The sequence below is a fragment of the Sorghum bicolor genome, chromosome 7 (genome assembly GCF_000003195.3).
Source record: "Sorghum bicolor cultivar BTx623 chromosome 7, Sorghum_bicolor_NCBIv3, whole genome shotgun sequence".
Taxonomy (NCBI): Eukaryota; Viridiplantae; Streptophyta; class Magnoliopsida; order Poales; family Poaceae; genus Sorghum; species Sorghum bicolor.
The window spans coordinates 9055103-9198032 of NC_012876.2; the positions used below are offsets into that span (position 1 = coordinate 9055103).

General features: G+C 42.4%; 8 protein-coding genes and 1 long non-coding RNA gene across 33 annotated transcripts in view; 7 read left to right on the forward strand and 2 right to left on the reverse strand.

Annotated features, from left to right (window-relative positions):
• Positions 31974–37177, reverse strand: LOC8072158 (G-type lectin S-receptor-like serine/threonine-protein kinase SD2-5). The gene is made up of 2 exons (XM_002445181.2): positions 37015–37177; positions 31974–34090 (listed from the first exon to the last, which is right to left on the reverse strand). Exons 1-2 carry the CDS (start codon positions 37175–37177, stop codon positions 31974–31976), a joined length of 2280 nt encoding a protein of 759 aa, XP_002445226.2.
• LOC8072159 (protein FORGETTER 1) lies at positions 50050–67041 on the forward strand. Of its 3 annotated transcripts, none has more exons than XM_021464860.1 (32): positions 50050–50731; positions 51715–51780; positions 51908–52081; positions 52179–52309; positions 52421–52497; positions 53214–53392; positions 53540–53617; positions 54078–54210; positions 54870–54930; positions 55139–55220; positions 55382–55510; positions 55940–56083; positions 56195–56297; positions 57230–57355; positions 58314–58384; positions 58785–58957; positions 59044–59137; positions 59920–60017; positions 60089–60224; positions 60307–60413; positions 60835–60930; positions 61028–61115; positions 61212–61329; positions 62462–62573; positions 62654–62777; positions 62854–62931; positions 63311–63429; positions 64227–64280; positions 64698–64800; positions 65366–65494; positions 65693–65804; positions 66442–67041. In XM_021464860.1, the coding sequence occupies exons 1-32, from the start codon at positions 50105–50107 to the stop codon at positions 66471–66473; spliced, it is 3954 nt and encodes a 1317-aa protein (XP_021320535.1). In that variant the 5' UTR covers positions 50050–50104; the 3' UTR covers positions 66474–67041. The 3 variants fall into 3 exon arrangements, with proteins under 3 accessions (XP_021320535.1, XP_021320536.1, XP_002444040.2); XM_021464861.1 differs by having other exon boundaries at positions 58317–58384; XM_002443995.2 differs by lacking the exons at positions 65366–65494; positions 65693–65804; positions 66442–67041 and having other exon boundaries at positions 64232–64280; positions 64698–64790.
• Positions 71423–75284, forward strand: LOC110437163 (probable protein phosphatase 2C 44). The gene is made up of 6 exons (XM_021465492.1): positions 71423–71713; positions 73607–73858; positions 74003–74285; positions 74373–74527; positions 74673–74824; positions 74922–75284. Exons 1-5 carry the CDS (start codon positions 71567–71569, stop codon positions 74811–74813), a joined length of 978 nt encoding a protein of 325 aa, XP_021321167.1. The 5' UTR covers positions 71423–71566; the 3' UTR covers positions 74814–74824; positions 74922–75284.
• Positions 78888–81931, forward strand: LOC8072160 (mitochondrial pyruvate carrier 4). Its single transcript, XM_002443996.2, has 6 exons — positions 78888–79044; positions 80080–80201; positions 80598–80696; positions 80816–80868; positions 81455–81528; positions 81617–81931. The coding sequence occupies exons 2-6, from the start codon at positions 80147–80149 to the stop codon at positions 81666–81668; spliced, it is 333 nt and encodes a 110-aa protein (XP_002444041.1). The 5' UTR covers positions 78888–79044; positions 80080–80146; the 3' UTR covers positions 81669–81931.
• LOC110437029 lies at positions 94781–105314 on the reverse strand. 8 transcript variants are annotated; one of them, XR_002455076.1, is made up of 6 exons: positions 105151–105314; positions 104955–105044; positions 100682–104835; positions 98404–98475; positions 97254–97367; positions 94781–95301 (listed from the first exon to the last, which is right to left on the reverse strand). XR_002455076.1 is itself a non-coding variant. In XM_021465063.1 (3 exons), exons 1-3 carry the CDS (start codon positions 105151–105153, stop codon positions 95063–95065), a joined length of 582 nt encoding a protein of 193 aa, XP_021320738.1. In that variant the 5' UTR covers positions 105154–105314; the 3' UTR covers positions 94781–95062. The 8 variants fall into 8 exon arrangements, 2 of the variants coding, with proteins under 2 accessions (XP_021320738.1, XP_021320737.1); XR_002455077.1 differs by having other exon boundaries at positions 100682–100785; positions 104692–104835; positions 104955–105314; XR_002455078.1 differs by lacking the exon at positions 98404–98475 and having other exon boundaries at positions 100682–100785; positions 104692–104835; positions 104955–105314.
• LOC8072161 (cycloartenol Synthase) lies at positions 95222–104002 on the forward strand. 4 transcript variants are annotated; one of them, XM_021465060.1, is made up of 19 exons: positions 95222–95329; positions 95715–95975; positions 96236–96421; positions 96561–96650; positions 96748–96945; positions 97266–97350; positions 97903–98069; positions 98381–98569; positions 99542–99655; positions 99753–99872; positions 99954–100076; positions 100175–100273; positions 100698–100754; positions 101433–101479; positions 101551–101694; positions 102148–102403; positions 102851–102931; positions 103084–103167; positions 103630–104002. In XM_021465060.1, the coding sequence occupies exons 2-19, from the start codon at positions 95781–95783 to the stop codon at positions 103759–103761; spliced, it is 2367 nt and encodes a 788-aa protein (XP_021320735.1). In that variant the 5' UTR covers positions 95222–95329; positions 95715–95780; the 3' UTR covers positions 103762–104002. The 4 variants fall into 4 exon arrangements, with proteins under 4 accessions (XP_021320735.1, XP_021320734.1, XP_002444042.1 ...); XM_021465059.1 differs by having other exon boundaries at positions 95224–95329; positions 95730–95975; XM_002443997.2 differs by having other exon boundaries at positions 95224–95329; positions 95730–95975; positions 102148–102325.
• On the forward strand, positions 108634–121452 carry LOC8072162 (serine/threonine-protein kinase HT1). 12 transcript variants are annotated; one of them, XR_002455250.1, is made up of 10 exons: positions 108634–109083; positions 111384–112377; positions 117059–117529; positions 118346–118459; positions 118581–118663; positions 118744–118866; positions 118966–119065; positions 119493–119543; positions 120197–120243; positions 120315–120534. XR_002455250.1 is itself a non-coding variant. In XM_021465418.1 (3 exons), exons 1-3 carry the CDS (start codon positions 108831–108833, stop codon positions 117396–117398), a joined length of 1587 nt encoding a protein of 528 aa, XP_021321093.1. In that variant the 5' UTR covers positions 108634–108830; the 3' UTR covers positions 117399–117659. The 12 variants fall into 12 exon arrangements, 2 of the variants coding, with proteins under 2 accessions (XP_021321093.1, XP_021321094.1); XR_002455257.1 differs by lacking the exon at positions 108634–109083 and adding an exon at positions 110081–110277; XR_002455251.1 differs by lacking the exons at positions 119493–119543; positions 120197–120243; positions 120315–120534 and having other exon boundaries at positions 118545–118663; positions 118966–119062.
• LOC110436746 lies at positions 135567–136854 on the forward strand. Its single transcript, XR_002454570.1, has 3 exons — positions 135567–136341; positions 136539–136637; positions 136715–136854. It is a non-coding gene; the product is annotated as an uncharacterized LOC110436746 (long non-coding RNA).
• The window catches only part of LOC8072164 (serine/threonine-protein kinase HT1), a 7717-nt gene continuing 3405 nt past the window's right edge, over positions 138619–142930 (forward strand). Inside the window, exons 1-3 of one of the 2 annotated variants that reach the window (XM_021465479.1) lie at positions 138619–138959; positions 140037–140972; positions 142143–142930. The exon at positions 142143–142930 is cut by the window's right edge and continues 2364 nt beyond it. In XM_021465479.1, the coding sequence (XP_021321154.1) occupies positions 140059–140972; positions 142143–142242 (1014 nt within the window). In that variant the 5' untranslated portion in view covers positions 138619–138959; positions 140037–140058 and the 3' untranslated portion in view covers positions 142243–142930. The remainder of the gene's footprint in view (positions 138960–140036; positions 140973–142142) is intronic. The other variant, XM_002444000.2, reaches the window with a different exon arrangement.

Genomic DNA, 142930 nt, shown 5'->3' on the forward strand with positions numbered 1-142930 from the left:
TATAGCATTGTGCTCTAGTTTCTAATCTTCTTATACTTCTCTGCAATTGCTAACTCGCTCTCCTCGTTAAAGAACTTTCATCAAACATGCACACTAGCATTAGTGCAGGAGTGAGCATCACAGTCGGTTCGAAAACCCATTCAATTCTAGTTCCCAACCTATACTATGAATATCTACGACTAAAGGCCACCCCTTTAGTCCCGGTCAGGGAATCACGACTAAAAGGGGGCTACCACTAGTTGGTAATGGGCTCCAGACATTGCCTTAGGGCTGGCATGTTTAGTCCTAGTTAGTATTGCCAACTGGTACCAAAGGTACCCTTTTTTATTTTTCTTTTATGGTTTATTTTTAGTTTAATTATTTTTGGTTTCAACTAGCTTTTCGTATACAAATGCTACACTGCTAATATACATCCAGATGTATATGTTTCTGTTCCAACACTATACTAACATACTAAAATGTATGAAACTATACAAATATTTCAAAACCTTGTACATGGAATATGTACATAAGCTAACAAAAGCTTGTACTCATGTCCTCAAGATTACATTCAATTCTAACCTTCATCATGGTGGGAACTATTTTTGTTCCAGCATAGTATGCACCACTGAGATGTAAGACCTGGTCATTAAGAAACCCTACTGATAATTTTTGAATTGCTTTAATCTGATCACTTCGTATGACCTCATGCTTGCTCCATTCATTGAATGAAAGAAAAAGTATAAATATATATGATTAGTGTGTGTATATATCAACATAATGGTAATAAATAAATTGTATATATTGTTTACATACTTTGATGATCTCTTCACCTGTTTCCAACTAGTACTGCATGAACTCATAAAAGTAGTATTCACATAAGTTGTTCCCTGATTCCTATTGTAGACACCACTTTACGAGAAAAAGATTCATTAACCAATCACGCATGATAATAATGAATTGAGCTAAATAAAGATGTGACCTTGCTAGTACTTACTGGGTATTTGACTATATCTAGAGGCACCTTCCAATCACCCTAGTGTTTCTCAGTAAACTTTACCCAGCTGCATGTTTATACATAGGTATACCTCATTAATTACACTCGACAAGATCAATGACCACTTGTAACCAATGAAAGCTGCATGTTTATACATAGGTATACCTCATTAATTACACTCGACATGGAGTATAAAATGTGCACAAGAAATTGGCACTCACTTGAAGTTATAAGGGAAGAGTATTGTTGTCCTATAATGTTGTTCATCTAAGAACCTGAACATATTCCTGTCCACTTGATCTAGCCATTTATTAATATTGTCTTCAAATATGATATATGGATACATGAAACTTACATCAAAGACCCTTTCTTGTGGTTAAACATCTCATGTATGCATACATATAGTACAAAAGAATATAGTGAGGATAATAATATATATAGACAATGAACTAACATACAAGTGACTTCAATAATAGAAAGAATCACATACCGACATCACCAGTAGCTGATGAGAGATTTGTCGAGAGCCTCTTGGTGGAATATTTGGTGTAATTTGATGAACTCGACATGTAGAACATCATTGTTATGCAAGTAATGCTCTTGTTTAACTCTAACAAGAATCCATTGCATGTGCTTCTTACATGCATCTAAGTACCACTTCTTTAACAAGAACATTTGCATTTGTAGCGATGGAAATGAGTCAAGGTTGACATGAATCCTACCATACTTATAGATCTTCCATTAATCAATGCACTAGGTTCTTGGTGGTGATCCTCTACCCATGACTAGGTCTTCCTTTGTGAGACCTATTATTTCCATCAACATGTAAATCGATTTGACCTTGTTGTATGATTGTACCATCAAACAACTAGCAGGTTCATTGATTGCAAAGATTGTTGTCCAAGTTGTGCAACATCTTTCCCTGCTCTCTTCGCTTTCTTCATTGCCTTATATGATTTGTAGAGAGAGCGGTTATAGTCTGATAATGGTGGGGCCTTACAAATTTCACATACTTTTTTATTGTACATTTGACTTTGTCAACAGTTCCTTAGTACATTGTGGGGTATGAATGTCGGCTTCTGTCGCTTCTCTTGACACTTCTTTTTTATGTTCTCAATCAATCATTCACATCTTTTCCTATCGTCGCTATTGATTCCTCTTTAGACTTTTTGTAAGGAAGCTTCTCGGGAGGGGGCTTTGTTCTACGAGTGGCTTTCTTCTTCATCGAGGACTTCCTTAGGGGTAGGTACTCCTCTTATGTTTCATGGGCTTGGGAGGGGGAGGAGGGGGAGACCGCAGCAGTGATGGTGGAGATAGAGATGGAGATGTAGTTGTGCCATGGAATGCATCATCTTTTGGAGCACTCTCATGATCTACAGATCAAACAACTAGACTTAAGTTGGGGGACCTATGAGTACAAAAATAATTGAGAGTAAATAACCATTTACAAGAAGCCAATTGAAAATGTTTGAAAAAATTTTTTATTCACTTTCATTGGCACCTATTATGAGGTGGTTGAGGAGAAGGCGATGGTATCCTAGTGCTTGCACCATAGAATGAATGAATGCTCTACTTGTCCTAGGGTCATCTCCCCATCACCTCTAGGAATGTCAAGACCTAGTTCCCTATAATCTTTGAGAACTCTATCCATCTAGGTGCTAGCATAGCTAGGTGGAATCGGATTCCCATGGATTCTTGTTACCTTGTTAGGACCATAGAAGAAACAATACCGGTAGCCACCAGGACTGTGACATTCTCCGTGGGAGTGTGCAGCTCACAAGGCATCATCTTTTAGTGATGTCATCCACGGAAAAGAACTGTAATAATGCATCATCATCTTGAGTTGGGAGCCCCGTGGAAGCACAACTGCTTCTCAATTCGTGCCTGCTCTAATGTTGGCTGCCTTTGGCTACTCAATGCTAGTTCCACTTGATGTTTAACTTCCTCCTAGATTCTCACGTCTAAGGCTTTTCTCACTCCTACGATCACAAGCACCACCTCCTCTAACTTGTTGAGCCACTCTGCCTCCTCATTCTTCCTTCTCTATAGCTCTCGGTGTCATGAGGAAAGCCATGCTGCCATGAAATCAACCCTTCTCCTCACATTTGCCTAGGGTGTTCAGAATTCTCGAGGGAATATGTCAACTCCTCCTTCTCTCGGTTGGGCTTGAACTCAGCATGGGCATAAGCATCTAGAGCATCAAAAAGTCTTCGTGTTGCTCACGATGTCGGTGGCCCTCCCGGTGGCCCTAGCAGTTGCGCCTATGCCCCGGTGGCTATGCTCATGGGTGGAGCTACGTTGGCACACTTATGGGTGCAGCCGCACCCAGAGCAAAAATAGAAATAAGTTATTAGCACTAATTCTCCACTGTGTTTGCACCACATGCACCCAAAGGTCCAACTGATGACCCACCACACTCCATCTGATGACCCACCACACACTGCAACAGTAGTATCCAAACTGCACCTAGAGGTCCTACGCGCGGTGCTAATCCACTCTCCAACTGCCCATGCACTGATGTCCTTTTCCTATTCTTGTCCTAGCATCCTCCACCTCTTATGATCTTATCTGATCATTTCTTCTCTATCCAACTCCTAATACACCTAGATCCTAGTGCACAACGGATTCAACCCATCACAAAGCACATGTAACCTCAATGAATCTCCCAAGATTTTAATTATGTCATTCTTGATTATATGTTTGGATAACTTTTATAGGATAGGAACCACTAGGATATTAATTTGTTTTTTTGCATTGATGATAGTAAGCAATTAAAATTTGATTCGCTTGCGACAGACAACAAACAACTTGGGATTTAATCTTGTCAAAGTACGATCACTATAGTTAAGAAAAATCTAATGGCTAATATTATGACATGTCTCACATTAGTGTTTGTATGTTCTTTTTATAATTTGTATCCTAATCCTCTTAATGAAATATATGTTGTAAATCATGTTCATGGAAAAAGAAATATATCCACATATTTCATTAGCATGAGGGACTATGCCTCTTAATTTCCATATTTATATAACAAATTATTGTAAAGTTGCGCAGAAGTGACGCACTCCCTCATTTCTGCTCTAGCTCTGCCACTGGCTATGCTTGTGCCCCGGCAACCTGCCCTTCCGGCCATGGCCATGTGCGCCAAATGGTGGCGCCTCCCAGCTGCACACACACGCTAAGGGCATCTCCAATGGTTCCCAAATAGCAAATATAGGAAGAAATTTATTGGCTATTGACGATAATTTGCAAATAGCTAGCTAGCGAGATGGGACATATAAATAAAAAAATAAATACTAGTGGAGAGTTATATGAGAGAGATATTTCTAGGAGATCGTGCTAGATTATCTATTTGGAAGACGCTAGCTATTTGATCTCCCTCCTTGATGGCCAATAGAAGTGTTATTTTTTTATTATTTCTATACCTCATTTAGCTAGCTATTTGCAAATTGTCATTAAAGATGTTCTCATAACCAATAGAATTTCTTCTAGACTAGTTATTTGATTATCATTGGAAACGTTGTAAGGGTCTGGACATAACTGCAGTCTTTTTGGGAAGCAAGGACCCACTTGTGTCAAACAAAGCTAATATAAGCTATTTTTTAGCTTTCTCCCACCCTATATCTCTGTGAGAGGAGATAAAAACAACTTTAGCTATGAAGCTATTTTGAAAATAAGTATTGACAAAAAAAATATCATACAACTGTTGTGAAGCTATGCCAAACAGTTACTAAATCCTCCATAAAAAATATGTCTTCATTAGCTTCCATTATTTATCTAAACTTATAGATATATTGATATATTTATTAAAAAAGTAACTATGGCTTAAATTAAGCGAACTATAATTTAGAACAGATGAAATATGTTTTTGTTAGGTGGTGGTTGGTGGCACTTCCATCGTGCTACGTTTTTGAGCCACGGAGATGAACCTGTTTTACCCCCAAAAAAAACTATACTCCAATTTTTTATGAGACTCGATTACACACGTAGACACACACAAACACATGTGTATACTCATCACTATGAACGTATGCACGCACACCCTACTTCTATGAGCATCTCTGAAGAACCATATTAGATCGGCAAATCTCGAGATTAACGAAGTCAGCACCGACGCTTTGCTGTCGACGGACACGTCGCCTACCACTAAAAGCATAGTGCCGTTAAATCCTAGAATAAATCTAGAAAAATGAAGCAACCGTGTTAAATTGAGGACTTAAATCTAGGTAGTAGGATTTTACCACAACAAACTCAACCAAGTGGTCTACTCCGTATCCATAATATGGTCATCGTCCTAGGTCAATGGTTAAGCCATTTTCACATGGAAAAACTTCTAAGGATGGATTCAGATCACATCCTCATGGAATCGAATATGGATAGCACTATTTACCATATTTTAATTCAAATTCGGACAAAAATGCAAAATGGATGTCTTGAATTCACATATGCATTTGGATATCTATTAGATTTTGACGATAATATATATCTATTTGTCTTTCATCAATACTTTTAGTAGAACAAAATTATTGTTCATGTAGAAAATATAATTATATAACCACCATCGACAACGACAACTCATAAAGTAGCATATATAATAATTATTTTTAATAATTAAATATATATATATATATATATAATATTTATAAATTTCCCCAAATTTTTCAAAAATAATAATATTTATAAATAAATAGTTTAAATATAAAAAATTCATCAATATATGAATAATTATAGTACTTTAAAATGATATGATTAGCTATTTTAAAACTAACCTTTATATATCATTAATGATAGTAAAAATTATATAATGTTATTGGCCACATAATAGATAAGTTTTAAATAGTTTAAATGATGCATATAATTTGTTATATTACTAATTAGTTTACATTTTACATTACTAATTAGTCATAGATATAAGATTTAGATGGTTTTACAGGTATTTGTTTTTTCCGAATACAAATAGTATCGGATGTTTCACACTTTTTGAATACGAATGACGAATTAAATAAATAAAAATGAGTAAGTTCTTCACCGGACCTTAAACTTATTCGAGTGTGTCATTCTGCTCCCTAAACTTGTAAAACGACTATTTCGGTATCTAAACTTATTCGGTTGTGTTATTATGGTCCCTAAACATGAAAATCTCATATATAGATCCTCAAACTCGTTCAGCTATGTCATCCACGTCCCTAAACTTGTTTTTAAGTCTCACTTGGATCAAAATAGGTCGAATCTAAAGACTCTATATCGAAAAATAACTCATAACTTTTTCATATGAACTCAAATGAAGATAAATTTTATATCAAAATTATAACCTGCGATGCTATCAACAACTTTGTAGTTGAAAAGTTTTAAATTAAAATTATTTAGGGTCCCAAAATATTTTTGGTAAATTTATAGATTTTGAAATTTAAAATATAAAATTAAATTTTGTGACACTAAGCGACTTTAAATAGAAAACTTTTCAACTACAATGTTGTAGATCCCGTTGAGGGCTACAATTTTGGTATAAAATTTGTCTCGAGTTCATATGAAAAAAGCTATGAATTATTTTTTGATATATAGTTTTTAGATCGCTTCATTTTGACACAAATGAGACTCAAAATCAAGTTTAGGGACCGGAATAACACAAGTAATCAAATTTAAGGATCTAAACAGGTGATTTTTTAAGTTTAGGGATCGGGTAGTTAAACAAGTTTAGGAACCGAGATGACAAAGCTGAACAAGTTAGATGACCCAAATGGTTAATTTGCGAGTTTAGGGACCGAAATGACACGACAATAGTTTAGGGACCGATGATAGACTTTACTCAATAAAAAATCATAAAAAACAAATGCGGATACATCCACTTAACATCTACTCCCTCTGTCCACGAAAGAATTAATTTCTAGATACACTTTAGATGGATTTGGAAGTCCTACTGTCAGCCCAAGCTTAAAGTGTTCTGTTGGTTGCTAGTTAAGGACAGACTTAGCATAAGAAATATCCTCGGAAGGAAACACATGATTTTAGAGTCTTATAGCTACGAAATTTGCTCTTCAGGAACCGAGGAAACAGTGGAACATTTATTTTGGGGTTGCCCTTTTGCGCAGGAGTGCTGGGCTTGATAAATCTGCATACGGTACAGGATGGTGACTCAGTGGAAAATGTGAAGGCCATCAGAATACAACTTCGCTCTACATTCTTCATGAATGCTATAATTGCCATGCTTTGGACCATTTAGAAAGTTAGAAATGAGCTTATCTTCAACAACTCTTAGATTGGGATTCATGATGCCAAAGCTCTGTTTATTCAAGATGATTTGAGCTCTGTTTTTTCAAGAATTGAGACTGACTACTCTAAGAGTGAAAGAGAGCCTCACTGAACATTTTGAGCAATGGATTCGAAGTTTGCAATAGATTGTTGTCTTAGTTTACTTTTTTTCTTTTTTTTCTTTGTCTCTTCTTAGTTTGTGGTTGATTTTCTGTCACTACTACAGAACAAGCCTTTGGTCACTTGTCCAAAATGAACAATAATCTCGGCTAAAATAGCGTCAGGGACAAAAACATATTTAGTCCCGGTTGTTGAGACCAACCGGGACTAAAAGTCCCCTGCCCAACGGCTATTGTGTCAGACATCGGCAGAGGGGACTTTTAGTCTCGGTTGGTCTCACCAACCGGGACAAAAGCCTAGCCTTTAGTCCCGGTTGGTACCACCAACCGGGATTAAAAGTTGTTGTCCCGGTCCGTCCCACCGGCCGGGACTAGTGTTGGAATTTAGACCCGGTTTTTAAAAGGAACCGGGACTAAATGTCCCTCCCTATATTTGAACTCTTCTTCCCGTGGCGGTACGGGGACGATTCTTTCAATAAAGCACACTACATAGTTCTTAAAAACTCATCCGTGGTGGAGCCGTATGTCACGAAACACAAGGACTTCCTACGATCGTAATTCCCAGAGAAGGATGAAGCTTGGTTTATGCGTCAGCACATAGACACTTTCAGTGATTAGTTACGAAAAGAATGTCAGGTGTAACACCCGATTTTAAGGACAAAATCAGATATGCATCATATGTGAGTTTTAGAAGACAAACCTCACATATAGCTACAAATAAGGGGTAATATCAAAGGACAACGCATAAAATATATAACGTACTTAATAAATCAGAAACAACCTTAGGCAGCATACCACGGAAGAGAACTCCAAACTTCGGGTGTTAACCTCACTCTACAGGATCCAACTGACTGGTTGATCACAAGCCCAAAACTTCACCTGAGGTGTGGGGGAGATAGCAAGAGTGAGTTCAAGACGAACTCCGCAAGTATAACAACTAGATTATATAGATCCCACAATCTCATGATCAATGTGACATAAATAATATAGAGCATTAAACAATAATCAATGAGTTTCTTAACACAAGATTCATCACCCTTAATGTAAGAGTCCCCAAGGCCGCTCGTGACCGTGAGCACGGCTAGTATACCAGTTTTTAACACTCTGCAGAGGTTGTACATCTTTACCCATGAGTCATGATTTACCCTTTCGCCTGAGGTGATCAGCCTCGTAACCCACTACCAAGGTAGGTCGGCAGGGATCACTATGAAGTCTTTCAAAGGTTCGTCTAACAGTTTAGGGCCACTTGGTTTCGGTAGTCAGTCCGTGTGATTCTACCACTCGCAGGGAATCCACGGTCTGCTATCCCCATTTGCGCCACGCGGGTAACCTCTAACAAGCTAGAAAAATTACTCAAACTTGACTAAAGCCAGAGCCATTATAGCCCTCATGGTTGCACTTTCATCCCGGTTATCACTTACGAATAAATCCTCAAGTTGCTAAAAAGTCATTATTATCATTTGTTGCTTTATATTAATCTAGTCACAAGATCATAGTCATAGAATTAAAACCCAAATGCTATACTTGCCTTGATCCAATTGCTCCTGCTGGTCCTGCTGATCTTACTTGCTTCCAAGACTCTGATCTTGATCGCCGAAGTAATGCCCACTATCTAATCTCGATCATCGATCCTCAACACACAAGCATTCAAGAATACACATACACAAAGCAAACAAAGCTAGAATTAGAACATTACATCAGCAGTAAATAAATTTAAATAAAAGTTTTCCAAAATCATCTACACGCTGCTACGATCACGTCAACGCAAAATTCATGCAAAACGGAGTTACGACGCGAAATCTACGCATTAAACGGGACTGCAAAGGCTATCTACGGACTTGTATTTATCTAGGAAACCTAACAGTGGTGAACCTAGACAACAATGGTACCAACGCGAAGCATATGAAATTGCGAAACTAACGCAACTTGAACGGATCGATTCGGAGCTAAAACGGAGAAGATATGAATTTTCTAAGATTTTTCTTTAGAAAAGTAATTAATTAAATAAGGTCACAAAATTAAAAAGTTTCAAATTGTTAAACCAAGTTTACTAACACGTAGATCTCGTGATTACGAATCTAACGCAATTTGAACGGGTCAAATCGGAGTTAAAATAAATATTTTATGAGCTAAACAAACTCAGTGGCAGTTTAGTAATTATCTGAAAACGTATTTTCATATCAAACCGTGTGTTTTACGTTTTCAGAGTGGCAAAGCGTATTTTCGCAAAGGCGCTTCAGGACTGCGGGTTGAATCCCATAAAGCGAAGGACTCTTTAGAAAAATTTACCCCGAAGGGGTATGTTTTATTCGTGGGCGTTGATTTTGAATCTAACGGCGCAGAATCGATCGAGGGAGAGAGAAGACGGGGGTGGCCGGCCGCAATAGGAGTACCGGCGGCGGCGCCATGGCCGGCCCGGCCGAACCTCGTCGGAGTTCATAAATACCGCGACTCCGAGCGTCCTAGGGCAAAATAAAATCACCAGAAGAAAGAGAAGATCAAAACGAACTCACCTAGGGCCTAAACGTGACCGGGGAAAGCTCGGAGTAGGGCGGACCGCACGGGTAGCGGATGAAGAGGTTCCTGCGCAAGCTTGGCACCCACTAGATCAACACAGAGAGGGGAAAACATGGAAAAGTGCTTCGGGGAGGTTCACGACCTTGAAGAGAGGCCCGGCGTCACGGTTCAGGCGGTTTCGCAGCGCCGATGGAGAAAAGCGGCGGCACGGTGGTCTCTGGCGGTGTTCTCTGTGCGCTTAGAGTGAAAGGCAGGGAGAGAGAGAGCAAAATAGGGAGAGGGAGGAGGCTCGGGCTCGAGCGCGCTCAAAAGAGCAAGGCGGGGTCGTGCGTGAAGTGGGGAGCGGGGCGCAGGCGGTTCTGCAGAATCGAGAGAGAGGGAGGACGCGGGGGCGGTTGAAGGGGACGAAGCTGACAGGCGGGCCCGGCCTATCAGCGGGTGAGAGAGGGGAAGAGGGGGAAAACTGGCCGGCTGGGCCGCGGCCCAGGAAGGAGAAAAGAGGTCGCGGGGGAACTGGACCAAAAGGCCGAAAGAAGAAGGGGGGAGGGAGAGATTCCATTTTCTTTCTTTTTGTTGTTTTTTTTTCAAACCAAATTTCCAAATGCATTTTCCAAATGAATTTTTTGAGCAAAAGATATTTTGTTTTCAAAACAATCATCACAATAAAAATGCACCAGCATGTATGCAACAAAAATTTTATTCTAAACTTATATTTAATTTTAATTCCCCAAATTTATTTATTTTTCCTATATTTTCATGTTCACAAAATTGACTTAGTAAATCTAATTCAACTATTTTAAAGAAGGGAATTTTTTAGGGTGTTACAATTCTACCCCCTTAAAATGAATCTCGTCCTCGAGATTCGGAAGAGGCTCCGATCCTCTGAGAGAAACAGGAAAATATCTTGATAATCCTTTCAACTTCACAACTTGCATACCAAACTTAAACACTTGTCTCAAGGTCACACCTCGTGAACAACATTTCCATTGAATAACTATTATTCATAGTTGACCGAAATCCATCTTGACTACTAATCCTCTTAGCTTACAACTCCAAGAGACATAGAAACTTAATATGCATTTGCTTCATCAGGTAGGAGTGGACCACCGTGATACTCAATTCTTTTCCCTGACGGTGCTGTTAAGAGCATTTTGTACTGGGTACCATAGATCACTCCTTTGTGTGCACACAACCATCCATTACCAAGGACTAAGGGAATATCAAGTGACTCTATCACAATGAGGTTTGCAGTGAAGTTTTCCTTGTTTATGACCAGATTGATATTTGAGCACACCTGATTTGCTTGTATTTCTCTCACTGGGGTTTAAACTAGTAAAGGCTTCTTCGTTGGACACTTTACCCTCTCGATTGTCTTTACGAGGTTGGTGGAAATGAAAGAATGTGAAGCACTCGAATCAAAGAGAGCAAAAACTTGCACTGAGTCTACTTGAATATAGCCACCAACCACTTTGGTAGCTCCATGAATGTTATGCCTATCTACGTTGCTCAGTCTTCCATTGATATAGTCTCGTTGCACCCTACTTCCATGAGCAGGCTTCTTACGGCTTTTCCTTTTTCTCTTTCGCCGTTGTGGATTCTGATTTGATTCACTTCCAATTTGCTCTTGAGTATTATTATTTTGATAGCACTCAGTTTCATCATACTCATAACATTCTTCAAAGGCAGGATCATCATTCTCATCCCACGTATCAGTAAGAGGCATCATATAGGACTCCTGATCCATGGGATACTACACTCCCTATCATCAAGTGACCAACGTCAATGACACGAGAAGGAGAGATGATCATATTCATAGAATATCTCACGAGACAACTCCCGCTTCAAGATAAGTTGAAAATGCATCAACCCGTGATATCAAGGTTCTACCCCCCTTAAGAAAGGTCAGCTAGGAGGAACAAGGAAGGTAGCTTGTACTTTTTCTTGACAAGTTATCTTGCATTGAGACCCTTTTGACATCCCAAGGAACTTATGTGCAAGGAAGAATTAAATATCCTGAAATTTCCTCGTGATAAGAAAATCACCAGCGCAGTAAAATGGACATAACTCTTGTTTTGTTAATCCAATAAGGTCATAGCTTATATCGTTAGAAAGCTTAGCAACTTATCTAAAAGTTTTCTATAGAACACTTTTCCAAATTCTATAGTTATATTTGTCCAAAACAGTAGGCAACCAAAACTTATGCATAACTCATGAGCAGTGGGGTTAGCTTGAGAAGTTTCTTCATCTCTAAGGTTTGAATTTTCATGGCCAGAGTTCAAAGCTAAATAGGACAACTTAGGATTTGAATGTTGTTCACTTCCCGATGCTGGCTCTAGTGATTTTTCCTTCCTCTTCTTATCCTCATTAGTCACACAATTTGGTTTTACCTTAACTTCCTTTTTAGATGACCTATTCCGAAGACAAGGAAGACTATAATGCCTACAGCAATGGCATTGATCCTGATATCCCGATGTATTACTACCAACACCTCTATGGGTTCTCATATTTTTCCAAGCTTCTGCTACTTGTCTCTTCACTGGTCCTAAGATGCACTGCTGAGAGTTCCCATTCTGAGTCATTCCATCCACTACTTGCTTTTGCATGGCTAGAAGCTTCTCCTTGTCGAATGCTTTTACGGGTGGCATCTCTAAGTCCTTTTGTTCATTCATGCCAAAGGTCTCCTTGTTATGAGCCATCTAAATATACAAGGAGGTTGGATTTAGAATATAGACAAAGTTTTATAATAGAATAGGGCAGAGGTAAGCATAAATTTTTTGTTAGCAATTAACAAGGTTAAGGTGAAAGCAAGAAGTAAGGAGAGATAGAAGCATTCTAAAACGTATGGTTCTAGCTAGGCTTGCGTCCTACAGTCAGCATTGCTTTGATACCACTTTGTAACACCCGATTTTAAGGATAAAATCAGATATGCACCATATGTGAGTTTTAGAAGACAAACCTCACATATAGCTACAAATAAGGGGTAATATCAAAGGACAACGCATAAAATATATAACGTACTTAATAAATCAGAAACAACCTTAGGCAGCATACCATGGAAGAGAACTCCAAACTTCGTGTGTTAACCTCACTCTACAGGATCCAACTGACTGGTTGATCACAAGCCCAAAACTTCTCCTGAGGTGTGGGGGAGATAGCAAGAGTGAGTTCAAGACGAACTCCGCAAGTATAACAACTAGATTATATAGATCCCACAATCTCATGATCAATGTGACATAAATAATATAGAGCATTAAACAATAATCAATGAGTTTCTTAACACAAGATTCATCACCCTTAATGTAAGAGTCCCCAAGGCCGCTCGTGACCGTAAGCACGGCTAGTATACTAGTTTTTAACACTCTGCAGAGGTTGTACATCTTTACCCATGAGTCACGATTTACCCTTTCGCCTGAGGTGATCAGCCTCGTAACCCACTGCCAAGGTAGGTCGGCAGGGATCACTATGAAGTCTTTCAAAGGTTCGTCTAACAGGTTAGGGCCACTTGGTTTCGGTAGTCAGTCCGTGTGATTCTACCACTCGCAGGGAATCCACGGTCTACTATCCCCCATTTGCGCCACGCGGGTAACCTCTAACAAGCTAGAAAAATTACTCATACTTGACTAAAGCCAGAGCCATTATAGCCCTTATGGTTGCACTTTCATCCCGGTTGTCACTTACGAATAAATCCTCAAGTTGCTAAAAAGTCATTATTATCATTTGTTGCTTTATATTAATCTAGTCACAAGATCATAGTCATAGAATTAAAACCCAAATGCTATACTTGCCTTGATCCAATTGCTCCTGTTGGTCCTGCTGATCTTACTTGCTTCCAAGACTCTGATCTTGATCACTGAAGTAATGCCCACTGTCTAATCTCGATCATCGATCATCAACACACAGGCATTCAAGACCACACATACACAAAGCAAACAAAGCTAGAATTAGAACATTACACCAGCAGTAAATAAATTTAAATAAAAGTTTTCCAAAATCATCTACACACTGCTACGATCACGTCAACGCAAAATTTACGCAAAACGGAGTTACGACGCGAAATCTACGCATTAAACGGGACTGCAAAGGCTATCTACGGACTTATATTTATCTAGAAAACCTAACAGTGGTGAACCTAGACAACAATGGTACCAACGCGAAGCTTATGAAATTGCGAAACTAACACAACTTGAACGGATCGATTCGGAGCTAAAACGGAGAAGATATGAATTTTCTAAGATTTTTCTTTAGAAAAGTAATTAATTAAATAAGGTCACAAAATTAAAAAGTTTCAAATTGTTAAACCAAGTTTACTAACACGTAGATCTCGTGATTACGAATCTAACACAATTTGAACGGGTCAAATCGGAGTTAAAATAAATATTTTATGAGCTAAACAAACTCAGTGGCAGTTTAGTAATTATCTGAAAACGTATTTTCATATCAAACCGTGTGTTTTACGTTTTCAAAGTGGCAAAGCGTATTTTCGCAAAGGCGCTTCAGGACTGCAGGTTGAATCCCATAAAGCCGAAGGACTCTTTGAAAAATTTACCCCGAAGGGGTATGTTCTATTCCCGGGCGTTGATTTTGAATCTGACGGCGCAGAATCGATCAAGGGAGAGAGAAGAGCGAGGGTGGCCGGCCGCAACAGGAGTACCGGCGGCGGCGCCATGGCCGGCCCGGTCGAACCTCGTCGGAGTTCATCAATACCGCGTCTCCGAGCGTCCTAGGGCAAAATAAAATCACCAGAAGAAAGAGAAGATCAAAACGAACTCACCTAGGGCCTAAACGTGACCAGGGAAAGCTCGGAGTAGGGCGGACCGCACGGGTAGCGGAAGAAGAGGTTCCTGCACAAGCTTGGCACCCACTAGATCAACACAGAGAGGGGAAAAACATGGAAAAGTGCTTCGGGGAGGTTCACGACCTTCAAGAGAGGCCCGGCGTCACGGTTCAGGCGGTTTCACAGCGCCGATGGAGAAAAGCGGCGGCACGGTGGTCTCTGGCGGTGTTCTCTGCGCGCTTAGAGTGAAAGGCAGGGAGAGAGAGAGAGCGAAATAGGGAGAGGGAGGAGGCTCGGGCTCGAGCGCGCTCAAAAGAGCAAGGCGGGGTCGTGTGGGAAGTGGGGAGCGGGGCGCAGGCGGTTCTGCAGAATCGGGAGAGAGGGAGGACGCGGGGGCGGTTGAAGGGGACGAAGCTGACAGGCGGGCCCGGCCTGTGAGCGGGTGAGAGAGGGGAAGAGGGGGAAAACTGGCCGGCTGGGCCACTGCCCAGGAAGGAGAAAAGAGGCCGCGGGGGAACTGGGCCAAAAGGCCGAAAGAAGAAGGGGGGAGGGAGAGATTCCATTTTCTTTCTTTTTGTTGTTTTTTTTTCAAACCAAATTTCCAAATGCATTTTCCAAATGAATTTTTTGAGCAAAAGATATTTTGTTTTCAAAACAATCATCACAATAAAAATGCACCAGCATGTATGCAACAAAAAATTTATTCTAAACTTATATTTAATTTTAATTCCCTAAATTTATTTATTTTTCCTATATTTTGATGTTCACAAAATTGACTTAGTAAATCTAATTCAACTATTTTAAAGAAGGGAATTTTTTAGGGTGTTACAATTCTACCCCCTTAAAATGAATCTCGTTCTCGAGATTCGGAAGAGGCTCCGATCCTCTGAGAGAAACAGGAAAATATCTTGATAATCCTTTCAACTTCACAACTTGCATACCAAACTTAAACACTTGTCTCAAGGTCACACCTCATGAACAACATTTCCATTGCATAACTATTATTCATAGTTGACCGAAATCCATCTTGACTACTAATCCTCTTAGCTTACAACTCCAAGAGACATAGAAACTTAATATGCATTTGCTTCATCGGGTAGGAGTGGACCACCGTGATACTCAATTCTTTTCCCTAACGGTGCGGCCTTCGAGCTTCTCCGGCGCCACCTCCTCGCCCTCATCGCCCCCGCGGCCACCTCCTCGCCCTCGTCAGAGCGCCCCCGCGGCCGCCTCCTCGCCCTCATCAGAGTGCACCCGGCCGTCGCTCTCCTCCCCGGCCAGAGAACGCTCGCGCCGCCGTCATCGAGAGAACGCTCGCGCCGCCGTCATCGAGGGTGAGCACGTACACAGAGAAAAAAATGATTATTGATGATGTGTTGTATGAATTGTTGATATGTTGTATGAATGAGATGATATGTTGTATGAATGAGATGATTTTAGTGAATTTTATTTGAATGAAAACTATGAATCTGTTCCCAAACGCATGATAAAAATCATTTTAGTGAATTTTATTTGAATCAAAACTATAATTTAAATTATGAATCTGTTATGGCCCAAATGCATGATAAAAATCATTTTAGTGAATGTTATTTGAATCAAAACTATGAATCGGTTCCCAAATGCATGCCCACGAGAAATACATACCTCTCGCCAAAACGTACTCCTACATCTACACTTGTTGTACTCCGATCGACGAAACACATGCGCTCACGAAACGTACACTTTTTAAAAATCAAACAATTTAAAATTTATGACAGTGTGGCTACTATGTGTGCGAGTTTATGACGGTGTATGCCAAAAGAACTAATCTTGAGCACCTAAAAGTATGTAACATGTATATATAATAAGTTTATTTCATTTATTTGTTGCTATTTAATAAATCCTATTCATACCTCTAACTTTTTTCTTTAATGTCTATTAAAGGAGATGTGGCTGAAGGAGCAGGTGTTGGATGCGGTGCGCCTAAAAGGAATTCAGGAGACAATCGCAGGATTTCTTAACGACCAAGTCCTGGATCCCGGCGGCGAGTGCTACTTCAACCCTCAGGAGCAGATGAAACCAAATAACGATGATCATTTGTACGATGCTTGAGTGACGGAGATAAATTGTGTTGTAAATACTTTGTCCGTGAAGCATATGTGTAAATATTATATTATGGACCTATAGATACATATTATTTATATATATATATATAGTGTTTTATAGTATATTTATATGTAATCCTTTAAATTATATAAATTATAGGTGCGCGTTCCATAAACTACCAGCAAACAATACGCATTCGAAAATAACAATAACATAATTGTAAACCCTAAATGGAAAACCAAATGAAAAGAAAAAAGAAAAAGAAAAAAGAAAAAAGTCTTTAATTCCGGTTGGTAGCAACAACCTGGACTAAAAGTGGAGGCCAGGTGGCACACCCTGGCGCACCTTTTAGTCCCGGTTGTTGTTACCAACCGGGACTAAAGGTGGGACATTTAGTCCCGAAACCTTAGCTCCGGTTCCGTAGCCGGGACTAAAGGCGCTTACGGTCCGGGGCTAAAGCCCTTCCCTGTACTAGTGTGTTTATTCTCATCAATAAAGCCGGTTCCGTAGCCTTTGTTTATTCTGTAGCCTTTGTTTATTCTCATCAATAAGGCCTCCAGTTTCATAAAAAATATAGGATGTTTCGGATATTTTAACAACCACCGTACCCATCGTTAAAGACTCGGATGTCAGCAACCGCTGGTGATGGTATCCGATCGACAAATGCGTACGTCATGTGCTGTTCCACTTTTGTGAAGCAAACAACGGGGTGATCGAGGCATGTCGGTGGTGGGTGTGGTTTAGCTGTGCAACGGACTGGCATGCACTACGCATATACAATGCTGGATGATTTGGGTGTGCATATACTGTATATGCATATTATGGACTATAGTATATATGGGCCACGTACACCTGCACCTGAAAAGAGCACCACGCGACCAGCCAATATAAGTGAGTATCTATATGTATACTGTCACAAAAAAAAGAGTATATGTATATGGGCTAGCTGTTTGGTTCAAGAGATCATAATAAGTATATAGATTCCTATCATTGTTTTAAGTCAAACTTTTAAATTTTAACTAATTTTTTTATAAAAACTCGTTAAATTTTCAAATGAATATTATTAGATATTAGATATAGCATATAATGTACTTTTTCATAAAATACTTATATTATATCAGTTATTCTTTTTATAAAGTTATTATTAGTTAAGACTTGCACGCCCGTGTGGTTCGCTCATGCAATGCAAGTCTCTATACACGCCAAAGCCTCAAATCCAAACACGATCCAGAAGGATCCATGTTACGGGCCGGGTCAAGGGGGTGAACAAAAACCCAAACACGAGGGGATCCATTACGTCATCAGATGTAAACTTTGTGGTACCTAGCTACACTGCATGCCCGCGACGTCCTCGTACGGTGGAAAATCTTTCATTAAGGGCTGTTTTGTTGGAGGTATTAAAATTTAACAGGTATTATAGTATTTTCGTCTTATTTAATAATTAGTGTTTAATTATGGATTAATTAGGTTCAAAAAATTTATCTTCAAAATTACTTTTCATCTGTGTTTTTAGTTTTATAAATAGTCTATATTTAGTATTTTACTCATGTATATATCCAAATATTCAATGTGACGGCCGGTAAACTTTATCGAGAGCAACCAAACGGAGTCTAAGAGTCTATTTGCTTGTCTGAAAAGTTATTACTGAAAATAATATTCACTAATTTATTATGAGAAAAAAAAACATTATTAACTGACAGAAAAAATACAGTGTACTATAAAGATAAGTGAGGGGAGCGGACCCTGCTATATATGCATTGCACATGGGGCTGGAACCGGCAGACCGGACCGCTAGGTCCTCGTCGTCTAATAAGAAAACCAATAAACATTGCACCTACTTAATGGCAAAAAAAAAGACATGTACGTGCATCCTTTTACTTAGAAAAAGAATGGTGTCTTATGGACTGGCAGCACACATGCATATTGCGTGCATGTGTGCCGGGCCAACCGCGACCGGGAGGGTCGATGATCGCGCAGCACAGCGCGGCGATGGCACACGGGGGTTCGTCACTCGATCTCTGTCTGCGTGTCGTGTGGGTTGAATGTTTGACTGACAACGGGCAAGTATCTTATTACCCAGAGATAGATTATATATACTCCTACGTTGCTAATAAAGCGGCCACGGGCCGGGCTACCAAGTAGGAGTAAGAGCATCCGCAGTGGTGAGTCGATTTATTTAGGAGAGAGTATCACGTACACGATGAATTGATACATCCAAAAATCAATTCATTGTCCTGCAGTGGTAAATCGACTTAAGCAGAGAACATGGGGCCCTCTGATGCGACAGTAGCAAGGAGGATACAACCTTCGTGGCCCTCCATCGAAGAGAGAAATCATTTTTTATTGCTAATAATGGCCGTTGATGAACCGATGCAAAAGTTTGCATCGACTCTTATGTTTCTCCTTTATGGGTCAATATACTTCAGTGGATAAGCCGACTCATTCTGGTGACACGTAGGACATTGAGCGATCCCTCCACTTCGAGATGATATAGTAATAAGCTTAATTATTTTGATCAGCAAAAACTTATATAAAATATATTTTGATTATTATTGTTATTTGCTGACATTCGTCGATATCATTTCTGGACAGCAAAGGTCTCTACTGTCATCTCTGGACAGTTGCGCCGAAGGCGGAGATCCACGAAGGTTCGCATCTGATGATGAAGGTGTTGGACAGGGGAATCAACTTTGGTATTCGAAAATTACCAATATCAAAAGATTTTTCCCTCAAAAATATCAAAAGATTTAGTAAAACTACGTTTCTGCGTTTCTACATCATAGCATATCTTTTTGGCCCTCGTGATGAAACATATTGGTATATATTTAACCCGTATTTATCAATAATTTAGCTAGTGCCATGAAAATTCATGAAAATGTTACAAATAACACCGTGTTGCATATATGATATATGGCAAATGTATCTCATAAAATTGCGTGAATGCAATCCTACATCCTCAAAACTTATGTGCGCATCTATGAAAAAAATTTAATGGCAAAGCAAAATCGTGTCACGGAATAGTGCATAACTATGATGAAATTCTATATGTTTCAGCATGGATCATTGGTGATAGGCCTCTGGCGCTGATGACTGTTAATGATGAAGCCTAAATATCATCATTGAACGACACAAGGTATCGTCATAGATCACACGTGGGCACTTTGTTTTAGAACAGTAACGGACATTGTTGGAAATAAAAGTAATTTAGCGATGCATAGATTAATTTCGGCAACAAAAAAAGCTAACAACATATATCACAGATATATGAATCAAGACTAGCACTATGATGAGACAAAGTCATGGTATCTAATGCTAGCAACACAAAGGATACGAGAATGAACAACAAAAAGAAGATAGACATCCTTAAAGTGGGGTTGTCGGCGAGGAGGAAGAAGAAGACCGTCGATGGAGATTGGTGAACACTAGGCGTAGAGGGAAGAAGACGTCCAACGAGTAGTCGTGACAGCGCTTCCCAAAAATCTGATACGCCCCCTACCCCGTGCAAGGACGCGAGGAGACATAGGCTTCGAAGCCTCTTCCGACACAGATGGCACGTCGATGACGGGATGGAGAAGATGACGACATCGCAGTAATGTGGCGAGGAAGAGATGAATCTCCCAGTTCTGAGGAGTAATGTGGCGAGGAAGAGATGAATCTCCCGGTTCTGAGGACGACGTCTCGCCCCATATTTATACACACGTCGCACGCAGTGTGGCGAGAAAGAGATGAATCTTTCGGTTCTGAGGACGACATCTCACCCTATATTTATACACGCATCGCACGCAACTAAGAAAAGCAATTAGCCGCTCAATCACAGTGTTATGATAATTACATGCCGTTTGTGCACTTACCATAATACGAGAATAATTGCTTACCAAATAGGCTGGCGTAATTTTCTCCATGCATCGCAAATCGCCGGACCTTTCACGCGTATGTCGTGCGTGCGCGCCCATTAGCCCGGCCCAGCCCAGCGAGGCGAGCGAGCACGCGTGTGGTTCTTCCTTTTTCTCTCCCTAATAGCTTCAATAAGATGGATATAGCTCAACTATTTGAGTTGGCCTCACTCCTCTTGAAGTAGCAAGGTGGGACTAAAGTCCCCCACCTTTCCATATATGCATGCATGTATGAGTAGGCCTTTGGGATTTATTTGGAATTATTTGGCCCATGGTCCAAAACATCTAACAATCCCCCACCATATTCCAAGGGCACACGAGAGCTATTCAGTGGAGACCGGTTAAGGTTGAACATCCATCTAAAACAACAAGATAGGTCCATCCACAACTGCACAATGGACTAGACCTTGAATTGGTAGTTTGGTATGAATAGGCTTCACTTGAAGTCTTGACTAATACTAGGCTGTTGTAGCCAACCCTGCAAGTGGAGCATATAAGTCATACTCCTAACTTACTTCATCAGCTTATTAAAGAATATCCAATTCTTATAAACTGTGAGTAACAGTTGTGCTCACATAGGTGTGTTCTCATAAGAATACTCTATAGGATAGTATCTTGCTATAAAGCTTCAGAACACATTAAGATAAAGTCAATCTGCCTTACAGAAATGAGAGTACTGCATCTCCAACGGAGTGGATCAAAAGAAAATGGTTGTACTCTCCCATTAACCAATAGTTTGTTCTTCTTAGGTCCTAATTCACAGGATCTCTGATCACATAGGTTGGGTTACTACTAAGGTTAACTCAGATAGGTCTCAATCCCATCTCCTTTGATGCATTGTCAATCATGGTGCGTGATAGTCGCTTTGTAAAGGGATCTGCCAGGTTCTTAGCTGTCTGAATGTAGTCCACAACTATTACTCTGGAGCCTCTTAATTTCCTAACACACTTCAATTTATGATTTATATGTTTGCCTGGACTTTTTCTTATTGTCCTGACTATTTTTCACCTTCGTGATCACTGTTTGATTATCACAGTTTATGAGAATAGCGGGAATTAGTTTCTCAACCAAAGGCAAGTCCATCAACATTTCTCTTAACAACTCAGCCTCAATAGAGGCTGTAAGCTCTGCCTCCAGTGTGGACTTTGTAAGTATTGTCAGCTTACAAGACCTCCAAGAGACAGCACCACCACCCAAAGTGAATATATATCCACTAGTGGGCTTAAGCTCATCAGCTTTTGTAATCCAGTTTGAATCACTATATCCTTCAAGTACCTCTGGGTACCCTAAATAGTGAATTGCATAAGTCATTGTACCTTTTAGATAACGCATTACTCGATCAATACCACACCAATGATCACTTCCTAGATTAGAGGAAAACCTACTGAACTTTCTTACAGCAAATGAGATATCATGGCGGGTTGCGCTAGCTACGTACTGTTAATCCCAAATTTTGGCAAGTGAGGAAACTGTCGGTGGGCCTACTTCGCGGAAGGAGGGGTGGCCGGATGAGTGGATCGACTAAACTAGAGGCGTAACGAAATTAGTCGATCGGAAGGGTGTCGGAACAAGGCAAGACGAAGAAGACGTGTCAGGTTCAATTAGAAAGAGAAAGTTAGAGTCCAGGTTACCTTTTTGAGGAAAGAGTCGTATTAGGACATGAGAATAGGACTCCGGACTATAAATATTAGAAACCCGATCCTTGTAAGAATATACACAATCATAATACAAACCCTTTCGGCTCTGGCCACCAACTTTAGAAGTATGAGTAGAAGTAGATCTCAACGATACCTTCAACAAATCGAGTTGCATTGGTTGATTTCGACCTTCGGTTTGGTTGTAAGTATTGTCATGGTTCATGTTTAGTTTGTCATGGCTGCATCATTCAAACTCATGTCAAGCTTAATTATGAACTAGTTATCGACTTGAATTGTGTTGGTAAGGCTGCATTGTTTCAATATCTTATGAATCTCGGTTCAAGTTAGTTATCGGCTCTATTAAATTGGCAATTTAATAGATTCATCAAGTTATCAATATTGTTCAAAGTTTAATATTTTATTTATTGCAACAATATTCTGCCCAGTCAAGATTCAACGAGTTGGCTTGAGCTTCAAATATAAACGCTTGCTAAAGATCATGAGTAAATAGCAATCATTAAGCGAAAATAAGATAGCTAGGTTGTTGATCTTGATTGTTACATGTTGTGCGTTAGAGATATTTATTTTGTTATGATTAATTTGGTAATAATAACTAAACCCAATTATAGCAAAGTAAAAAGATCTTGTTCATGCCTCATGGATCCTGTATCGGCTAAATAGTCGATCCAGTTAAGCTTAAATGAATAGCGCGCGTGCATGAACCTGTTTGTACATTAAATGAACTAGTAATCTGTGTTGAATTTATTGAAGCCCGCTGGCTGTTAGACCAGGTGAATATAAATTTAATACAAGTTACAAAAGTAATTTACTGAAAGCACAGACCTTTAGACCAGTTTTAATAAGTTATTATTTATTTAATGAATAAAAGGATAATGCACGTAAGCTATCTCACATATATGCGTAGCGTATCGGCTAAAATAGCCGATCCGGTTACTTATACTCGTAAAGTGCAATCGTTTAATATGCTCAATAGTGTTTATCATTTTTACATCATTACAAGGAGTTGACTTTCTAGTTAATTTCCTTTATTTTAATTGCTTTTCAAAGCCACACATCTCGGAACTATTTGGCATTTGACTTTTGTACTTCTACCTTGTCAATTTTAGGTCAAATTAACTTGCATGCCCCGGAATCAATTCACCAAGCTCGTATGTTTGTGGCTCAAGAGGTCTAGAACTTTATCTCCTGCACTCCCTCTGAGAGCCCCCAAGATTGTTGGTGTGAGAAATCAATTTTTGCACCAACACATCTTTTGGCATGTCCGGTGGGACCATCAGTCAACAGCATAGAGAACGAGAACGTGCGCAATGTTACTCTGGATGAACTCCTGGATTCGTTGAAGGAATTGGTTGAAACTGCTGTAAACCAATACTAGGAGAAGTGCTTAGAAGACTCTTTTCCCGAGGGTAATTCTGGAAGGAGAACGTGATCCTACTGTTCACATCTAACATCAAGCTATGAGTGAAACTATCAGCAAAATCATGGTGTCAACCTTGGCTAATCACAATGAAATATTACTGAATGGTATTACTAATGCCATTAAAGAAGTTTTCAATCTGGATATACAGAAAAGAGGGCCAACGTATTCTGTCCCTACTGGAATTAGGCAGACGTTCGTCAGGCAAGAATTTGCAAATATGAATTAGCGCTGCAACATTGTTCAGCAGTCAGTGCAACAGCCGATCTTAGACTATGGTCAATCGGCTACAAAAGTTGCTCTTCAAAGACGGAGGATTGCTAGAGATTTCAATGCTCCACCATATCAAGGAAGATTAGCACCTGGAGAGGTACCTCCTGGCTATCATTATGTTGCTGAGCACTATACTTTAAATGGTTGTGAAAACCCTAGATATCAGCCAAATGCTCAGAGAATGCAGAATCAAAGGTATCCAGAACCGAATGGTCAACATGGGAATGAGTGATGAACCAAGTTACTGATATGGTTCAACGACAGTTTGGTTTAAATCCCAATAATACAATGGTGTCAAACAAAAAGCCATATCCTGAATGGTTCAATTAGATCTTGTTACCTCCAAGATATAGATTGCCAGATTTTGTTAAGTTTACTGGAACAGGTTCGGTATCGACTATGGAGCATATTAGCCAATATTTGGCTCAGGTGGGTGAAGTTGTTGATGAGCCTGCATTCAAAGTAAGGTTCTTTCCTCTTTCCCTGTCTGGTCCAGATTTTCATGGTTTGCATCTTTGCCACATAATTCCATTGAAGGATGAGAAGACCTAGAAACCAAGTTCCATCGTTACTTTGATTCTGGAGTTATGGAGAAGGACATCACAGACTTAGTCGATGTGAGACAGAGGAACAATAAACATGCACTTCATTATTTACAGAGATTTAAAGAAGTCAGGAATCAATGCTATACCTTGACACTTTCAGAGGTTGAATTAGTTAGCATTGCAACTCGAGGGCTAATACCAGCTATCAGAGAGAAGATTGGATTTGATTGTCCTAATTTAGCTGCTTTGGCCAGAAAATTATCTAGCATAGAAACATAGTTCAAGTATGCACGCTTCGACAGGCCTCAAAAGGTGAATAATGTCGGCTATGAGTCTAACCTAGAGTTAGTCGATAGCAGTGATGAAGAAGTTGAAAATGATGAAGTAGCTGTTGTAGATTGGGTGTGGAAATATTCTGAGTATATTCCATGGGCCAAGAACAAATCAACAGAAGAAGAAAAGAAGAAATTCAACTTCAACATTACCAAGACCAACAAAATATTTGATTATTTGTTGGAGAAAGGGCAAATTAAACTGACAGAAAATCATAAAATCCCTTCGGCTGAAGAGCTTAAGAAGAAAAGGTATTGTAAGTACCACAATTCTAATACTCATAACACTAATGATTGCAAAGTTTTTAGAGATATCATCTAGCAAGCTGTTGACCACGCAACGCTCGCTGGGATCGTGCCCTTCCTCGCGCCGCCAATCCGCACCGAAGCCCTATGGCGCCATTGCTCTGCCTCGTCACGTTGACGTTCACACTAGCTCGCATGTGCCGCCGGTAACCCTAACTCTGGCTCTTATACCATGATGCAATTGGATTTAGGAAGCTTCTGGTGAGTATCTAGGACACCAACCCTCACTCTATTCATTTATTTTACTTTTACATAGGAACCCTCTTACAAGTTTCTATTTACACCAACAAAATGTATACCACACGTAGTATATGTGATCCATGTGTTTTAAGTTGTAGGTAAAATAATTTAAATTATTGGTTGTGTATACGCCACATGTAGCATATGTGCACAAAATTATCAACACTAACAATGACTAGAACCTACAACAGACAGAGCTCTAGCAATTTTGTTGGACCATGTCATCAAATATGTTTCTCATAGCCTTAGCATTCGACTTAATTTTGTTCTGAGCTTGCAGTTCTGAAACAAGATTCACGCTTGCAAAGTTTAGAGAATTATCAAGCATCTTTACATCTGACAGAAGAACAAATGTATACCACACGTAGTATATGTGATCCATGTGTTTTAAGTTGTAGGTAAAATAATTTAAATTATTGGTTATGTATACGCCACATGTAGTATATGTGATCCATGTGATTTCAATTGCTGGTGAAATATTTTGCAGGTCTTATTTAGGGGAACGCATTGGTTCCGGTTTTGGGGTCAGTTGCAGGCTTGCAGCTAAGTGAACAAAAGAAAGAATATATTTACAAGGCTTGTTAGATCCTCGAGACAACGGCTTTGATATTTTTTTCCTCTTATGGATGGTCCATTTATGTCTAGGATTGCGAACTATTTTTTTTTTGTCTTTTTTGTGAGCTGCAGTAATATAAGTGTGAGAGATTTTTTGTAATAATATGGTTTGATTCCTCAATTACGAGTGAGGATAAAGACGGATGTTTATTCCATTAGCTAAAAAATTTGCTGGTGAAATAATTTAAATATTGGTTGGTTTGAGAGTTATGCGGTTTTGAATGGTGTTGTTCTTTTCTTGTAGGCTACAATGATTCCATGAGCAATTGAGGTGGTTACCCTAGATATCTAAATCCAGTGCGACAATAGTGTTGTCATTTGAAGTGCATACCAGCAATAATCCTAATCCATACTTCACAGAGGTGATTGAGAAAAATTATACTATCCGTGATCGGCCGACACATAGACAACTCAAGAAGGATCTAGTCGAGCACATAAGGTAGCACTATGACCACAATGGAAATTGAACCAAAATGATGTAATCATATTATATTATATTATATTTGAATTATGAAAAAACTATTATATAATATATCACATGTATTGATGATTCTAAAAAATATTGTAATGTTCATTTTATTTATGCTTGATTTGTTTTGTATCAAGAAGCAACACAATGGTATTACATGAATCCATATTTATGCTTGTTCATAGCAATATGCAAACATCAAACAGTTTACAGAGTTAAATAGACAATTCACTATACAAGTTGTTTGTTTAGTTATCTATGTTTAAAATGGGAAGAACTTTGGGTTGTACATGTGTCATGTGGGGCCTCCCCTACACGCGCCGCAGACGCGCGAGGGATCATAGGCGCGCAGCTGAGCGCGCAGCAGGCAGGGCCACGCCCGATCTTCAGGAGGAAGGAAAGGGAAATAGTGGCTAAGATAGGAAAGAGAATTAGTTGGGATATTAGAGGAGATCCTTAATTATAGAAGATAGTTTCCTTCTGTTTCGCATAACAGGCTATTAAGCCTTGTATCCGGCTGTAGCCGAGGAATCAATCAAGAAATCTACAGTAAACTCTCTTCTCTCCCTACCGTACTCAAGCCTTCGGGAGAGGGGCAAAACCTCACCGGAGAAGACGGACCAAGGCTACGATCTACGTAGCCGAGGGCCTCCTACCCTCGATACTCAGGCCCTTGACAACCTGGTATCACGGTCACGTCGATCCGCCATCTCCAATTCATCGGCCGGTTCATCTGCTGCAGCCGCCGACTCCCCAGCCACCATCGCCTCCACCGCCCAACCACCATCGCCCACCTCCGCTGAATCCCGCGCCACTGCCATGGCTGAGCCGACGATCGCCGACCTCGCCAAGATGCTCAAGGGCCTCACGGGCAAGATCGGCTCCCTCCAGTCCGATATCGACGCGCTGAAGAAGGAGAAGGGGTCATCCTCGGGTGCCTCCGCGCCGGGAACTGGGCACGACGGCCAGCATCACACCGATCGGCCTCCCCGGTTCCAGAAATTGGATTTCCCCCGCTATGATGGCAAGTCTGATCCTCTCGTCTTCATCAATCGATGCGAGTCCTACTTCCACCAACAGCGGATAATGGAGGAGGAGAAGGTGTGGATGGCCTCCTACAATTTGGAGGACAATGCCCAACTTTGGTATATGCAGGTGCAGCAAGATGAAGGGGTGCCGTCGTGGCGCCGTTTTAAAGACCTGATCAACCTCCGCTATGGGCCGCCGTTGCGTTCGGCGCCGCTGTTCGAGCTCTCGCAGTGTCGGCGCACCGGCTCGGTCGAGGAGTACCAGGACCGGTTTCAGGTGCTCCTCCCGCGCGCGGGGCTACTGGAAGAGACGCAGCGGGTTCAGATGTTCACCGGTGGGCTGCTTCCTCCGCTCAGCAACCAAGTCCGCCTCCACAATTCCCAAACGCTCGCGGTCGCCATGAGCTTGGCGCGCGAGGTGGAGGTCATGGAGCAGGAACGGCTGGCGGTTGCCCCAGCAGTTCAGCCGGGCAGGGGAGGCCCACGTGCCCAGCCAGGTCCAGGGTCGCTGCCCCTGGCACTTCCGGCCCCTCCGGTTCGGCCGGCGCTTCCTGCCCCAGCCATCGGCGCAGCGCTTGCTCGTCCAGCCAGCCCACCGATCAAGCGGCTGTCTACAGAAGAACAAGCCGAACGTCGCCGCCTCGGCCTCTGCTACAACTGCGATGAGAAGTACACACGGGGCCATAATAGGGTCTGTCGCCGCATTTTCTTCGTCGACGGCGTTACGATCACTGATGAGGAGGAGGAGGCCGCTGCAGTTGCTAATCAGGATGCCGAGGCTCCTGTCTTTTCATTGCAGGCCGTGGCAGGCGTACCGGTCTGTGACACTATGCAGGTGCCGGTCGAAGTGGGCGCGGTCTCACTGGTGGCTCTTCTGGACATAGGATCCACCCACAATTTCATTGGCGAAGAAGCAGCGCGCCGCACCGGGCTGGCAATGCAGCAACGTCCACGTCTGACGGCAACCGTGGCGAACGGGGAGCGCATCCGCTGTCCCGACGTTATCCGGCAAGCACCGATCTCCGTCGCCGGCGAACGCTTCCTGGTGGACCTCTACGTCATGCCTCTCGCCGGCTATGACTTGGTTCTGGGCACGCAGTGGCTCAGTACCTTGGGGCCGATCGTGTGGGACTTCACCGCCCGGACCATGTCGTTCACTTGGCACGGCCGGGCGATCTGCTGGACAGATGTGGCCAAGGTGCGCGCACCGCGCCTCACGGCGACCGCGGGGGACAGCTCCCTCCTCGACGGCCTCCTCGACGCGTTCAGCGACGTCTTCGCTGCACCAACAGGACTGCCATCGCAGCGCACCCGCGACCACGCCATCACGCTACAGCCAGGCGCCGCGCCGGTTGCAGTGCGCCCGTACCGGTACCCGGTAGCCCACAAGGACGAGCTGGAGTGGCAATGCAGGGAGATGATGGGCCAGGGCATCGTCCGCCGGAGCGACTCGGCGTTCTCGTCGCCGGTCATCCTCATCAAGAAGCCGGACGGCTCCTGGAGGTTCTACGTCGACTACAGGGCGCTGAACGCGCTCATCATCAAGGACGCCTTTCCGATCCCAGTTGTCGACGAGCTTCTGGACGAGCTCAACGGCGCTCGCTTCTTCACCAAGTTGGATCTGCGGTCGGGTTATCATCAGGTGCGCATGAGGCCGGAGGACATCCACAAGACGGCTTTTCGCACACATGATGGCCTCTACGAGTTCCTCGTCATGCCCTTCGGCCTCTGCAACGCGCCGTCCACATTCCAGACACTCATGAACGACGTGTTGCGGTCCTTTCTCCGGCGGTTTGTACTTGTGTTTTTTGACGACATTCTGATCTACAGTTCATCTTGGGCTGACCACCTACGCCATGTATGTGCGGTGCTCTCGGTACTGCAGCAGCACCAACTCTTCGTCAAGCAGTCCAAGTGCGCGTTCGCAGTGGCGTCCGTGGCGTACCTGGGCCATGTGATCTCCGCTGCTGGTGTGGCTATGGACCCAGCCAAGGTGGAGGCGGTCAGGGACTGGCCACAGCCCTGGTCGGTGCGCGCGGTCAAAGGCTTCTTGGGGCTGGCGGGCTACTACCGCAAGTTCGTCCACGACTACGGCGTCATCGCAGCACCTCTAACGGCGCTGCTCAAGAAGGAGGGCTTCTCCTGGACGGACGAGGCCACGGCGGCGTTCCAGGCACTCAAGGCCGCTGTCACATCGGCGCCGGTGCTCGCGCTCCCGGACTTCTCCAAGCCGTTCATCGTGGAGTGCGATGCCTCGACGCACGGATTTGGCGCCGTGCTGCTGCAAGCGAACCACCCCATCGCCTACTTCAGCAGGCCGGTGGCGCCTCGTCATCGCTCCCTCGCTGCCTATGAACGAGAGCTCATCGGCCTGGTCCATGCCGTACGCCACTGGCGGCCGTACCTGTGGGGGCGCCGGTTTACAGTCCGCACGGATCATTACAGTTTGAAGTTCCTCCTCGATCAGCGGCTGGCGACCATCCCCCAACATCACTGGGTGGGCAAGCTGTTGGGCTTTGACTTCGGTGTCGAGTACAAGCCGGGCGCCTAGAACGCGGTGGCGGACGCCCTGTCTCGCCGCGACACGCCGGAGGGCACGGTGCTCGCTATATCAGTGCCTCGCTTCGATTACATCGACCGGCTGCGCCAGGAGGAGCAGGCCACCCACTCGGGGGCTGTGGCCCTGAAGGAGGAGGTCATCGCCGGCTCGCGATCTGCTCCCTGGGCCATCACTGACGGCCTGCTCACTTACGACGGCCGCGTCTATGTTCCGCCGTCGTCGCCGCTGCTTCGGGAGCTGCTGGCCGCGGTCCATGAGGACGGCCACGAAGGGGTACAGCGCACCCTTCATCGCCTTCGCCGGGACGTCCACTTCCCCGATATGCGCCGCGTGGTGCAGGACTTTGTGCGGGCGTGCTCCACTTGCCAGCGCAACAAGTCTGAGCATCTCCTGCCGGCTGGGTTGCTGCTGCCGCTGCCGATCCCGACGGCTGTATGGACGGACATCGGCCTCGACTTCATAGAAGCTCTCCCGAAGGTTCACGGCAAATCGGTCATCTTGACGGTGGTGGACCGTTTCAGCAAGTATGCGCATTTCATACCATTGGCGCACCCATACTCCGCTGAAACTGTGGCACAGGCCTTCTTCTCCGACATTGTGCGTCTTCATGGCATGCCACAGTCCATTGTCTCGGACCGCGATGCTGTGTTCACTTCAACATTTTGGCAAGAACTGATGAGGCTCATGGGCGCCAAGCTTCATATGACATCGGCTTTCCATCCACAGTCGTATGGCCAGGCGGAGGCAGCCAACAAGGTGATCGCCATGTACCTCCGTTGCATCACCGGCGATCGCCCACGGGACTGGCTGCGGTGGCTGCCTTGGGCAGAATACATGTACAACACGGCGTACCAGTCCTCGCTCCGGGACACCCTGTTCAGGGTGGTGTATGGCAAGCACCCTCCGTCCATCCGTTCGTATGAGGAGGGTGACACCCGGGTGGCAGCAGTGGCCAAGACGATGGCTGAGCGCGAGGCCTTCCTGGAAGATGTACGCCATCGCCTGGAGCAAGCTCAGGCCATCCAGAAGCGGTTCTACGACAACAAACACCGCGCCGTGACCTATGACGTCGGGGACTAGGTTCTGCTGCGCCTCCGCAACCGGCCAGTAGCTTCTATGTCCTTGGCGCCGAAGGGGAAGATGCAGCCCAGGTTCTTTGGGCCTTCTCAGGTCACTGAAGTCATCAACGAAGCTGCTATTCGACTGGCCCTCCCACCCCAGGCCAAGATACATGATGTGTTCCATGTGGGGCTCCTGAAGAAATGGGTGGGCACGCCACCAACCTCCACTCCAGCGCTGCCTGAGCTGTTGCACGGTGCAGTGGTACCCGAGCCAGAGCGCGTGGTTCGCTCACGCCTCGCCCGGGGCGTCAAACAGGTGCTGGTGCGCTGGAAGGGACAGCCGGCGTCGGCTGCTACGTGGGAAGATTGGAAGGAGTTCGTCGTCAAGCACCCCTCATTTCAGCTCGAGGACGAGCTGCAGGTCGAGGGGGGGAGAGATGTCATGTGGGGCCTCCCCTACACGCGTCGCAGATGCGCGAGGGATCAGAGGCGCGCAGCTGAGCGCGCAGCAGGCAGGGCCACGCCCGATCTTCAGGAGGAAGGAAAGGGAAATAGTGGCTAAGATAGGAAAGAGAATTAGTTGGGATATTAGAGGAGATCCTTAATTATAGGAGATAGTTTCCTTCTGTTTCGCATAACAGGCTATTAAGCCTTGTATCCGGCTGTAGCCGAGGAATCAATCAAGAAATCTACCGTAAACTCTCTTCTCTCCCTACCGTACTCAAGCCTTCGGGAGAGGGGCAAAACCTCACCGGAGAAGACGGACCAAGGCTACGATCTACGTAGCCGAGGGCCTCCTACCCTCGATACTCAGGCTCTTGACAACATGTCCTAATAGGAACAGACACATTATGATTCACCTAGGCCCTGATAAATGTGATTCAGAGGGCACGTAGGAAGACCTTGATTCTGCTACGCCAATGTTGCTCGATGCAAAATTTGGAACAAAAGTGCAGTCAGGTGTGGCATCTAAGCTCTTCACGCCTTCCAACACCTTGGCGACTGTGGACATCAAGGGCCTTGCACAGCTATCAACCTGCAAGCACCACATTGCAAGCTTCATTGTTTGCATGACCTCCTCCATGTGGGATTTCATATCATTGCTGCTACTGTCCACCAAATCAGACACCTGACCCGACCTAGCCTTCTCTTGAAGCAGGCTTATCAAGTGGACGCTCCCCTCGGGCTGCGATTCATCCAAATTCTCTCGACCACAAATGATTTCGATCATCACAATCCCAAAGCTGTAGATGTCAGCCTTCTCAGTGATTTTTGAGCCCAGCCATTCGGGTGCTAGATAACCACGTGTTCCTCGCATTCGAGTCATCACTTTGCTCTGATCCCTGTTTATCATCTTCGAAAGCCCGAAATCTGAGAGCTTTGCATTGAATTCATCATCCAGGAGAATATTTTGTGGCTTGATGTCTAAATGTGCAATCTTTTCCTTGCATTCTTCATGAAGGAAAGCCAACCCCCTAGCAACAGCAATGATGATGTTACGTCTAGTTCTCCAAGAAAGAGTGAAAACTGGGCTTGTGTGAAAAATCCATTTGTCCAGTGAGCCATTTGACAAGTACCCGTAGACAAGGAGTTTATGTGATTTCTCAGCACAAAAACCTACTAACCTAACAAGGTTACGGTGATGCATTCTACCAATCGTCTTGACCTCTGCCAAGAACTCTTCTGTTCCTTGCTCGACACCCTCCAAGCGCTTGACAGCAATGGTTTCCTTGCCTATCCTGCCTTTGAAGACCGACCCAAAACCGCCATGTCCTAGCTTCATAGAAAAGTTGCTGGTAGCTACCTTCAACTCATCGAAGGAGAAACGCTTTGGTGTCCCAAGTATGACATCAAAGAGAAGTTCCTCATCTTTCTTGCGCCTTTTCCATATGACAGCACAAACAAATATTGTCATTAGAGAAAACCCTGCGGCTGTGCAGCTGGCAACAATAATCACCATCCTTTTCTCTGGGGGGCTATCTTGTATCTTTACAAATGCTGAAAAATGATTTGATGAATCATCTGCAAACAAAATTAGCATCTTCTCTGATAACAACAGGCAGTGACCAACATCTGTACCCGAATCATTCTGAAAAATCACTACCTGGCAAGAGCAGTTCATTAGACAAGATTGCTTGCAATCATATTCTGAATAGCCTGAAGCAGCCAGTTTTGAAAAGGAACTGTTACTGAAGTAAGAAATGTTGTTCAGTGGTATGAGCTTGTGGTCATGAGCATGTTCGCAGGAGATGCCTGATAAGGGTATGCATCCAGAACCTGGAAGCCGTTCATTTTGGAACCTGAAAGTGCTGAAACTAGGACACGAACATTGCCCACTGTTGCAAACGCCATAATCACCACAGGCCAGCGGGTAATCACAGAAGGCAACCACTGTGCTTAATACATCTAACAACATCCGCGGTGAGTTTTGTTCCTGCATCTCATAAAGCCTCAAGTGCCCGTCAGACTCTAACCTCATGAATTGCAAAGAACTTGCTGACGGTAGTGAGAATATCTTATCTGGGAACCCAAGGCTGCCATTGGCAAATGCGTAACAAGCTGATGATGTAGTAGGAGTCGATGTTGCCGTTGGGTGGAACAACTGTGTGTAAGCTGCTGGCTCAAAATAGTGCCGCAGTCCATTCCCCTCTGCCGACAGATAGAACCTGGAAGACAACCATTTTGGGTTTGAGAGCTTGGCACTAAGCTTCGTTCCACTGCAAAGTGACTGCCCCATGACCAAAGTATCCGTTGGATGGTCGAAAGACTGCCAGACTAAGGAACTATTCTGATCAAAAAGCACAAGGTTTCCTGAAAGATCGAGCCTCATTCCTGCAACTGACTTGTTCTTGGTGGCTGTTGACCATATCAATGTGCCACCATCCTGGAGCAGCAAATCCCCTTCCCCGGTGAAGGTCAAGATGGCGTTCTGACTTACAGGATTGTCTGGGTTGGCAGACCACACGATGGGACCTTGAGGCCCCGAGAGCGCTATGACGAGAATGTATGAATGGCTATCCATGCCATAGAAGCCAAAATAATTAAGTTCCATACAAGAACCCACTATTGTGAAGAACGGGAAGAAAAGTAGTGTCCCCTTGACCTATGGATGTGTTACTACTACCTTCAGCTCTTTGCATAGTGGTAATGATCCAAAAGTTTGGGTTAAACTTTGGTTGGGGAACTACAGGTACAGAGGATGGCAGGGCAAGGATGGAGTGGGGAGAACAAAAGCCAAGGAAGAAAAGAAGGGCCATGGACTTGTTGAAACATTGCATGGTCATTGTTTTTGTGCACCTTTGCATGCAGTCAACTCCGCTGAACTGATCCTAGATAGCACATTTGATTTATCTGGAGAGAATCACACTATGTGAAAAAAGCTTAAATTCGCATGTCATGTATAAGAACTATTAAACATGCGTCTGTAATAAGAATTAACACAGACGTCTGTTGAATCACAAGCGTCTGTAATAAGAGTCTCAATAAACACACGTCTCTGATTATCATGAACACAGACGCGCATTGCACAGGCGAAAATTACAGACGTTTGTTTGGTGTACACGTCTGCAATATTCTTATCTCAGACGTGCGTTTAAAGAGGTGTCTGTCCTATTGTTTTGGAGCTGTGGGCCTCTAGCCGAATTGGGCCTGTTTGAGTTGGGCCTAGTGTCCAGTTGATATTCTTTTATACTAGACATTTTGTATCATAATAGGAACAGTCCCAAAACCTTCTTTTAGTCTCTAGTAATTATATAAAGAAAAAGGTCTACATAATCCCCCAAACTATCTAAGGTGGAATACTTCATCCCCCAAAGTATAAAAACGGATATTCTACCCCTGAACTTTCAAAACCGATCAAATAACCCCCTAAAGTGGTTTTAGAGGATGATTTTGTCTTTTTCTTTTTTATTTATTTCCGCTGAATCTTTGAAAAAACATAATAAATCACAGAAAAATCATAAAATGAAAAATTCAATTTTGTTGGACTTATGATGAGTAGATCTACACAATGAATATATAATATGGTATACTTTAGTACAAAGTTTTTGTTGTATATTTAAATCTATATTTTTCTATAATTAAAAAGAATAATTCATATATGTAGTTCCTATGGTTCAATTGTGGTAAATTTTTTATGGTGGGCTCATTATTGTATGCCTGAACTATGGTAAAAGTTTTGTATCCATTGGATCAAGTATAATTTAGTTATAGATTTATTTAACTTTATTCTTGTTAAATCTATGCTTTATCTATAACTATAACTAAGTTATATGTGATCCAATGAGTATAAAATTTTTACCATAGTTCAAGCATACAATAATGAGCCTACCATAAAAATTTTACCACAATTGGTCCATAGGAACTACATATATGAATTATTCTAATTAATTATATACCTACTGCTAATTTCAAATTTGTCGCTTACAATTATTAATAGTATTTAAACTACGTTCTATAAACTTTAAACTATCACATTATAAACTTTGTAGTAATAGAATTGGAACTTTTACACCTAATTTTAAAACCTTTATACGTACTATCTCATTTTAAACTTTTTAGTGACATGCTATGAACTTTATACACTCTTGAACTAAAATATTTTTGTTATATTGCATGCTTTTATTTGTAAGGAAAACCTTATATCTTTTGGCTACTGGTCGTGTTTTGCAGGGCCTTGACTTGAACACAACGGTTATCCGCTTGGGCGAGATTAGAGAGAGGATCTCCAAATTCATTCTGGAGTGGATCATCTACCCAGATGGTCCGTTTCATGACCCTGCTGGTGGCCTCATGAACAATAGTTATATTGATGATCACAACAACAATAGTTATATTGATGATCTGTGATGCTATTGTAAGGGTGCATTTGTCCTAGCTAGCTGCTCCTATGCATATATGCATAATTGTGTACGTACTGTTAATTGTGTAAACAACTGAAAATTTGAACTTTGTGTTGACATATTTGAAAATTTGAACTTAATTTAGTTGATTTGTGTTGTGTTGATGTATTATGGGCGAGTTTGGATTATATGCGAACAGTACTTTTTTTTGGTGATTATCAGCTTGTACAGACGTGTGTTATTAACACGCGTCAGTAATAAAGATTGTACACAGACGAGCGTTATTTTACCACAGACACTTGTAAGTACAGCGTGTCTCTAACAAATTGCAATTACAGACGCTTACATGCACGTCTGTAATAAATCCTTATTACAGACGTAGTATTGCAGACGCTCCTTGGAGCGTCTGTGAAATACCTGAACACACGTCTGTAATAACCTTTTTTCACATAGTGTCACAGCCCACAGAATCCACCTTGCTTGCAAAATCTTCACTATCTATATACAAAGTTGAAGAGACGTCACTTAGTAGGAGCAAAAGCATAGGGGATGCAGAGACAAAAAAAATTGAGAGAAGCAGTTAAACAGCATAAACAGAAGGATAAAGGCTGTACCTTGTCAAAGACTAATACTTAATTTCTCTCCTATTGGAGGTCCTGAAACAAAGATTGACATGAGAATCGATGAGGACAACAATTGTGGAGTGGTTGTCTGGTACTCTGGTGATATGTGAAACCCCATCTGTCTCTCACGTTTTAAAGAGCATCAAACTCAACCAGAAAAATGCAGGCATGAATCTTCTCCACGCGCATGGAAGTCTACATGCAGGACAGGAAAGAAAGGAAAAATAAGCAGAATAAGCCCTTTGATCTACAGTCCAATATGTCGACTCTTCAGAGTCAGACTTGGACGACGACTCTCCAATCTGTGAGCAGGACTAGTTGTTGCTACAACTGTCCTGTCCTGTACCTTTCTAGCATCAATCAAGGGTGAGTAGGTCAAGATGGCGCCCGGGCTTACAGGATTGTCTGGGTTGGCAGACCACACCGATGGGACCTTGAGGCCCCGAGAGCGCTATGACGAGAATGAATGAATGGCTATCCATGGTATAGAAGCCAAAATAAGTTCCATACAAGAACCCACTATTGTGAAGAACGGGAAGAAAAGTAGTGTCCCCTTGACCTATGGATGTGTTACTACTACTTTCAGCTCTTTGCATAGTGGAAATGATCCAAAAGTTTGGGTTAAACTTTGGTTGGGGAACTACAGGTACAGAGGATGGCAGGGCAAGGATGGAGCGGGGAGAACAAAAGCCAAGGAAGAAAAGAAGGGCCATGGACTTGTTGAAACATTGCATGGTCATTGTTTTTGTGCTTAAGATAATCACCGATAACCTTTGCATGCAGTCAACTCTGCTGAACTGATCCTAGATAGCACATCTGATTTATCTGGAGAGAATCACAGCCCACAGAATCCACCTTGCTTGCAAAATCTTCCCTATCTATATACAAAGTTGAACATACGTCACTTAGTAGGAGCAAAAGCATAGGGGATGCACAGCCAAAAGAAAAAAGCCGTTAGACAGCATAAACAGAAGGACAAAGGATGTACTTCGTGAAAGACTAAACTTTATTTCTCTCCTTCGGGAGTCCTGAAAGAAAGATTGACATGAGAATCGATGAGAACAATAATACAGTGGTTGTCTGGTACTCTGGTGATATGTGAAACTGAAACCCCATCTGTCTCTCACGCTTTAAAGAGCATCAAACTCAAACCAGAAAAATGTGTTAGAATAAGTCCATGAGCTGGCTAACTTTAGAAGGTAGACTAATAGATGGATTAGTATCATTCATGGCATGATCCAAGGAGTTGGGATGGCAACTACCGATGACGGACATGCAGTGATTTTCCCTTTCTATTTTTATCCATGTAATCTCTTATGTATAGCAAATAAAGGTCATGAGAAAAGCTGTCGCTTACAGCACCAAATTCATCGTGTCCACTGCGTCTCGTGTCTGTTCACCACCTCGCCGGAATTCTAACAATTGGCATCGGAGCCGGTTCTCCATCGTCGTCCTGGCGTCCACGTCGCCATCGAAAATGAAGTCGACGAACGACGGCGACGATGAGAAGAAGGGCAAGTCCTCGCGATCGCCGCAGCGACACCGTGGCCGCTCCCACAGCCGCCGCCGCTCCGGCTCGCGCGTCGTTGAGCGCGTTATCGAGCGCTCGTCCGCGAACGTCGCCTGGCCGATGCTCACACGGACGAACTACTCGGAGTGGGCGCTTGTGATGCAGGTGAACTTCCAGACTCTTAGGGTCTGGGATGTCGTCGAGGTCGGGATCGACGAAGACGCCGACGAAGATGAGTACCAGCAAGACCGCCAGGCCATGGCGGATCTCCTACGCTCGGTTCCATCCAAGATGTGGGCGACGCTTGCCCGTAAGCAGACCGTCCAGGAGGCGTGGGACGCCGTCAAGGTGCTCCGGATTGGCGACGACCGCGCGCGCGACGCCAGCGCGCAGCAGCTCCGCCGCGAGTTCGGCGCACTCATCTTCAAGGAGGGCGAGACCGTCTCCGAGTTCGGCATCCGCATCTCGACGCTCGCCACCAACCTTCGCACCCTCGGCGACAACATCACGGACGCCGAAGTGGTAAAGAAACTACTGCAGGTTGTCCTTGATCGCCTGTCCCAGGCAGCCGTCTCCCTCGAGATGTTCCTCGATCTGAACAAGGTTTCGATCGAGGAAGTCATCGGGCGCCTGCGTGTCTTCGAGGAACGCGGCAAACCCAAGGAGATCACCGACGCCATGGGACGCCTCATGCTCTGCGAAGAGGATTGGGAGGCGCGTCGCAAAGCCCGACGCGAGCAGGAGAGCTCCGGGGGCAGCTCGTCTTCTGGCAACCGCAGGAAGCGCCGCGGACGCGGACGCGGACGTGGTGGTGAAGGCTCCACACCGTGGGATGGCCGCAACGGTCAGACCACGGGCTTTGGCGGAGGCAGGCCACCACGCGGCACCCGCTGCGACAGTTGCGGCAAGACGGGCCACTGGACCCGAGACTGTCGTGGGAAGAAAAAGGCCGCGGCTCACGTGGCCCAGGCTGAAGAGGAAGAGCGGGCCCTGATGTTCGTCGAGGAGATCTCGTCAGCCGCGTCTTTCCCCCGAACCACAGCGCCGCCGTCCGATGTCGCTCTGCATCAGCACATCCACCTTGTCGAGCCGAAGGCCACCCTCCACCTCAGCGAAGAGGACAAGGGGGCCGTGGGACCGCGCCGCTGGGTGCTCGACACCGGGGCGACGAACCATATGACGGGGACCCGGAGCGTCTTCGCCGAGCTCGACACCGTTGTCACAGGATCCGTCCGATTCGGAGACGGGTCTGTGGTCGCCATCGAAGGCAAAGGCACGGTCCTCTTCGCCTGCAAGACTGGTGAGCACCGCCGGCTGGAGGGGGTCTACTATATCCCGCGGCTCACCACCAACATCGTGAGCCTCGGGCAAATGGACGAGGATGGCTACAAGGTCGACATGGAGGCAGGAGTGTTGCGTCTCTACGACGTGCAGCGCCAACTGCTGGCGAAGGTGAATCGGTCGCCCAGTCGTCTCTACCTCCTCGACATGACCATCGCTGCTCCGGTGTGCCTCTTGGCGAGAGTCAGCGACTTGGCGTGGCGCTGGCATGAGCGCTACGGCCACCTCAACTTCCAGGCGCTGCGGAAGCTGGGGCGTGAGGACATGGTGCGTGGACTGCCTGTCATTGATCATGTCGAGCAGGTATGTGAAGATTGTGCTCTCGCCAAGCAGAAGCGCACGTCGTTCCCCAAGGCGGCCAAGTATCGGGCGCAAGAGCAGCTAGAGCTGGTCCACGGCGACCTCTGCGGCCCGTTCTCGCCACCGACGCCGGCCGGCAACGCCTACTTCCTGCTGCTCGTCGACGACATGAGCCGCTATATGTGGCTCACACTCCTGCGCTCCAAGGCGGACGCGCCGACGGCCATCGTGACATTCCAGGCGCGCGTTGAACGCGAGTCTGGAAGAAAGCTGAAGGTGCTCCGTACTGACAACGGAGGAGAATTTACCTCTGTTACGTTTGGTGAGTATTGTGCAGGAGAAGGCATCCAGCGACACTACTCGGCGCCGTACACGCCACAGCAAAACGGCGTCGTCGAACGGCGCAACCAGATGATCGTGGGGACAGCGCGGAGCATCCTGCGCGCCCGCGGCATGCCAGGCCACTACTGGGGCGAGGCAGTGCACACCACTGTCTTCCTGCTGAACCGGGCGCCCACCAGCGCGCTCGACGGCATGACGCCGTACCAAGCTTGGCATGGAAAGAAGCCGTCTGTGCACTTTCTGAAGGTGTTCGGATGTGTGGCCTACATCAAGAAGACTCGTCCACACCTCGGAAAGCTTGACGACCGTGGTGTCAAGGTCGTGTTCATCGGCTATCAAGACGGCTCCAAGGCGTACCGCTTCTACGACCTCGTCGCCGAGCGAGTACACGTCTCCCGCGACTCCATTTTCGCCGAGAGCGAACGCTGGGACTGGGGAGCCTCTTCGGGCGAGGACAGCAAGGTCCCCTTCACCATCGCAGACCACTATGTACTGGAGCGCCGGGAGCAGCCGACGTCCGAACACCAGGGCTCGCCAGCGCACTCGTCGTGTCCAAGCGCAAGGTGTCCCCAGGGCACGCCACAGCATTCCACGGCGAGGCCAGCGTCTTCAACTGCACCAAGTCCACTGCAGACCGAGCAGATGCCCTCGACACCAGTGCACGCTAGAACGGGCATCGAGTTCGCGACACCGCTCACCACCGATCCAAACCTCGACGCCGACGACGACGAGGGAGAGGTGCACAGGTACCGGACGCTCGACAACATCCTTGGCTCGGATGCAGCGCCCGGGCTAGCGCACCGCGACGACGTGGAGGCCGAACTCCACAACATCAGTCACGCTGTGACTGTGGAGGAGCCTAGATCGGTGAAGGAAGCGGAAGGCGATCCTAGCTGGGTCGTGCGATGGAGGAGGAGATGCAGTCGATCCACGACAACAAGACATGGTCGCTGGTCGAGCTCCCGCGTGGACACCGCGCCATCGGCTTGAAGTGGGTCTACAAGGTGAAGCGCGACGAGAACGGCGGCATCGTCAAGTACAAAGCGCGCCTTGTCGCCAAAGGATATGTGCAGCGCCCCGGCATCGACTTCGAAGAGGTGTACGCTCCTGTTGCATGACTGGAGTCTGTGCGACTGGTGCTCGCCATTGCTGCACACTACGGCTGGGGCGTCCACCACATGGACGTCAAGTCTGCATTCTTGAATGGCGAGCTCCAGGAGGAGGTCTACGTCCAGCAGCCCCCTGGTTTTGTCAACAACAAGCACAAGCACAAGGTGCTGCGCCTTCATAAGGCGCTCTACGGGCTTCGCCAGGCGCCACGAGCTTGGAACCACAAGCTCGACGCCGAGCTGCTCGGCATCGGTTTCACGCGCTGCGTCAACGAACACGGCATATACACCCGCGGGAGCGGGGCACAACGCCTGATCGTGGGCGTCTACGTAGACGACCTCATCATCACCGGAGGAGATGACGACGCCGTGGGAAGTTTCAAGGGACAGATGCTGCGCACGTTCCGTATGAGCGATCTCGGGCTCCTCTCCTACTACTTGGGGCTCGAAGTCACTCAAGGCGCACAAGGCATCACGCTGCGCCAGGGAGCCTACGCCACCAAGATCCTCAAGAAGGCTGGGCTGGCCGGCTGCAATGCAAGCACCACGCCCATGGAGATGAAGCTGAAGCTCGAGAAGGAGGGAATGACGCCAACCGTCGACGCCACGGAGTACCGCAGCCTCATTGGGAGCTTGAGGTATCTGTGCAACTCAAGGCCGGATTTGGCATACTCCGTTGGCTACCTCAGCAGGTTCATGGAAGCACCACGACAAGAACATCTTGCTGCTGTGAAGCGCGTGCTTCGCTATGTGGCCGGCACGGTGCACTGGGGTGTGCACTATCACCCGGCAGGCAGCAAGGGAGCGCAGCCCGTGTTGCTAGGATACTCCGACAGCGACCTTGCGGGCGACATCAACGACCGGAAGAGCACGAGTGGGCTCGTCTTCTTCCTCGCTGGCGGACCGGTTGCCTGGCAATCGGCAAAACAGAAGGTGGTCGCTCTATTGTCTTGCGAGGCCGAATACATCGCGGCTGCAGCTGCTACATGCGAAGCAGTTTGGCTGGCGCGGTTGCTAGCCGAGCTCGTTGGAGGGGCGGTTCATACGCCCAAGCTCAAGGTGGACAACAAGTCCGCCATCGCTTTGATGAAGAACCCTGTGCATCACGACCGGAGCAAACACATCGACGTGAAGTTTCACTTCATCCGGGAGTGCTGCGACAGGAAGTTGATCGACGTCGAGTTCGTGGGCACTGAGCTGCAACTAGGTGACCTGCTCACAAAGGCACTTGGACGCACTCGATTTCATGAGCTTCGTAGTTTGATCGGCATGAAGAAATTAGTCTAGTTGCTCTAGGACTTAGGAGGAGAATGTTATAATAAGTCCATGAGCTGGCTAACTTTAGAAGGTAGACTAATAGATGGATTAGTATCATTCATGGCATGATCCAAGGAGTTGGGATGGCAACTACCGATGACGGACATGCAGTGATTTTCCCTTTCTATTTTTATCCATGTAATCTCTTATATATAGCAAATAAAGGTCATGAGAAAAGCTGTCGCTTACAGCACTAAATTCATCGTGTCCACTGCGTCTCGTGTCTGTTCACCACCTCGCCGGAATTCTAACAAAATGCAGACATGAGTCTTCTCCACGTGCACGGAAGTCTACATGCAAGACATGAGTCCCTTTGATCTGCAGTCCAATATGTCGGCTTTTCAGAGTCAGACTTGGACGACGACTCTCCAATCAGTGAGCAGGACTAGTTGTTGCTACAACTGTCCTGTCCTGTCCTGTACCTTTCTAGCATCAATCAAGGGTGAGTAGGTCACTATGCCAACAGATTTGAGTAGTCACAATCAGAATATCGTAACGCAGCCGGAGTCCGCTGTTTGTTGAAGCAATGCTTCAAACACCCTGACAGTGACAGTATACTCTGCTACTTTGCTCTAATAAATCGCATCTTTCTGGTAAGAATTAAGATAGTAGCAGCAGTAGTATGTGGAATAACACTAGAATTGTAGAAGAAGCAGTCCACGCAAGTATGTAGTAGTACTCACTTTATCTGGTCTGGTTTTCACCGCTTATTAATGGGATCACCGGATCGAAAGGGCCGGCAGCACTCTGCAGCAGGAGGGAAGAAGTAGAGGGGCGAATGGAGCAGCGTCTGTGATTCCAGTCAGATAGACAGACGATGCGAGCAGAGGAAGGGGAAAGTGAACGGCGGTCCAGCACTCCAGCTCCAGCGCACTCCGCCGGCCGTCGAGGTGGTGGACGATTGATTAGGCAAAGGCGGGCCGCGGGCGTCGGCGGCTCGGCGCTACAGAGGTGGCTCCCAACTAAAATGCACGATCCTCTCAATATCATTTTACTCCTTAGGCCTTGGTAAAATTTTTTAGCATTTGGATACTTAGCACTTTCATTTGTATTTGGTAATTATTGTTCAATTATAGACTAAGTAGACTCAAAAAAATTATCCTAAATTACATGTAAAAAGTTGTAATTAATTTTTATTTTTATATATATTTAATACTTCATGCATGCCACGGCACATACATGTAAAAAGTATAATTAATTTTTATTTTCATATATAATTTTTCAAGATTCTTCTTCACATCGAATCTTACGGCACATACATGAAGCACTAAATATAGATGAAAATAAAAACTAACTGCATAGTTTACTTGTAAATCGTGAGATAAATCTTTTAAGTATAGTTAGTCTTTGATTGGACAATAATTGTCAAATAAAAACGAAAGTGCTACGGTACCGAAAACAAGAAAATTCGGAACTAAACAATACCTAAAACAAATTCACGCGCGGTAAAACAAATTCACGCCAAGTCACAAGACTGCCGGCCTCCAATCCCGCGTGGTGGACCAAGCGCGGTGGACACCTTGGCGTGCGCGGTGGGCCGGCGTGGCCGCCGCAGGCTCCGCCGCGGGCGACGCGGAGGTGGGAGCTCGCCCTCCTGGTTTCCAAGGAGTACGCCGGGCTCTGGAAGGCGACCGCGACCGCGAGCGTGCGTCTCGTCGTGGTGGCGCTCCCGCCGGCATCCGTGGCGGCGGCAGCAACGTTGGGGAGCACCGGACCGGACGCGACGGCTGGTCAATGTAGGCAGGCGTCCTCGGTGCCGGCGACTTGGCAGGGTAGGGTAGGAGATGGAGGTGGAGACTGGAGGTGGGTTTGGAAACGGGGGTGAGGTAATGGGAGGCGACGGCCTTGGCCTTGGGCCTGTGCGCCGCGGTGCCGGCGTTGCCATTGGCCTCGGAGAGCGCGGTGGCAACGACGCAGCCGGCGCTGGCGTTGGGGAGCGCCGCGGGGCGGCGGCGGCGGCGGCTGGGCGTGGCCACGGCGGCGTCCACCACTGTGGGTGCCATCCTTGCTACCGGTGGGTCCATGAGCGGCCTGGTGATCGATGGCGAGAGAGCGAGACGGCGAGAGCTGAACGGAAGCAGCTGAAACCAACAGCAGGCGGTGGATGGGTGCGAGTTGCAGATTAGCTTGCTTTGCTTCCTCGTCTGTAGTCTGTAGAAGGAGATGAAACTATTTATGGTCTTTGCACGTATCCATGTACGTGCATTTCGATCTTTCACCATCTCACGGCTTTGTGTATTTTACATGCCTCCGATTCAAGCTGGGTATAAGAGGATCTGTTTTTGCTAACATGGTCTTGTTTAGTTCACCCTGAAAACCAAAAAGTTTTTCAAGATTTTCCGTCGCATCGAATCTTACAGCATATGTATAGAGCATTAAATATAGACGAAAACTAAAACTAATCACACAGTTTACCTGTAAATCGCGAGACGAATCTTTTGATCCTAGTTAGGTCATGTTTGGTTCCACTAATTAAATTTTAGCTAGCTAAACTTTAGTCACTTTTGTAGGTAAAGTTCCAAACACATTGACTAAAAAGGAGCTAAAATAGTTTAGTTCCATTAGTCATCCGAGAGTAGCTAAAATAATTTTAGCTAGCTAAAATTTAGTTGGTGGAACCAAACAGGGCCTTAGTCTATAATTGGATAATATTTACCGCAAACAAACAAAAGTGCTACAATAGCAAAATCCAAAATATTTTCACAGGCCCAATTCTAGGTAAATGTTAGACTTTTTTGTTTTGAATTCAAACTTGGCTCTCACGGCCTAGTATTAAAAGACCTTTGCTCAGTCAAATCATGAGCCAACACACTACTTACAAATTCAGGGAGGGAATCATTCCAAACTGAGGATTGATCTGGATCCCAACTCATAGCAATTCTAGTAATTCCGTGCGCAAACGAGTTACAAGATTCAAAGAGAACTCCTCCAGCTGCTAAGTCTCTGGAGTTTGAAGTGATTGCTTCTCGAAGTCGGCTTGAATCTGTCTCTAGCTCGACTCTTGATATACAGAGCAAACAAGCACGCCATCGTCTCCGTTGCTAAAGCATCCAGGTCTGGGTTAATATTCACTGCACCAGCTAACAACGGCACTCCATTATGGGCCTTGTTTAGTTCACCCTAAAATTCAAAAACTTTCTCAAATTCTTTGACATGGCGAATCTTGCGGCACTATAGGTAAAAAAATAACTAACTATACAGTTTGACTGTAATTTAAAAATGAATCTTTTGAGCCTAGTCAATCCATATTGAATAATCTATACCTATCTATAAAGAGCTAAAATTTCAGTCTGTCCTTTTTTTTCTGCCTGCTGTCACGTCCGGACTCTCCTCCAGCCACGCGCTGACCGTCACGTGATGAGTGGCACAGGGCCCACCTTGGTGCAGCCGTGCCGCGTGGTGGGGACCTTGGCAGGCGCGGGCGGGCGGGTCATCTGTGCCACTCATCACGTGACGGTCAGCGCGTGGCTGGAGGAGAGTCCGGACGCGACAACAGGCAGAAAAAAAAGGCAGACTGAAATTTTAGCTCTTTATAGATAGGTATAGATATTTGGAGCATTAAATTTAAATAAAAATAAAAATTTATTGTATAGTCTATCTGTAATTTACAAGACGAATTTTTTGAGATTATCAAATACAAACGAAAGTGCTACAGTAGCAAAATCAAAAAAATTTGAGAACTAAACAAGTCCGGAGTACAGAATATACCACACAGGCCACTTCGTGGCTGGTCGGCATCATCTCACCTGCATTAACTTTGTTGTGGAACATCCGCCGTTTCCATAATAAAATCACAGTTCGGAGGCATAGATCAGGCCTCCCAAGGATGGTATGAACAAAGCCTTCCGACGTTTGTATTTTCAGAAGCTTTCCCCGTATCTCCTAAAGTTGCAGCTCCTTCCATATATAATATTGCCGAATCAGTTTACATTTCAAAAAACAATGGAATCTTTATCCATTCGCAGACACACTCACCTTGTATCAAGGTCGATGTTACGCCTCTTAATGTTCAGCGACCCGATCATAACGATAGAACTTTCTTTTCTTGTTGCTAGAACCTGCAAATTGGGCAGCTGTCCAATTTACACCACAGATTTTAACTTGATATTTGGATGGTTAAAAATTGACAACTGCACAAGTTTGCAAACTATAGCTTGCTTCTATAATCATGATTGCAGTATCAATACAACACAGGCTCATGCATATGTTAATATGGTATATGTATTCCTGTTGCAACGCACGACATTTATTTAGTCACTACTATAAAGAACAACCAGCCTTCTATTCTGAATTCGAGTCACATTGTGAGTCAAATCACTAGCAACCAGAACTATAGCATTGGCAGTAGGGGACGACTAAGGATGCTCCTTGGGCCAGATTGACCCCCTTGACACAAAAGGCAAAACCTAGTCAATTATTCAAACATGATATTATTTTTTGAACGGTGTAACTTGGATACACGCGTGCGAAAAAATCGAGAAAATAGGTGCGACATCACCATAGGTCCATTCACCTCAAACATGATGTTATAACTATACAATATCAGGCAACCCATAAATCAATCTCCCGAACTTGACTAGTGAGTCTTACCTAAGCCCTTTAACCCATTCCAAAGACCCTTCGCCCTAGTGAAAAGAAAATTTCTCACTCGGTTAGGTTCTTTCCACAAGGGCGCCAAAAACGGTGTGGCTGCTGGTTTCAATACTACTTCGGAATCCGGATTTCAAGCACGAATTGCCATTGTGTATGATAATCATAGGGCGCACACTGGCATAGAGAGAAAAACTCTCTTCTTTTTCACCTATGGTTCCTACATTAAAAACCTAATTGACCTTGTTTTGTCTCAACCGCTTAAGTGAGCTGTGTTCTAAGTTTGAGAGAACTTGTGATAACCCAACGCTTATGTAAGCTTTGTTCTTAAAAAAACTTGGAAGCCCTGATTCCTATCCATCACCTCCCTAAACCTTAACGTGAGCCTTGTCAATTGCCTGCAATTTCTTCATATTGCAACACTCATGTTGATAAACCAGGTAGAAATCTCCCAACCCTAATCTCAATAGTGAAATTACCTGAAAACTAGTCAACAAATCTTACGAAAATCTCTAATCAACTCAAGTCAACTTAATTGACTCATTCGATCAAGATCCAAAACATAATATGGAAGGCACTCTCCAAGCTCAAGTGGTGTTTATCGACATCTATGATTGGTAGTCACTTCCCAATTTGAATTCTTCATCTTAATAAAAAAATTCAGGCTCTTGATGTTCTCTCAAACCATTTTGAAATGACCAGTTAAGATAGGAGAGTTAGCGAGGTTCTATCGGACCATCCATTAAAATACTAAATCAGCCAGAATACAAACTAATGAGCTGTCTCTCCTCCACCTCCTTGGCCCTACATGTCAGCTCCAAATAGACATCTCTAAGACACCGGAACCAACCCCTCTCACCCACCCACTCTCCCACTCTCATCTCTCCCTCTCTTCCTCTCTCTAGAAGGAAGAAACCAAGAACAAGAAAAGAAGAATAAATGGAAGCATGTTGGCAACACATTAGCATTCTTTGGGGTCTTGTTGCAAGTTCCTTCCAAATTATAGTTCAAGCCAAGCAACATTTCTCAAAGTCCCTTCTTTATAGAATTCTTCATCGTTGATGCCTGAAAAGTTCTTTTGATTCATAGAGACACCACTTGGATGAGGAAGCTAGGCTTCACGCTTATAGATTTAGCGACTAAAAAAACCAGGTTTTCTCTCCATGCTAAGTCTCTTTGCTTAAGCTCTTGCTTCGTTGTTGTGCAGTTTTGTTTTTTTCTCCTCCTTCTTCCGTTCGTTGTACAGTTGCTTGTTTAGTGGTTTTACTTAGGCCTTGTTTAGATGTATTTTTTTGGATTTTGACACTGTAGCACTTCCGTTTGTATTTGACAAACATTGTCCAATCATAGACTAACTAGACTTAAAAGATTCGTCTCACGATTTATAGGTAAACAGTGCAATTAGGTTTTTATCTATATTTAACGCTTCATGCATGTGCCGTAAGATTCGATGTGATGGAGAATCTTATAAACTTTTGAGTTTTCAAGTGCATCTAAACAGGCCCTTAATAAAATAGTATATTAGGGGCTTTTCTTGTTGTGTTTATGGTTAAAAATTTCTTCTAAATTATAAGTTATTCTGACTTTTTAAGAGATATACACTATATTTAGATACATAGCTTTTAGTGTAGAAAAACATATAATTTGGAATAAAGGAAGTGCACATTTGAACTCATTTATCAATGATTTAGCTATTACCATGCAAATTCATGAAAAATGTCACAAATAACATTGTGTTGCATATATAGCAAATGTACCTAATAAAATTGCATTAGTGAATCCTACATCCTCAAAATCCTTTTTTGCCTAGTCTAGAATCTGCACAACACTCCGGCCAGAGAAACTCATGCACAAAAATTTGATTAGTTCACTAGTGATTAGTGAAGCTACACATGAAATAAACTCAGAAATAAGATCATCAACAAGAATGCTTAGAAAATATTGGTACTAGGAATGCTCATTAGCAAATAATTGATGGGCCAAGAACTTTCTGTGACAGACTTCGTGGCTATAGAACCCACCTTTTTTTATCGGTGTTAAACTGGTATTGGTATCGTCACTCTCACCTCATCTATGCATGTATAGCCTATCTAGTGTTACAATCCCATAAAACATGGATCCATTGGACGCTGAAGCATATGCACTATTATTGGGAGCTAGGTTAGCTATAGTGCTAGACTTATAAATGATAAACTTCTCACTAACAATGAGGTGGTAGCTACAACGGCTTGATAGAGGTCTCCTGTCATAACCCAAGACAATATTTGCGATTAGCCCTTGCTGAATTTGTAGAAATAACTCAAGAGATGCAACACTCGGTCTCGATCACTAAGATGAAGAGAGAGACAAATAAAGTCGCTGATAGCCACGATAAGCACGCTAGACAAGCAACCATTCTAGTATCTTGTGTTTACTCTTTTTTTGTGAGACCCAATTATAGATGTAGATGCTCATATACACAAAGCACGCTCGTCCTCTATAAACACACATGCATAGCACACCTTTACTCTCGTAAAGGACACTTGAAAAATCAATAGGATGTTGTGCCCCGAAATGAATATTCGTTACTTAGAGGTGTTTAGTTCCTCTTTTATCCAAAAAATTATAGATTTTGATCCATTATTTTGCATAATGGAACTAAATACTATGCAAAAATTTTGGAAAATTAATTGCCATTCTCCATTTTGGATTTTGCTCTCAAGAGGCAAAAAAAAAACAAAAAGAGTCTCCAAGGTTATAATGAGAACAATAAATTATGCATTTTGAATGAAACTAAATATAACTCTAAAAATTTTTATATTTATATTTTATCATTTCAAAATAATTTATAATTTATATTTTGTATTCCACAAGGAACTAAACGTACCCTTATAGAAAAAAAAACCGGCAGAAACTCTCACCCCCTGGTGAAAAGCATGCCAGAACCCCGGTAAAAACCCAAACCCAAGTCCCTTCTCTCCCTCCCTCCCCCAGTCCCCCAGCTGTCCTCACGGCCGAAACCCTCCCCTTCCACGATGGCCGGCCGCGGCGCCTCCCCCGCCGCGTCGGCCCCCGTCCAGGTGCGCTGCGCCGGCTGCCGCGGCGTGCTCGCCGTGGCTCCCGGCATGACCGAGTTCATCTGCCCCAAGTGCCGCATGGCGCAGCGGCTCCCGCCGGAGCTCATGCCGCCCTCCCCGCCCAAGGCCTCCCCGACTCCGCCGCCCTCAGGCCCAACTCCGCCGCCACCACCTCCACCTTTGCTGCCGCCGCAGCCTCCGCCGCCGCCTCAGCCTCAGCCCCAGCCAGTGCCGCACCCTCTGGCCCGCCGCTCTGCTCCTCCGCGGGCGCAGGGCGTGGACCCCACCAAGATCCAGCTCCCCTGCGCGCGCTGCAAGGCCGTCCTCAACGTGCCCCACGGCCTCGAGCGCTTCCGCTGCCCGCAGTGCGGCGTCGACCTAGCTGTCGACTTGTCCAAGCTCCGCCATTTCCTTGCCTCTGCTGGCCCAGGCTTTATCCCGCCCCCGCTCCCGCCGCCACCGCCCTCACTCCCACCACCACCAGTGCCAATGCCTCACCTGCCCTTCCTGCCGATGATGCCACGCCTTCCAGTGCCCATGCTGCCCATGTTCCATCCTCCTGAGCTACCTGAGGAGATCAATGAGGTATGGCTTTGCACAGTTGTGGCAATGACGGACATGAATTAAGGTCAAACTTCAAAATTGTGGTGTCAGTTGATTTGATCATGGGTCAAATAGCTTCTTTTTTAACCGAGCAATGACATATGACTAATTTGAGCGTTCGTCACATACATGTCTGAATGCCATTATTCTAGATATCTGGTAACATTTGGATCTTCAAATCGCCAAAATCCTTGCAAGCCCAATAGATTGTATGCCAGGGGAAAACACCTTAAGCACTTGAGCATTTCAGTTCATCAGAAGCTGAACTTACATGCAAGAAGGCATGTACTCCTTCTGCTTGTCCAATTATCTGTAGACGCAACAATTAGCTAAGCTAACCATTGATTTGGTTTATCATACTTTCATGGTGTTGGATGGGTCCCTTTGTGACCCTGACTTCTCTGTAAGATAAGAACTGAACTTTTTTGGTTGCACAAGAAAGCAGAGCACTGTCTATATTCAGTTCTAAAATATTGCTGTGTGATTTCCCACAGTATCATGTGGAACCCATCCACTAACTTCCTTTAGTCTTCAGAGGGATAACATGCACAAATTAATAGGTTAAGTCTTAATATTTTTTAATTAGCTTATTTGGTGGAAGAACCTAGCCTCAGTGCTAATCAGACAAGCAAAATATACTTGAGCACATTGGCAAACTATTTGAAGTCTTTTTTTCTGTCTGAAGTCATCTGGAACCCTGACTAGCAGTTTGATTGGCTATAGTAGCCATGTGTACAACACATACAGTTTGGCGTAGTAGTTAACTTATGCATGTGTTAAATACTAAATTCACTTTGCATTTTCTTATCTGTATTTAATTAAGTTTGGTTGTTGAATGGTGCATGTAAACACTGAACAGTCAATGGTCCCTATCATTTTTCAATTGTCATTGTCATTTAGAATCTCATGCATCAATGGCTTCTTGATATGCTACTAGCTTTATAACTATAATCGGTTTTAAGCAGGTTGCAGTTGATGTTGAGCGTGATGAAGATGAAAGTGGCACTTTTGGGGAAACTTTCATTGATTATGTAAGGGTTTATGTTTCATTTATTTTCATGAAAAGAAGGGAGAGCAGCTTTGTGCTTCCTAGGTCCCTTCCTGTTTTCACTTCTATTGTTGCTTTGAGAAATTTACATATTCCTATTTTATTCCCAGAGACCTCCCAAGCTATCTCTTGGTCTTCCTCATCCTGACCCTCTGGTAGAAACATCCTCCTTGTCAGCAGTGCAACCTCCTGAACCTACTTACAAGTTGAATATCATGAAAGAATTGGATGAAAGCAATGCATTATCTTCCTTACAGATTGAAACAATAGTGTATGCTTGTCAGGTCAGTTATCTCTTCATTGTTGGTCATCTCCTTTTTCATGAAGTTTTGTATGTACATGCATCTCATTCTCATCTAAGTTTACATTCTTGTATGGCAGAGGCATCTTCATCATCTTCCAACTGGAGCTAGAGCAGGTTTCTTCATCGGAGATGGAGCTGGTGTTGGTAAAGGACGTACCATTGCTGGATTGATCTGGGAAAATTGGCAGCTGGGAAGGCATAAAGCTTTGTAAGAACTTCTGCAAGAAAAGGAATTCTGTAACCACCTATCCATTTTTTTTTTCTGTACTTGCATTATTTATTGCCTGTTTGCATTTTTAATTAGTGATAAATTATTCAGGTGGATATCAATTGGTTCAGACCTGAAATATGATGCTCGCAGAGATCTGGATGATGTTGGTGCAAAATGTGTGGAAGGTGCGAATCTGGAAATGCACCAGTTTTTTTGAGTCATGAGCAAAATGAAATTGCAATTCATTCTAATTGAGGCCATCTCATGCAAAAAACTGGAATTGAGAGATATGATGCGCATTGTCATTGTTGAAAACTTGCATGAAAGCATATAGGCTGACATGTAATGTTACTTGTATCAAACATTATGGGAGTGCATATAAGAGAGAAGTATTATAAATCAAGATAAATATCAATGACACCCAACAGTATGGAAGCATTGTTATTTTCCATGTTTCAGGTGTCTTCTTGATGAGAAACAAGATTAACCATAATCGATAAATATTTCATCCGATCTGAAATATAAGATGATTTGGACCAATATGGTCTTCAATATGACACTTTGACTGGCAATATCTATAAAGTTATATTATCATAAATGGAAAGAGTTATATATTATGAAAGTGTTTTCATAACGAATAGCAATACTAATCTTATTTTGCCAATGTGCATAAAATTAGTCCAAGGTAAAAAGGAAACATTACTTATATTTCCTGTTGGAGGACCAAACCAATGGACTTATATTTCCTAATGGAGGAAGCACTTAATATAATTCATTGATCAAATGACCTGTCTGATGAAATGTAGAACTCAAATTTTAACCTCTATCTGGCAAATACATCAATTTTCCATTTCATGACTGTTGGTGATATTATGACTGACACCGTATGCTTTTTCTGCAGTGCACGCTTTAAATAAGCTTTCATATTCTAAGCTAGACTCTAAAACCATTGGGATCACAGATGGAGTTGTTTTTGTAACTTATAGCAGCTTGATAGCATCCTCTGAGAACCGTTCCCGTTTGCAGCAGTTGGTACAGTGGTGCGGATCTGAGTTCGATGGTCTTCTGGTGTTTGATGAGGTAAACAAGACTCAGGCTTGAATTGCTGAGTCACCTACAAAAGGAATAAGATCCAATTGATTGAATTTGGCATCTCCTAGAAAACATCCATTTATTTATGCAAACATGTTGACATTATTTAATGTACTGAAATGATCTCTCTTGCAGTGTCACAAGGCCAAAAATCTGATTCCTGAGGCAGGGAGCCAGCCCACCCGCACTGGTAAAGCTGTTCTTGAGATTCAGGTGCATGTAGATTCATGCTTGGTGATGTTTCCTTGTTCTGTTCTTGTTATCAACATAGAACATGTTCTGCTGCTATGGCGTTACGTGTCCAATTTCTTGAACACGAGCTGTGTGGCTTTAAAAGCAAACATTTTGTATATAAATTACTGCCTCCTAAAATATATGTTTAAAACTATATGTCCAAATTGTCCTGCCATTGGAGCATAAACCTTGTAAAAATTCATGCAAGGCAGGTTATTTGGATGAAGGATTTTTGCCACCATAGCTTACTATGGTAGTTGCTGTGAATTTTGTAATTTCATTAAACAATATTAATGGTCATGTCATTACACCCCTTTCTTTGGAACAAAGATCCTTTACTTTCTAGGGGTGGTCGTATTAATTCTCAGTTTGACTTTTTTTTGTGACAATTTACTTTTCCGATGAGGTGTTGATACACTAATGGTACAAAACATTACAGGATATGTTACCTCAGGCACGTGTTGTTTATTGTTCAGCGACTGGTGCATCTGAGCCTCGAAATTTAGGTTATATGGTTCGGCTTGGTCTATGGGGAGACGGAACATCGTTTGAGAATTTCCACCAATTTCTAGGTTAACGTTAATTCCTCCTTTTTTCTTTGTGCATATTTCTTTTCCTTTGGCCTTGTCTGAATTCACAAACAAATGATTATTTGATCCATTCATCCTAACAGCAATTACAATACTTGTTCCCATCTCTCAGTGGTGAGGCTTCTACAATAGTTACACGCACCAAGTATATCTAAGGCTGTTGTAGTAGTTTACTTGTAGTTGTCCATACTCCATATGAAAAGGAAGATTTGTAGTTCTTGTACATTTTGTTGTGCAATAGAAGGCTTGGAAGCAATCAGATAGAGAATCTAGTATTATCAGATGTCTTTGGTGTTAATTAGCATTTAAACATGGATTCTTCCCAAAGTAAATGGAAATGAACTGGTGCTTTAACTGCACTTTTCTTTACTTGAATGAATGGACAGCGCTATCTACTTTTGTTGTTCATTAGATTGTTCCACAAAAGCTAGATTATCACGTATTAGTGTAAGGCAAATATCCCTTTGTCTTGGAAATAATGGACCTCTCAGTTTTAAGCGCATATATTCACAAATCACAGTTGTTAGCATTGTATCCTGTACTAGTACTACTATGCTCCATTAGATTTTATCAGAAATTTAACCTGTGAATTTCAAATAAATAATAATGATGTGCTCATGCTTTGTGGGATAAATTTTCAGGTGCTCTTGAGAAAGGAGGTGTGGGTGCTCTTGAACTAGTTGCTATGGACATGAAAGCCAGGTTAGTATTTGTGGAACTGCTGAATTACCAAATTCTGCCCAATATGCGCACAACTGCACACTAATTGATATAGACAGCACATATGCTCTGATGACATATATCTAATGTTCTGTGTATACTGCATACATAGGCCACAGTGTTGCCAAATTCCAAATTAAGTGCTTTTGTGTGTCAATGTTCATAATACTGCTTTGTAAATCTTTCCCAGGGGAATGTATGTTTGCCGTACTCTAAGTTATAAGGGTGCTAACTTTGATGTTCTGGAATCACTTCTGGAGGAAAGAATGATGGTAAATTGATATACTGCCTCTTCCTTTAATTTTGGTGATAAGATTGCTTCTCTTTGAAACATTTTGTTAGTATGATTGCTCATCGATGTAAAGTAGTATTCTTTTAAATTTAACTTTGTCTAGTACTTTTCTTAACCTGTAGTTCCAATCTCATGTTGCAGAATATGTATAGAAAGGCAGCTGCACTTTGGGTTGAACTGCGTGTTGAACTCCTATCAGCCATTGAATATTATGCAGAAGATAAAGTCAATTCAGCTCAAATATGGCGGCTATACTGGGCCAGTCATCAGGTGGTTCCTTTTCATTTTATGCAACTGAAAACATACTGGTCAATAAGGAAGTTCATAGTTTCTCTAAAAGTGTTTTTTCCTCAAACATGTATGAGAACTGCAAGTATTGCATTATGAAGAGGAAATAGTTTGTTACATGGAAGAACACATGTTTTTGGTAGTTACATTCTCGTTCATCTACAAATTGAATAACAACCCGAAAGGTATATAACTCTTTGATGTTCTCAACTCAGATATGGGATCAGAGAGAATTATGATGCATTATTCTTAATATATAATGATACACAGCTCTCCTGCATGTTCAAGAAAAAGAACTCTGATGCATTGGCTGTGAAGTCTGGCAGATCATGTGCTTCATATTCTCTTAACTCTACCATATGTTGTTAACAATTTAATAACAGTACATTATGTTTATTATTTTTTTTGCAGCGTTTCTTTAGGCATATGTGTATGTCTGCAAAGGTACCTGCTGTTGTGAGGTTGGCAAAAGAAGCCTTAGCAGAAGAAAAATGTGTGGTGATTGGTCTCCAGAGCACTGGAGAAGCTCGAACTGAGGAAGCTGTTGCTAAATATGTGCGCTTGTCATCTAAGACTACTAATTATTTTCTTCCCATTTTATGAATTTCTATGGCTAGGCAGGTGATGTTACAAAATTTTGTTTCTTAATTCAAATGTATGTTGCAGGGCATTGAATTGGAAGATTTCGTTTCTGGTCCTAGAGAGCTTCTTCTTAAGCTGGTAGAAGATAATTATCCTTTGCCTCCAAAGCCTGATTGTTTTGAGCAAGGTTTGCATTGGCACAAACTTTAAAGATATAGTCATGTAACATGACACTGATGCTCCAGCTTAAATCTGTAGTTTTTTTTTCTCGAACAACGCAGGGGAGCTGCATGTCATTTCATTAAGAGAATAAAAACAAAGGAGAGGCAGAGCACCACAACAAACACTCTTCAGAAACTTAAATATGTAGTTTTGTGATAAGTTTGCCAAAGTATCTGTAGTTTTACAAAATTTACTCTCCCTTTTTTATTTCTTCCAAAATAAGCTAAATTTATACATAAAAAATGATTGATGTTTTGTTATTAGTAATTACTTAATTGTTTTCTGTGTGTTTACATGTTGGTTTTGTGCTCAAACCATGGTGCGTTTCATGTTTGTTAGTTTGTACCCAGATAATGTATTTTATATTGCACTAGATAAATGACTAATGAACTTTGGCTTTTGGTTGCTGCAGAAGAGGCTGGCTGTTTTTATCTAGTAATTGCCATGCCATCTTCCGTTGTGCTGATATAAGATCACGCACCTTACCTCTACATCACAATTAACTGTTGCAGCACATTATATTTATCATCTCTTAGTCCAGTGCATATTATATACAATAAGTCAATAACCCCACCAATTGTTACATTATGCTTTGTAATCTACTACTTTCCCACTGTTGGATCAGTACTATAGCGTTCCATACATAGCTCTCCCCCACTATCACAGACATTCTTTTTGGAAAAAAAATCAGGACTTGTGGTTTCTAATCTAAACTTCAATGTCTCAGATGTTGTCAACTGCTGTAACTTTCACAAAAAAAAAAAATCCTGTTTGAAAATTAACCATCTGTATTGCAGAAAATAAGTTTTGGCACTCCGTTGACTTGATTTAGAAGAGAAGATTTGTAGTCTATGCAGTCCTGCTTGCTTGCTTCTTTATTTACCTATGCTGTTGCAGGTGAAGAAAAAGTCCAGGAGTTTCAGCACAAGCGGCATGGATCTGATATGTCCTTGAAAGGGCGAGTTAGTAAACTTGGAAAAAAGGAAGATGTGAATGCAGATGGAGGTGATGAGTATCCTGCACGTAAGTTCTCTGACAAAGTTGTTGACAGTGATTGCTAAATATGGTACTGCAATGGCAAAAGTAGTTCTATTTTTTATATAGTTACCACTTGGAAGCATCTTTGTAGGAGAGCAAAGTATTTGTGAAGCTGATAAATATTCCTTTGTCCTCCTATGTTCCATAGAGTAGCACTGTAGCACAACCACAAACCTGCCATTAGTGGGTGTTCTTAATCACTTCAAAAATTTTCATACTATAGTGTAAATTACATAGGACGGGATCCATTGTTCAGTTACCGAGGTAGCTTATTCTCTCATCTCAAGGAGTGGTCATTGGCAAATTCTCTTTCCTCTCCCTGATAATCATATTATTTGTTGCATTGGGATATGCCTGTTGGTAAGAAATTAAAACCAATGGAACCTGGTTAGCTCATTACATATAATTGCATCTATTTACATAGTCTGGACGTGCTTTATTACTTACATTTACTCCATTTATTTTTACATGAACAGAACGTATTAGGATCTGAAAAGCTCAATTTCATAAATGTCGACTAATGGCTAGTCAGATTGTGTGTACGCTTAGTGAATGAAAGTTATATTAATAGATTCAGATCAGAAATCATTTAATACTACATTGATTTGTAGCAATTGCTGATATATTGTAAAAGAAATTGATGGTCAAATTACACAATTTAAAGTCTTGTCCAAATCCTTAGACACGTTATAAAAGGAAAAAAAATATAAATGTGCACATAATTGCGATGAAATGTCATGGAAATAGCAAAGCATCCAAATATTTTCATAGGCCTCTGTACTTCTGTGTTCTGTAGTGTGAAAGTAATATCTTCTGATAATACTGTGCTGTTGGAAAGTTGAAACAGTTGATTGCTGTTGCATGGACAGCTTGAATAATAGTTATGATCTCTTTCTTAATATTTTCTCGATTTACTTATTTATCTATTCTATAAATGTCACAGCAGAGTCAGATCATGAATCAACAGAATCTGATGAGGACTTCTATATGTGTCAGATTTGCAACACTGAGGAGGTGACCTTTTATGTTTCAAAAGGCACTGCAAATTTTAGCCTACTTGTGATGTACCATGGTGATCTTTTTATTATCACACCAGAAATTAAAAACTGTTTTAGGAAAAAAAAAATTATCCCTGCACATGTCAGTATCAGTTTACTGGCAATCTCCAGATCTAACTGAACTTTTAAATGTTAGCCAGACACCAATTGTTCAAATTGGCGCTACCGGACAACTGTTCAATATAGCCCAGAAATTTATTAAATACAAACCACTAACTGCTTCAGGTCTTGGTGCACTGTACAAAAAGGCAGCATTGCTTTGTAATAGCATACAACACTGAGCTCTTGGAATTTGATGACTACATCTGCTTATTTTGTTTAGTTTGTCTAACCCTTTAATTTGCATGTCATTTCAGGACAAAAGCTTGTTGCTTTATTGCTCTATTTGTGCTTCACGGGTTCACCCTGGTTGCCTCACTCCACCTTGGACTGAAATTGTGACTGATGATTGGTCATGTTATGGTTGCAAGGAGAAAGTAGAAAGCTACTTGAAAGAAAGAGATGCTTACTTGACTGAACTCTCAAAGAGGTGTCTGTTATGTGAATCGATAAGCATCCGCTAATTTGACATGCTCATATGACCCATTTCATGAACTTGCTGAAAATTGTTGTCAGGTATGATGCTGCATTGGACAGGAAGTCAAAGATTCTCGACATAATCCGCTCCTTGGATTTACCTAGTAATCCTTTAGATGATATCATCGATCAGGTAATCAAACTTTCAAGTTGAAAATGTTGAACTACCCTCAAGAATTTTGCATTGAATGTTGACCAACAGTTGGTATTCATAACCTCACACTAGAGGATGACGTGAACCCAAATCTCTTAAGACATGGAAAAATAGAATGGGCTATTAATCGCAGAACTCTTATGTAGATTAGACTTTAGAGGAACATATGAGTAAATATAAATATTTTAGGTATTTTGGAGGGATCAGTGACTTCTGATGTGTGATCTAAGATATCCAAATTCGATCCAGCTAATCCTATTTGTGAACTGGAAATATAGAATAAGCTATTAATAGTAGAACTGCATATGTAGCTTAATGGAATATAACTAAACCTTCATGTGCACAGGAATTGCACCCCTCTAACGGCCTCTAGCTACTGTTTAGCACTGTTCGGCTATGTTTAGTAATGGAGTTAAATTGAATTCTTCAATAAGTAATGAAGAGGCTAACGGCGCATTCATGTGGCCTCTCATGCATTCAAAAACGATCATGTCGGTGTGCTTGCCTCGATCTCTCCGTCGCCCCTTGGTCCATGGACCCGTTCCTATGTCACCCTTGTATGGGTAAATGTTTAGGAAGACGCCAATGGCTTTTAATTCATGGATAAGGCATCCAGGGTCGATCCTGCCCTATTTTTTTTACATCATTAGCCCATCATATGCTTTGAATCAGCAGAGTGAAATGTTTGTCTAAAAAATTTAGCTGATTATTTGGTCATCAACAATACCTCCGGACATTTCATTTGTTCTTGTATTTTGTAGCTTGGTGGTCCTGACAATGTTGCAGAAATAACTGGACGACGTGGTATGCTAATAAGAGCATCAGATGGAAAAGGTGTTATTTACCAGGCGCGAAACACGTGAGTGAGCTTTCATGTAATGTTATCTTCTTTGATTCAGTAATTCTAATTCAAATATATGCCCTTTCTAGGAAAGAAGTTGCATTGGACATGATCAATATGCATGAAAAGGAGCAGTTCATGGATGGAGAAAAGAATGTTGCCATAATATCAGAAGCAGGATCAGCTGGTGTTTCTCTACATGCTGATCGAAGGGCAAAAAATCAGGTCTGTTTTCCTCCTCATCCACAGTTTGATGGTTGTCTGTAGGAATGTGCCTTATCCTGCTTAACTGCACTGCACATACCAGAGGAGAAGAGTGCACATAACACTAGAGCTTCCTTGGAGTGCAGACCGTGCAATTCAGCAGTTTGGGAGAACTCATCGTTCTAATCAAACTTCTGCACCTGAATATAGGTATTATGTGAACACAATTTTTTCAATTTGATCATCTATACTATTTGTTATTTTACTTGTAGATATGTGAGTGCGTGAGTTTGTGGTAGTGTGTAGGTTCCCTTGATGGATTATTTTACGCTTTGTCCTTCTTAATATAAAGATACACAACTATCCTGAATATTTGATTAAAAAATGCAGTTTTTGTTTGTTCATGGTGTTGGAATATAAGTGAATTGCCCACCTCTCCCCATCAGCTTAAGCTTTTGGGTTGAACTGGTTGGTGCATGCAACTCAATACATGGAAGTATTCTGATTCTCATATAGCACAAGAACACTTATTATCTTATGCTCAGTGGTAGAAGGGAAATGACCTTCTTTTAAGTTACTTATATCTGAAATTCTGAATCACTAATTTATAATTCTTCAAACACCAATCCAGGCTTCTTTTCACAAACCTTGGTGGTGAAAAGCGATTTGCATCAATTGTGGCAAAGAGGCTGGAGTCTCTTGGAGCCTTAACGCAAGGAGATCGAAGGTTCTTTCTCATGTTTACTGATGTCAGTCAACTCTGTTCTGTGATAAGTGTAACCTTGAACGTCTTTAGTTTACATTGTGTGATCCAACTTTTGTAGAGCTGGACCATCACTTAGCGCCTTTAACTATGACAGTAATTATGGAAAGAAAGCCCTGACAATGATGTACAGAGGAATAATGGAACAGGTTAGTAGTTAATATTTTATTTTCACTTTGGAAGGAAGGCAGGGTCATTTCAAAATATATGCATTGTTCTAAAGCATTTTATTTCAAGGTTACCAGGATGCCTTTCCTGTTGTGCCTTTTGGATGCTCTGAGAATCAAGCTACCCTTGAAGAGTTCATCACTAAAGCAAAAGCTGCTTTAGTGTCGGTTGGAATTATTAGGGATCCTATAATGTGTAAGTTTGTTTCACAAACTTATTTGTATTGTCTCAGAATTAGAAATATGAACTTTAGAAAGTTCTGTTTTGATTGTTTTGCTTCTAAATATCGTGTTTTACCATTCACAAGTTAAAACTAGTGACACATTTTATCATTCTTGTCCAATTTATCATATATGTAAGTGCCACTTTTGAACTTAATATGTTTCAGTTATTCCATTCTTCTGTTTGTAGTAAAACCTGTTCTTATCGTAGACAAACAAAAACATCACATGGGTACAATTCTCGAAGCTATATGCTGCTTAGCCACAAACTTTATGTTTTCGGCCAATTTATCATATAAACTTCACCTCTGAGTTCATAATCATGGGTGCACAAACTTCATGTTTTTGACCAATGTCTCATTTCTAATTGTTTCAAACATTAGTTTGGCTGTAGTCTGAGTTCATAATCATGTGTGCACTTGTTGATTTTTTTGGCTGCTTAAGTGGAGTTTTTATATACTAATGATTCTTGAGTGGCACTACTATTAAAGCCTTTGACCAAGTTTGGGGGTTTTCTTGACCTGTGTGAGAAGGTCTTCTTAATGCAATGCTCGGGAGCTGTCTTACCCCCCTGCAAGTCGATTTTTTTTAACATCTAGAATATGAAATTAGTTTTTGTCAATTTCTCCATGAAATATGTATTGATTGAGCATTTATTTAAACTTGTAAATCTTCGTATATTTTTGTCAGCTTCATCAAAGTTAGAGAAGTTTGACTTAGGCCTTGTTTAGATGTGAAAATTTTTTAGATTTCGCTACTGTAGCACTTTCGTTTGTTTGTGGTAAATATTGTCCAATCATAGACTAACTAGGGTCAAAAGATTCGTCTCGCGATTTACAGTCAAACTGTGTAATTAGTTTTTGTTTTCGTCTATATTTAATGCTTCATGCATGTGCCGCAAGATTTGATGTGACAGGGAATCTTGAAAACTTTTTGGTTTTCGGGGTGAACTAAACAAGGCCTTAGGGCATAAGCCAAAATGAGCTATAATTTGGAATGGAGGGAGTACCATGCAGTACTTGAGAGAAATGTTCTGCCATTTTTGCATCAAATCTATACTATTTAGTTTCAAAGTTGGAGCTTGTGATTGGCAACTGTCGTTGCAGGCAATGGAAAAAATGGTGGAAAGCTTACTGGTAGGATTCTTGATTCTGATATGCATGATGTTGCCCGTTTCCTTAATCGTATTCTGGGATTGTTTCCAGACATCCAGAATAGGCAAGTTTTTTCTGAACACAAGTTTCTTCCATTACATTTGCACCTGGTCAGGCAGCTCACGGACATACTTAATATGACAGATTATTTGATCTTTTCACAAGCATACTTGATATAGTGATTCAGAATGCACGAATTGAAGGGCAACTTGACTCTGGTATTGTTGATATCAAAGCTAAAAGTGTTGAAATGAAAGAATCACCAAAGGTAGTGTTTCTTTCAGACAAAAGTTCGCTGTAGTAGCTCTACTTCTTATAGCTATAACTGAATTTTGTTTGTGCAGACTGTTCATGTTGATACTGTGTCTGGTGCTAGTACAGTATTATATACTTTTACAGTTGACCGTGGAGTTTCTTGGGAGGTAGGTTCCGTATTGAAGCCACTATCTTTTTTTCTGTTTTTCTTAAGAACTTGTGGGACATGAAATGTATCTATACTAGGAGCATACCCGCCCGTTGCTGCAGGAATTGCCAATAAATTTTGGTGGGTACTGGATAGTATTGTATGCTGACATGGACAAATAAATGCATAGGTGACATAATTACATGTGCTAGTGGGCTGCTGATGTAGATGGCTTGCATGTTGAGATAGGATTGTAGTGGGGTTTAGGACTATGAGATATTAGATATAGATATATGTATAGGTATAGATATAGATTTCAGTTTGGTTCTGCATTACTTTTAAGACTGCACCTCTTGACAAGTGCATTGTTTTCTATGTTTTCAATTGCAAATGTTCAGTTAGCAAATACAATACTTGAAGAAAGGTTGAAAGATAAAGCAGGTTCTTCTAGTGATGGATTCTATGAGTCCAGAAAAGAATGGATGGGGAGAAGACACTTTCTGCTAGCTTTTGAAGGGTAAGATGTGATTGATGAGCATGCTTTATTTATATTTTTGTTATTTTGTATAAGATGTCTCAGGATTGTAAATTTCTTTATTAGAACATGGGTAAGAAAGAACCTTGTTGAGAAACTTCCGTAACTAATAGAAGATGGTGCAATTATTGTGGCATCTGATGACAAATGAAACATTTCAGCAAGAGATCCCTACTGTGATGGGAATCCTGACACATGTGATATATTTTTGTATACTATTGGGTAGTTTAGCGCATTGTCAACTTGTAGTATTTAATGAATTCTACAGCGTATTCAAAGAATCTTAAATATATAAGAAAAAGGTCCCTATTACTGTCATGAAATATGGAATAAGGCCCCATTTGGATCCTTGGAATTGAATTCATTGTAATAAATTATAGTTGTGGAAGAAGAAAGAAGAAAAAAGAAAGTCTACAACTTAAGTTGGAGAAGAAAGAAGAAAGAATCCATTTTCCATATCCCACCTTATGAATTTGAGATAGGCTTATATGTGAACTTTGGAAAGTTGTGGAATCTCAAATTCCAAGCCAAATAGCCTAATTTCTTAAGTAGATACCAATTCCTCCAAGATAAAGGGATCCAAACGGGCCCTAACGATGTTTGGAGTCAGATATATGGATATTGAAGTATTTGTTGTAATAAAAGATGCTCTGGTATGCGTCTATCATGACTACAAAGTTTGTTTGGCTGCCAAAAAATATAATGCCACATTGTAATTGCAATTATGCTTTTCTCGACCTGAATCCTTGTTGCATTTGTTCTCACTTTTGCTGTACCAGTTCAGCTGAAGGATTGTACAGAGTAATTCGTCCGGCTGTCGGGGAGGCTTCAAGGTACTTGCTTCATCATTTTCCGAATAATTTTCTTTTGTATTACTGCTTTCAGAATACTTCAAATATTGACAGAGTTGATTTCTTCTATTCATCTTGAGTACTCCAACCGTACATAAATAAATGTATGACAGTTTGGACATCGTCAGTCTTCAGTGTGCAACTTTGACCATAATTTTTTATATGAACATGAGAATAAAAACATGTAAACTACTATATTATGAAAGTATTTTTCATTCTTTTCCCTTATAACCAAACCTAAATTCTAAATTGGTCAAAGTTTGAGTAGTTTGACTGCATGCATTCTGGGGTATGTCACAAATGGAGGCAGTAAAGCATAGGTGTTACTTGTGGGCTCTTATATCATGGTGCTTTGTTTACATTTTCATACATAACATGTTGTCTCTGTCTTATTTTAAGGGAAATGCCTTTGGTTGAGCTTAAAAGCAAGTACAGAAAGGTCTCATCTGTTGACAAAATTAGTAAAGGCTGGCAAGAAGAGTATGACTCTTCATCCAAGCAGGTAGTGCTCTAGTTAGAGAACTTCATCCAACCTTCACTGTGATGTTTGTCAAACTACCTGTAAACTTATGTGAAGCTTGGTCACTTATTTTTTAAGCTTGCAGTGATCTGTTATTGCCAATGAGCGTACAAATTAGAAAAGAAATAAAAGTAGGTTTTTACCATTAGCACAAAGGGATGATAAAATAATGCTTGGCATAATGTCTTTGACTTTAGTTGCTTTTAGCTGTTTCTTTTTTACAAAGTTGCTTTTAGTTATTGTTTTGTCTCTACCCCAACTTGCTTGGGACAATAAGTCATTGTTCCAGTTCAATGTTGTTTACTATCAACCATATAAAGGAGACCATCCAAAGGGTTCTATTATTTTAGCTCTTATTTTGATTCAACAAGTTATAGTTCGAGCATCTGAAAACTAGTGTAGTTCCAGGATTAATCCTCACTTTACATGCTGCTTTTACCTGAATCTAACTGCTCGTTTTTTAGGAAGACTTGATTGGCTATATTGTCTGCACTTTAACCAACTTGGGTTAGTTTCATCCCTTAATCTGATGTCTTTTGACTTACAGTGTATGCATGGGCCAAAATGCAAACTTGGAAGCAATTGCACGGTAGGCAGACGGTTGCAGGAGATTAATGTATTGGGTGGTCTAATACTTCCTGTATGGGGTGCAGTAGCAAAGGCACTAGCTAAGCAGGTTTGTTTTTTCATATAAAAACGATGTTTTCTCTTATTTGAAGCACCTGCCGCAATTTTCAGTACATTACATGAATATTTATTTTAGTTAGCATGGTAAAATTTAATAATAGAATAGGGTTGTACATGTACTAGAGCCATGGAGGGTATTTAATCTATGCTTCTCTAATTGGCAGTTTTTTTTGCTTACATAAATTAGGTGCGACTGATTCACAAGAGAATACGTGTTGTTCGCTTGGAGACGACAACTGACAACAAACGGTTTGTTGGGCTTATTATTCCAAATTCTGCAGTGGAGTCGGTACTCGAAGGTCAGTTGTAGTGTTACACTTTCCAAGAAGAATTCCCATCTGCTAGCACTTTTAATGATCTATATAGTCCAAGAAACCGTTGTTGATTTTGCATGCATGGCTGGAAAAACAATGTCAGCTAACTATAGATGCTATTAGCTGTTGCTCCCTCCAGTCACAAATTAGTGTCATTGGATGAAAAACAGAGTGAATAACCAGTTCTCTTTAGTCTTGAGCCTCCACATCTGGACAGTGACCTAACCCTAGCGCCACGACCCCTCTCATCCCTCCACTCCACCTCACCTCCACTGGAAGCCTGAGTGGGTTCGAGGAAGGTGGCAGTTGGGCCTCATTCACTGGATGGAATGGAGCACAGCAGGCAAGGCCTTTGTGGATGTTGCCTGCACAGGTGACATTGGTGGTCTAACACCGCACCAGGCGTTTGCATGTTTGAAAACACCGAAAGTATATTTACTTTTCATTTTTCTTAAGTTATGATGAAATCCAGCTTCCTTTTTGGGTTGAGCTCTAGTTTCACATGTTTGCAATTTTATACAGCATAATACCTTTTCCTTTTTGACATGTTTGCAGAATTTTATACGGCCCCTCATGTTGCTTACCATGTGTTGTTGCACGCATTTTTGTTGAACCATGGCAGGTCTGCAGTGGGTCCAAGATATTGATGATTGATTTGGCAAGAAGCTGCTGCTGCTACTCTGGCACTCCTTGCGTTGCTGTGGACCAAATCTGTGACGCCGAGGAAAACCTGTGTGTCTGGTGTGATTGTACGCGGTCAGCAGTGATTCAAGAAAAGTATACGGCAGCGCATGGCCATCTTTTTGTGTTATTATATATGTATATGTAGTTAGTTATTAATATAAGTTTATTAGTAGATCTGGGTCCGTTGTAAGTTAGCCTGTTGTTGGGGCCCATGGCCCATTTGTCAGCTAAATCGGAGGGCCAGATGCAAACTGTACTGTAACGTGGTGGACTGGTGGTGGTTGTGGTTCTTGTGTGTAGCTATCATGCTTGACATTCTTGAGGGCCGAGGCTGCCTGTACTGGATTGACCCACACTTTGATGAGCAACAGGAGTTGGAGGCAGATTGCTGCCCAGATACTTGTTGATTCGCAAATGCGGAGTCTTCGACCTAGCAAGCTGTGGGCACAGTCTGACGCCCTTGCAGCCCCCCTTTTTTAATAGTGTGCCGTGTCTTTTTAAGAGCAATCTTTGACTAAGGCCCCGTTTAGTTTCCACCCATAACTTTTGCCCCGGTCACATCAAATAACTATATAGTTTGTATGTATTTTGTGAGATGAATCTTTTAAACTTAATTAGTTTATATAATTGGGCATTAACTGCTATAGTTACAAATGTGCTATAGCACACCATGGTTGCCGTTTTGTCGCCTGGTGCTGCAAGGAACTGCATCAGAGATATATCTTTTTTTCTCGAACACGCAGGAGAGCTGCGTATCAATATATTAAGAAGGAGAAAAAGGGTGGATCATCCAAATACAAAAACAGTTTTTTGGGGGTTGGGCAGGGGGCCTGAACCCACACAACCAACAAGACAAAACCCACTAATATACCTACTGAAAAAATAAACACACGCCTAGACCCGAACTACACAAAGCCATCAACTCGGTTGCAAGGCGAGGAGATGTGAAATCCCTCGAGCCCCAGCATAGCCCCAAGAGTTTAGATCTTCTCTAATGGAGGCGATAAGCCCAATCAAATCTTGTTTGCCTTCCTTCAAACACACAGCGGTTCCTGTGATTCCAAATCGCTCAAGCCACTAAGATGACAAGAGAGTTCAGGCCTTGATTCATATAGTCAGCTGCCCTAGTGGAGGCCACCTCCCACCAATCTTCAAAGGACTGCTCATCAGGTTGCGGAGCCAAATGTTGAAGACCAAAGCGTTGCAGTACAATAAACCAAGCTTGACGTGAGAAGACACAAGAAACAAGCAAATGGTCAATTGTCTCCTCCTCCTGGCTGCATAAGGGACAATGTTCAGGGTGTGGGAGTCCCTTCTTTGCAAGTCTATCCGTTGTCCAACATTTGTTATGCGCGACCAGCCACATGAAAAACGACATTTATTCGGCGCCCAGCTCTTCTATATTCTCTCCCACGACCGAAACTGAATGACCCCAGTGAACATTGCTTCATAAGCTGACTTAGCCGTATATTTCCCGTTAGAAGAAAATATCCAGGTGTGGGAATCCTCTGCCTCAGGCTTCAGCTCCACCTCTATCAACAAATCCCACAGATCAAGATATTCAATTAAAACAACTACTGTAAGTGCAGATCCCCTTATGTCCGCAACCCACCTCCCCTCAGTAAGAGCCTCAAATAATGTTCTTTTTCTTGCTCGATTAGAAATTGAACTAAACAGGTGTGGCACCAACTTATCAAGGCTCTGACTATGGAGCCATCTATCAGTCCAAAACAAAGTAATTTTTCCATTTCCAACTTCAGAAACAATGGCCACAGAGAAGAAGGCTTTCACTGATTGGTGCACTTCAATAGGGAAAAAAAACCCATGGCCTATCCGGCTCGGTTTTCTGCAACCATAGCCACCTCATTCTGAGAGCCCACCCAAGTTGCTGCAGCTGTGAAATACCAAGCACTCCCAACTCCACCGGCCGAGTAACCTTGGGCCATGCGACCAAGCAATGGCCTCCTTTCACATCTCTCCTGCCTTTCCAAAGGAATCCCCTTCTGATCTTGTCAATAGCCTTGAGAGCCCAAGGGGGCAGATCTATGGCCATACAAAGATAAATCAGCATGGAAGTAATCACAAATTGGACCAGAATTCTCCTTCCTGCTCTTGTCAGCAGATCAGCCTTCCAACCTGGCACTTGATCCGAAATTCTATCAATGATTGGTTGGACTTGGGCTTTAGTTAATTTGTGCAAGGATAGAGGCACACCAAGATATTTACAGGGGAATTCAAGTAAGGGAAGGAGAGTGTGTATCAAATGTTTGTCCTCTTCTTGGCACCGGATAGGCAGCACACTACTTTTTTCCATGTTGGTTTTTAGGCCGCTAGCTCTGCCAAATAAGCTTAGGATATCCATTGTAATGTTGATGTCATCGCGGAGGGCCTAAGAAAAATCACCACGTCGTCCGCATAGATGGAGATCCGATGCTGCAAAGCCCTTCTAGCCAGTGGCTGCAACAGACCCTCTTCAGTGGCCTTTCTGAACATAAATCTCAGAACATCCATGACTAGAATAAAAAGCATTGGGGATAGAGAGTCCCCTTGCCTCAGACCTCTTTTGTACTCTATTTTTTTTCTCCTGGATCACCGTTAAGGATCACTTGAGTAGACGAAGAGGATAGGAGGCCGCTAATAATGTCACACCAAATCTGTCCAAAACCCAAGTTTCTCAACACCTCCATCAAGAAAAGCCAAGATACGGAGTCAAAAGCCTTAGTTATATCCAACTTCAATAGCATCCTAGGTTGCCTTTGCTGATGGAGGAAGCGAGCAGTTTGTTGTACTAACACGAAGTTGTCCTGAATGAAACGCCCTTTAATAAAGGCGCTTTGCATTGGGGAAACCATCTCATTGAGTCTTAAAGCCAGGCGATTAGCTAGGATTTTTGTGATGAGCTTGGCAAAGGAGTGCACCAAACTGATAGGCCTGAAATCTCTGATACTCAAAGCATCAGAGATATACCTGGTATACTTGTATATGAAATAAATACCTGAGGCTTGACGATATTTGCTTTATCGAATAGAAACTCCCCCAATTCAAAAGCACAGCACACGTTATTATTCCAAAAGAAGGCGGAACATTATCTGATTGCTTGAGGTTATCTGTCGAATCTGTTAGTTATTCATTAGTGTTTTTTTACAATAAATCATATCAACATATATTGTATGAAAATTATACGACTACACAATAAGTTTACCACCTGAATTTCTAACATCTACAAATCCCAATAATTATCTGTCCCTAAAATTACGTTAAAGACAAAAGTGGATTCTTCCAATCTTCCTATTTCTTTCACTTCTTCATTATGCCCTTGCACCTCTCTGTCTTTGTGAACTGGACTAATGAATTAGGCCTTGTTTAGTTCTATTTTTCTTTTGCAAAATAGACACTGTAGCACTTTCATTTGTATTTGATAAATATTGACCAATCATGGACTAACTAGGCTCAAAATATTCGTCTCGTAAATTATAGATAAACTGTACAATTAATTAATATTTTTATTTATATTTAATGCTCTATGCATACGCTGCAAGATTCAATGTGGATTCGATGTGACGGGATTTTCTGCAAATTTGTTTGCGAACTAAACAAGCCGAATAGCACGCATGGAGTAGATTCTTCCATCTTTCTTTTTTCACTTCCCATGATGCCCTTGCACATCTCTCTATCTAGTTCGTGTCTTATACTCACAATTATACTCATATGAATTAGAAGAATGTGTCTCTATCGATCGTGTGAAGTTTGGTTCTAAAACGTATTCGAACAAACGATGCTGTCATTGAATAAAGCTTCGAGCCACAAAATTATCCAGGTGGTTAGCATTCCTACGCCTCCTTTCATGGCTGACCAGGATTCGTCAACACCATTGAATTTTATGATTATCCAATAATATAGATTAATTTTAAAAAGCTGTAAACAGATATGATGAAACTTTTTTTGTGTCATTCGTGTCCCTTCCACCCAATGACATGTACTTCCTCTATTCCAAATTATAAATCGTTTTGTCTTTTTTCATACATCTATTTTACTGTACATCTAGATATAATAATATATTAAAATATAGCAAAATGAATGAACCAAAAAATCAAATCAATTTATAATTTGGAACATAGAGAGTAGGTTCGAGCCACTCTAGTGTCTCTCCAGAGGGCCAGTCAATATTCTGACAATAATATTGGATGTTCTAATTATCTATATTGGTCGTCTATCATCATGCGTGACTTTTTGTGTCATGAGGATATTTTCTTTCTCTATTGCAACATATATATGGATATACTTCCTTTGTCCCTTTTATCCGCTCTTCTCATTTTCCAAAAAATCAAACATACTTAACTTTAACTAAATATATAAAATAAAATATTAATAATACATAATTAGTATTATTAGATAGATAGTTGAATCTAATTTTATAATAAATTTGGAGATTTATATATTTTCTACAAAGTTGACATGAATTCTGAGGATGACATTTAAATAGGGATGGAGGTAGCATCTTATAGGAGTATATAATATATAAAAAATATGCTGTGTTACCTACACTTATGGATTAAGACACATGGATCATAAAAGATGATATATCTTTGCGAAACTGGCCTTGTTTAGATCCAAAATTTTTTTGGATTTTGACACTGTAGCACTTTTGTTTTTATTTGACAAATATTATCTAATTATAGAGTAATTAGACTTAAAAGATTCGTATCCTAATTTACAAGTAAACTGTGCAATTAGTTATCTTTTTTTATCTATATTTAATGTTTCATGCAAGTGCCGTAAAATTCGATGTGATGTGGAATCTTGTAAAGTTTTGGTTTTTTGGGTGTATAAACAAGGTCTAATTGTTTCGATTTGATGTTGTTCGCGCCGGCCAAGCGTGCCCCACAAGGACTTCCGAAGGTGGGGAAAAAAAGAAATGAGGAAAGAAATTCACGGGAGACGGGAGCAAGGCAACCGAGCACGGACGCGTAAAGCCAACAGTGGGGGGACCGGGGGAGCACGAGGAAACCGAGGCGACTGGACCCAACCCGAGCTTTGCGGCGGCGCTGCGTTCACGGTGCCGGATGATGGGCGGCGGGCGGGCGGCGGACAGCCAGCCGGCGTCCTGCTCGTCCTCGTCCTCGTCTTCGTCCTCGCCGTCAGGCCCCTCGACCGGCGCCCCCCGCGCTCACCGAAGCAAGAGGCGGCCCGACATCCTCAACATGCTCATGGTAACTAGTAATAAGTAATAACGCAAGCTTTGTCTCTGTTATTCCTTTTGCGTCCCCGGCGCCGGCGCCGGCGAGCCCGGCTTGGCGAGGACCTTTGACGGGCCTGCTGGCTGCTGCTACTGTGCGTTCCGATTGCTAATTTAGGAAAGTAGTTTTTTTTTTAAAAAAAAACGATTTAGAATAGTACTACTAGCTTTCAAAATCGTGGTGGGGTAATTCATCAGCGGGCTCGGAGTGAGTCGTGCGTCCAGGAAACGACGCAACTTCGGACTTCGGATTTGATTGCTCCAAGCGTAGCACGGGGATCAATAGTAGCCCGGTGCCTGGCGATTGATGAGGCCCGTGGAAGAGGAAGAGGATGCAAGTTGGATTTTTGCCCAGGTGTGCAAGTAGTACTTAGCATGTCCAGGACTTCCTGCATCTGATGCAGTACTAGCAGCGAACGCTAAGCAGCTACATACAGGCCGTCACACCCCAATAGGGAGAGAGCTTGGTTCGGAAAGCATTTGGTGTGGATTATTCAGTCCCAGGAGCAATAAATTTATGTTTTTTATTAGTTCGAATTCTATACTTTCTGCTACCCACCAGAGGTTCTGAAGTTGAAACTGGAATATAGCCCTTTCGGTGTTATGCATAGATACAGGCATATAGCACCTCACTGAGTATCATATTGGTAAAGGTCTGTGTGGGTTCCATTTATTTATGATAGGACGATTGGATTATGATGAATGCCACGAAATGTTAGTTTGGGTTATGATGAATAACTAAGTATGTAGTGATCTCCTTGTCAAGTGTTGTCTACATATGGAACTAGGGAAATGTCCACATGGCCATCTGGATTTAACCATTTCTCCACTGTCCTTTTTCTTCAGGGTACTGATTATTGAATGAAACTTGTACTCCAGCTGTGTGCTTTCTTTTGGGCATACTCATTTGGTCATATCATGAACCTTTAATAAGGTGGACTGCACTAAAAGTTCTTACTATTCTGAAACTTGCAGCTCCCATTTTCTATTTTGCCCAACTATTACCAGACCTACCTTGGATTATCTTCGATGATTTGCCTTATCTGCCTATTGCATCTAGCTCCTCCAAAACTAGTGGCGCAGCTAGCTAAGGTGACCTTATTAGTGGCTGAACAACTGCTGGGAGGTCGGAGTAGGGGACTGGGTTTGCCACTGGTAGATGGTGATGAGGATATAATGATGAAGATTGTAATTTTGCAGCATGATAGAAGTGATGGCCTGTATTGGTGGTGGGACTGGTGGGGTTATAATGGTGAAAACAGCAACTTTTCACTTAACAGTAATGATGGTAGAGTAGTGACAGAGGGAGCCTGTGGCGGTGATAGGTGATATGTAGTGGCTAGCTAGAGGATAGATAGCAAAGAGGTGAGGTGACTTTGGGATCTGAACTGCCAATTAAGTGGAGTTCAGGGATAATTCTTTGCACACCTTCACTAAACATGCAATGCTCCTTATAATGAGGCAGCCGCCCAACAAATTGTGCTAACAAACTGGTAACAGAAAAATAATCCTCGAACTGAATAGCTAACAAACCAAATGACTAACTGAGGAAGGAAATACATAATCGGCCTGGTTCTGGCCATGCTTTGTGTTTGTTTTCTTGCTTCTTGCTTGCGTAATCCCCACAAAAGTGTCCACAACATAGGTGGTGCAACCATTAGCATTTCGAATATGAATTAGAATAGTCAGTTTCATAAGTCTTTTTTACATTGTAAATTTTCATTGTATCGTAAATAATAACCTTGTGATAATTTTGATTGAATATCCTTTTCTTATTGTTGTTTCAATGCTTTTACAAAGTGCTAGCTTTTTAAATAGATCTCTTGTTGTAACTTCTTTTTCTTCCGTTTCTATATGTACTGTAAAGAGTGCAGCATGTCTCAGTTCATCATCTTCTGATACTGGAAAAGGACAAAGCAAGTTATCAAGCAACAAAGTAACACACGGATTCCACTTAGTGGAAGGAAGATCTGGCCATGATATGGAAGACTACCATGTAGCAGAGTATAGATATGAAAATGATCACGAACTTGGTCTTTTTGCCATTTATGATGGACATTTGGGAGATAGCGTGGCCAGTTATTTGAAAGTTCATCTTTTTGACAACATACTGAAAGAGGTAAGCTTTACACTTGCTCTATACTTTCTGTGTAAACATGACATGTACTCCATCTACAAATGAAGCTTCATTTTAATGGAATCTCAATTTATGTTATTTTCTCCACAAAGATGCTCATCCAGTTCTCTTTTATGGTGTTTGCAGCCTCTCTTTTGGTCAGACCCTCAAGAAGCAATTAAAAATGCATACAGCTCTACAAACAAATATATTCTGGAAAATACTAAGCAACTTGGACCAGGGGGTTCAACAGCAGTCACTGCTATTGTAGTTGATGGTACAGATATGTGGATTGCAAATATAGGTGATTCAAGAGCTGTTGTGTGTGAAAGAGGTACTGCTAGTCAGCTTACTGTTGATCATGAACCCCATACCACTAATGAACGAAAGAGGATCGAAAAACAAGGTGGTTTTGTCTCTACATTCCCCGGTAAGCATCTAGTTGCCTAACTCTCTCGTCATTGTTCTATCCAATTGCCATGTAAATTGTCTCAATACATTTTCTAGTTGCTGATAGGTGATGTTCCTCGTGTAAATGGCCAACTTGCGGTTGCAAGAGCATTTGGTGATCAGAGCCTCAAGGCTCATTTGAGCTCAGAACCTGATGTTAAGCATATAAAGATAAACTCAAGCATAGAATTTGTCATACTTGCCAGTGACGGGTTATGGAAGGTATGCGCTTTCCTTGCGTATTTCACTTAATGTTGTCACCTTCCCTATATAGTCCAAGATTTTGATATCCAGTCAGAATCATCTTCTCCTAATTATTTCTTTTCTCCTTGTTTACATTCACTCTCGTACTGTGTTATCGGTGAAGGTAATGAAAAACCAAGAAGCTGTTGATCTGGTAAAGTCAACCAAGGACCCGCAAACAGCAGCGAAGCGATTGACGTCTGAGGCCCTAGGGAGGATGAGCAAGGACGATATCTCATGCATTGTCATCCGTTTCCGATGCTGACTGACTCCTGCGTAATCCAGCTCATCCATTGAACCTTTTGCCTTAAGCTGCCTCTGTGCATCAGCAGTATTCTCTTTTTTCCCCATACCTGATCTGTGTACATTGCAGTTGGTAGCGTCTGGATCTGTTGCAGCTCAGGATCAGATTGGTGATTGGACTTGGACAGGTTCTTGACCAAAGAAAAGAAGAATACTGGGTGTTCATTTTTTTTTCTGTGCATATATATACAAGTTAGAAGCAAATATATGTACAGTTGGACTGGAGACAAAAAAAAAAAGTACGGCTTACAAGACAAGTGAACGGAGTACAAATTATGTAAAGCTTATAGACATATAGTAGCTGGATTATGGCTTTTAGTGACTCTGTGTGTTTGTGGTGTGGTGTGAATTTTTGTGTGTTTATGTGTATTTATTTAAGATAAAGTTCCGTTGCCATTCAAGCACGGAACCATGCGAGATCAACTTCAAATTACATTTTCCTCTACTTTATTTTTTTATAAAAAAACTTTATCAGAAATAGCATTCTCCCTTCGCGTATCCAGGTGGCAACAGAATGCTGGATAGCAGGATTGAAGGTTTCCTTTTAGGACAAAGTTGAATTGTTTTATACCGTCATCAGCGTCCGATGTCCCATGAAGCTAACGGCAGCTTCAAAATTTAGCCAAGAACATCTCTAACATTCTTTTAAAATTTTACTCTCTAAATCATTATTTAGAGTTCTTTGCATAAAAATTATTTTTTTTATTTTTTTCACTCTAACAATTTTTTTATATCTCGTACACACTATAGGCGATTCGTGTAATTATATATATACTCCATCTCCATGATTTTCTATTGCAAAAACTTACTCCCTCTATTATAAATCAATTCTTAAAGTTGTTAAGTCAAGCTTTTTTAGGTTTAATCAAATTTATAGAAAAACATTAAGATTTATGAGACCAAGTTATTATCATTAGATACATCATAAACTATAATTTCAAAATGTGCATTTTATGTCACAAGAATTTATAATTTTATTCTATAAATTAGGTCAATATAAAGAGTTTGACTTAAGACAGCTCTAGAGATTACTCAATCCACGTCAAATTATAAGACGTTTGACTTTTTTAACACTAAATTTGACTATTCATTTTATTCAAAAATTTGTGCAAAATATCATTTCTTTTGTCATGGCTTGGTTTATTAATAAAAGTTCTTCAAGAATGACTTAAATTTGACTATATTTGTACAAATTTTTTGAATAATACGAGTGGTCAAACTTGAGGTCAAAAAAGTTAATCGTCTTATAATTTAGGATGGAAGGAGTAATTTATTTAGGAATAAAAAGAGTATTGCAGAACATAGATGGGTTTCATGTAAGCAAATCCGCCCTTTTTATGATAGCTTTAAAGATCTCCTTAAAACAATTCTCTAAATTTAATTTTTTTAAGAGAAAAATAGAAAAATAGCGCTTCAATGGCAAACTCTCTAAGGATAAGTACTTGGTAAATCTCTCCCTCAATACATAAATACATGTGTGTGTGTTTTCTGCAATTGCTATCCCTCCGAGCACTCCCTTCACCATGGTCGTCGCTCAATCCCCCTACTGTCTTCCCTCTTACCATCCGGTTATCGAGTTTTATGAAATTATTGAAAAACAGGAGCTCTATATATTTTTATTCATTTAGCATAATTATTGGTTTAGTTACCAAGTAATTCTTAAGGATCTTTTGGAGATGCTCTAACAGTGTTTGTGTCCTTAAAACAACTTCTAATTCGTTTGTTTGGTAAAACAAAAATAATCCTCCAACAACTTTGTATCCAAAATCACTAAAGATAAGACCTTAGAAATCTCTATCTCGAATCATAATAAATACACATGCGCATTTTGTGGTTGCTATCTGTTTGGTCGTCTCCTTCCCTACGGTTTTTTAGTGTAATTTCCCCCCTCCCATCCGGTTTTCAAGTTTTAAGAAGCTACACATTAGAAACTATTGAATACTAGTATAGTGTCTGTGGCACGCCAACGATAATTTTCGATAGTTTAAGGCGTTGTATATATATCTCATTGCAATATGTGTGTATACATGTACTTGGAGTATGTATGTTTGTTACATCGCTGAGCGCAGTGCGTCCCTCTCCTGGCGTCCCCATTTTTCTGTGGAGGGCTGGTAAGTAATAATCTGAAAATTCATATATATGTTACTTGTTTTGATAATAGAGTGAGGAATGGCAACAAAACATCACTAAAAAAAGAAACATGCTCTGAGAGGTAGTATAATGTACATGTGGATTTCTCATTTAGTATGTGAGTCCTTGCAATTGCCAGACCATGAATAGTAGACAGGAGAGAAAACAAAACTGAATTGCCCCTTTTAACATGTATATAAAACTATGCAGCTTGCATTTGTACACCCAATTCAGTCATTCAGTCTATCAGTTTTTTATTCATTCAGTATGTGAGTCCTTGCAATTGCCAAACCATGACGAGAAAACAAAATTGAATCGCCCCTTTTAATATGAATTGACAAGACACGGATCCAACATTTTGGTTTGAACTTTGAAGAATCAAAACACAATGACAGACACCCAAGCATAGACTTCTCTCAAGAAGAGACGCCTAAGCACTGCAATAGATGAACAGGGGGCAGCAAGCAGCACTGGGGATCTGCGACAAAGGTAAAAGTGTGGAGGTCTGCATGCACACAACCCGGAAGTACCTTGACAAGATTCTCATGTTTCACTTTACACGTTATATTTACTTTCTCAAATAAAACAGGTTTCAAGTGTTGCTTTTTCTTCAGGTGTACTTCCATGGTAAAAACCTCTATCTCTACAAATTAATCATCATACTTATTTGGAGATATACAAGAAAAAGAGGACTACTGAGTGACTTATAAACATACTAAAAGGCAAATGAAAATAAACTAACTAAACAACACACTGAAAATGATATCAAGAATTCAATGGCATGAGTCTGCAAAATATTATAACTGATAGAAGTACTTGGAGATACTTTTATTTTATTATTATATCTTTATCCGGTATATGGTCGGCGGGCCGGCGACCAATTCTAATGGGGCGGCTTATCTATGTGCTAAACAAACTTGGATATGCGTAGACAATGGCGCTACTGCCTTAGCCAGAAACCTAGCTCCGCCTTGTCTAAAAAAAAAAAAACTAACTCCTTGTATAATCACCTGCGTTAGCAGCTACTCTTTTTTTCTTTTACAAAATAGACATTGTAACACTTTCGTTTGTATTTGACAAATATTATCTAATCATAAATTAACTAGACTCAAAAGATTCAGCTAGTAAATTACAGGTAAATTATACAATTAGTTATTTTTTATCTATATTTAATGCTCATGTGCCGCAAAATTTGATGTGATGGAGAATATGAAAAAAATTACAAAATTTTTTGGAAACTAAACAAGACCTAATATAAGCAAGTTGCTGTAAATACACACATCTCTTTCCACTGCTCGATATCATCATATTTTTTTGCTGAAAAAATAAATCAAAAAAACACAAAATTAAGCCTACTGGTAGGACAAATTTAAAACAAAAAGCTAATCAAATTGAGCTAAACTTGTACACCTGGTAGGATTAGGATAAGCTAAGGTCTTGTTTAGTTCTAATTTTTTTTTATACAAAATGAACATTATAGTACTTTCGTTTTTATTAGAAAAATATTGTCTAACTATGGATTAACTAGACTCAAAAGATTTGTCTCGCAAATTACAGATAAACTGTACAATTAGTTATTTTTTTTATCTATATTTAATGTTTCATGCATGCGCCATAAGATTCAATGTGACAAGAAATCTAAAAAAAAATTTTACAAAATTTTTTAGAAATAAACAAGGCCTAACACAAATAGAGTGACAGAAATCGACTGCGTGCACCCGTGTCCTGTTGGTCAATTTGTCAAAAGCCAAACAAACTTTTTTCCGTCACTTGCCTGCTGGGATTCATCTCGTCCGTCCTTTAGCCATCCAACGGCTGATGCGTAAGGAGTCACGGCATACTCCTCTATTATAGGAACATATAAAAAAAGGAATTATTATACAGGTGGGCCCCACTGCCTCTCACCCTCACCAACCCCACCCCACGCCCAACCGTCCCCGCCAGCAAAACAGATCGATTCTCGAGGGAGACGAGCGCCGCCGCACCCGACCGAGTCAGAGCCGAGCCAGAGGCCCCCTCCCCGCTGACTCAGCTCCTCCGCCGTCGCCGGACGCGAAGCAAGTGTAAAGCAACGCACCCTCCTCCCCCTATCCTCTCTTTCTCTCTCTCTCTCTCTCTCTCTCTCTCTTCCCCATCCGCTGTTTCGTTCTGTATCGGGTTGGGCGCGGCGGACCGATCGTTCCGGTGTGTTTGTGTTTGTGTCTGTGGGTTCAATTGTTTCTCTGAGCCTGAGCGACGGCGACGGCGACCGAGCCCTGATCTTAGCTCCTTCTGGGCTGGGCGGGCTGAGGTGGCGTTCCGAGCGCCCCTAGCCCGGGGTGGGATTGTGGTCCGGTTGTTGCGGTAGCAGCTTGTTTTGCCCCCAACATTTCAGGGTCGAGTGCTGCAGAGGTAGAGGGTGCCAATCCGAATTGGGGCCTGGCCCGTGGGGAAAGGGAAAGCACTGGACCCGCAGTACCTGCTGCTGCCATTTCTTGCCCGGAGTTGTTGCGCCTTGGCTTTGTCGTGATCGTGAAATTAACATGTTGTTGCCTTACGGTATGGGGAACAGTGCTTTGCAGTTCCTGTTCATGAAACCGCTGTACTTGGATGGTTTGAAGGATGGAATTGAGCTTGGATGTCTATCCGTACTAGATTGATGGAACGATTTCTCTTTTTTCAGTGTGTTACTCTGTGGGCCGTGCTTCTTGGAAACATATTCATCCATCAGTTCCTACTTGCTTCGCTGAAAAAGTAGAGGGTTGAAAAAGTAAAGCAATGCCAAAAGGTGTAAAAACGTGGAAACCTTGTTGGTTCTTGTCGCTGTAGGTGGGAGTCGATAGCGATTGACATAATGGCATTGGGGGCATTGGGATACGTTCTGGGTTCTTGTATCCTGATATTTCGATATTGTAGGGTGCCATTAACATTGATGAATTTGACCTCCCTATACCTATTACCAGTTTGTATGACTGCAAAACCGTTGTACTGTCATGTTCTGGATATGTTTTCTCTATGCCCGTTACTACGATTATTGGTCCCTCTGGTGGCACCTCTACCTTTTTTGTTCAATGATGAATGGATGGCTAACAGACATCATTTGGTTTTCTTGCTTGTAGGAGGACCACGGAAGCATTAGCTGGGTGAACTCACTCAAAAGAGGCAGGGAATAGTGCGCTAGTTTGAATGGCTGCTACAAAGCTGCAGGCACTTTGGAACCACCCTGCTGGTCCCAAAACCAGTTAGTTGCTTTCTGGACTTTAATCTTTTTCTACTTTTCTTTGTTAACAGTGAACAAAAGCATCCCTCATTGCTGGTCATGGCCATCACCATCTTGCACAGTGACAAGCTGTATAAAGACTGGCAATGGCCATCACCATCTTGCACAGTGATCTCTTCATAGCTTGTGCTTACTTCAATATATCAAATTATGCATGATCTGCATTCCTGGTAGTATTTGTTATCACACTGTCCTCTAGATGGGAAATATAATTTTGCTTTGTACTGCAGAAATGCAAAGAATGCTCCAATAAAAATGTCCAAACTTATTTGCATTCATTTGTCAATAATGTGATGCATGGTGTACTTAACAAACTATCCCCACAGCCTCTAACTTCAAAGCTGACCTTCATTGCAGTTCATTTCTGGGCGCCAACATTCAAATGGGGTATTAGCATTGCCAACATAGCCGACTTTGCTAAGCCGCCTGAAAAGATATCTTACCCTCAGCAAGTTGGTATGGCTAAGCTACCCAATCAGATTGAGTTGTCTCCCTGCATTTCAGATAATATGGACATTAGTTAAAGTGCATTATTGTATAATTCTGGTATGTTTACTCTCTTGCATGATGATCAGCTGTTACATGCACTGGACTCATTTGGTCAAGGTACAGCTTGGTTATTACACCGGTAAGCCATCAGTTTGTGGTACTTGTCCATTGGTTCTAGTTGTCCACTGAAATATGCAAGGTGATATGAGCTGTATTTGATCTTAATGTTTCTTGCTGTAAATATATTGGTTCTTCTATTAATCTTCTCATGGTGTATTTCCTAATAAGTGTTGATATTCATTTGCTTGTATAGTTTAGGCTTGATACTTCTGTGATTCTGTCTTCTCCTTCACACATGTTCTACAAGATTTGTCATCTCAGAGAACAACAATTTCTTGTTCTGATGTGTTTCGACTCGACATACAACAAAACATTTTAACCATACTGATTATCTATATGAAATTTCTTGTTCTTAGGAGTTTGGACTCTTCATAGACAATCAAAACATTTTTTTCACTTTGCTGATTGTTTATATGACATTGAAATGAGCTCATAGTTTCACAGTGAAATTATGCATGCGTTGTGTTTTTCATAGCTGAGATAGTATTGATGTCCTTACATCTGGTTTTCCCATTTGATTGCCTGATATGTTAATTGCTGAGATACTAGCCTTGGTATGTTAATCGGTGCTTACCTGATTGCCATGGAATGTTATCTTCTTGCAGAGAAACTTGAACCTTCTCAGTGTTAATGTTGCAATGGCGGGTACAGGCCTGTATCAGCTTTCACGGAAGATAAGGTTTGTCCCAAAGCCAAGCCAGCAAGTGACATGTTGTTGTTGATATGTTGTGTGAAGAACATGATTTACTTAACGATATCCTTTGCAGGCAAGATTACTTCTCTGATGAGAAGGATGCTGCTCCACAACTGGAAGCATAGATGTCAGCAGACAAAGAATAACGGATTGGGAAGTCTGCTGCCTAGGAGTCTACTCTTGATTTTTTTTCTGGGCAGGCAAAGAATAACGGATGGGTCATGTTTGTTTTCCTGTTATTCTGAAATCATGACCAGGTCAATGTGGAAATATTCTGCCAAAAAAGAAAACCCATAAAGTAATCTTTTGTGCACTTTTTGTGGGAACAAGTCATGCAAGTACATGGTTTATCTGTTATCCTTTTGTTCTCTTATTTGGGAGCTCGAAATTGTTTGCCAAACTGATTGATCAGAACCCAATGTTTAGATATGTCAGTGTCCTTCACCGTCTTCATTCATGATCATGATGAAGTTGAGCTGTTGCCCCTGGAGAGCGAGGTCACTCAGGTAGTGGTCTCTCTTCAACAACAACAGATAGGATCATCGCGACTCCGAAAGCTGAGATGGAACCATCCTATCTCAAGGTGTCTCTCAACCAACCACTACCTAAGTGAACAACCGGTTTCTTTTCTATTGCAGGTAGTCTATTTCTAATTAGTTTCGGAAATTTCTTAATTTTAGAATTCCATATAACAAAACCTGCATAAGAGTCATACGGTATGGAGCCAGCGTCACACCTCTCATGCCGTATTTCATTTGGCACAAATGGCGCCATTTGGTATTTATTACCTCTATCCCAAATTATACCTAAGTTTTGTGTAAAAATAGTTAAATTTAAGTTATTTTGAAGAACTGTTATTAATAAACCAAGCCACAGCAAAAAGAAAAACGACATTTTGTACAAATTGTTAAATAAGACGAGTGATTAAACTTGGTGTTAAAAAGTTAAATGTTTTATAATTTGGGATGGACTCCCTTGCTTCTCTTATTCCGTCTTAATAAAAAAACATGGGGTGTTACGTTCTTAAAGAAACTAACTGAACCCTATCCAAGATTCCACATCTAGAATGCTAGGTAGGAAGATGTTCAATTTCAGGCCTTGTTTAGTTCCCATTTACAAACTTTTCACCCCCATCAAATGTTTGGACATATGTATGAAACATTAAATATAGATAAAAAATAACTATAATTATACAGTTTACATATATTTTGTGAAACAATTTTTTTAAATCTAATTAATCTATGATTGAATATTACTATAGTTGCAAATGTGTTACAGTATAAAAAAACTTTTCTTTTCATGAACTTAACAAGGCCTACGTCAACAAGATACTCCGTTCAGTCTAGTTTTTTAGAGGACTCCCAATGCAGAAACCATCATAGTTTTTATAGACATTAATTATGGTGCCACCTAACCATTTTGTTGATGTGACAAGGTAGTTATTGAAGAGAGAGAGCAAAAATTATAGAAAGTGAGTCTAACTTAGAAACCATGTCTACGCGAGATCCAAGACATGAAGTGATATGATTGGTTGAGAATGGAGAGAGAATGAATATGATTGGATAACAAATTATTGTATAGAAACTATCCATTGGGACCATAATTTCTATACATAATATAGGTATAGAAACTATATGTGGTTTCTAGCATTGGGAGTGCCCTTAAGCGTGAGTAGAATTCTAGTAAATACCAAGGTGAACAAATAGAGAGCTAACTCGGCGATGGGATACCCGGCTAGAATGCCAGCGTGGTTGGCTACACCTGAGTCCGTATTTATTTAATGCAACCCTAGCACCTATAAGTATTTATTAGTTGCTCAAAACACATCTGCGCCTAAGGGCACTCCCAATGGAGAATTAATGATGATTTCTATCTTTATTAAATGACTTGCCAGCTAAGCAAAAAACTGATTGGGCAGCCTAATTAATGAGGAAAGAGATGAAAAACTGAGGAAACCGTTTTCTACTGAGGAAACGACGTCGTCCCTAGAACCAAGGCATGTAGAAACCACGATTTTAGCGTTGGGAAGAAACTAGACGTTTCTATCGGCCCGTGACGGCTGGCCAGCTGCCGCTGCATGCTCGCTCGAGCAGGGTGCACTCTGGTTTCGCTGGCCGCGAGTTCGCCGATGGCCATCGGGCGCTGCTGTTGTGCACACTCACAATGGCCACCGCGCTTGCCCGCGCCACTCTTGTGCACGCTCGCCGGCGGCGCCGCTGCCCTCCCGCTCGCCTACGGCCACCGCGCTCGTGTGTCAACCCCTATGCGCGCTCGCTCAAGGTCGCACACTCGCCGGTGTTGGCGCCACCACCATGCTCGCTGACAGCCAACGTGCTCATCCGCGCCACCGCTATGCGTGCTTGCTGCCGCCGTTCTTCGCCGACTTCTACGCGCGACGAACTCGCTCTAGTTCACGTACGATCACCATTCAGGCAGCGGCCCATCCACATCGTCGTCAGACCCTCAGCTGCCTCTATATGGGCTCGGCGCTTGCCCGTGTGCAGCCCTGATGTAGCTTGTGTGTATATATGGCCATCGGGCCGTGCCGGCTCGACATGACACCGGGCCACATCGGGCCACCGTGCCTCACGGGCCGTGCCGCCCGGCGAGCCCGGCAAATTTCACCGGACCGTGTCGGCCCACAGCCCGAAGAACATCCAGTGAGGCAGTGAATCAGTCATCAGTGATTAACTAAGACACACAGAAATACAGGATTTACAGATTCACAGATCATGAGATCAAAGAACAAGACAGATTAAAGAGATAATATAATTAACTTTATTGAGCTGTTTTGTGCAATGCTGCCTCATTAAAAATCTTGCTAGGTAAAACTCACCCTTGTGAGAAACCCTAGCAAGGGAAAAAGAGTGCAGCCAGCTCCAAAATGTGAAGTGTTTAGGACTTTAGGCTATCCTATTACAAAATGCCAACTGCCAACTCAATGTTTCAAAACCGCATGTCTATCACTCTATCCTATTAGGCTATTACAAGGTCAACTCAATGTGACCAACAATCTCAGACTTGAAGTTGCAGTGCAGACACCAGACAGCCAGACTTCAAAAGAGGAGACCAAAAGCTCCTGCTGTCCTGCACAATGTAAACAGGTTCTTGTCAAATTCTTACTCATTGTAATAAGCTAAATAGCTAATTGCATCAATCTAAAGTTCTAAAGTTCTTACTCATATTCATATCAATGTCATCTTCTAAACAAATGTACTCCCGCTGCCGCTGCCGCTTCCTTGAGCTTGACCTCGTTCGTCCAGGTAGATGTTCTTGAATGCATCTACCAGGTCAATGTCCTCAGGTGTGTGCTGCTCCCTTGTTGCTCCTAGCTCCCAGTCCTTGATGCATGTGAGCATCTCCACATGCTCGGCAACAAGCGACGGCGCCGGTCCTCTAGTATCCTGGAGGTACAACTGAAACACGACTCGAAAGAAACAGTAGACATAGGGACAGACACGATATCTCGGGCCATAATAGATAGGATTGGATAGGTAAGCTTGTGATCACGCCACCAAAGGAGTATGTCAAAGGATTCCTCATAGCATGTGACAGGGTCACTGTCCAGGTAAGCACTAAGCTCACTAACAGCAGATGGAGTAGAAGAGGATGTGGGGGAACAGGCAGGGGAGTCACCAGGACCTCCAAAGATCCTTCCCCATGCCTGTTTTCTCTTACCAGCATGAGTTGAAGGGACTGCAGGCCTCTGAGACCTAGCTGCACCAAATTTATCTTCATACTTCCAAACATTTTAAACATTTCATCTTTGACTTCACCATAGTATAAACTATAACTACATCCAGTAGCCTTACCAAGGAGATCAAGTACATTATAGAAACCTTTCATCTTAGCTCTAGGATCAAGAATGAATGCATATGAATAAATGAGTGGGATTTTCTCCCAATATTTAAGGAATTTAAGTTTCATAGGAGTAGCAATGTTTCTGAAGCCTGTATCTTTTTTAGTTTCTTGCAAATGCTCAGCAATGGCAAGCAAATGGTGCAACACAAGTGGAGCAGTGGGATAATAAACACCAGACAAAACAACAGTACAATCATAAAACAGTTCCAGGAATGCCATGATTTGCTCAGCATTATGCCAATGTTGTGGAGTCAACAAAGTAGAACCATAATTAGAGTTAATGAACACATTGAATACTTCCTTGTATGGCAGCAAGTGCTTGAGCATCAAGTAAGTAGAATTCCATCTAACATCCATATCTAAGCCAAACTTTCTAGGTCTAAGACCCTGAGCATTGCAGTAATTCTTAAACAGAGCAATTCTTTGATTAGAGGAATTTAAAAAGTTGATTGCAGTTCTGAAATCTTCAAGATAAGTTTTCACTCTCTTGAAGCCAGTTTTAACAATCAAGTTAATGATGTGGCATGCACAACGTTGATGCACAAGCAAGTATTTCACTTTGTTTGGATTCTCTCTTGTAGGTGCAGGGTAAGAACCCAAATAACCAAAGAAAACAGGTTGTAGAATCTCATGAGCTCTAGTATTAGCAGAAGCATTGTCAAGAGACACAGAAAAAATCTTATCCATCAAACCAAACTCATCGACAACACTAGCAATCCTATCAGCAATATTTTCACCAGAATGTTTAACCTCAATCAACCTTAAACCAACAACTTTCTTTTGTAACTCCCAGTCTTTACTAACATAATGAGCAAAGAAATGTAATCCTCCTTGGCATTACCAGACCAAATATCAGATGTCAATGAAACAGAGGATGCAGCAGGCAACACATTTTTCATAAGCAAAGTACGCTGTTCATCAAACAGTTTAGACATATCTCTAGTGGTGGTCTGCCTAGAAACCTTCTCAAATAGAGGATTATGAGCACGTCTTATATAATCCTCCCAAGCCTGTGTCTCACCTATCCCTAAAGGAAGGTCTAACCTAGCAATCAAACGACACAACTCAATGCGAGCAACCATAGGATCATAAACCCAGTTTTTCAAACCATCAGGATTTAGAGCAAGTTTAGATTGGGTCATTTTAGCATGATTCTGTTTTTTCATACAGGATTTCATGTGCCGTCTCAAATGACCAGTACCATTACCAGATCTAGCAGTGTACTTCGAACGACAATGCTTACAGATTGCAGCAATTCTAATCTTATTCGTCGCATCCTTAACCTCGTGAAAGTACGTCCAAACAACAGAAGTTTTCTTACCAGAGGTGGTTGAGGTACCTCCAGTGTTAGCAGGGCCGGCATCATCGTCGTCCTCGCCGTCGAGCTCGATCGGCTGGTTGCCATTGATGCCGTCCGAGCCATCACCGAGGTCGATGCCGAACAACGCAGCTGCGTCCTCACGCAAGTCGTCGTCGTTCTCATTCTCCATCTCCCGCTCGTCGTCCGAGTTTAGTGCTAGGTCCTCACCGTCGACGAGGGGGCGGCGCTGATCCGCACCGGCCCCCTGCGTTGCGAGGCCAGCAATTTCACCGGACGACCGAGACTGAGACTGAGAGAGCCCTCCAACTCCAGCACCGCCCCTCGACGGGCGCTTCGGTGGCCTGGCCATGTTCGCCTCCACTCCAGAGGAGGAAGAGGCGGCGTCAGGCACCACCAACCTGCCAAGAAATGGCGAAGAAGAATCAGAGTCAGAGAACACCGAGAGAAATGAAGTTAGGGTTAGGGTTAGGGTTACCTGTGCGACCGGAGCCCGGTGCCGGAGCCGGAGAAGAAGCATCAGAGAAGTAGAGAACACAACAAACGACGGCACGCGGTGGCGGACGTGGAAGATGCACACAAACTCACATGCTTCACCGGAAAAATAGAGAGAAGTGGAGGGGAAAGGAGGGAGGGACCGAGGGAGGAGAGCTGGAGAGGATATGTGAACTCAGCCCTCAGGCCTCAGGCGGCGGAGTGGAGGAGCGGCCAGCGGCGGGTGGCGGCGAGCCGACGAGGCGACGAGGTGGAACCGTGGAGGAGCAGCGGCCGGCGACGGATCGAGGAGACGAGGAGACGAGACACGAGAGGGCGAATGAGCGAGCGATTGCAGCGCGGCGCGGTGGAATGAGGGAGACGGCCAGACAGGTTAGGGTTAGGGTTAGGGGGCGTCCGCGCGCGCGGCTTATATAGTGGCCGGGCCGGCCTGTCGGGCCGCTATTTTAGCCGGGCTGTGCCGGCACCGTGCCACGGGCCGGGGTGGCGGCCCAGGCACGGCCTGGTGCGTCGGGCCGGGTCGGGCGGGCTGCGGGCCAAAACAGCGGGCTGCGGGCCGGGCCGCCGGGCTCCGGGCTGCATGGCCACATATACTTGTGTGCGGGCGGGCAAGTTCTTCATTACCTGGGAGATGAGTGATGAGTCACATGCGTGCGCATGGTTGTCCGGTGGCAGTTTGCGGTGGCGCGCATGCAAGCGGCCGGGCTGGTGGCGATGTAGGCACGCAGTTAGGCTCCCTGCTCGGCTGCTTCTCAAGTTGGTCTTGCTGCTCCTCAGATCAGAGTTGGGAGAGATGCGGGAGGACAGAGAGTATGGGATGATGGAGGAAGAGATAGAAATACAATATTTATTACGTGAAGATACTCCCACTGTGGAGTGTAGTTTCTAGGTATTAAATTTTGCTGACGTGGTTGTTGACGGTTCTTAAGTATTAATTTTAATTATCAAATAAACAAGGGAAAGGACCAATATGCAACCAACACCTAGAATTAGGGTTTGATCTGACAGAATTCCACGAGTTTTGTTGTTTATCTGTTTTGGGTTATCAGGAAATAAGGAAGAAAGGCCCACATGTCGGGATTACATAGAGATATCAACGCACCGCGCGATTTTCTACCATCTAGAAGACTCCAGAAGCCACGGGAAGAAAGCAGAGGCCGAAAGGGGCCAGGCCCAGGGCGCCCGCCCTGAGGACCTCGGCGCCCGCCCCCTGCTGGAAGTCTTTCGGGACTCTCTTCGCACACGATGTTCCACCGACCTAATGGATCAAGGATAATGTAGTACCACCTCGCCTACCGACCCAAAAATGCATAGAGGAGGAAGACTATATAAGGAGACCCCCCTGGCCCCTGAGAAGACAAGAAGTTATCATAGAGATTGAGGGGTGCCCTCGAAGGAAAACCTCTTCTCTAAATAATATTTCTTTTTAGGCTTAGCAACCAATGTAAGTAGAAATAGATCTTCTAGTTTCTACTAGATTGAGAGAGATAGAGTGGAGGTGTATATTGGAGGAAGCCCGGCCTGTCGGTGTCTACTCCAAGCTTGTACCTGCGGGATCAAGTTCTCCTAACCCGAGGCTTGCTCCTAGGATTCTTCAGTATTTCGACTTCTAAATTCTAGTAAGTTCTTGCTTTATTGTTCTTTTGGTTTATGAGTTTACTTTAATCTCTTCGCGTAGAGTTTAGAGTAATCATTGCTGGCGTAAACGTGGTGTTTAGGCTGGGGTACTCATAGATATTCCCTGACTAGCTAGACCGTGGTAGTAGCGAGGAACGTGACAATTCCGAGTTACCTTTGCAGACCATATCTCGTTAGCAGGAAGGATAGGGTTTATAGGTGCGGGTTGAACATCCTTTGTGGTGGCTAGATTCTGTTAGCCTCCCCAATACAATAGAACAGTAGATCATCCTTGCCAAGGTTAGAAGGAGACTACGGTTGCAGTCTTCTCTATTTATCACTCACATCGAGAACATTCTTTGTTGCCTAAAGGGTTAGTAGTAATAGACCGGTTAGTCAGATGCACTCTTTCTCCTAGTGGTAAAAAAATAAATACGATACTCTGGATAATTTCCCGGGTGAAGTGCTCACCGATATCCGTGCGCTTGCAGATCAATTTCTTATTGCGTTCCCAAATATCAACAGTGGTACTCTTGGATATTGCACCTGATTTTTATCACTGGGACTGCCCTAATGAATCAGACCTTTAGAAAAATGCTACAATGCCTTAGGGCGTCCGCAATAGTATTCAAATCGCTAGCCTATTTGATCTTTAGGAAGAATATTATTGGCTCTCAATGACAATTTGTAAATAGCTAGCTTAGGAAGTCGCTAGCTATTAGAAAATCGCTAGCTATTGTGGAGAGTATTGTGAGAGAGTTATTTCTAAAAGATCGTGCTAGATTAGTTACTTATGAGTCGCTAGCTATTTGATCTCTTTTCTCGATAGCCAATAAAAGTACTACTTTTTTATTATTTTTATACGTCATCTCGTTAGCTATTTGTAAAGTGCTATTGAGAGCCAATAGAATTCCTTCTAGCTAGCTATTTGATAACTATTGCGGATGACCTTACAACCATGGACGGACCTACAGTTGTGCTTGGGTATTCCCAGGCATATCCTACATTTTTAGAAAAAAAAATAATAGGTATTTGAGATATATACATGTATAATATACATAAGGTGTTAAAACTACGTTTCTCTATGTTTCTGGGTCATTTTATTCAGTAATTCACCTCTAACTCAAAAGCAGCCCCATAAGCCATGTGAATCCAGACGGTCCATGACTCATCTAATCTTCCCACTCACTTCCCCACACCTCCAAAATCCCAAAACCATCAGGCCTAGTTCGTAGGGGTAGGGCAGCCGCGCACTGACGCGCAGGCAGGCGCTTCCGCGACTCTCGACCGCTCGCGCCGCTTTCACCGCGCGCAGCCGCTCGCGATTCGCCACTGACCCGCAGGCAGGCGCTACGGCCTGTGCGGACGCTCGCGTTGCCGGCGTCCCTGCGCTACCGCTTCGGCGGCTCCACTCCCCGGCATCGGGCGTCCCCGCGCCGCCGCGGCCAGTCGGCCATGACGCCCCCTTTGCTTGGACTTAGAGGTAATAAAACTCAAACTCCTTTCCTTTTCCCTTTGTTGGTTCTATTAAATGTCATTTTCAATTGCAAAATAAAATCTATAGATATGCAATGCATTTGAATTACATGTATCTTTTATCTAAGTAGATCTAAACATTTTGTGTCGTTCATCCAAAAAAATTTTACCATGAGCATTACCTGCTCCTAATTCATGGGTCCGCCACTGCTTACGACCCAGAGCGAAGGGGTTATTTAGTTGTTGCGATCCTTAAAACACGTCCGCTCCTAATAAATCATACCTTTAGAGAAATGCTACGACACCTTAGAAACCGGACAGGAGGAACTATTTTGTTGCTGCAAGCCTCAAAACACGTCTGCGCCTAATAAATCGAACCTTTAAAGAAATGCTATGGTAACAGGACCAGAGTGAGTATTTAATTGCTGCAAACCTCAAAACACACCTGCGCTTAATAAATCGGATAATTAAATAAATGCTACAGCGCCTTAGGCCAGTCTCAATGCACTATAAACTAGGTAACCGAGCCACATAAGTTTCATGGAAATGAAACTCCTCTCTCATCTGATGAAACTCCTTATTTAATAACTCTGGCAAGTTAGAATTTTGCTTATGTGACAACTTATTTAATATGCATGACACTTTTATAAAACATGTATTGAGACTAGCCTTAGAAACAGGACTGAAGGGAGTATTTAGTTCCTGCAAGCGTCAAAACATATCTATGCCTAATGAATTGGACCTTTAAAGACGCCTTAGAAAACCGGACCGGGGTAGTTTGCTAAGAGTTCCAAGACTTGCCTTCTAGTTCTTACTACTTGTAGAAAGTTTCACTAGCCGTGGAATTATTTAATAGAAAACGTGTTTCAATTTGCGTTTTTTTTTTATCTAGAGCCTAAGCTTAACTATGGAATTGGTACCAATCTCCCAATTTCGTACAACACGTGTACGGGGAAGGGAAAATGGACGCACACAGCACTGGGGAGCTAAGTACCATAGGCTGCAATTAAAGACCCAAAAAAGAAAACCCATGAAGTAATCTTTTCTGCATTTTTTTTTGGGAAGTCATGCAAGTACATGGTTTATCTGTTATCATTTTGTTCACTCAATCTCTTATTTGGGAATATTAAGGGCTTGTTTGGCACAACTCAACTTCACTAGTAAAGTTATTTTTTTTCGAAAATAGCTTCATGAGCAACTTTCTAGATGAAGTTGAGCTGTTTTGGGAAAAGTGTTTGGTAAAATAGCTTCACCAACTACATTATGCATAGATGAGAGAGAGAGAGAAATGAGGGAGAGTTGCAATAAGCTACTTTTTTTCAGCTTCATCCTAACTCATGTCTTTGTGAAAGGAGAAGAAAAACAGCTTCACCTATAAAGCTGTTTTAGAAATAAGTGTTTGGCAAAAAAAAACAGCTCACAAACCAAACAGGCCCTAAATTGTTTGCCAAGCTGATTGATCATAGCCCAGAGAGATGTGGGTATCCTTCACCGTACGTACTCATTTTGTTATGATCATAATGAACCAGCTGAATTGTTGTTAACTTGTTATCCCTGGAGAGTTAGAGCATTCAATAAGTGAAGAAACAATTCCTTTTCTATTCCAGGTAGTGGCTGTAGACACCTCTCATGCCGTATTTCATTTGGCACCAATTGGCGCCATTTGGTATGTATTATCAGCCGGTCATTTCAGTTGCCGTGGAGATATATAGGTTTAGCAGACTGTCCGGAGAAGGGACGGGGCCTGGCTTGATCACAAGCAGAAAACTTGCCAGGAGACGCTGCACACAAAGCTCACGAATTGCTCATAGGTCCTGATCCTGACCGTTTCATGATGGATCGATTTACCATCTAGAACACGAAGGGACGCGATGTGGTATGTTTAATTTCATCAACGGAGTACAAGATATTGCTAAGAGTTCCAAGATTTGCTGGCTTTTTGGGAAGCGGTAGTTCTTAATTATTACTTCTTAGAAAGTTTCACTAGCCGTGGAATCTTTTAAGAAAAAACATGTTTCAATTTGCTTTTTTTAGGCCAGTCTCAATGCATAGTTTTATGACACAGTTACCAAGACTATAAACTAGGTAACCGAGCCACATGAGTTTCATGGAGATGAAACTCCTCTCTCATATGATGAAACTCCTTCATTTAATGACTCTGCCAAGTCAGCAATTTTGCTTATGTGGCACCCTATTTAATGTGCATGACACTCTCATGAAACATGCATTGAGACTAGCCTTATATCTACTGGTAGAACTTAGGCCTAGCAATATATGGAATTAGTATGTTCTCTCTTGCTATACACATAGTGAATGGATCTAAATAATACCTAGGCCTTGTTTAGTTCCGCAAAGATTTCGGATTTTGGCACGGTAGCATTTTCGTTTTTATTTGACAAATATTATCCAATTACAGACTAACTAGGTCTAAAAGATTCATCTCGTGATTTACAGGCAAACTGTGCAATTAGTTTTTATTTTTGTCTATATCTAATGCTTCATGCATGTGCCTCAAGATTTGATGTGACAGGGAATCTTGAAAATGTTTTGGTTTTTGGGGTGAACTAAACAAGGCCCTAGAGGAGTGAATATATGTATCTAAAAATTTCTATGCAAAACTCAAAGTCACTTGTCAGCAAGTGTCGGAAGTCCCCATAGTTTGGGTCGAAACTTCAGAAGTTCCGACGCCTACGGGAAATAAACTACAAGTGCTAAAATGAATTTTGTGAATCCAATAACTTACAACCCCACTTCCTAGTAGTAAGATAAAGCGTTGGGGTTGCTTCATTGACGCCGAAAAGCCTCCAATTCATAGATCGAGCCTAAACCCTAGAAAGAAGCTTGGGAGAGAGAGAGAGAGATACAAGTAATTTCAAGCAAAACCAACAACATCAAGCACGCGGGACATAAGGATTTATCTGAGATTTGGCAACCCCACAAAGGAGCTCCTACATCCTCGTTGTTGAGGTAACCATAAAAGTCGGAGTCTCTTTCATCTCCTTGCCTCTCTAGGCAACCACAAAGGTCACTTGAGCTTTCCACTAAATATAAACTTCCTAAGGCTCTTCCACAAGATGGAAGCTCTTAGGCGACGCCTAGCCAGCTAGGGTTCCAAGAACCAAAGAGTAATAGATGCAAATCCAACCGGCTTGACAAAGAAATCAAGTGCTCAAGCTTGCCAAAGTGATTTTCTCACTCAAACCACTATCCTATCACTCAAATCCTTAGGGGAATCAAAGTTAGGAGCAAAGGGGAAATGATAGGGGAGTCTTGAATTCTTGAGATCTGTTTTGGCCGAAGTTAGGTCGCAATGAATAAAGTTAGAAGAGAGGGGAGAGCTATTTACACTCATAATAGAAATCTAACCATTCAGATCTACGTCGAAAGTTCCGACGCTTATCTTGGAACTCCTGGCTTATGTCAGGACTTCTGGTAGTCAGAACTCCTGATGTAGGTTGGGACCTCCAACAGGCACAGACAGTCAGCCAGCTAAGATCTAGGTAAGCCAGCTAAGATTTAGGTATCGGGACTCTCGACTTGGGTCAGGACTTCTAACTATCGGGAGTTCTGACTCACGTCAAGATTTCCAACGATCACAGTCATCATACAGGCTAAGTGACTGGGTGTCAAGAGTTCTGACGGTCAGGAGTTCCAACTTACGTCTGGACTTTTGACACTAAAAAGTCTCAAACTATTCTACGTGCTCGTGAAGTGCTATGGTGTCTCTCTTTTGATTTTATTTTTATGCTTGGGCACTCTATCTTCCTTAGACCAACCTTAGTTTGTATCTCTCTTTATAGTACGGCTGATCCTACACTCAAAACAAAAATATAAAACTTTTGAAGAGCGCTTTGAGTTCATCTGTCTTTACAACTTCAAGAATTGATGGATATCATTTCATCTTTATCAACTCTTTGAATCTTTCATGGGACTAATAGCTGTGACATATCTCATTAAGATCATATTAGTCTCTAATTTGGATGTCATCAATATACCAAAATCCATCGTAGGGGGACAAATGCACTTTCACATAGCTATATACGGAATTGATACCAAGCTCCCATTTCTCTCTTGGTACAGTACGTGTACGAAAGGGAAAATGGACGCCCACAGCACATGGCATCTAACTGGACTCCGTGCCACTATATAAATTATTAATGAGACAGGCGCAGTATCTTAACAATCAGAACCCTAATGTTAACTTCCTTCTAGTTACCATGAGTCCATGACAATTAGTACACTATTATATTTATTACTAATAATGTCCTGAATTTTGTCATATCTATGTTGCTATTATTCATAGGGTCAATCTTTGTAATTATGTTTTTTGTTCACTTAGCTCAAATGAGACGTCCTTCGTCCTTCCCTATCCTCTCGTACACTTAGCTCAAGTACTATTGGGCTGCAAAGACCTAACCATAAGGTGCTGAGCCTTCCCATTGACAATGGACTCAGCACCGTACCATAGCATGACTATACAAGGGCAGCAAGTTTTGGATTCAGTTTAATCAGAAATTTGCGTAACCGCCAGTGTTCTAAGAACAGGTCACCGTCTCTGAAAAGTGAAAACATTGTTTAACACGTATACAGCTCACCAGTTTGAAACCAAAGTTGAAAGTGCATGCAGTTCCTGTGATGAACGAAGCACGACAACACATGCATGGAGACCTCTCCAGGAACTGAAGCTGTGGCTTCGCATGACCAGGGCCAGGCGCGCCGGCGCGCGCACACATAAGCCATTTCCCCGGGTTCTCAGCTGCCAAGCAAGCTCCCTTCTGGACGGCTCCACGGTTGTGTTGTGCAGGAGAAGAGAGTCGACACATTCCGTGGCAACTTGACCTTGGGGTCATGGGTTCCACGTGATCTCCCAGCGATAAATAGGGACTCAGCAGCCTGATTGGCAATGCACGTCACCCGGCTCTCTTCAACTGTGGCTGCTGCTTCTTGTGATGGTTGCCATCCCACATTGTGACATTGGGCGATGATTGCACCTGCAAACAAGGAACAATAAAAAGTCCTGTAAGTGTGGCTCTTTTAGCTGTGCATCCATTTACATGCATGATGCATTCGTAATTCTCTTCCGAGAAGAGCTAGAATCAAGCAGTTTCACCATTTTAGGTTTGTATAGGAGAACAAATTGCATCTGACAATGTATATCAAAGCAAGCTCAAATACTACAGAGATCAGAAAATAGTCAGCTATGTCAAATTAGAGTCGGCACACTGCATTTCCACTGCAACCAGACAGCCTTGTAAAACTGAGTAGCACCACTGCAGGAAGGAACGAGCAAAAACTCGAAGAGTAAAATAGTACTAGACAACATTACCTCAACACACTGACATCCTTCTGAAACTTCTAAGGGGATATTATGTTCACTCTGAACAGACAGCTAATCTTAAAACAGTTTTTTTTTTGGCAGCAGGTAACTCTTTAGAGTAGAAGCAGAAAGATATATTTTCAGCTGTAGAATATGTGGAGGCTCAAGATTGCCAAGGGTGGACCGTGGCTCAAGAGTGGCAACAGTCACATTGGAAGAGAAACATGGGAGTTTGATCAAGATTTTGGATCAAAAGAAGAGAGGGAAGCTGTTGACTCTGCACGGGAAGAATTCAAGAAGAACAGGTTCCAAATGAGACACAGCTCCGATATTTTGGCCCGCATGCAGGTAACATGTTGAATTATGGTTGTTGCACAAACCTTCATATGGCATAGTATCAGACCCCCACGGAATATATGAAACTTCAAAAGAAACACATGTATCTTTCCAAGACCTTATATGTAGGCTACATCTTTGTACATTTGTAAATCCTGTGTGATTAACCATGATGGTCCTTACAAAGCAAAGTACTACCACTAAAATAAATTGCAAATATAATATAAGACAATTTAGCATCTTGAAATGCCATCTGAACTACTTTTTTACAGTTAGCAAAGGAGAACGGTTTCAGTCTTGATCTACAGAAGACAAAAGATGAATCTCCTTTAGTTATAAACTCCAGCACAGTGTCGGAGATACTGAGAAAGGCACTTAATTACTTCTCAGCCATACAAGCACACGATGGGCACTGGCCAGGAGATTTTCCAGGTCCATTGTTTACCACAGCAACCATGGTAAGGATTATGATACACCAAAATTGTTGTTTTCTGTATTATTATTATTACCATTTAGTTGATTATGCCTGCTTTATTACTTTCAACATCTAGTATTAAATGTCACAGATCTCTTAAGTTTCCTTGTTTTCTACTACAGATTATAGTTCTATACGTCACAGAGTCATTAAGTAGTACACTATCGTCAGAACACTGCAAGGAGATTTGTCGTTACCTGTACAACCGTCAGGTAATCTGGACATTTGCAAGGAATTATGAACAATTTTAAAAACACCTAAAACATTTCAAAAATATGTCGACAAGCATTTAATGATCGTGTGAAACAGAACATGGACGGAGGATGGGGGCTACATGCAGAAGGTGAAAGCTCCATGCTTAGCACAGCTCTCAACTATACTACTCTAAGGCTACTTGGTGAGAATATAGATGATGGACCAGATATGTCTATGCTTAAAGCAAGAAAATGGATACATGATCATGGTGGTGCAACAATGATACCAATCTTGGGGAAAGTGTGGCTCTCGGTAACCATCCTTGCAGTTGAATTGTCATCCTCATACTCATTTGTTTTGCAGAAATAATTTAATTAATTTACCTTGGTTTATAAAATATTGCAAACCTATCTCATCTGAATTGGGGGTTGCACTTACTAATCCTTTAATAGCATGATGTTTAACGGTGTAGCCATTGAGTTATTCAAAGCATTGTAAAATGGGACAACAGACTCTGGAAAGGACCAAATAACAGTGGCAGGCATAAAATAGATTACAATAATCAACTGTAATAAGAACAACCATTTATTCACAACAGGACCTTTGTTGTAACTGCTTACCTGATAATGCAGGTGCTTGGAGTTTTTGAATGGTCAGGTGTAAATCCCATCCCCCCAGAATTGTTTCTTCTTCCATCATGGGTTCCTATTCAACCAGGTAGATTTTTCTTCAACCTGGTGCATGTGTAGATTTAGTAGTATTAGAACGGCGACTTGGTTGTTGAGCAACCTAATTATCAGACCAATTGTGCTTAAACCATGTCAACTAGAACCAGTGGCGGAGCTTGACCAACATGTCAGGGGGAGCCATAGCCAGTGCAAGGGTGGCTGGATTATTACTGCATGCATATGTGTTATTGGTTGGTCTCCACCAAGCTCTGCCGCTGGATAGAACTCATAACTTCTACTTAATTGAAAGGCAGAGTTCCTGCCGTTGCTTTCAAAAAAAAATTCAAAACTTCTTTGTATACTGATATTATCTAAGATAATGTAACCATCTTGACAGGTGATATAGGAATCACCATCACAGCCAACAACCTGAAGTAGACTATTATTAAGTAAATTTTACCATTTAGTATTACAATAATTATTCTACCACATCCATTGCTGTTAATAATGTGTTATTATATTACTTAGACCTATAATAGTTATGTAAAGTTAGATAAAGCAGATCTAATCATCTTTGTATTTTTTTTCTTTCCAAATTCAGGACGATTGTGGAGTCACTTCAGAATGGCATTCATTCCCATGTGCTATTTATATGGCAAGAAATTTGTCGGCCCCATTACGAGATTGGTTATGTCACTAAGGGAAGAGCTACATATTCATCCCTATAAAAAGATTGACTGGAAGCAAGCTCGTAAATTATGTGCAAAGGTTAGTCTGTTATAAGCATCTAGCAGATATATTGAACGATTCTATATGATTCCAGAGTTAATGATTGGTATTCAGATAAATACAAATGAAGTTAAATCACATTGTTTTGTGTGTAGAGATTTAGATTGGTAAGGCATTTATGTACATTGCAAATATTCACATGCTTTCTGTATGCCATGTTATTCCCTATATCATAATGTAAAGAAAGATATCAGACATCAAGTTCTGCCATTTGAACCCACAAGCATGTCAGCATATGTCATATGTTTATGTTTCAGAATTGATGAAATACTTGACAAATTCCAATGCAGGAAGATGTGTATAATCCACATACATGGCTACAGGAGTGTCTATCTGACTGCCTTTACAGTTTTGGTGAACCTTTTCTCACACGTTGGCCAATTTCCTACATGAGAAAGAAAGCCCTAAAACAAGTGGCTGAATTCTTGAAATACGAAGATGAGAATTCTCAATACATCTGCATTGGTGCCGCACAGAAGGTAGGACAATTATGTCTTCTCAAAACAACTCAGACAAGTTTTGAACATCACAGCAGAAAACAAGTTCACATTGAATAGTATTAGTTACTGATGGACAGTTCGTTATTTTTAGTTTTTTTAAGAAATTGAACATTTAGTATCAGAACATTATTTAGTTACATGAAGTGAACAAAAAATGTTCTGATAGTGCAGCGAAAACTGCATTGAGCCATTGATTACACTTGTTTTATAAGCATCCCCAAGGAGCAATGTCTATCAATCTATGTAGTGTAGTGTTATAGCACCAATAGTTGCAACTGAATAATGACAAAAGAAAAGGGAGCGAAACCCAATCGAAGAAATTTTGGAACCAAAACTCATGAATTTAAGGGTTTTCCAAGATTCCTTGTTCATTAAATCATAACGGATTAATCTGACAGAAAAACACTAGAAATATATGACCATAAGGAAGCATTTTTCTTATGCAGAAAGTAGAAAAAACACGGGACACAAATGTGGCCTAAGGTTGAGAAGAGGTTGAGAACTTTAGATGGGTGAAGTCATGAGACATGTGTCCAAGCTCACACTCATATTACTTCCCTATTTATAATTAATGTGTGTACTTTATCCGGTTTGTGTTTCTTTTTAAAATAAGAAATAGGTCCACAAAAATAATTTATGAAAGGACTTTTCACTTTTGTACACACTTAATCAATCATTCACTTCTTGACAATACATGCTAGGAAAGATGGGTACAGTAACAATTTAGGAAATATTTTGCATTTATGAACACTTCGAATTTTAGTACTAATGAACATGACAAACGTCCTTACAAAGAGTAAACATTGCAGAAATCCTTCCCTTCTTGACAATACATGCTAGGAAAGATGGGTATAGTAACAATTTAGGAAATATTTACATTTATGAACACTTCAAATTTTAGTCAGTGCTAATGAACATGACAAACGTCCTTACAAAGAGTAAACATTGCAGGCATTGTCCATGTTGTGCTGTTGGATCGAAAAATCCAACTCAGATGCATTCAAGCGCCATTTGGCTAGAGTTGCTGATTTCCTATGGATTGGTGAAGATGGCATGAAAGTGCGGGTAAATTAAACATTACTTTAAGATCTCTCTATCTACAAGGCACTGTCAAGCCACAACACCTTGTGTGCTAATATTTATGTATCATCGCTTTACAAAGGTCTGTGCTGGTCAACTATGGGATGTTGCTTTTGCAGTCCAAGCAATATTAGCATGTAATATTGCAGAAGAATATAGAAGCACCCTCAAGAAAGCGCATGATTTCATAAAAGCCTCCCAGGTATTATTGTGTAAGATTGAAGTTATATTAACTCTATTTCTCTTAACTTACCTGCTTAACTCTACTAACTTAAATTTTAAGATCATGGACAATCCTTCTGGTGACTTCAGCAGAAAGTACCGTCACATATCTAAAGGAGGGTGGGGCTTCCAGGTTGCAGATCAGGGGTGGCAGGTTTCAGATTGCACAGCAGAAGCTCTTAAGGTTCAACACCTTCTTTCACCATACCATTACCAGACTCAAAACAACACATCAAAACTATAAGACCATAAAATAACATATCATGTTTTCTCTGGTTTCAGGTTTTGTTAATGCTGTCCAAATTTTCATCAGACATTGGTAGTGATCAGATGGAAACATGCCGCTTATATAATGCAGTGAATGTATTATTATCCTTACAGGCATGGAACTACTTTACTTTGCATTACACATCTAGGTCTACCATTAGAAAGGTTCAAGGTAGTTGAACAAATATTGTTTCATGGACATTTTGGCAGCGAATGAAAAAAAAACCTATATGCTGCTAATAGCACTAATCCTAAGTAACAATTAGAAACTAATATACTATGCAAATGCAGCAGTGATGCACATTTTCCTCTTTAGAAAATGATTATGGTACACTCCAGAGATGAAAAGTGTGAACAGATTAACAGAATACTGTACAGGAATTAAAAAAAACTCAAAGCTTAATTTCCAGACATACCAAAAGAAAATGAATAGCCATCAGTTAAGTATAGATGATGGGTTAACTAACAGCATTTTGGTTGAAGAAAAAATTAAATAAAAGCAGAGAGTAAATATGTACTAACCCTGAATTGGATGCAGAACCCAAACGGTGGCTATGGAACTTGGGAGCTAGCTCGCACATATCCATGGATGGAGGTATGTTTCCAGTTCCTGCTTTACTGTTTAGCTAAATTCATGCATTAAGATTGCATTAAATAACATATATACATGTTTTTTTTGAGAATATATATACATGTTTTTGGATAATAGGTTCAGGTCTTTATGCTTTAGGTAATTTCATAACGTAAACCAGCATTTCATGCAACAATGATCAAAAGATATTTAGAAGCAATTATGTCTGCTCAGAGTTTCTTACTTTGGGCATATAGTAGGTGAATTATAGCTACTTTGTTGTTTCTTCACTTATGGCAAAACGTGCTTAGGAACAATAGGATATCATACTGAGGGCAAGCATGTAAATTTATTTTTCAGCTTCAAAAAAAAAATAACTTGCAGATTCAAGTTAAGTTATATAAATAGGAGCCAAAATGCATCTAAAACCGGGTAAGAAAGAAAGTAGGCACGTATACACTGGTAATTTGGAGTCAAATGACCAGCACTTCTAGTCTGAACAAATATAGTGATGAAATCCCAAGAAAATTCTGGTATGTAAAAGCGATCATTATTGAGCCAAATTACTTGTCATAGCTATATCGAAAAGAAAAGTAAGTATTGTCTTTAGGGAACAATTATTGTAGACTTGTAGAGCATAATATCTACATGTGGACATATAGAGCACTGAAAACTGGGGCTTTGGATCTTTTTTCATGGCAGATTTTCAACATGACAGAAATATATGCAGACATCATGGTGGAGCATCAGTAAGAATTTTACAACATTCTCAGCAATACCTCTCTTATGGCAAAACAAATAACATGCATACATACTGCAGGTACGTCGAGTGTACCTCATCAGTCATGCAAGCATTAGCATTGTTTCAGGAGAAGTACCCTTGGCATCGAAAAGATGAGATAGATCAATGCATTAGGGGAGCTACTGAATTCATTGAGAAGTTACAGAATGATGATGGCTCATGGTCAGTACTTTTATACATGACCATAGAAAGGTTTCAATTTGGCACATTTAGTCCTTATTGGGTTGCTTGAAGTTTTGACACTATTAAACCTAAGTCTACAGAATAATTCCCAGTATAGCTCAGCAGAACTGAAGTACATAGTCCCAAAGAGTACAGTCAATATCTTCAATGAGATAATAACTATGTTATCAACTTACCGTGATATGCAGACTTATATTCAGAAGAGAACCAATAAAGACAGTCAAAATACTTTCCTACTGCACCAAAAGACATATAGCATAGGTTGCTAACCAGAATACCAAAAGGTGCAACCTTTAATACAGCAAATAAAACTAGATAAGTTCCTAGTTAAATAGAACCAGTGGCATGCAGAGCAGCACATATTAAAACATAGCCGAAATTCATGGAACATTGAGAAAATAGATAATCAATGATCGATAAATTGTTCTACAGGTTTGGATCTTGGGGTATTTGTTTCACATATGGCACATGGTTTGCTATTGAGGGTCTATCAGCTGTTGGACAGAGTTATGGTAACAGCACTTGTATCCGGAAGGCCTGTAAGTTTCTCTTAACAAAGCAGCTAAACAATGGTGGATGGGGTGAGAGTTATCTTTCATCAAGAACCAAGGTAACCATTTCTGGTATGCTTTTGCAATGTAGATGGACTGCATCTTTCATCAAGAACCAAGCTAAACAATGTTTTAGAGTAAGCAACACATCCAGACAATGGAAACATGCTTTGATCCTGTTTCTGTTCAACTTCCAGCAAATTATAGTACAGCAATCTGTATGAATTCATAACCAGATAGTAATTCAATAGGAACATGAAGCGTTGAGAGGAAAGTAGGAAACAAGTAACCTGGTTCAGCCTTATTTAGAGAAAATGAAACAAGCAATAAAGTAGATGGACTTTATGTTAAAAAAATGCAATTGCATGGCAACAAGAGCATGAGTCGTAATATGTCGTTCCAAGAATTCCATATCTACCTAAATGCAAGCTGAACATTTGCTGGTTGGAAACATTATGCATCTTTCGCTTTCACAAAGTTTACAGTGCACCTCTATTTATGCTGAAGATTTTTGTCTCAGAATTAGTCTTGACTTGCTGCATTTTCAATCCATGAGACTAAGCAGATATTCAAATTATAAACAGGCATACACAAATCTGGATAGGCAGAAGTCACACATAGTGAACACTGCATGGGCAATGTTGGCGCTCATGAAAGCTGGACAGGTGATTATTTTATTTAACACTACAAAATATTTAACAGGCAAATGGAGCAGAGCATATTTAACATCAGCATAAATCAACCAACCTGCTTAAAGGTTTAGATCTATTTCACTTTTGAAGTATGGAGTAATTTCCAACTTTTCTTCTAAGTTCAGGTGGAAAGAGATCCTACTCCACTGCACAAAGCTGCAAGACTTATCATGAGTATGCAGCTCGGCAATGGTGACTTCCCACAGGAGGTAACTGCTAAGTGTGCTCTGTATTATATACAGTTCCCTTTTTAATATTGACATTCTCTGTTATAATGACATTAAGCATGATGAAGCAATAAAGATGTTCCATTGACAGATGTGGGTGACCTTTTGCTTGATAAACAACGAAAGGTTTTGATCTTCAAACTACCCTCACAGGAACGTTTATAGAAGAATACCCCCACTAAATAGTTTTGTACTGTGGAAAACCTGAGTTATTTCCTCATAATTATTGGAAAGTATTCGCAGGATAACTTCAACCTCTTCTCCTTATTAATATAATGATAGGCAGCTCTCCTACCAGCTTGAAACAAAATGGCTTGAAACTGTCAAGTTATTTTCCCTTTTACCATTATAGGAATTTCCCAATTTCTAGTAAGTAGAAACATGTAAATCGCCTTCATTCAAAGATCTACTGTTGCTACTAACAGTTTCTTTATTGTTCTGTAGGAAATGATTGGAAGTTTCTTGAAAAATGGTCCCTTGTGCTACATGGCTTATCGTAACATATTTCCTATATGGGCGCTTGGAGAGTATCAGAAATTAGTCCTCCAGTGTGACCTCCAACGGCCAACCTTCTAGCCAAAAGCAGCAAATACAATTCCATCTGCTGACAGTGCTACTTTGCATAATTTGGTAGCTGTGGTGCCATCTTGATTTGTCGAAAAGAATTGGAAGGTATCATATGCCTTCGAGTAAAACAATAGTGCAAATAGTACAGTGTAATCAAGGTGGTGTGAATATCTAAAGTTTTAGAACAAAAAATGTACACCCATAATTTGTTGCATTATTTTTTACCACTGTAAGAGAACCACATTCTTCAGATCTTATGTGCAAGAGGAATGCAAAGGGTAACAGCATTTCTTATTAACGGTTAACGCACTGACAGTACTAAAGCAAACTACAAATTAATGACAGATATTAACGGTTAACGCACTGACAGTACTAAGCCTGTACAGGGTAATAGTAAGGAAGTTATCAATTAAATTGTAGATTACCTCATCCAACCAAGCACATCATGTTGGAAAGTTTACCACAGCAAACCTTTCTACATCACAGAAAGTCAAAAACTGCTTACTATAGATTCTTCTTTTTAAAGACCATTACTACAGATTCTTGGGAAACAGTATTCTTCACAGCCTTAACCAGCACCGTAATCTCAACACGCAACTCATACACCCTGCAGTCACCCCTAGTAGGCCTTGTTTAGTTCCAAAAAAAATTTGCAAAATTTTTCAGATTCCCCATCACATCGAATTTTACGGCACATGTATGAAGCATTAAATATAGATAAAAGAAATAAATAATTGCACAGTTTATATGTAATTTGCGAGACGAATCTTTTGAGCCCAGTTAGTCAAAATTTGTCAATTACAAACGAAAGTGATACCGTGTCTATTTTACAAAAAATTTTGGAAGTAAACAGGGCCCTAATGGATACCCCAGCAGTATAATTATGCAAACAACACTGAAATGCAACTCTTTGTTTGGGGTGGGGTTCAGGAGACACACCGCACCGCAGATCTCCCCTTTGGAGACAGGCGGATCCATCCATGAGTTGGGCAGTCTTGCTTGCGCTGAATATCGCCTTCCCTTCCTTTCCTTCGAACGGCTTCAGATTTTTCCCTCCACTATCTCTCGACGTGGTGGAGTACCCTGCAAGCGGCGGCCCGTCATCTAGAAGTGGTTTCTTTCGAATTAAGAACGGAAGACCTTCGAGCTCTGATGTTTTTTAATCGCCGGAACTCCAAATCAATGACGTAGGGGATTCGTACCTTGGCCGCCGCCGCCGCCCGACTGATCGGCGATGGACCCGCCGGCGCCACCAGCCACATTCCCCCGCCTCCGGGCTCCGGCACACAAATCTGTCAGGCGAGCGGCAGAAATGACCACCACCACTACTACTACTACAGTGTTGATGAATAGACTTCGGACGGAAGCCGCACGCCCCCGCAAGGCCGCAACACTGACCATCGCTTCAAAATTGACAACGCGTTTGGTTCCCCCGGTGATCCAGTCTCGGGCGGGCGCGTTTGGTTCCACTTCCACCGATGATCCGTGTCTCGCCTTGTCTAGCCAGAAACAGGGATTCCCCGCTGGATCGCCTCGTGGCCTGCGCAAGAGGAGTTCAAAATTTCTTTTGCAAAAGGGACATGATAGTATTTCCGTTTGTGTTCAATCATAGACTAACTAGACTCAAAAAGATTCGTCTTACAAATTACAAATAAATTGTACAATTAGTTATTATTTTTATCTATATTTAATATTTTATATATGTGTTGAAAGATACGATGTGACACAACATGTTTGCCTAGGCTCACTTGCCTAAAACTAGATCTACTATTTTTTATTTAATACTCTAACTCTAACCCATAAAACTCAAGTCGGTTTATGATTCTAGTTGATCAAATTTCTAAATTTTGGTTTATAAAGATATAATAATTTGTTAATGTTATTAATGTTATTAGATTTATTATGATTGTTTTTATAACATATATTCTTTTTTTATTTAAATTTCGCCACTTGTACGTCGAACAGTACTTTCTATCCTAGCTTATCAGTCAAGCGAAGAGAGCGGAGTTGTTAAGGCCGTGTTTAGGTCCTTAAGGAAAAAATTTCATGACACTGTAGCACTTTCGTTTGTTTGTGGTAATTATTGTCCAATCATGGACTAACTAGGCTCAAAAGATTCGTCTTGTAAATTCGACTAAACAGTGCAATTAGTTTTTATTTTCGTCTATATTTAATACTCCATGCATCCGACTAAAGATTCGATGTGACGGGGAATCTTGAAAAATTTTTGTATTTTTTGGATGGAAGTAAACAAGACTAAGTTAAAGTGTTACTTTCAAGACGGTGTCAACCTCTTAATAAACAATATACAAGGAAAAATATGAAGTTTGGTAAAGGCATCCCTTAACACCAAATTGCTGGCCGTGAGCAGTTATACTGCTTTCGATGTGGGTGATTCAAGGAAAAGGAAATTATTACATGAGGATGCACATCCTCACCTGCGCTCCCTCTCCCTTGATCTAAAAAATATAGTCATGACATAGTACCGATCAAAACGTATTAAATTTAGTAAAAATTTTAAAACTATCAATATTTACAACACTTAGTATATTTTCGTAATATGCTTATTTAATACTATAAAAATTGGTACACTTTTATGTAAAATGGGCTAATATTTATATATTTGGTGGTGATGGTGTACACATGGATTGACCGAAGTCCGAAGAATATCTCCTACTTTTCAAATCGACACAGTTGTCTTGTTGAGCGTTGACCAATTCGAATGTTTTCGACTATCATATTGTCGGTCAAAATTCTTTCACCCTAACGTAATTTTGTTACCACTAGGGCCACGTTTAGTTTCTAGAGGGAAAAAGTTCGTGACACTGTAGTACTTTCGTTTAGCTCATAAGTATAACAGTCGTAAGGGCTGTTGGAGATATAAGCTCATAAGCAGTTAATTAGTTTCGTAGGCGAAGAACTGGAGGCTGCTGGAGATGGATTCGCTAGGCAGGTGACGGCTCATCAATGTCATGCCGTGAAGATGGATGCGTGGTGTATCAATACAAGCATATCTTATACAGTACTATAATATATTTATATTATATATATATATATATATATATATATATATATATATATATATATATATATATATAAATCAATACAAGCATACTATATCTTTTATATTTGTTTTCTCCCAAAAGTATCTATCCATAATAACGGCAAAAAATAGGTGCCCCAAGCCCATCATGACGCGGGCGTACGCTACAGTCGGACCGTGTACACCAGATGCCATGCCATCACTACGGACAGGTAAACGCCTCCGGCCGCGACGCCGACGTCGGCAACGAACGCGCCGCCGTTTGGCCTGTTGCGACCACCGCCGTGCCGTTTGGCCTGGGCACACGGCAGCCCTCCGATTTGCACAGAGACCCCTCGCCAACTTCCGAATCCTATCCCTCGCCGCGCAGGCCTCCCTCCCGCTGATCCGCTATCAGCCCCCGCCACGTGGCAAACCTCCCAGTTAATAATGACCCCACGCGATATACTCCACCATTCTATGGAGGTCATAGACAAGATCTTCTACTTTTTGTTCATACTACCATAAAAATCTAAGTCGATGTATGATTCTAGTTGGTTAAATTTCTAAATTTGGTTTATAAATATATAATAAATATTTTGTTAATAAGACATGACCAATGTTATTAGATTTTTATGATTTTTCGTACGATATAACTTTTTTTAATTTAAATTCCAACACTTGTAGATTTTATATTAGTTAAAGTGTTACTTTCTAGACGGTGTCGACCTTTTAATATAAACAACTAACAAGGCAACTACAAGCATATGAAGTTTGGTAAAGATATCCTTTAATACCTAATTGCTGCCCCGTGAGCAGTTACAGTGTTTTCGATGAGGGTCATTCAATCAAAGGAAAAAGAAACTACACTAGGATGCACATCCTCACCTCACGTGTGCTCCCTTGATCTGAAAAATAATATAGTCATGACATAAACCGAATCGAACCGTATTAAGTTTGATATTTTCGTAATACCCTGATTTATTAATACTATAAAAATAGTAAACTTTTAATAGTGTCTTACATGAATTCAAATCCACGCAGTTGCCCGATCGAGTGTTGACCTATGTGAATATTATCGTACCAACGGTCAACCTTTCTTCCATGCTGACATGATCTCGTTACCAAATTAGAAGGTAGAGAAAGACAGTGACGACCTGACGTGGTAGGTGAAACTATAAAAATAAAAATACAATTAAGATGCATGTCCATCCGAACGTCTTGCAACTCACTCCAGCACACTCCGCTCGCCCAACGACTCTCTCCATTTTTTACTCATCTGTTTCTAAAAAATCACTCTTGCACGCCTCGTTCTCTTTGCTCCCGCACGGCTTGGTCGATTACTAGCCTTACTAGGTGCAGGCGCGCGACCGCCTGCGAGTCGTAGCGTGCGGTTGCTGTTCCTACCAGGCGTGGTGCGTGGCAGCCTGTGAGTGGCGGCGCACGACTGCTGTCCTACCGCTTTTGGCGAACTCCACACGTCGCTTCACTCAGTTTTGCACGCGGCGCTCGCCCAACGACTCTCTCTATTATTTGCTCATCTATTTCTAAAAGATTCACTCTCGCACGCCTCATTCTGTTGTGCTCCCACACGTCTCGTTCAACTATCAGCCCTACTAGGCGCGGCGCCGGTCGCTTGCGAGTCACAGCGTGCAGCTGCAGGCCCTACCAGGCGTGGCGCGTGGGCGCCTGCAAGTCGTAGCGTGCGGCTGCTATCCCTACCAGACGTGGTGCGTGACAGCCTGTGAGTCGTGGCGCACAACTGCTGTCCCACCGCTTTCGGCGAACTCCACACGTCGCTCCACTCAGCCCAGTTGCTCATCTATTTATAAAAGATTCACTCTCGCACACCTCATTCCATTGTGCTCTCACACATCATGCTCGACTACCAGCCCTACTAGGCACGGCGCGCCGCTGCCCTCTCCTAGTCTTGGAGCGCGGCCGCCTGCGAGTCGCAGTGTGGGGCTGCTAGCCCTACCAGGCGTGGCGTGTGGCCGCCTGCGAGTCGCGGCGTGCGGCTGCCGGCCCGCCGCCTCCGACGAACTCCACACGTGTGATGAGCCTCTGTTTTAGATGTTTTAGAGGTATGTTTCCTATGAGCATCTTCGAATGGCTGACCCAACAGATCTCGAGATTGAAAGAAGCCACCACAGACGTCTCGTTGTCGACGAGGACGTCGCCTACCACTGAAAGCATAGCGCCGTTAAATCCTGAAATAAATCCAAAAAAACGCGAGCACCTGCGCCAAGTCGAGGACTTGAACCCAGGTGGGCAGGCTCCACCACAAAGAATCGAATCGCGTTTTAGAGGTATGTTGCAAGTGTTTTATATGGATATTGCAAAAAGTAGATCATGATATATATTGCATATGTTGTTAGTGTTTTAGAGGCATCTTGCAAGAGTTTGTTCAAAATGTTGTTGCAAGCGTTTTGATATAGATATTGCATATGTTTTACACATATATATGGTAATAGTATTTTTGGTGTTTAGACGTACGCTCCCGCGCGCTAGTATCTCCTAAGGTGAAAATACTATTGCCACTGTGTCGTGCAAGAGGAGAGCACCAGCCTATTCCCCCTTGCACGGCGGCAGCGTCATGACCATGGCATCTGCGTGAGTAGACCTTTGCGAGAGAAGATTAATAATAATAATTAATTAGTTCGTAGGCTAAGAACTGGAGGGGCTGAAGATGGATTCGCTAATTAAAGGCAGGCAACGGCTCATCAAAGCCGTGCCTTCCACCGTCGATCATGCGTAGAGATGGATGCGTGCTGTATCAATACAAGCAAGCATATCTTATATATTATATTATATTATTATACATAAAAGAATCAATACAAGCATATAGTATTATACTATTTTGTTTCTCCCAAAACATCATATCTGTATCTATCCATAATAACGGCAAAAACACAGTGCCCCCGGCACGCAAAGCCCACCATGATGCGGGTGCATACATACGATACGCCATGCCATCACTGCAGATATAGGTAAAACGCCTCCGACCTCCCTCCTCCCTCGTGAGCAGCAGGAAAGGGCGCGGGCGGGCGGCAACGCGCTGCCGTGTGGCCCGTTGCGACCACCGCCGCCGTGACGATTTGCGCAGAGGCCCCTCGCCAACCTCCCAAATGCGGCGCGGCGCCCACCATCTATCTATCCCTCCCTCGGCCCCACCCCCCGCGCCGCGCAGGCAGCAGCGCCGGCGCGGTGGATCCGCTATCAGACCCGCCACGTGGCTAACCTCACAACTAATGACCCCCCCCCCACCCCCCCGCTTTATTATTTATAAACTCCACCGAGGCGACTCTTCACTCTCGCTTTCGTTCTTCTTCCGTCCTGCCTCGCCTTCGCCTCGACTCGACTCGCCACCGCCTGCTAGTGCTACCACCGTCCGACCTCGATCGCTGGTGCCTTCGCGCGCGGCTCCGACCTCGACCTCCTTCCTCCATCGACTGGCATCGGCAGCGGCGGCGGCGGCGTGTTCTCGGCAATCTCTTCAAAGGGTGAGTGAGTGCTGCCCCCCCGACCGCCACCCACCCGGAGCACAGGGCTGGGTTCTTCATCCTTCCTTACTTCTTCGTGGGGGTCCACGGCCGAGTGCTGCGGCCTGCGGGTTGGCGAAGTCGATTTAGTGCCACCCGTGCCGTGCTCTCCGGGGCTGTGGGGGGAGTTGCCTAGCTTTGAATATTCGTGCTCTCGTTCATGCTATCTTGGGGAAGGGAGTCGGTTTCAGGTTTCTGTCTGGGGGCGTTCGATTTGGCTTCTGGAAAAGGTCTGCAGCCGCGTCTTCGGTGCCGAGATTGCCATTTTAGGGGCAATTCGTTAGGGATTTGGGGGGTTACCTCTTTTGGACGCCGTCGAATTATTTTTTTTCCCGCTTCTGGAGTTGCTATAGGTTTCCGATTCCCTTGTTTGTATGCTGGCACGTTGGTGGTGGCTCTGGGGATTGTACCGCTTGCAGCCTGTAGTAGCTACGGGAAGATACAGACAGTATTATCTCTATCTGTCTATCAGTGTACTTAGGACTTACTATTCAGACAAGACACAAAAGACGCCTGTGCCCTCACTTTGTTTCCTAATCAGAGGCTATTAGCAACATGATTAATGGTGATTGGTTGATAAGTGGAAAGTATTTAATGCAAAACTATTTTGTGCCCCCCTAGTATCACTTATATTTGAGTAGTACAATTTTTTGAATGCTTGTATGCACTATATATTATACTCTCTACATTCCAAATTATTTGACACTTTGCCTTTTCTAGATACATGCATATAACTTTTGCTTGCTATACACTTAGATATACACTATGTCTAGGTGCATGTAAAAGCAATGTATATATCTGGAAAAGTGAAAATGTCTTATAATTTGGATAATTTGGAATGGAGGTTGTATATATGCGTTTCTAGTCTTTGTTGGTGGGCTGGGTTCCTTCCTTAAATAGTGATTCTTGTATGGATGGTTTTATTTATGGTTCTATCTTGATGGCAGTGGAAACCTTTGTGTCTTGTAGGAATGGAATCTTCAAACCTCTGCCTTTGATTGGCCTGTATCTAGTAGAGCACTATTTTGCCCCTTGTTTCTGACCTCAGTTTTCTTCCGTGGTTGCAGCTAATCAATCGCCAGGCCTTTTGGGAGCTGTGTTGAGGGGCCCGGGGCAAGAGCCAAGTTACTGCAGAGGCAAACATTTTGGTTGTCGAGTGATGGCACAAGGCGGCAACTTCCCTGGCTTCATTGGCGCTGTGGGTGGCAATGACGACGGTGCGAACCTCGGTGACATGGCCTTCTACCAGAAGCTAGGGGAGGGCTCAAACATGTCTGTTGATAGCCACAACAGCATGCAGACCAGCATGCATGGGGGATCCATCCACAGCAGCGTTGGCTCTAACAGTGATTCCCGCACTGGCATGCTTGGCCATCCTAGTCTCAAGGGGCCTGTCATTGTGGACACCTACTCGGTTGGGCACAGCGTCTTCCGCCCTGGCCGGGTGTCCCATGCCTTGAGTGACGATGCGCTGGCACATGCTCTGATGGACAACAAGTTCCCAACTGAGACACTCAAGGATTATGAGGAGTGGACTATTGATCTGGGGAACCTGCATATGGGCATGGCCTTTGCACAAGGTGCCTATGGGAAGCTCTACAGGGGAACATACAATGGGATGGATGTTGCTATTAAGCTTTTGGAGCGACCTGAGGCTGACCCTGAGCAAGCTCAACTGTTGGAGCAGCAGTTTGTCCAAGAAGTTACAATGCTTGCAACACTGAGGCACCCAAATATTGTCAAATTCATTGGTGCATGCAGGAAGCCATTGGTTTGGTGTATTGTCACAGAGTATGCAAAGGGTGGATCTCTTAAGAACTTCCTGAGCAAGCGGCAAAACAGGTCTGTTCCGCTGAAGTTGGCAGTCAAGCAGGCATTGGATGTTGCACGTGGCATGGCCTATGTTCATGGCCTTGGCTTCGTTCACAGAGACCTTAAGTCAGACAACCTCCTAATTTCTGGTGATAAGTCCATTAAGGTTGCTGACTTTGGAGTGGCTAGGATTGAAGTCAAGACTGAGGGGATGACACCTGAAACTGGAACATATCACTGGATGGCTCCGTAAGTTGATCAGACATGCTCTTTGTCCTATTTATTTTACTCAGTCGTTATGCTATTTCAATAAGGCAAATCTGTTTTAATCTTTTTGCATTGCTATTGCTCCGGATCATAGTGTGGAACTTCGTATCAAGAAGTACATTTATTTGATTACAAGAATATGCAGTTTATGTGGTTGCTTACACTTTCTGTTAAATTGTTTACCTGTAACATGGTAATGGCTGGTACTGTGAAAGCAATACACTTCTACTAGTTATATTCATTGCTCCTGTATTATAGTTTAATGTACTTTTGGTCTGTATTGACTGGTTATTTTTGTTTTTTTATATGGATTGTTTCTCCAAAATTAAGTTACTTCTTGTTGCATGGCATGCTTAGAATAGGTGATTATGCAAGAATGTGTTTTTGCATGCGAAATATACATGCTGCTGCTCTCCAGAACTACCACTTTAATCCATATATTGCTTAATACTTAGAAACAGTAAAGTAGCAGTGCTATTCTAGGAATCTGTATGTTCCTTCACCTTTTGGTTGAACTATTTTAGATGGATGCTAATGATTAATAACCATTTCTATTTATGTTGTGATTTGCATTTTTTTCTGCGTTCTTCTAAGATTATGAACTATGCATTCTTCGAGAGGTCCATAAAGTATGTGTCTTTTTAGGAGCATTTGTAAATATACTACAGATCCAACATGCTATTTACTATTTTAGTTATATCTTCAAGTAATGTTAGCTTCTACCTGTTAGCCAAGGAAATTTGGTTTCCCTCAACTCCACTATGTGAGGTGGTTTAATTCAATGTTTTATACAAGTATTTTACTTGTAACATAAATATGACTTGGTTATTGTAAGAAGCATAAATAAGTAATTATGTGGTGCATGGTAACATCTCTTCTAGTTAAAGCCAATTTAATTACATGTCAGAAATATGTTTTCTAGCATTTTTTTCTCACTTAGAACATTCATTTGTTTTGTTGTCTTATTAAGTGTAATTTAAATAATCATGCGATGCATGATAACATCTCGCCTAGTTAAAGGCGATTGGTGAGAAAGGAAGATTCCGATCTAGACATTAGGCATTGGAAAAAATGCAAAGTAGTTGTTGGTGTTGGGGTTGGCAACCGTAGTTTATTCATCTACCTCAATGGTCATTTGATGCCTCCAAGTTGCCAATTGAAGCCTCTTATTATCCTATTTATGCTACCTTTGCTGAATTTGTCATCCTGCGATCAGTTGCTCTAGGCTTAATTGGTGGCCGAGGCAAAGGAGAAGGGGTAGTGGAGTTAAGGGTTAGCAATGCAACACCAAGAAGACATGGGGCAATATGGGACGAAGGAAGATTTGGTTCCACGAATTGGGCCCAACCTTGCAGAACTGAAGTGGGCAGAGTCAAGAAGAGGTGGAGCAATATCGTACAAAGGAAGCTTTGGTCGTGGTTCCATGAATTGGGCCCCCCAACAATGAACATGGTCCTTGCCATGGTGACGGCGACGATGGCTGGAAAGGAGAAGCCGAATGAAAGATGAGCATATTGCTTGCACGGTGGATAGCTAGATGTGTAAATCATTGGCAACTTCCATTTCTTTTGCAATCAAACATGATCCAAAGTTTTCATGCGATTGCTATTCTGTAAACGCAATAATTGGTATCAGGGAGCCTTATGGTGCATTTAGCACCAGATGGGTGGGGGCATGTATCTAATCACGATTAAAGACGTGGATGCATCAGACCTTGTTCCCTGTAACACTAAGGGCAGATACGTCAGCTCGTGCCGTTGTACCTACTTGCGTTTGCATTGTCATCGCCCTATCTGCTCGTGGCCAAAACCCTGTGCCCTTCTGTATTGACAAGGGTTGCCATTGGCGAAGCATGCTACACGAAAGCTTTTGCGAGTGAGGAAAACGATTTCCCACCATTTTTGCGCTTGCACTCGATCTTGCTCCGATGACAGTCGCTCGCACAACATTGGTGGAAATCGTTGCCTACTCTGGGAGCACGAGCTAGGCTCGTCGCCTCGTGAGACGACGACAAGCGTTCTCTCCTCACGTAGTGAGGCAATTGTGGTTAATTTAACCTAAATAGAGAGCAAAACCACAACGTCGTGTATGCCCTAATAGTCACTCCCACTACCACAAAGTAAACACAATAATCTCTCTACAATGACTTGAGCGTCAAAGCTTTTCTCTCGCCCAATCTTGGAGTCACCTATGTAGACATTGGGCCGAGATTGTTGCTAGTGGCGATGCTTCACTACCATCTCCAAGTAATCTTTCTTCAAAAGCAAAGAGATGTGCTCTCCATATTTCTACTCATCAATAAATCATGACTAGTCCATTGTCTAATCATGCTTGGACATTTGGATGACTAGTCGATGCCAGGTGATGTGGCTTGACTTTCCAACTTGGAAACAAACCAAGGTGCTTTGCCACACTCTTGAATGAGCAAAAAGTCATTATGCAATATTGATTATTCCATTCTTTCTTTGCAAGACTTACTCCAAAAGGGGAATCCTTAGTCATGTTTGGGACCACGACGTGGCCACTGCATGGTGCAATATGGCGACCATGGCCTCCACCCCACGACATAGAAAAGCGAGGGCTAGTTCAATCTTACGGTTGTTATGTCTTTGGCGCTGCAAAGAATCATCGATTCTTGCGATGTGTATGGTAGGATTTTCTTAGTTCTCGTGGTGGGATGGCCGCATCCGATTTTAAACGGTCCCAAACACGCCCCTTAGCTAATCCTTGATGAGTAGCAATAATATTTGTTACAGGAAGAGAGCCAACTTGGCTCCCTATGGTAGGAAAGCTCACTAGCAACAAAGGAGTGGACTACAATCAACAAGCCACATTTGTAACTTGCTACTCTACTAAATCACATGTTAGCTAGAGGTGCGACCTGATGCACAACATGATACTGTCGTTCATGCAATGCAACCAAGTTATCTAAATGTCTTCAGTCGTACCAAATTAGTTGAAAGCCAACCTTTGAGCAATGTTTCATATCTTGTATCTACTTTGTCAATAGGAACACTATTCCCTCCAATTTTGAACTGATATTCAAACGAGATTCCTAAGCTCCACTTGGCTACTTAAGTAGTGTTTGGTTAGGATATTTGTAACGTAAACGAGTAACGCCGTTAACCGATTCCATTAAACCTTATTTGTTTCGGTGCCAGCCGTATTCGCGCCGAATCAGATGCCACCATCCGTTGCCCCTCCCACCCCGGCGTCATCAGATTGCGATTGCAAGCTACTTTTCCTTTCTTCTCTCGACTGCATCGGTGCCTTGGATCCCACATCTTCTTCGTTTACCCCCCACCCCCCTCGGCACATGCTAAAGCTTCCGTGGTGGCCTCGTCGTCTTGATTGCTGTTTCACTAACCATTGGCTAGCCTGAGTGGCATATTCATCGATGGTCGGTGACCCATGCCCTTGGTTAGGGTAGCTCTGCTTCCAAAGACCAAGGTAGTGAGGTCATGTCGCGCTATCCGTCCCAGTTCATGTTCAAAAGGCCTATGCATCATCTCGTTAGCATCTGATGATCTTGGCAAAGATGGATTACTGGTAACAAATACACTACATGTTTAAACCAAACAAGTCTTGTATTGACTCGTACTCTTCACATTCCCTCTTCGATATGATATCGTTACCGTTCGCGTTTGCAGAGATGGAATCCAAACCAATTGTACCTCCCATGGCAATTAAATGGCACCCTTGGTAGATGAGCATTTGTTGTCAATTCATCATTTAGTCCCTTGGCTAGCTAGATACATCACCTATGCCCATTGTGCTTATCATTCTAAAAATGTTTGAGTTTGTTGTGGCCCCTATTTCTTAATATCTAGGCACTCACTCAAGCAATTTAGGGTTAAGCAGCTCAACTAATGATTGTGTTTTTCTAAGATGGCCTATTGGGATACATTGTTCTTGTCACTAAGAATTATCCTCAAGCTTGTTTTCCTCTACCTTTTCTGTGATATCAACGGCGAAAAAAACATTCCTAGCTTACTGGACAAACATACCGTGTCCCCTATCCTAAATTGGCAAGTTTGGTCTTGACTAGCCAGGTAAAAGTTGCATAGGATCCAAATGTCCATGTTGAAGATGGGAGGTAGGTGAGACCTGAGAGTGGTTGCTTTTTGCTTATTCCTTTGTCCTGATGTAACTGCAAAGCCCACAAACAACCTGGGTAACATGGCCTAAATCTGACCCTTGTCTCTTCCATGTGTTAGTGGAAAGCCTACTGCCCATGTGTTTTGCTCTTGGAGATATGCAAATGATGATCAGTTGCCAAAAATTGTTATAGAAGTTTCAGTATGGATTGAATAGTATGACATCATTTCAACCAAATAAGTAATATAGCATTACTGGATGGTGTGAAATGACCGCGCACACTATATTAAGTATATTTTGAGTAGGAGCACAAGATTCTGACATGTTCAAATGTTCTCATTTGCCAGTTGGTTTGTAGTATATCTGCATGCATGCATAATGTAAATGTTACCCACTAAAGTTTCGCATATAGGGTCCCTAGTTGTATGTTTAAATTCATTTGGTGGCTGATTTTGGTGATGCTGATGCTCTTGAGTCAATAATGCTAATAATGCTACTGCTTAAAATTATCAAGTTCTGTTTGGTTTGTTTCCAATGTGATAACTTGCTATTTTTCTGCTTGCAGTGAGATGATCCAGCATAGGCCATACAGCCAGAAAGTTGACGTCTACAGTTTTGCCATTGTCCTGTGGGAGTTGGTAACTGGGAATCTCCCTTTTGCAAACATGACTGCAGTGCAAGCTGCATTTGCTGTGGTTAACAAGGGTGTGCGACCAGCCATACCCCACGACTGCCTCCCCGCCCTTGGGGAGATCATGACCAGGTGCTGGGACGCAGACCCTGAAGTCCGTCCCCCATTCACTGAGATTGTGAAGATGCTGGAACAGGTGGAGACGGAGGTTCTGACCACTGTACGTAAGGCTCGGTTCCGCTGTTGCGTCGCCCAACCGATGACGCTGGACTGAGTCATCCACAATCCAGGAAAAGAACCTGGAGAGAGGTTTATTCCTATGTATTTATAGTATTAATAGACTTGTGCTTCAGAAGCAGAAAGCTGACTCCGCAGTCTGCCTTCTGTCATGTTATGGTACAGAAGGTAGGATAATTATGTCTTCTCAAAACAACTTGGACAAATTTTGAACATAGCAGCAGAAACAAGTTCACATTGAATAGTATTAGTTACTGATGGACAGTTTGTTATTTTTAGTTTTTTTAAGAAACTGAAATACCTGCTTACATGAAGTGAACAAAAAATGTTCTGATGGCGCAGCGAAAACTGCATTGAACCCTTGATTACACTTGTTTTATAAGCATCCCCATGGACCAATGTCTATCAATCTATGTAGTGTTATAGCACCAATTGTTGCAACTGAATAATGGCAAATAAAAGGGAGTGAAACCCAATCAAAGAAATTTTGGAATCCAAAATTCGTGAATTTTAAGGGTTTCCAAGAGTCCTCGCTCATTAAATCATAATGGATTAATCTGACAGAAGCAACTCTGCAAATTTATGTCCAGAAGGACTTAAGCATTTTTCTTATTCAGAAAGTAGAAAAAACAGGTGACATAAATGTGGCCTAAGGTAGAGAAGAGGTTGAGAACTCTAGATGGTTGAGATCATGAGACATGAGTCCAAGCTCACACTCATATCACTTCCCTATTTATAATTAATAGTTAATATGTGCACTTTATCCAGTCTGTTTTTAAAATAAAAAATAGGTCCACAAAAATAATTTGTGGAAGGACTTTTCACTTTTGTGTACACTTGGCCAATCGTTCACTTCTTGACAATACATGATAGGAAAGATGGGTACAGTAAGAATTCAGGAAATATTTGCATTTAATGAACACTTCGAATTTTATCAATACTAATGAACATGACAAACGTCCTTACAAAGAGTAAACATTGCAGGCATTGTCCATGTTGTGCAGTTGGATCGAAAAATCCAACTCAGATACATTCAAGCGCCATTTGGCTAGAGTTGCTGATTTCCTATGAATTGGTGAAAATGGCATGAAAGTGCGGGTAAATTAAACATTACTTTAGGATCCCTCTTTCTACAAGGCACTGTCATTGTGTGCTGATATTTAAGTATCGTCGCTTTACAAAGGTCTGTCTGGTCAACTATGGGATGTTGCTTTTGCAGTCCAAGCAATATTAGCATGTAATATTGCAGAAGAATATAGAAGTACCCTCAAGAAAGCACATGTTTTCATAAAAGCCTCCCAGGTATTGTTGTCTAAGATTGAAGTACGTTAACTCTGTTTCTCTTAACTTACCTGCTTAACTCTACTAACTTAAATTTTAAGATCATGGACAATCCTTCTGGTGACTTCAGCAGAAAGTGCTGTCACATATCTAAAGGAGGGTGGGGCTTCCAGGTTGCAGATCAGGGGTGGCAGGTTTCAGATTGCACAGCATAAGCTCTTAAGGTTCAACACCTTCTTTCACCCTATCCTTGCCAGAATCAAAACGACACATCAAAACTACAAGATCATTAAAATAACATATCATGTTTTCTCTGGTTTCAGGTTTTTTTTAATGCTGTCCAAATTTTCATCAGACATTGGAAGTGATCAGATGGAAACATGCCGCCTATATGATGCAGTGAATGTATTATTATCCTTACAGGCATGGAACTACTTTACTTTGCATTACATATCTAGGTCTACCATTAGAAAGGTTCAAGGTAGTTGAACAAATATTGTTTCATGGACATTTGGCGGCGAATGAAAGAAAAAAACTATATGCTGCTAATAGCACTAATCCTAAGTAACAATTAGAAACTAATATACTATGCAAATGCAGTGATGCACATTTTCCTCTGTGGAAATGATTATGGTACACTCCAAAGATGAAAAGTTTGAACAGATTAACAGAATACTGTACAGGAATTACAGAAAAGTCAAGCTTGATTTCCAGACATACCAAATGAGAAATGAATAGCCATCAGTTTTAGCATAAGTATAGGTGATGAGTTAACTAACAGCATTTTGGTTGAAAAAGAAAGTAAATAAAAGCGGAGAGTAGCTATGTACTAACCCTGAATTGGATGCAGAACCCAAATGGTGGAACTTAGGAGCTAGCTCGCACATATCCATGGATGGAGGTATGTTTCCAGTTCCTGCTTTACTATTTAGCTAAATTTCCATGCATTACGATTTCATTGTAATAGCATATATACATGGTTTTTGATAGGTTCAGGGCTTTATGCTTTAGTTAATTTCAGAATGCAAACCAGCATTTCATGCAACAATGATCACAAGATATTTGGAAAGAATTATGTCTGCTCAGAGTTTCTTACTTTGGGCGTACAGTAGGTAAATTATAGCTACTTTGATGTTTCTTTACTTATGGCAAAACGTGCTTAGGAACAATAAGACATCATACTGAGGACAAGCATGTAAATTTGTGTTTCAGCTTTAAAAAAAATTAACTTGCAGATTCTAGTTAAGTTATATGAATAGGAGCCAAGATGCATCAAAAAAATTGGGTAAGAAAAAATTGAGGCACAAATACACTGGTAATATGGAGCTAAATAACCAGCACTTCTAGTCTGAACCAATATAGTGATAAAATCCCAAGAAAATTCTGGTATGTAAAAGATATCGTTCTTGAGCCAAATTACCTGTCTTAGTTATATCAAAAAGAAAAGTAAGTATTGTCTTTAGGGAACTATTGTTTTAGAGCATAATATGTTAATATCTAACTATCTACATGTGAGCACTGAAAATTGGGGCTTTGGATCTTTTTTCATGGCAGATTTTTGACATGACAGAGATATATGCAGATATCATGGTGGCGCATCAGTAAGAATTTTACAACATTCTTAGCAATACCTCCTTTATGGCAAAACAAATAACATGCATACATACTACAGGCACGTCAAGTGTACCTCATCAGTCATGCAAGCATTAGCATTGTTCAAGGAGAAGTACCCTTGGCATCGAAAAGATGAAATAGATCAATGCATTAGGGGAGCTACTGAATTCATTGAGAAGTTACAGAATGATGATGGCTCATGGTCAGTACTTTTATACATGACCATAGAAAGGTTTCAATTTGGCACATTTAGTCCTTATTGGATTGCTTGAAGTTTTGACACTTTTAAACTTAAATCTACAGAATAATTCCCAGCCTAGCTCAGCAGAACTGAAGTACATAGTCCCAAAGAATACAGTCAATGTCTTCCATGAGATAATAACTATGTTATCAACTTACCATGATATGCAGACTTCAAAATATCCAGAAGAGAATCAAGAAAGACAGTCAAAATACTTTCCTACTGCAGCAAAAGACATATAGCATAGGTTGCTAACCAGAATACCAAAAGGGGCAACCTTTAATACAGCAAATAAAACTAGACAAGTTCATAGTTAAATAAAACCAGTAGTATGCTGTGCAGTAGATATTAAAACATAGCCAAATTTCATAGAACACTAAGAAAATAGATAATCAATGATCAATAAATTGTTTTACAGGTTTGGATCTTGGGGTATTTGTTTCACATATTGGCACATGGTTTGCTATTGAGGGTCTCTCAGTTGTTGGACAGAGTTATGGTAACAGCACTTGTATCCGGAAGGCCTGTAAGTTTCTCTTAACAAAGCAGCTAAAGAGTGGTGGATGGGGTGAGAGTCATCTTTCATCAAGAACCAAGCTAGAGAATGTTTTAGAGTAAGCAACATGTGCAGACAATCGAAACATGCTTTGATCCTGTTTCTGTTTAACTTCCACCAAGTTATAGGCCAACCAGTATGAATTCATAACCAGATGGCAATTCATTAGGAACATGAAGCGTTGAGAGGAAACAAATAACCTTGTTCAGCCTTATTTAGAGAAAATGAAACAAACAATAAAGTAGTTGGACTTTATGTAAAAAAAGCGTTGCAGTTGCATGGCAACAAGAGCATGAGTCGTAATATGTCGTTCCAATAACTCCATATGTACCTCAATAATGGAAAATGTAAACTGAACATTTCTGGTTGGAAATATTATGCATCTTTCGCTTTCATGTAGTTTACAGCGCACCTGTATTTGTGCTGAAGATTTTTTTGTCCGAGAATTTGTCTTGCCTTGCTCCATTTTCAATCCATGAGACTGAGCAGATATTCAAATTATAAACAGACATACAGTCATATACAAATCTGGATAGGGAGAAGTCACAGTGAACACTGCATGGGCAATGTTGGCATTCATGAAAGCTGGACATGTGATTACTTTATTTAACACTACAAAATATTTAATGGGCAATTGGAGCAGAGCATATTTAACATAAGAATAAATCAACCAACCTGCTTAAAGGTTTATATATATTTCATTTTTGAAGTATTGGAGTAATTTCAAACTTTTCTTCTAAGTTCAGGCTTTGTTTAGTTACGCTCAAAATCCAAAAACTTTTCAAAATTTTTATCACATCAAATCTTGCAGCACATGCATGGAGCATTAAATATAGATAAAAAATAACTAATTGTACAGTTTGCTTGTAATTTGCGAGACAAATCTTTTGAGCCTAGTTAGTCCATGGTTGAACAATAATTGTAAAATACAAACGTGTACCTAAAACTTTTTCACCTAGGGAACTAAACAAGGCCTCAGGTGGAAAGAGATCCCACTCCACTGCACAAAGCTGCAAGACTTACCATGAGTATGCAGCTCGGCAATGGTGACTTCCCACAGGAGGTGACTGCTAAGTGTGCTCTGTATTATACAATTCACTTTTTAATCTTGGCATTCTCTGTTATAATGACGCTAACATAATGAAGTAATAAAGATGACCCAATAATTGTGGGTGACCTTTTGCTTGATAAACAACAAAAGGAACGTAGATAGAAGAATACCCTCTCAGAAAGTCAGAATGGTTTTGAACTGCGGAAAACCTGAGGTATTTCCTCATAATTATTGCAAAGTATTCACATGATAACTTCAACCTGTTCTCCTTATTAATACAATGATAGGCAGCTCTCCTACCGGTTTGAAACAAAATGAGTGGAAACTGTCAAGTTATTTTCCCTTTTTACCATTATAGGAATTTCCCAATTTTTAGTAAGACCATGTTTAGGGGGTGTCTGGCACTGCTCCATAAACTCTACTCCACAAACTCCACCGTGGAGCAGCTCCACAAAAAACTGAAGTTTCTAGAGTACCTCTTTTGGTGCTCTAACAACTCCACGTTTTTTCATCGAACTGACTACGTGGAGCTGAAACTGTTTGGCTAAAAAACATGGAGCGGCTTTGCATAATTTGGTAGCTGTGGTGCCATCTTGATTTGTCGAAAACAATTGGGTCACAATTGGAAGGTGTCATATGCCTTTGAGTAAAAAAATAGTGCAGATAGTACAGTGTACGCATGGTGGTGTGAATATCTAAAGTTTTACAACAAAAATCTACACCCGTACTCTTGTTGCACTATTTTTACCATTGTAAGAGACCCACATTCTTCAGATCTTATGTGCAAGAGGAATGCAAAGAGTAACAGCATTTGTTATACCAACGCGAAGTATAAAATAATGACAGATATTAACAGTTAATGCACTGACGGTACTAAGCATGTACTGGGTCATAGTAAGGAAGTTATTGATATTAAATTGTAGATTGGCTCATCCAACCAAGCACATCATGTTGGAAAGTTTACCGCAGCAAAACCTTTCTACACCACAGAAATTGCTTACTGTAAATTCATTTTTTTAAAGACCCTTACTACAGATTCTTGGGAAACAATATTCTTCACAGCCTTAACAGCCTTAACCAGCACTGTAATCTCAACACGAGGCTCATAAACGCTGCAGTCACCGCTGGTATTTGTCCAATGGATTCCCCAGCAACATAGTTGTCGCCGTCTGGACTCGGGATCCAGGCACTAACGAGTAATAAGTCTACGTGGCCTTTAACTCGAATAGTGATGCAAGAGAGACACAGAGGATTTATACTGGTTCGGGCCAACGGCGCTCTACGTCCAATGGAGGGTCGGACCCTGTATTATCTTGCACCTGAGAGTGCTTGTAGTAGGGGTATACAAGCTAGTTGCGAGAGAGGGATCGGATCCTAGGTCTCGGCTTGGAGGGTGTGAGTGTGTTGTTTGCTGAGTCGAACCAGAGTTGGATTGACTAGCTGCATGTTCGCCCGTCTCTATGGGGTGCCCTGCCTTCCCTTTTATAGCCACAAGAAGAGGCAGAGTTTTTACATGTTTTGCTATCTATCCTTGATATGCAGGAGAACCACGACGTCGGTGTAGTGGAGATTGGTCACCATGTCCTGATGGTGGTAGCAGCGGCATGGTCGTCCCTGTTGGCGGTGTTGCCGAGCCCTATTTGGATCGTGGCAATCCCCTCCGAGGCCCTGTGCTCCGTCCTGCACCACTGAAACAGTAATTGCCTAGGTATGGTGACAGTGGTGTGAGTTAACACCTTCCATCCCTTTCCTGTCGTGTCATACCCACAGTGACATGGGTAAGGTGTTACAGGGACGGGAGTTGTTGGAATAGTTGGCGTCGTGTCCTACTACGGCATGGGAGGAAGCATGGCTTGCGTCGCGTCAAGGGTACAACCGTCGTGCGTGAGAAGCCTGGCGCCGAGGCCGAGGCTCGGGCGAGGCGTTGATTGCGCCTGAGGCCGGGGCTCGGGCGAGGCGTTGATTGCGCTCGAAGCTAGGGCTCGGGCGAGTCGCTGGTTGCGCTCGAGACCAAAGCTGGGGCGAGTCGCTGGTTGCGATCGAGACTAGGGCTCGGGCGAGTTGCTGGTTGCGCTCGAGACCAGGGCTCGAACGAGTCGCTGGTTGTGCTCGAGCACAAGGGCTTGGGTTTTATCGCTCATCCGAGGGAAAGTGAGTTTCTTGTAGATCTAAGTTCCTCTTTTGCCGTTTTTTCCCTCTTGGTTAAGATATTCTGGCCGATAATAGTTATATGTGCAAACAACACCGAAATGCAACTCTTTAGGCCTTGTTTACTTCCGTCCAAAATTTTTCAAGATTCCCCGTCATATCGAATCTTTAGACGCATGCATGGAGTATTAAATATAAACAAAAATAAAAACTAATTGCACAATTTGGTCGAAATTGACGAGACGAATCTTTTGAGCCTAGTCAGTCCATGGTTAAACAATAATTACCACAAACAAACGAAAATGCTATAGTATCGCGAAATTTTTTTCTTTAGAACTAAACAAGGCCTTAGTAGGGGTTCACCGACCATGGTGTTCCCGCCCCGGTGATCCGTGTCTCGCTTTGTCCAGCCAGATAACAGAGAAACACTGTTTGGAACTTTGGATTCTCGCTGGATCGCCTCGTGGCGTGCCCAAGAGAGTTTTTTTCTTGCCGAATAAAAAGGATGTGTTTGGTTCCTAGCCCAAACCTTGTCTACCCTTGCTGAGCAAGGATTTGCTGCTGCATCATTTGAATGTTTGGCTAGCTTTGTCTCGGTTCTCATGCTAGCAAGGATTTCCGGTGTTCAGCTTGCTACGAGAAGGGAGCGGGCGTGTTTGGTTGCGTGGGTAGGCTTGCCGTCTTACCCTCACTTTATCTGCACAAGCAATGAGATCCTAATCTTGTTGATTTTCTAAATTTTGGTTTACAAATATATAATAAATTATTAACAAGACATGACTAATGTTAAAAAAATTAATTATTATGAATTGTTGAGTGTTGGCCTATTTGGATGTTGTCACACCGCCGGTCAACCTTCTTTCACCCTGGCATGGTCTCGTTATCACACTAGGGAGTAGCGCTAGGGAAAGAATGGTGGCGACGCGACGTGGCAGGTGAAAATACGGGATAAGACGAATGTACTAGCTAGTGCCAATGTGCCGTGCGAGGAGAGCACCAGCCCCTTGCACCGCGGCAACAACCATGACTATGGCATTTGCGTGCCTGAGTACACCTTTGCCAGAGGGGATAAATAAAGAAAGTGTTTGGAATTGCTATACAAACTTTATCATAGGGCAACTCCAAAAAGTTAAAGTTTGTGCAGCAACTTTGTAGGTACTCTTACAATTCTACTATTTTTTTTCTGGAATAGAGTACATAGAGTTAAAACTATTTGACTAAAAAACATACAGTGGAGTTGAAAAAAGGAAAAAATCTACATAACGCTCTCAACTATCCGGTGCAGTCTACTTTACCCCCTGAACTATAAAACTGGACATTCTACCTGTTAAACTTTTCAAAACCAGTTAAATAACCCCCTTGAGTGGTTTTGGAGTGTGATTTTGTCTTTTTCTTTTTATTTATTTCTATCAAATCTTTGAAAAAATCATAATAAATCACAAAAAATCATAAAATTAAAAATTAGACTCTCGATGAGTAGATCTATATAGTGAATATATAATATGTTATACTTTAGTGCAAAGTTTTTGTTGTAGCTTTAAATCTATGTTTTCTGTAATTAATTAGAATAATTAATATATGCAGTTTTTATAGTCCAATTATGGTGAAATTTTTATGATGTGTTTATTATTGTATGCTTGAACTCTGGTAAAAGTTTTATACTCATTGGGTCACGTATAACTTAGTTATAGATAAATCATAGATTTAACAAAAATAAAGCTAAATAAATCTATAACTAAGTTATACGTGATCCAGTGGGTACAAAAAATTTACTATACTTTAACCATACAATAATTAGCTCATAAAAAAATTCATTATTATTGGACCATACAAACTGCATATATGAATTATTCTAATTAATTACAGAAAAAACATAAATTTAAAGCTATAGCAAAAATTTTATACTAAAGCATACCATATTATATGTTTATTGTGCAACTCATGTGGAGTCCAACAAGCTTAGATTTTTCATTTTTTTATTTTTCTATAATTTATTATGATTTTTTAAAGATTTATCAGAAATAAAAAAAACAAAATCATCCTCCAAAACTGCTCGAAGGGGTTATTTGATTAGTTTTGAAAAGTTAAGGGGAAAGAATATCTAATTTTATAGTTCGAGAGTAAAGTAATCTATCCTAAATAGTTTAGAAGTTATATAGACTTTTTTAAAAAAAACATGAAGTGAAGCTTTTCCAAACACCCCCAAATACTGTAGGCTGAACCGCTGGACATGGATTCGCTAATTAAAGGCAGGCAACATCTCATCAATGACATGCCTTCCACCGTATAACACTCCAAAATTTTTTATTTTGGATTGTTATTAGAAAACACTAAATTAAATAAGGATTTAAAATTTTTGTAAAATATTCTAAGATTTTATTCATTGTTGTTATTATAAAATAAGAAAAATGTGAAATTTTAAAACTTTTATTAAATTAAGTGGAGGGTGTTTTATTTGTTGTGTGCTTTGTGCCCTAGCTTTGTATGGCTTGTGTGAAAAAAAATGAATGAATTTCTAAGATTTTCTAGCGAGCCACGTTTGGGTCCTATTGGTTTTCTGACAAATAAAACTCCAAAAGTCCTATTTGAAAACTGATTCAAAATTCAAGTTGGAAAACAATTTAGAAATGTGTTTAAACTAAAATAAAATATATTTAGGTTTCAAAATAGTCTAAAAACAAATTGTAAAAGAATCCTTAAGTATTGACTCAAATTTATTTTGAAATATGGTTTGAAAATAGTTTGGAAGTTGGTTGACAAAATAGTTTAGAATTTATGTTTAACAAAAAAAAGAAAGAAAAAGCTTTCTCTCTTCCCTAGGCCGGCTCCCTCTCCCCACGGCCCAGCGTCTCCCTCGCGCGTGCACCCGCGGCCCACCCCGCGCCTCTACCGCTAGCGGCCCAAACCGCACCGCGGCCCAGCTTCGCCTGCCCCCTACGCCTGCGCTTTCCCACCGACAGGCGGGACCCACCCGTCAGGGGGAGGCCATCCCTAACCTCCCGCACGCGAGCAGCGCCGCCACCCCGGTTTCCGCGCTGCGCGCCTCCCTAAGATCCCCGATGCTTATAAATAGGACCCCGCAGCGCCACCGCACCCCTCCTAGAACCCTATCTTCCTCCCTGCGTCGCGAAACCCTAAGAACCAAGCGCCGCCGACTTGAAGCTTCGGCCGCCGTCGAATCCCCGTTTCCGTTGCGTCTCCGGCAACGAAAACCACCGCCCGAGCTCCGCGACAAGGTGAGGAACCCGCCAGACCCTTCCCCATCCTCTCTCTCGCACTCGCGCGCCCGCACGACCTCGTCGGAGGACCGCCGCCGCCACTGAGCCGCCCTGCCGCGAAAACCCTTCGCCCCGGTGTCTCTCCCGCGCGGCCGACCCGCACAACGCACTCGCCGCGTCCCGCTCTACCCACCCATGCCCTCGTTTCGGCCGGCCATGCCCCGTAACGGTCGTGTCGCCTCTCTCCGGCGAGCCTCCGCCGCACGCCACCGCGGGGAGCGCCGCTCCGGCGACCTCCTCCCTCTAGAGTCGCCAGAACCGCCCGAGTCGGATCTTACGGCCCAGATTCGCCCTAGACCGAGTCAACGGCCCCGTCAGCAGATGACGTGGCGACCACGTCAGCGCAGCGTCAGCAAAGACCGCGTCAACGCGGTCAGACCACCGTCCACCCTAGTGGTTTTGCAAAAAGACCCTTGTACTTTTCGGTAATCAACCCGCCATCCAAACAGTTCAAAAGTATTTATTATAATGCCCCTGTCTTTTCTGTTTTAGTCCCTGCGCTTTAGGGAAATAGTGTCCGCAGTCCAAATACTTTTAAAATTCAGTTTTTAATTGTTTAAAATACGGAAAATAGTTTGGTTTATTCACAGTCTTGCCACTGACCTAGTTTTGGCCATAGAATGCGCGTTTTAACTCCGTTTGAGCCCGTTCTCGTCGCGTTAGTTTCGTATCGTCGTAAGCTACGCTTTAGCAGTGATAGTTACCTCGTTTGACCATCTAGGTTTTCGCCATAAATACGAAACGATTAATGCCTAACTAAATGCCCTTTTAATCTACGGAAACAATTTATGTTTATAACCTTGGTTTTTCATAAACAAATATTAATGTTATTAATACCAACATAAATACATTTTTAATTGTGATCTACTTAATCTAATCTCAATTCATAAATGCCTTGTTCAACTTATGTCACGAATTCTACGCTTTTCTAAACTGTAAATGATAAAGTGACTTAAATAATTTATTAATATTCATAAATAGAATATAACTAGAACTATACTACATCTTTGATAATTATGATTGATTTAACTCCATTCTATGACTTTTCTCTTAAATATCTGTCACCGTAATTCATCTAATAAAATAATCCAAGTGTATAGTCTGTGTTCTCCATTATGTTGCAAACCTCGAAAGTCATGTCCGTTCAACGATAGCTTCGTTCTTAATCGTTCTTGCGTTGTCACGATCGTAGCAATAAGCCGTGTCGTTTAGTGCGCTCTTTCTAAGCTTTTCTTTTGATTGTTGTTTGTTCTTAGTCGTGATTGTTTGTTTGTTTGTTTTTTTGTTTGTTTGTTTGTTTGTGTTGCTTGGTTGCTACGAGTACAAGAAGTATGGTTCGTCAACAGTGAAGAACAGGAGCTGAGGACCGATAGTTGTAGTAGAAGCTAAAAAGATCAGAAGATAGAAGCCAAAGAACTTTGAGCGGTTGTGCACTGGGAATTAAGGCATGTGCAGGCACCCTTTGATCATATTGTACCTATGAACTTTAAATACATTTACTTTCCATTGCATGTGTCTTAATACTGCAAACCATAAGGACACGACTAGCCCTCTACTATATTTCCTTGTACTCCTGGGTTTATACATGGGTAGTATAGTGAACAGTAGATATGCTTAGCTGCTCTGCTCATCTATTCCATATAATAAATGAAAGTAAATAATCTTGCCTAATGAATTCTTCAATGATGAATAATGTTTAAATGATGAACAAAGGTCACTTCGGTGATGGAGATGTTGCGGTGCTTGCGAGCATCGTGGTTTGTTGAGGAAAGGGGGAGCGGATATTGTTGGTTGGCCTGGTTGCCGGGCGTACCCGTCTCTGCTCTCCATAAGGACTTAGTCATGGAGCGGCCCCCTGGAACATACAGTGCAGCTCCAAGCTATATGGCTCTGGCTTGACTAATTATCAGGACCTCCGCTGGTAGGGTGTTACTTTCCGGGGCGTAAGGAAGTAGCTTGGGTATTTATATTAAGAGGTCGGTTAGTTCGGGGTCCCATTGCTATGGGCACGGCTGCCGCGCGCCCCGGCAAAAACTTACGAGTGGCATCCTATTAGTTGGACCCTGTGAAAGGTCTCGTAGTGAAACCCTGCCTGCTCACCTTGGTAGTGTTTTGGGGAGTCGCGACCCCGGGCGAATGGGAATCACGACTTGGAGTGAAAGTGCACACCTCTGCAGAGTGTAAAACTGATATATCAGCCGTGCTTACGGTCACGAGCGGCCTAGACTCTCACATGATGAGCAAATTGGAATCACATGGAACTTGGAGGCGAAACTTGGTTGAGGTTGCTACCTCGTGCTTTGGCGGAATGGCTATTCCGTGTTGGCAGGATTGCTATATTGTGTTCTTAATTGAGATTGTTATTCCATGACCTTAATGGGGTTGCTACCCCGAGTTACTATCTGAGGTTGCTACCTCGGTAATAATAATAATGATGATGATGATGATGATTAATAAAATGGTTAATCTACTTCCATCTAATTAAGGGTTGGGATGCGTTACCCATATTTAGTAATATGTTGTTTTAATAATAGAGTTGTAATAAAAGTTTGTCAACTTAAAAAGCTCACCTGTAGTTAAATAGTGTGAGCTTTTCCTTTGATTAAGCCTTGCATGTCATATACTTTCCGCAAATACTTGTTGAGTTCGACATGAACTCACCCTTGCTATTTCCTCCACACCCCCAGTGTGTAGTAAAGTGCTGCTCAGAAGAAGGATAAAGATGTCATGAAGTTTTCTAGAAGTATATGAGAAGTGCTTGGCGTACGGAGCCCCCAATCAACCGTCTCTGAGAAGAATGGAGCCTAAGAAGTTTTAGTTACTGTTTCCGCGTACTCTGATGTTTGTAAGTGTTAATATAAATATGTTTTCTGCTATATATATAACATTGTTTCTGATATTTCTATTCTTTGTTGTATGTGTGGACTTCCTGGACACACATATGACGACTCTGGTCTTATTTTAAAAGCCAGGGTGTGACACACCGTCGATCATGCTTAGAGATGGATGCGTGCTGGAGTATCAATACAAGCATTTTTTTGTTGTCCTAGTATGGCAACGTATCATATGCAATCAAGTTTCGTGTGCAACCTATGCAACCATCAATTAAGGCCACAAGATCTAGATCTAACGTCTGAGGATTTTTTCACTTAAACCCCTCTACCTATGGGTTTAAATCTAACCTATGTGTATCCAGATGGAAGGGTTTAAGTGAAAAATCTTAGACGTTGGATCTAGATCCTGTGGCCTTAATTGATGGTTGCATAGGTTGCACACGAAGCTAAATTGCACACGATACCTTCCATAGTATATCTATCTATCTATCCATCTATAATAAAGGCAAAATATGTGCCCCGAGCACGCAAGCATATCATGCCGCGGGGTGCATACGCGGGTGTAGGCTGTAGTCCGACCGCAGCCGGTCCGGCCTGTCGTCCCTCCACTATGAACTACAGGCCCGGGCGGGAGGGGTGCGGGCACGCGACGCCAACGTCAGCAACGCGCTGCCGTTTGGCCTGTTGCCACCACCGTTTTACTTTGGCCATGGCAGCCATCCATCGGGGAAGTGACCGATTTACAAAGAGGCCCCTCGCCAACTTCCAAATCCCCCCACCCACCATGAGACCAACCCTCCCTCGGCCCTCGCGCCCAGCCCCGCTGAAGGGTCAAGATGGCAGACTAGAGAGGGGGTGAATAGTCCTTTCTAAAATATTATTACGCCGGCTAACCGAAACAAATGCGGAATTAAAACTATCAGTCTAGCCAAGACTATACCCCTCTATCTAAGTTCTCTAGCACCTTGTAAAAGATCCTAAACAAGCAAACAAGGTGCTACCTTAGCAAGAGCTCACCTAACCAATTCTAGGAGCAAGGTCACACAAGCCTATGCCACTAGTACTTTGCAAAATGGGGAGCTCCTACACAACTAGTAAGCAAAAGCACAAAGCTCCTAAGCTCACTAGAAATGCTCAAAAACAAGGCAACCAATGCCAAATTAGAGAGCGCAAAATACTTAGCTACACAAACTAAGCAATGTGACTAATCAAGGTTACACAAACCAAATTAGTCACGCAAGGGGAACTACTTCTAGCTACAAAAGCAAGAAGGTAACTAGCAAGCTACACAAGCTAACTAATTACAAGAGCAACTACACAAGCACAAGTATATGAATTTAAATACAAGCTTGTGTTAGGGACTTGCAAACCAACGGGAAGAACAATGTTGAGACGATGATTTTCTCCCGAGGTTCACTTGGTTGCCACCAAGCTACGTCCCCGTTGAGACAATCTCCAAGGTTGCCGCCGGTCCTCTTGCTAGTGGTGACCCGCAAGTCACACTCTTCCACGTGGAGTGCTTACCACAAGCTCTAGCACTTGACTCGGCCGGACCACTTGTCGCTCTTCACGTCTCGCTCAACTAGAGTTGCTCTTCGCGATCCCCGCGGGGTGAGCACCGTACCCCTCACAATCTCTTCTCCGGAGCACCGCACAATCTCCTTGCGTGCTTCGACGGAGTCACAAGCCACCAAGCCGTCTAGGAGGTGGCAACCTCCAAGAGTAACAAGCACCACCGGCTTGCAACACGAACACCTAGTGCCACTCGATGCAATCTCTCAATGCAACGCACTAGAATCGCTCACTCACACAATCGGATGATCACTATCAAGCATATGTGAGTTAGAGGCTTCACTAGCACTCCCCAAGCATAGACACTAAGTCCCAAGGGTGCTCAACACCGGCCAAGGCCGGCCACCACTTCTATTTATAGCCCCAAGGGCTAAACTAGCCGTTGCCCCTTCACTAGGTAAAACACGTGGGCACCAGACGCTCACAGGGAGCCACCGGACGCTCAACTCCTAGCGTCCGGTGCTCAGGCGTCGGCCACGTGTCACTAGCCATTTGAAAATGACCGTTGCCGCCAACGGCTACCTCGCGCTCGCGCCTGACACAGCACCACCAGACGCTCAACTAGTCCACACCGGACGCGTCCGGTGCACACCGGACCCGTGCGCAGAGAGCTCCGCAAACTCGCACGGTCACCGGACGCAAGCCACCGGACTCAAGCGCAGAGAGGGTCGCCAAACCGCCCGCACACCGGACGCTGAGCACGGGACTCTCTCTGGTGCGTCCGGTGCACTCTGCTGCACCCGTCAGCACACCGGACGCTAAAGGCCAGCGTCCGGTGCCTCCGCGTAGAGCGTCCGGTGAGTGTTTCCTACTGAGAAACACACCCGCGACTTCTCCAAATTTCCCACCGGCGCAATAGAAAATATACACTTAATTTTCTCAAAAGCGCCGAATCCCGCCTAGCAAGCTCGGCGGGAGGGAGAGAGGAACCCACACCCCTCTCAACCCTAGGAACTCCACCTCCTTTGTAAATGTGCCAACACCACCAAGTGTACACCACCATGTGCAAGTGTGTTAGCATTTTCACAAACATTTTCTCAAAGGAGTTAGCCTCTCAACTTGCCACGCCACTCGATCCTAACACATATGCAAAGTTAGATCGCTCAAGTGGCACTAGATGACCGATATGCAAACTAGTTTGCCCCTCTTGATAGTACGGCCATCTATCCTAAATCCAGTCATAAACTTCTCTACACACCTATGACCGGTGAAATGGAAATGCCCTAGGTTATACCTTTGCCTTGCGCATTTCATTTCATCTCCTCCAATGTTGATGCAACACATGCACCAACCAATCACCAAATGATATGATCCACTTCATATCATCACGTGACCGTATTGGTTCATCGATCTTGACCTCACTTGCTCTTCACCGTTACCTCGGTCCATCGGCGCCAAGTCTTGCTCAAGCTTCACCGTCACACGCGGTCCCTCGCTTCAAAGCCTCCGACTTGCCCTTCACTCTTGCAACCGGTCCATCAAGCCAAGCCTCATCTTGATCTTCTCCACCTTGGTCACATGACTCCATGTCATGTCTCATATGCAATGAGCTCCTCCATCATCACATAATCACCTGTGGACTAATCTCCTGTGTATCTCACATAAACACTATTAGTCCACCTAAGTTGTCACTCAATTACCAAAACCAAACAAGGACCTTTCACCCGCCACGTGGCTAACCTCCCAGCTAATGACCCCTCCACGATATTATACCTTTACTATATATATAGTTTATATTCTAGATTTTGGTTTATAAATATATATAGTCATCACATATTACCGAATCAAACCGTGTTAGGTTTGATAAAATTTTCATAACACCCTAATTTTATTAATACTGTAAAACTAATACACTTTTAAATACAAACGGGCTAATAGTGTAGATTCACCGAAGAAAGAATAGTCTCTACTCTTCAAATCAATGCAGATGCTCGATTTGAGTGCTGACCTATTCGGATGTTGTCGTACCGTCGGTCAACCTTCTTCCACCCTGACGTGATCTCGTTACCACATTATATGGAGTAGAGAAAGGCGGTGGTGACCTGGTGTGGTGGGTGAAACGATAATGATATATAATTAAGACGTCCATTTGTCCATCCGAACGCCTCGCTCCCCTCACTCCCGCACCCACCGCTCGCCTAACGATCCTCTCTATTATCTGCTCGTTAGTTTCTATAAAAATCACTCCTGCACGCCTCGTTTCGCTATGCTCCCACATACCTTGCGCGACTAGTATCCTTACAAGGCACGCACCATCCTAGTCTCAGGGTGCGGCCACGTGCGTGTCGCGGTGCTTGGCTTTCGGCCTTGCCAGGGCGCATGATAGTTGTTTCTCCCTGTCGCGTCGCGCAGCCGTCGTCGCCGGCCTGCCGCCCACAAGCAGCGGCGGGCCACTACCTTCGATAAACTCCACACACCGACGAGCCTCCGTTTTCCCAAGTAGCAAGGAGATGTTGCGACGATGTTGTAGAGGTATGTTTTTTTTTAGAATTACACAGTGCAACGTTGACACTCACAACACGCATGCACACTTAGCCCCTATGAATACATCGTACGCAAAACCTGCCCTTATGAGCATCTTCTAATGACTAAGCCGTAGATCTCGAGATTTATGAAGTCACCACAAGGGTCTCGTTGTCAACAGGGATGTCGCCTACCACTGAAAACATAACGTCGTTAAATCCTGAAATAAATATAGGGAAATATGAACACCTGTGGGCAGGTTCCAACTAATTTATGACAAGTTCTCATTTCACAGGTATGTTCCAAGTGTTTTATATGGATATTGCATATATTGCTAGTATTTTAGAGGCATCTTGCAAGAGTTTGTTCAAAATACTTTATTTATTCTTTATTATTGTGAGGGTTTTGGTTTGGATATTGCATGCAAGATTATGTCTTGGCGTCTCGATGCGCACTTTTGTCCGATGTCGGAACGCTAGTATCTCTCTAGGTGAAAATATAGGAGAATACGAATGTACTAGTGCCACCTTGCCGTGCAAGGAGATCGAGCACCGGCCCCTTGCACCGCGGCCACCATGACCATGGCGCATTTGCGTGAGTACACCTCCGCGAGAGGGGACCGGTACTCTTTCTATCCTAAATTATAAATTATTTCAAAAACTTTAAAGAGTGAAAGTATCTTAAATTTGAGCAAATTTATATGATAAGATAATAACATTTACGATATCAACTAAATATTATTAGATTATTTATTAATTATATTTTTATAATATATCTATCTGATGTCACAAAACTTTATAATTTTTTCTATATTTTTTTATCAAACTTATGCTTTGATTTTTCAAGATTTTTGAAATGATTTACAATTTACGATGGAGGAAGAAGTTAATTAATTAGTTCGTGGGCGGAGAACTAGAGCCTAGACTAGAGATGGCGAAAGGCAGGCAACGGGTCATCAATGTCATGCCTTCCACCGTCGATCATGCGTACGTGGAGATGGATGCGTGCTGTATCAATACAAGCATATCTTATTTTATATTTTGTATAAAAAAATCAATACAAGCATATCTTATACTACTATTTTTTTCTCCAAAAATATCTCTACCTATCCATATCTATATCTATACCTACTAATAAAGAGGCAAAATTTTAGTCTGCCTTTTTTTTTCTGCCCCTGCTCCTCTCCCATCGTGTACAGATCCTCCCTGCGCGAGCCTAGGCCCATGGCCCCGCGTGAACGCCTCGGGTTGGTTGGTGGGCACCTGCCGCCGTAAGGCGCTCACGTCATGTGCCAGATCGCGCCGCCGTGGGCGTAGGCGGAGGCCGACAAGGAGAGGCGGTCGTAGCTGCTCTTGCTGGTGAGCGGGGAGGAGTCGATCGCAACAGAGCGGGCAGGTGGTGCGCGGGCGGACGAGTCAGGCGTCGATGCAGGCGTGGTGGAAGAAGTGGTGGCACCGCAGCTCGCGCACCTCCTCGCCGTCGCGGACCACGGAGAGGCAGAAGGCGCATTCCGAGTCCGTCTCTGCCGCCTGCTCCTCCTGGCCCTGCGCTTGCCTGCGGCGGTAGCTTAAAGATGAAGGCATCAATAGCAGTAGTCTGGGCCTGGAGTTGCAGACTCTGTCTCTAGATCGGAGAAGAGTAGCAGGCGCTGGCTAACGCACGAACAAGCAACAGTGGGTTCTGTTTTATTAATAATAGGTCACTCTGATTGTCAAGCACTTCGATGATACGAGGATACTGAATCCTGGCTTGAAGAATTTATGCTTGTTTTCGAGAACAATTGGGGGGATGTAAATAAGATGCCTAATTCACTTTTATTAGCTTTCAACAAAAGATCATGGATTCCTGTTATAAAGATACTTTCCCGGTTCTGCATCATATCAACAGCTGATGCGATTTTCAACCACATCATATCAGCAGCTGATGCCGAGTTCTTTGACATGTAAGTAAACATCTTAATCTGAAGTTTCTGATTTTTTCAGAGGTAGAATGTTCTTACTGAAATTCTGGTTGGTGTACAGTCTTTGAAAGCTACATTGTGTTCATTATTACCTAGATAAAGTGCTGAGCTGCTTGCTGTTTCATATGGAACATGTACATTACCTCTTGTACGACTGAATTTGTTTTACTGGCTGGTAGTGCTGCAGGAGAAGGACTTGGAGCAGTTCAGGCAATGGGCAAGCAGCACAGCGGGCTACCCTGAAAACTTTGAGACTCTTGGAGTTAAAATTACCTCTGGTCTGAGCTAACACTTGCAAGTTTCCCTGCTGTATTTTAACACTGAAAGTTTTGGTTTCCATATGGTTGTTCTGCAGGATCTCTTGGTCCGGGTATCGCCAATGCAGATGGGTTGGCACTTGATGAGACAACTTTAATAAATTGGATTTTTATCAAGTGTACGCTTACACATGTCTAAACTGGTAGATACCACTGTAGAATCAACCTTTAATTATTTTGTTATGAAATTCATTGTATACTCTCTTTGGTGATTTGTTTTGTCAAGTTCTGTCTATAATATAATGTCTCGGGTCATACTTGTATTGGTGGTTTAACCGTAGCGTTAGCACTAGACAGTCGTAGATCTCGTCAAGATCTACAATATTTATGTAAAAAATATTTTTATTTAATTTATACAAAATATATTTTTAAGACATATTAATCATATCAATTCATATACTTTTTGTATGGAATTCAATGAAAATAATTTTTATACAAAACTTATAGATATTATTAAGATCTACAAATTTGCGGTTCTGAGTTTTTTTATTTGAGGTTCTTAAAATGCTCAAAAAAATTAATTATATATTTAGTCTTGAGAGTATTTTTGACTTTTCACACTCGCGGTTTGACACCGTTAGAGTTAAATCTAACAGAAATGGTATGAAGGGGGTACTATGTAGTCATACCCGCACCCGCTTATCTAACATGTAGAGATTTTTGCCTATTATAAGACCCATGGGTGATGATATCATTCCATACCCGCGTTCTTATTGGGTAAAATGTATCCGTTACTCGGGTTCTAGGTGTGTATTGCCATCTTGAGCAGGGAGGCTCGCCGCCCGTGCGGCCACGAGGGACGCGGGCCACGCGGTTGCCAGAGCACTTGAGCTCCTCGTTCGCGACCGCGGGATTCCTAATTGCCACTTGTAGGGTGCCTCGATGGAGCCGCATGTGACCATCGCTACACGCGAGTTGGCATGGATCGGTACGGATACTGCTGCACGCGAGCTGGCATGGATCCGTGGGGTGCATGCGACCATGAGGGACGCGGCCACTCGATCGCCAGGACGCTTGAGCGCCATTGTAGGGCAGCTCGACGAAGCCTCCTGTGTGGCCACTAGGGATGCGGGCCACATGGCCGCCGAAGCACCCGGTCTCGCCGCTCCCGACCGCTGAGAGGCCCGAATGCCACTCTGGTCCCACGTGCCTCAAAGCCGACGGTGACCACCAGCGTCGGTGCTCCTCTCTCTCGCGACTGGTGCGAGAAACACGAAGGAAAAAAGAAAAGAAAAGAGCTAAGATTTTGGGGAGCCTAAGCCAAGCCTTATCAGGCCGGTGGACCTACGTGACCCAGTGTGGGTGTATGGCCCAGGCCCTGGTAACCATGCTTAAGACCTTTGCAGCCGTTCTGCAGGCCGAAAGGCCATAAAGATCTATTTTCAAGATTCAGATTAAAATAAACAAACAAAGTCTCAATTTAATTTATTTTCAGTGCTTATAATTTCCTATTATAGTTAAAGATTTGTTTAAACACCGTTAAAGTAAGTAATATTGTCCGGTATATAAATTAACTCATCTCCAAATTTTAAGAGAAAACAATAAATTATATGTCTCATGCTCCCGTTGCAACGCACGGATATTTTTACTATATAATATAATAATAACTGCAAAATACGTGCCCCCGGCACCCAAGCCCATCATGATACGGGCGCAGGTGCAGTCCGGCCTCCTCTCCCCTCTCGTGAGCAGCAGCAGCGCCGGGTGGCACGCGACGCCGTCCGTCGGCCTCACGCTGCCGTTTTTTTGGCCCGTTGCGACGCCTTGCCGTTGCCGTGCCGTCCGACGGGCGACCGATTTGCACAGAGGCCCCTGCCCAACTTCCAAATCCTGCGCCCACCATCCCTCCCTCCCTCCCTCAGCCCCCTGATCCGCTATCAGGCCGGCCACGTGGCTAACCTCCTAACTAATGACTCCGCAGAGCGAGAAGAGAACGCCTCCCTCGACTCCCACCCCCACCCCACTCTCGCTCCCTCCTGCCCTGCCTTTGTTGGATCTTTTCCCCTCTCGTCTCACATTCCCCTCGCCTAGTTCCACCCCCACCCACCGGTCAGGTCACCGCCCGCCCCCGTCGTCGCCCCGCCGGGGGCTCCTCACCATCCCGACGCCGCACCCGCACCCGCACCCGCACCCGCATCGCATCACCGCCTGCTCCCACCGTCCGTCCTCCTCGATCGCTGGTACCTTGGCGCCACGCGGCTCCGACCTCGTCCTGTCCTCCTCCATCCACTGCCATCGGCATCGGCGGCGGCGAAGTCTTCTTCCCGGCCATCTTCTCAAAGGGTGAGTGCTCTCCCTTCCCCGCGCACAGGGCCGCGTTCTCCCTTCCTCCTGGTCCTGGGGGGGTCCATCCACCACGGTCGGTCGAGTGTGGCGGGCTAGCGACGTCGATTACCACCGTGGTCTGCTCTCCGGGACTACGGGTGGGGCTCGCTTTGATTCGGGCTCTCGTTCATGCTGCCTTGGGGACGGGGAGTCGGTTTCAGGTACATGTCTGGGGCGTTCGATTTGGCTCATGGAAAGGGTCTGTAGCCGCATGTTCGGTGCCCAGATTGCCATTTTAGGGGCAATTCGTTAGGGATTTGGGGGGTTACCTCTTCTGTACGCCGTCGAATTTTTTTTTTCCGCTTCTGGTGTTGCTATAGGTTTCCGATTCCCTTGTGTGTGTGCGTGTGTGTGCGCTTGCACGTTGTTGGCGGTGGCTGTGGTGGGGATTCTAGCTCTTGCTATGGAAAGATACAGCAGTATTATCTCTATCTATATCAGTGTAGTGCTTATCCAGAGAAGAGGACACAAAAGACACTTGTGCCCTCACTTTATTTCCCTAATCAGAGGCTATTAACGACATGAAACATGATTAATGGTTGTGGTTGGTTGATGAATGGAAAGTATTTAATGCAAAGACTGGTTTGTGTCCCCTAGAATCCATTATATTTGAGTAGAGTTTCTGGGTGCTTGCTTGTATGCGCTATATTATACCGCCTCCATTCCAAATTATAAGCCATTTTATCTTTTTTTTAGATACATCACTTTTGATATACACTGTGTCTAGGTACATGTAAAAGCGATGTATCTAGAAAAGTGAAAATGTCTTATAACTTGGAATGGAGGAAGTATATATGCATTTCTAGTCTTTGTTGGTGGGTTGGGTTCCTTCCTTAAATAGTAATTCTGGGATGGATGATTTTGTTTATGGTTCTATCTTGATGGCAGTGGAAATGGAAACCTTTGTGTCCTGTAGGAATGGAATCGTGTCTTGTATGAATGGAATCTTCAATCCTCTGCCTTTGCTCGGCCTGTATCTAGTAGAGGACTAATTTGCCCCTTGTTTCTGACCTCAGATTTATTCCGTGGTTGCAGGTAATCAATTGCCAGGCTTTTGATGGCACAAGGCGCCAACTTTCCAAACTTCATCGGCGCCGTGGGTGGCCATGATGATGGCGTGAACTTTGGCGGGAACTTCTGTGACATGGCCTTCTACCAGAAGCTAGGGGAGGGCTCCAACATGTCTGTTGATAGCATCAACAGCATGCAGACCAGCATGCATGGTGGATCCATCGCCAGCAGCATTTGCTCTAACAGTGACTCCCGCACTGGCATGCTTGGCCATCCTGGTCTCAAGGGGCCTGTCATTGTGGGAAGCTACTCAGTTGGGCACAGCATCTTCCGCCCTGGCCGGGTGTCCCATGCCTTGAGTGAGGATGCACTGGCACATGCTCTGATGGACAACAAGTTCCCAACTGAAACGCTAAAGGATTATGAGGAGTGGACTATTGATCTGGGGAACCTGCACATGGGCATGGCCTTTGCACAAGGTGCCTTTGGGAAGCTCTACAGGGGAACATACAATGGGATGGATGTTGCTATTAAGCTTTTGGAGCGACCTGAGGCTGACCCTGAGAAAGCTCAACTGTTGGAGCAGCAGTTTGTCCAAGAAGTTATGATGCTTGCAACTCTGAGGCACCCGAATATTGTCAAATTCATTGGTGCGTGCAGGAAGCCATTGGTTTGGTGTATTGTCACAGAGTACGCAAAGGGTGGGTCTCTTAAGAATTTCTTGAGCAAGAGGCAGAACAGGTCTGTTCCGCTGAAGTTGGCAGTTAAGCAGGCATTGGATGTTGCACGTGGCATGGCCTATGTCCATGGCCTTGGGTTCATTCACAGAGACCTGAAGTCAGACAACCTCCTGATTTCTGGTGATAAGTCCATTAAGATTGCTGACTTTGGAGTGGCTAGGATTGAAGTCAAGACTGAGGGGATGACACCTGAAACTGGAACATACCGATGGATGGCTCCGTAAGTTGATCAAACATGCTCTTTCTCCTGTTTATTTCAATCAGCCATTATGCTATTTCAATAAGGCCAAATTTGTTTTGATCTTTTCGCATTGCTATTGCTCTGGATCATAGTGTGGACCTTTGTATCAAGTAGTACTATTTGTTTACAAAAATAAGCAGTTTATGCGGTTGCTTACAGTCTGTTATATTGTTTTACCAGTAACATGTTAATGGCTGGTACTGCGAAAGCAAAAAACTTCTACTAGTTATATTTATTGTTCCTATATTATAGTTTAATGTACGTTTGGTCTGTATTCACTGGTTATTTTTGTTTTTTATATGGGTTGTTTCTCCAAAATTAAGTTATTCTTATTGCATGGCATGCTTCGAATATGTGATTGTGCAAGAATGTGTTTTTGCATGCAAAATGTACATGCTGCTGCTCTCCAGAACTACCACTTTATTCCATATATTGCTTAATACTTGGAACAGTAAACTAGTGGTGCTATTCTAGGAATCTGTATGTTCCTTCACCTTTTGGTTGTACTATTTTAGATGGATACTAATGATTAATAACAATTGCTATTTATGTTGTGATTTCCATCTTTTTCTGCGTTCTTCTAAGATTATGAACTATGCATTCTTCTAGAGATACATAAAGTATGTGTCGTTTTAGGAGCATTGTAAATATACTACAGATCCAACATACTATTTTACTATTTTAATTATATCTCCAAGTAATGTTAGCTGCTACCTGTTGGCCAAGGAAATTTGGTTTCCCTCAACTCCAGAGTTTGTGAGATGGTTTAATTCAATGTTTTATACAAGTATTTTACTTATAACATAAATATGACTTGGTTCGTGTATGAAGCATAAATAAGTAATTATGTGATGCATGGTAACATCTCTTCTAGTTAAGCCAATTTAATTACATGTCAGAAATATGTGTTCTAGCATTTTTTTCTCTCTTAGAACATTAATTTGTTTTGTTGTCTTATTAAGTGTAATTTAAATAATCATGCGATGCATGATAACGTCTCGCCTAGTTAAAGGCAATTGGTGAGAAGGGAAGATTCCGATCTAGACATTAGGCATTAGGCAAAATGCAAAGTAGTTGTTGGTGTTCGGGTTGGCAACCGCAGTTTATTCACCTAGCTCAATGGTCATTTGATGCCTTTGCCAATTGAAGGGTTGGCAATGCAACACCAAGAAGACATGGGGCAATATGGGACGAAGGAAGATTTTGTTCCATTTGGTTCCACGAATTGGGCCCAACCTTGCAGAACTGAAATGGGCAGAGTCTAGAAGAGGTGGAGCAATATCGGACAAAGGAAGCTTTGGTCGTGGTTCCATGAATTGGGCCCCCCCAACAATGAACATGGTCCTTGCCATGGTGACGGCGACGATGGCTGGAAAGGAGAAGCCGAACGAAAGATGGGCATATCGCTTGCACGGTGGATAGCTAGATGTGTAAATCATTGGCAACTTCCATTTCTTTTGCAATCAAACATGATCCAAAATTTTCATGTGATTGCTATTTTGTAATTCCTTTGCAACCAAACGCAATAATTGGTATCGGGGAGCCTTATGGTGGCATTTAGCACCAGATGGGTGGGGCATGTATCTAATCACGATTAAAAACGTGGATGCATCGGACCTTGTTCCCTATAACACTAATGGCAGATACGTCACCTTGTGCCCTTGTACCTACTTGCGTTCGCATTGTCATTGCCCTACCTGCTCGTGGCCAAAACCCTACGCCCTTCTGTATTGACAAGGGTTGCCATTGGTGAAGCATGCGTCTACACGAAAGCTTTTGCGAGTGAGGAAAATTGATTTCCCACCATTCTTGCGTTTGCACTCGATCTTGTTCTGATGACTCTCGCTCGCACAACATTGGTGGAAGTTGTTGCCTACTCTGGGAGTATGAGCTGGGTTTGTCGCCTCGTGAGACGGCGACAAGTGTTCTCTCCTCAT

Coding starts and splice junctions, on each gene's coding strand:
- LOC8072158 (XM_002445181.2), bottom strand. CDS start 37,177: ATGCAAAGAGCTGAAAGTAGTAGTAACACATCCATAGGTCAAGGGGAC. Junction 34,091..37,014: donor AGCGCTCTCGGGGCCTCAAG/GTCCCATCGGTG, acceptor CGGGGCCTCAAG/GTCCCATCGTGTGGTCTGCC.
- LOC8072159 (XM_021464860.1), top strand. CDS start 50,105: ATGGCCGGCCGCGGCGCCTCCCCCGCCGCGTCGGCCCCCGTCCAGGTG. Junction 58,958..59,043: donor TTGACTGAACTCTCAAAGAG/GTGTCTGTTATG, acceptor AATTGTTGTCAG/GTATGATGCTGCATTGGACA. Junction 59,138..59,919: donor TAGATGATATCATCGATCAG/GTAATCAAACTT, acceptor TGTATTTTGTAG/CTTGGTGGTCCTGACAATGT.
- LOC110437163 (XM_021465492.1), top strand. CDS start 71,567: ATGATGGGCGGCGGGCGGGCGGCGGACAGCCAGCCGGCGTCCTGCTCG. Junction 71,714..73,606: donor ACATCCTCAACATGCTCATG/GTAACTAGTAAT, acceptor TGTACTGTAAAG/AGTGCAGCATGTCTCAGTTC. Junction 73,859..74,002: donor TTGACAACATACTGAAAGAG/GTAAGCTTTACA, acceptor TGGTGTTTGCAG/CCTCTCTTTTGGTCAGACCC.
- LOC8072160 (XM_002443996.2), top strand. CDS start 80,147: ATGGCTGCTACAAAGCTGCAGGCACTTTGGAACCACCCTGCTGGTCCC. Junction 80,202..80,597: donor CCCTGCTGGTCCCAAAACCA/GTTAGTTGCTTT, acceptor CCTTCATTGCAG/TTCATTTCTGGGCGCCAACA. Junction 80,869..81,454: donor ACAGCTTGGTTATTACACCG/GTAAGCCATCAG, acceptor ATCTTCTTGCAG/AGAAACTTGAACCTTCTCAG.
- LOC8072161 (XM_021465060.1), top strand. CDS start 95,781: ATGTGGAGGCTCAAGATTGCCAAGGGTGGACCGTGGCTCAAGAGTGGC. Junction 96,946..97,265: donor TGGGGAAAGTGTGGCTCTCG/GTAACCATCCTT, acceptor CTGATAATGCAG/GTGCTTGGAGTTTTTGAATG. Junction 103,168..103,629: donor ATGGTGACTTCCCACAGGAG/GTAACTGCTAAG, acceptor ATTGTTCTGTAG/GAAATGATTGGAAGTTTCTT.
- LOC110437029 (XM_021465062.1), bottom strand. CDS start 105,153: ATGGTCAGTGTTGCGGCCTTGCGGGGGCGTGCGGCTTCCGTCCGAAGT. Junction 104,857..104,954: donor GGGCGGCGGCGGCGGCCAAG/GTACGAATCCCC, acceptor AACCACTTCTAG/ATGACGGGCCGCCGCTTGCA. Junction 95,302..104,691: donor AAGGGGAGATCTGCGGTGCG/GTGTGTCTCCTG, acceptor CCTTGTTTGCAG/GTGCAATCATCGCCCAATGT.
- LOC8072162 (XM_021465418.1), top strand. CDS start 108,831: ATGAGCCTCTGTTTTAGATGTTTTAGAGGTATGTTTCCTATGAGCATC. Junction 109,084..111,383: donor AATCGAATCGCGTTTTAGAG/GTATGTTGCAAG, acceptor CCGTGGTTGCAG/CTAATCAATCGCCAGGCCTT. Junction 112,378..117,058: donor ACATATCACTGGATGGCTCC/GTAAGTTGATCA, acceptor TTCTGCTTGCAG/TGAGATGATCCAGCATAGGC.